The sequence below is a fragment of the Entelurus aequoreus genome, linkage group LG02, assembly GCF_033978785.1.
Source record: "Entelurus aequoreus isolate RoL-2023_Sb linkage group LG02, RoL_Eaeq_v1.1, whole genome shotgun sequence".
NCBI lineage: Eukaryota > Metazoa > Chordata > Actinopteri > Syngnathiformes > Syngnathidae > Entelurus > Entelurus aequoreus.
The window spans coordinates 36,041,852-36,186,030 of record NC_084732.1 but is presented as its reverse complement, the minus strand read 5'-3'; the positions used below and the strand labels follow the sequence as shown (position 1 = coordinate 36,186,030).

Genomic DNA, 144,179 nt, shown 5'->3' with positions numbered 1-144,179 from the left:
GAGCCAAAGGGAACTTCACTATTCCGCCAATAAAATCCAATAAATAACCATTCAAAAAGCGGCAACAATACTAAATTTACATTTTATGATTTGAATATTGAATATAAGTATTAGTGATATTGTTATTATAAGCGCTAAGGCAGACAAACCATTTATAGCGGCGACGTAATTACTTTTGTGTCTCCCTATGTTTACATCATTGAGTGGTCTGCCGTTTCTTCGTTTCCGTGCTCCCTGTAAGTTTATTGTCGATCATAAATCATTCATCTCACCTGGATATGAGACGCCTGAGTAGGTAATCTGACAAGTTGGGACACTTTGACAGCCCGTTTAGGACCTGGAACTGGCGAGGACGAAACGAAAAACGCTTGTTCCTCTCCACCCCCACACCCTGTTTCTTCATGAGGATTATGGTCATTCTTCATTTAAATAGGAATATATGAACAGCCCAGGCTTTCATAAAGTCTGCAGTGAGCAGTAATTATTGATGAAAAAAAAAAAGCAAAAGCTGTGATGCATTTGTGAAATTAATGCACCACGTATGCTTAAAATGATCAAAATACATAAATATTAAATGTTATTATAACTAAGCCTCTAACTACATTACATATATACTTATATCATGTATATAAAACCATAATGGAGGTGTTTAGATGTTTATTTAGGGGCTCTATAGGCTCCATTGTAAGCAGACTTTTGATCAAATGTATTTATATTTAGAATGCATTAAAATAATACATCCATCGTCATATCTCTCATAATGATTTTGAACAATAGGCAAAATAATTCTAAAAAAAGTACAGTTCTCGGTTAAGAACCCCTGATTTTAAGTGTTTTAAATGTCATCATAGGGGCATGGCTCAGGTGCTAAAGTAGTTGAAACCCAACCCAATGATTGCGGGTTCAATCCACATTCCCCTTCTACACCTTGCCCAAGGACTACCATTGAAAATGAGCTCGATAGCAACCACTGACACATTTACAGAAGAATAAACTTGAAAGTGATACAACACAGACTGAAATGCAGCTTGGTCAGGCAAACTAAGTGAAAACTAAGGCTGCAGCTAACGATTATTTTTCTATCGATTAATCTATAGATTATTTTTTCGATTAATCGGTTAATCTATAGATTATTTTTTCGATTAATCTATAGATTATTTTTCCTTTTACCGATTATTTTTTTATTCAAAATGAAGATGAAAAAATAAATGTAGGCCCGTTTTTTCAAAAGGCATGGCTTTTATTTAAAAAAAAAAAGAAGTATGGCCACTCAGTCAACATTGACAACAACATGACTAAATATTCTGTAACAATGTAAACATTTAAAACTTTTAACATTTAACAAAATTAAAAGTAGCTTATTTGCTTTTTAATGTGCAAATATAAAAGTCAACATCCAGTGCAAATCTTAATATTCTGCAATAGTATAAGCATTTCAAAATTAAAAGTATTGCTTATTTTGCTTTAAAATGTGCAAAAATAAAGATAAACATCCAATACAAAAAAGTGCAAAACGAAATATTCTGTAACAACAGTGTAAACATTTCAACAAAAGTGAAAGTATTGCTTATTTGCTAAAATGTGCAAAAATAAAGATAAACATCCAATACAAAAAAGTGCCAATCTAAATATTCTGGAGCACTGTAAACATTAAGTATTGCTTTTAAAATGTGCAAAATAAACATCCAGTCCAACACAGTACACAATAACCAATTCTACTCATTCCAGTGAGTGTCTAACAGTTGTAATGAAGAAAGGTTAGCATGTCTACATGCTTTGGTTCTTTTCTTGTTTACAATATTCCCAGCAGCTGAAAATAGGCGCTCAGAAGGGGTCGATGTGGCTGGAACTGAGAGCTAATTAGCCTTCACCTCAAGCCAGGATTGCGAGTGAGCTGAGCTGCAGTTTAAGTTTCTAGAAGGTCAACGGGCTCATAGTGATGTTACTAGTAGTTGACTGGGTGGTGTTTATTATCATTTGGGGAGAGTCCGCTGCCTGATGCTCACCTGCTAAACACCTATCTGCTCCACGCTGAAGCGCTGACTACATGCGCTCTGAATACGCACTGCTGATTGGCTGATAATGCTTCGTGTGTACCAATCAGATGGTTGTGTGGGTGGGACAATGCTGCGTGCTGAGACAGAGGCAGACGGAGCAAAGCAGCTTGTTAAGACTTTAGCTTTAGCTTAGAAAACTCGTTCGGTACACCCCCGTACCGAAACGGTTCAATACAAAACACGTACCGTTACACCCCTAGCAGATACAAATGACACATTCATGTTTTTGTGTAATGATGACAACGTATGCTCGCACGGACGATTGACTAGTTGATGGTTTTCTTTTCAAATGTTCGTTCATAGCCGTTGTGCTGCTATGATAGGCCATTTACGCTCGACACAGTGTGCATACAACAACATTATTAGGCTGTGTATTGAAATACTCCCACACTTTTGACCACTTTTGGCATGCTTTTCCCCCCTCGCTCGCACCGCTCGCATCGTCTTCTTTGATCGTCTGCTTTGCGCTTCGCCATGACGGTAGTGTGACGTCATTATGCGACGCGTCGACGCACAAAAACGGCGTCGACGTATTTACGTAACCGATGACGTCGACTACGTCGACGCGTCGTTTCAGCCTTAGTGAAAACAGTCAAATGAATTCAAAGCAAAGGTTAAAAGGTAACAGACTGGATTACTTGACTACTAATCCTAAACAAAATCGTTGCCAGTCTCCACTCAACCTGCTTCTGTGCTTCTTACAAGCTTACCTCTCTGAATTGGCAACTTCCTACTATCAACTTGTAAGCTTGTCCCACTTCCTATTTTTACATCACAGAGTTCATTCAACTTTTGACTGAGTGTTCTCAGACATAACGTTGAGAAAGGAAATGTCAGAAATACAAAAGGAGAAATTACATTAAAAAAAACCTTGTTAAGGAAATGAGTGATGTGAAAAATTGCAAATAAATTGCTTAGATGGGAGAAAAGGTGGCTGCTTTGAAAAAGCAAAATGGTTAGAGGGGTCTTATAATACTCCAACTGATGTGCAGAGTGGATGATTCGGAGCAAAGCACAAACATGAACAAAGTCATTGTATCAGCTGACGAAATGGATCATGCCTCAACACACCAACAGGTGGACAATTGTCTGCAATCTAAGGGTGTGGATGGTTTCAATACATTGCAGAAACAACAAAACCACATCTATCACTTTATGGCGATGACAGCCTGTCATACTCATCAAGTAACACAAAATAAAAATAGCATTAGTGAAACAAAGAAGTAACCTGAAAAAAACAAATGTCTACATAAATGAGCAGCTGACAAAACACCACTGACATCGCCAAGAAAGCACGGGATTTAAGGAAGCAGGGGAACATTCAAGGTGCTTTGAGCGCCAACTGCAACAAGAAGAAACCAAAGTATATGCCAAAGGGAAGTCAAGGAATTGAACAAAAGATGACATCGTTTTAAAAGGAAAATTAAAGAAGCTATGACAAAAAATGACTCAGTCTGATTGAATAAGGTTGTCAGCAATGGACTACAATGACACTACAATAAACATACATTTATTTTATAATAATATATGCCAACTTCAACAGTATCAAGCAATATATTTAATTCACTGATCATAATTAATGTATTGCTTAATCTATATACTGCATTCTATTATGAATTATAGGTTTTTGTCAGGTTTTGTACTCCTGTAAATGTAAACATTCATCCTTAATCTCTTTACTTATCAAACTTATTTTATTTCTATTTATTATTTTTATTTATTTCATTATCATATTTAAATAGTTTATTAGCATATTTACACATTTCACATGTTTTATTTATTTGTTTTCTATTTTATTTTTTTACTTCAATTTGCTCATTTTGTACTTTATAAAATGTTTCTTCCCTCTTTCCTTTCTTTCATGACTGCATAAGCTACATATACTGTAGCTCAACATTCCCTAGTCATTTCTCCCCCTAATTTGGTAAAGGTCACACAGAAAGATAAACGTAATGACAAAATGTAAACATAAGCTAGTGTAAGCGTCAACATGATAAACATATGGTGTGAAGGAATTATCAATAATCCACATGCAGAAGTGATAGAATTAAATAAGATCTGCTTCTTTGTACTCCTTTTCAGATGAGCTGAATTGTGTAAATGTAATCATCTGATGATAGTTTTTTATGTAACTTGTTATAAGCATGCTCCTACTAAACACCTTCTACCAAGTCATACATGCTGCAAACTATTCATTTTACAATCTGCAGCTTTAAAATGTTTATGAATGGTTTAAAGAAGTGAGCGCTGAATGCTAAGCTCACCTCCTCTCCCGTACCCTGCATGACTTCAAGAGGAATGGCATAGATCTTGTTGTGCATCTCCACAGTTCTCTTTTTCCCAGAGCGAATCTTCACCATCAGAACTCGAAAGTTGGTTCCTCCTAAATCCAAAGCTAGGAAGTCACCGTTTTCTGCAGTCAGACAGCAACACAAAGACAACTTAAACAATCAATTGGTGATCTGAATAGATTTGCATGCACTTCGTACAGTGAAATTTAGTCCGTACATCGACGCACTTGAATTGACTAACTTTTTGTTCTATTCAACTATAGTAAATATGACACCTTATCCTAAAACAGGGTTTCTGCAGGCATTAGCAAATCTAATGCTTTGTAATGCAACTTAAAAAAAAAAAATACCCGTGTCCTACTTCAGATAGTTATTATATATAGTCAAAAGCTGTCTGTATAGACAAAATTGTAAGCATTTGACAATGATTATCTCAACTATTTTGAAAAGTTTACATTAACTGTTACTCTCTAGTGGACAAGAATTGGCTTACATCCGAAATTTATTTCTATTAAAAAAATTTCTGTAGTTGTTGCAGCAGCTACCAGTTGTGGTGGCGTTGTGATGACAGCAGAATTTGATTTGTTGGTCACGCCAAAGAATTTTGGCACCAGTAACTGCTGCCTGCCTTTAATCGCCAACTTATGATTAGCTAATAGCATGTGTGATTTCACTGCATTACATTTTTTAATATCTTTGGAGTTCAAATTGAATGCTTTTTAATGGCATTTAAGGCCTTATTTTTCGCAAAATCCATTTAATGACTTTTAATGCTTTCCAATGACCTGCGGAAACCTTGTAAAAGTCAGGTCACAAGGTGCGTGTAAGTACACAGTGACATTACCTTATACTAAAATGTTGCGGTCTCCTAGAACTTTGCTCCTTAACTTATTGACCTTGTTTTTTGGATGCTACCATTAGTGTAAAGGAGTGTCGAATGTCAAAATATAACATCATTTCTCCATTTAATATATATAATTAGGTAATAGCTTTTTTTCTTCAGTCATTATAGGCGAGTGTAATGGCAAAGTGTCCTGTGTAGTGCATTTCAGGTAAGAATTTGAAAAGTTATATTTTTATGTGTTCAGAAATTTGAGAATTACACCAGATAGTGTCTATTGAATCTCACTGCAGTTGTGTCTAACCTGAGCCATCAGGAACACTGCATACAAAGGTTGGCAACATTTTGACAGTGGCAGACGCATGCGTTTCCTTGGAAAGGCCATTTTGGATCTCAGTCCTCATTCGCTTCTTTACCTTTGAAAAACATGGCAGACTATGAATTAGTAGCTATACTCTCACACAAGGGCGTAGCACCAAAGTCTGGGACCCAATATACAAAACTTCTAAATGGGCGCCCATCTCACCCTAAACTCAACATCGCCACCTCATACACTCATATGTTTATATGCACCAAAAACTAATTAGCGCATGGATTTGGTCATTTTTCACTTAAACATTATTACAAACCTGTCAAAGTTTCCTTTTCTTAAGAGAGTAAATTAGAGATTATCTGACTGATACACATTGGTTTATTATCAGTGGATGAAACTTATCATAATAATACATCATCAATAGTAAGATTATATTCTCATTAGCACATCTCCTGGGGTTCAAGTACTGCGCTGTTTTCAAAAACTAGTAACGCCTGCCTGTGTGTCTAACTTTAAACAAGGGTCCTTGAACACACCACAGTTGTGGGCAATGAGATGTTGTGCCGCTATCCAAGTGGAAGGAACCATTTTGCATACTGTAGTGAGTCTTAGACATTCTTAATTTGATTCCAGCAACCTTATTATTAAACTTTAATGGCTAAGTTAATTGTATATTAACATTTATGACATATTTTTCATACCATACATATTTAAATGGCAGAAAAAAAATCTTCAAACTTTACAAAAGCCCAGGTGGCCTAGTACAGCATCCCCATTTACCCCCCACTTTGACGGCCCTGCTCTCACATGCATAGTGTAAAACACACTAGCTCTTTCCTCACCTCTAGCAGTTGTTCAGTCGTCAGGCGGAACTCTGACAGAGTTTTTGCAATTTGTCGAGATTGCTCAGCGAGTCTGTAGGCCACAGCAGTCACCATGGCGGCTCCTTTTCCACTGCCGCTCTCTGACAAGAGGAACCGCACATCAGAGTCAGGGACGAGGCGGCGGACCGCCTTATGAAGACGTCGGGCATACCTGAAATAGATTTGAATTGCGTTATTTGCAAGAATATTTGTGAATGCATTGTAAGTACAAATGCATGAATGTTTGAATGCATGACCGTTTCCATTTCTGACTCACTGTGGGTGCATCTTGTAGAGAGATCCGTCAATGCCAACAGTAGTGCGGAGTCGGGCCACACCTTTGTTTTCTTTGAGCTTCTTGAGGATGCCCGCTAGCACCGCCGCTACCAGGTTGGCAGAGCGGAAAGACACAATAGTACAGACCTAATGGAGTCCATCAGAGAGGAGAAGCACATTAAACTTTAAACAACATTCATCATTTTTCTATGCCACTTATCCCATTTAAGGCAATTAGAAATAGATTAGAATAGAATAGAACGTACTTTATTGATCCCTGGGGGAAATTCACTCACAATAGACAATAATAATAAAAAAACAATAATAAATAATATAATATATACAATATATTATATATATAATATATGAATAATATAAATATATTCTACATATATTCTACATTTAAGTGCAGTCAAGGAACATGTGCATTATACAGTCTGATGGCTGTCGGTATGAAGGACCTCCTGTGTCGTTCCGTGTTGCATTTTGGGAGTCTGAGCCTCCCACTGAACGTGCTCATTCTCTCTGCAAGGTCTAAGTGTGGTGGGTGGGAGGTGTTGTCCATAATGGCTAGGAGTTTTGCTAGACTTCTCCTCTCTGACACCACCGCCAGAGAGTCTAGCTCCACTCCCACCACGTTACTGGCCTTCTCTACCAACTTGTCCAGTCTGTTTGCGTCCCTCACTCTCAGCCCGCTGCCCCAGCAGGCCACGGCATACAAGAAGGCGCCCGCCACCACCGACTCGTAGAACATCTTCATCATCTTTGTACAGACATTGAAGGATCCTAGCCTCGAAGGATCCTAGCCTCCTGAGGAAGTAAAGGCGGGTCTGTCCCTTCTTGTAGAGTGCCTCAGCGTGTTTTGACCCATTCAGCTTGTCGATGTGTGCACCGAGGTATTTATAATCCTCAACCATGTCCACATCGACCCCCCTGATGGAAACAGGGGTCGCCGGAGTACTACTCCATCATCACCATCCTCAATACACCCCACTATCGCAGAGTCATCAGAAAACTTCTGAAGGTGGCAGGACTCTGAGTGATAGTGGAAATCGGTGGTGTAGATGGTGAAGAGGAAGGGGGAGAGGACTGTGCCCTGCGGGGCCCCGGTGTTGCTGACCTGCCTGTCAGACACACAGTCCTGCAGTTGCACGTACTGTGGTCTGTCAGTCAGGTAATCAACAACCCAGGACACCAATGGGGCCTCCACCTGGATCGTCTCCAACTTCACACCCAGTAGTCTAGGAGTCTTAATAATTTAGTAGGAGTCTTTAATAACCACAGTAACCAACAAGTTATACCAGAATCAGTGCAGTTTCATTTCCAAGAAGGTGTGTAGTTAGAGTCTATTTTGGTAACAATACCCACATGTTGAACAGCGATGCAGTCCTCAGCTGAGGGCTCCACACCAAGTCTGTTTAAAATCTCTTTGGCCTTGGTTAATCCCTCCTTACTCCTAAAAAAAGAGATAAAGCGAGACAATGTATTGTAATCCTATAAACCAGAATGTCACAAATGTTTTTAGTTCAAGGACTCCACAAACAAGGATTTTTTTGGTATAATGGTGCAACATAAAACATAAGCTAGGAAAACAACCTAAGATAAAACATTTAAATGGAACAAGATAATAAAAAGAGAAACAAATCAGCTAACCACTTTTTGACAAAAAAAAATTTTTTTAAATGTATCATACAGCTGACATATTTTTACTTTCTGTTTGTGTATGAATGCGGTTATCATGTTCCTCCTCATTCCTTAACAATTTGCTCGGAGATGTACCTTGCAAGTTGCACATGTACTTATGTGTAATTATTTCTAAATATAGATTGCTAAATAAAAACTAAAAGTGAGTGTTGACTTAATGTACGTCGGAAAAAAGTGTGAGTTTACCTGAAGTTTTTCTATGTATGCAGTTATGTTCCTCCTCATTCCTTATTAATTTGCTCTGAGATGTACCTTGGACTTGTAACTAAGTGTAATTATTTCAAAATAAAGATGGCTAAATAAAAAACAAAAGTAAGTGTTGATTTTATGACTATAGGTAAAAAGTGAAAATCCCAGGTTGAGAGCAGTTGAGGACCCCTGCCTTAGAATATGCAGGAAGATCCACAAGAAGTCTAAAATGATGCAAATGACCCGCGACCCTGAAAGGGACAAGCGGTAGAAAATGGATGGATGGATGGACTTACTTCTCAATGGCAGAAACATGCTTGGTCTCGATTTTCCCTTTGGTTAGCAGCTCAGCTGTGATTCTTCCCTCAAACAGCAGACCCTCTCGGGCCATCTTGACCAGAATAAGACGAACCAGCTCACCCATGTACAGCCCGCTCACCATCTTCTCAAATCTGTAGCATAAGTGACAAGGCCATTAACATCACCTAATAACACATTGCTTGCTTTTACCTTACTGGTTTGCCTTTTCAAATATGTCTCATCACATTTAACATAAACCACAAAAGTATCGGGATATAGATCTATTAATCAATCAATAAGCTCCTTGGTCCCCTTTGAATTATGCACTTACAACTTTGTGCGGTTGGTTTGGGGCCTTTTTTTACCAGCACACAACACAAAGACCATAACAGCGTGCTTGGATGAGTTTGGTATGGAAGAACCCTGACCATCACCTTAGGGATAAAGTAGACAGAGATTGTGAACTTACCTGTCAGTGAATTTTCTAAAACATTTTATTTTCACCTGTTTTCTGTTAAGTATTTTTTTTATAAATGTCTATTAAGGCAAATAATTACGATGCTTATCGCTTTTTGATGACGTTCTGGAGGGATGAATGCGACTGAAGCACGGGAGCGTTCACATTGAGGCCACATCGCATATATGTCCAATTTATTTCCACATACAAAAAGGCCTGGGTCGAATATGAAAAATTCAGAATTGCACTGTTCACACTGACATGAACTTGCAACAACAACTTGCACTGAGCCTAGTCTATAAAATCCACTACACCTCCCTGATACCGAAGTACATGTCAAACTACTTCCTTAACGTAAATGACCGCCATAACCACAACACCAGGGGGAGCTCCACTAACCACGTTAAACCCAGATTCCGAACTAACAAAGGTCTTAACTCATTCTCTTTCTATGCCACATCAATGTGGAATGAGCTCCCAACAGGTATAAAAGAAAGGGTATCTCTATCCTCCTTCAAAACCGCAGCCTGTGGGAGCCGCTCAATTCTGCCTGAAAAGCCCTTAAAAAAATATTTATCATTTATAATACCATATTTATCATTTATAATACCATTTTAATATTTACATATTTTGATAATTTTAAGCATACGCGGCGCATTAATTTCAAAAACGCATCACAACAATGTTTTTTCTTCATCACTGATTATTACTCACTGCAGGCTTTATGAGAGCCAACAAACATAATAAAACATCACTTCCAGTGCAAAGTCTGCTGTCATTAGAATGCCGACTGCTGGGATGTTCATATATTTCCATTTAGGTGAAGAATGGCTCATAATCCTCACGAAGAAACAGGATGGGGGTTGGGCGGGACCAAGCGTCTTTCCGTGTCCTAAATGACTGTCAAAGTGTCCCAACTTGTTGGAATACCTACTTAGACTTCTTCTGTCCATGTGAAATGCATGATTTATGATCTAGAATAAACTTACAGGGAGCAAGGAAGCGAGGAAGCAGCAGACCACTCGATGAAGTAAACATAGGCACACACGGTAGTGATCACAGCGCCGCTAAAAATAGTTTGTCTGCGCTAACACTTATAATAACAATATCACTAATACTTGGTTAAAATTTAAATAACAAAATGTAAATGGAGTATAGTTGGAAGTTTTTGAATGGTTATTTATTGGATTTTATGGGCAAAATAGAGGAGCTTCCTTTTATTTACGTTTATTTAATACTTTGAATGCATGAAAAAAAATCCATCTGTCGTCATGTCTGTCATAATGGTTGTGAACGATAAGCAAAATTACAAAAAAAGTGCTGTTCCCCTTTAAATAATCAATATATTAACTCAGCTGCATAAATAGGTCAAAGTGACATACAGCTGTTTGCCAGGGTTGAGAGAGCCTCGGTCAATTTCTCGGTCAAACTCTGTCCTGATGTCCTCCAGGCGGCCATCGTCTCCGAAAGCCCCCCACTCAGTGTTCACACACATCCTGCCTTCATCGCCCTCCACCAGGTCGATGTGGCGCAGCTCCTCCATGTAGCAGGCGTTGGTACCGGTTCCTAAAAGCAAACATCACAAACATGGCAAACCCCTTAAGAGATAGAAGTAATGGCATTGCAAAACACACACAATAAATATGATGTTATTGAAACAGAACTTGCCAAAACACGGTTTCACTACTTTAAAGCTTACTGGCAAGTATGGATTGCCATTTCCATTCATTTTGACATGCAAGTTGAATAGAAAAGTACTTAAAACACGATAATATACATACACTACAATATAACAATATAGCCAAATAATAAATTCAACAATATGAAATAAAATCCACAACAAATTGACATCATTGTTGCAGCAAAACAGAACACATAGTATGTGCTAAAAAAACGCCCTGTTCATGTTGTAATGTTGGTGTTCAGAATTACGCTGCTCGTGAATACACTGGTGCATAATGAGGAAGTGTCGCGTTGCTGTTTGTGTCCGTGCGATGTTGGAGCTGCGAACTGCCGTTGGCGCGTTAAGGTCTGCAATAAAGTTTAAAGCAAAAAGAATTGTGTGCCTGTCAGGACACAATTACATTACTTACAGGACTTTACTTCCACAATAAAATTACATTACTTACAGGACGTTACTTCCACAATAACCCCTTCAAACACTTGTTGCAAGTGGCTGAGTCTGCATTTGACATCGGACACCAATAACTCCTTTATTTCCCATTTGGTTACTACTGTTTACGTCCATTACAGAAGAAAGTGTTTCGGTACCCTTCTCTACTGGCAGATTATGTTTTATTGTTCAATTTAAGACACAGCCCTCTGATTTTAGTACATATTGGTACATACAGTAGTACCTTGGCTTGCAAATTTAATTGGTTCTGTGACAGAGACTGTAATCCAAAATACTCTTTTGTCAAATCAATGTTCCCCATTTAAATTAAATTAAATTCTACTTCAGTATGTCGCAGAATAGCAGTGATACGCTCGAATCGCTTCGCCAAGTTGGCGACATACTCGGTCATATTTTTGATGATTTTCTTTCTTTAATTCCTTAAATAGCGTATATGCTTTTTCTCAGCATTGTCCTTCACACACACTTTCTTCACTCCCTTAGTTGAAAAAACAAAGTTATGTCTTCCTAGGTATTAGCTAACGAGCTATCAAGTGAGAGACCAAACATTTTGGTCCGCTTTTACGGGATTTACTGTGACATTCGCAACGCTAACCAGCAGTGAGGATGCTTGTAACCTGAACTTTTGCTTGCAACCTAAAATATAACGATTAGCCGAGAGACAGTTTGCGTCCCAAAAAACTTGTGAGCAGGGGCACTCGAGGTATGACCGTATTGTCTTGAATCTAAGATGAACCCTTTTTCAAGACCCACAGGTCACTGGTATGTATGAGTGAGAGGAAGAAAAACTCTGATTTGCTAGTGTAAAAGCTTTTTGTCCCCAAACAAAATCCCTACACCCAAGACGACTGGTCATTCTCATAGGAAAAACTAAGCTCTTATATTCGGGTCGATACGGTACTTAATACAGGTCCAACATAGAAAGGGAGATTTTAGTTTTTACAGTGTAGGTTAATAATAATCTTAATTGTGAATAGACTACGGTTGTAATACCGATGATAATTCCGACTTCACAGCGTTGATCGTCAAAGCCGCATGTCATCATAGTTCCCACGGTGTCGTTCACCACAGCCATGATGTCAGCTTCGTAGTCCTGACAGAAATACAAGCCAAACTTTAGGTTGCTATTCTCCAAGACATTCTGTACAGTCCTCACAGATGACGACTTACACCTCGTAGCTTGATGGCATTGTTAAGCAGCTTCACGACATCCATGCCCTCCACCCCGCTCGCCTTGAAGCGCTTCGTCCACGTGATCAGAGTACTCTGCAGACAGACAAAGCAAAGCCTCCCTGAAGAAAAACCTCCCAGGTAGGGATGGGCAATATGGCCTAAAATCTATATTGCGCTATATAATACGGTCTCTTGTGCAAATGACATACATAATTCATTATTTGGCATGGACAGTGAATGATAACAGAACCATTTTAAAACGGGTTAAAACGGCTTCTAATTTAAATGCTGACACTGATTCATTTTTTTTAACTTGTTAATTCACTGTTAATAACTGGTTACTTTCTGTTGTTCTCTTTGGATCGCCACTTTCACGTGGTGGAGAGCTTTGTGTGTTCTGATTAATCTGACAACGATGCCCCCTGGCACTTTAGCTCCTGGTAGGTTTAACCATTGGAGGTAAGGTCAAGGGCGAGGTACCAGACAGAGTGATCCAAAAAATAAAGGCTTTCAACATCGGAGTGGACGGATGATGGTGGCAGAGAAGCTCCACAACGGTCACAAAGACGGAAGAGGACAAAGACTGGCCTCCAATTGTCTTGGTCTCTATCCCGTTGGATCCAAGCCTTCTCTTTGTCAAGGACAGTGTGGTGGCTGCCTGTGCCAACTCTCGCCCTGCAAGGGTAACCTCGGACATGATCTTTGCAGCGCGTTAACTGCAAAATAAATATTGAGAACACCACCTACCACCGTACATGGCGTTCATCGACCTCATAAAGGCCTTTGACTGTGAAAAGAACTGCTCTCTTGGGTGCCTTCTCCAAGATCGAGTGCCCGGACAAGTTTCTGAAGACAATATTCTAGTTGCTCATTCAGAAGCCAACCTCCAGAACATCTTGGATGCATTTGCCAGAGCTTACAGATTCCTGGGGCTTGACATTAACAAAACTCAGATCCTATAGCAACCATTCCTGATACACTCTCCCACACTCCAAAATTTAAGTGGGAGACAACATCCTGGAAAATGTTGATCAATTTGATCAACTGAGGCGGTATAGCTCGGTTGGTAGAGTGGCCGTGCCAGCAACTTGAGGGTTCCAGGTTCGATCCTTGCTTTCGCCATCCTAGTCACTGCCGTTGTGTCCCTGGGCAAGACACTTTACCCACCTGCTCCCAGTGCCACCCACACTGGTTTAAATGTAACTTAGATATTGGGTGTCACTATGTAAAAAGCGCTTTGAGTCACTAGAGAACAGCGCTATATAAATATAATTCACTTCACTTCACAATTTGTCTACCTTGGTAGCCTTCTTTCCATGAGAGCGGTCAATGATGCCCAGATTTACCACCGCATTGGGTGTGCCAGCGCAGCTTTTGCTAGGCTGAGGAAAATAGTTTTTGAGAATCGGGACATCCAGGTTAAGACCAAACTCCTTTTGTGCCAAACTGTAGTTTTGCCCACACTGCTCTATGGGACTGATAGCTGGACTATCTACAACAGACATCTGAAGGTCCTGGAGTAGTACCACCAACGCTGTCTCAGCAAAATCAGTTAGGAAGATAGGCAAACCAACGTCAGGACTTTGAAGGAAGCAAACATCCCCAGCATCACCCCAACTATCATCCAGCACCAGCTGCGATGGACAGGTCATGTCAATGCATACTGCCTCCCCAAACAAATGCTGTATGGACAACTGAAGGAGGGACAACGTACCCAAGGAGGGCAGAAGAAGCATTACAAAAACAACATCAAAACTCACCTGAGGAAAGGCCGCTTCAACCCCAACAACTGGGAAGAGGTTGCTCTGTAGATATGTGGAGCAGAATGGCCCATGAAGGCAAAGCACATCTAGAAATGGAAACCCATCGTTCCGCGGAAACCAAGAGGCAACAAAGGAAGGAGAGATATGCCACCAAAACAGCTCTTCACACCACCACCACTATGCAGTCAACCATTCACATATGCTCCCACTGCAATAAAGACGGTGGATCAAGGTTTGGCCTCTACAGCCACCTGAGGACCCACAGATGACCACACACCAACAGGAGGACAATCATACTTGCTTCAAGTGATCACCGATGATGATGATGATGACTTTCTCTTGTAACATGGTTCTATCTACACTTCTTTTAAATTGTACTAAGCTCTTATTGCTACTCACTGCAGACTTTATGAGAGCGAACAAACATTAAAAACATTGCTTACTGTACAATGTTTACTGTCACTAGGATGCCGACTGCTAGGATGTTGTTATATTCCCATTTAGATGAAGAATGACTCCTATTCCTTGCGAAGAAAAAGGGGGTTGAAACAAATTGTCATTCTGTGACTTTCTCGCCATTATATAAATTAAATTGGATGCCTAAATTGACCAATTTGTCGGATTAAAGTATGTCCTCATTGTTCTACTATCAAGGTGAGAAGCCTTATTAATGATCTAGAATAAAATTTCACAAGCACCGGGGCGATAAAGCAGCTCATCAGCCGATGTTAACAAAGCAGCAACAAACTTGATAGCGCTCTGTGAGAATGCAGCTAAAAAGCTAAAACTAGTTTGTTTGCGTTAGCGCTTATAATAACAATATCACTAATACTTTGTTAATATTCAGGTCATGAAATGTAAGTGGAGTATTGTTGGTGGTTTTTGAATGGTAAATTATTGGGTTTATGAGCGGAACATAGTACCTCCCTATAACTCCATTGTAAGCGCACTTTTATTTACGACTAAGAAAAAGCGCAGTTCCCCTTTAAGCCCTCATGTGCCCAGGGACTTCTTTCCAGAGTTTGTAAACAATAACAAAAACGACAAGAGTTTTTGACAATAAAAAATATTGATCAAACCACTGTAGTATCGATCATATTCGTGTACTATATTTAATATAAGGCAGCACGGTGGAAGAGGGGTTAGTGCGTCTGCCTCACAATACGAAGGTCCTGAGTAGTCGTGAGTTCAATCCCGGGCTCGGGATCTTTCTGTGTGGAGTTTGAATGTCCTCCCCGTAACTGCGTGGGTTCCCTCCGGGTACTCCGGCTTCCTCCCACCTCCAAAGACATGCACCTGGGGATAGGTTGATTGGCAACACTAAATTGGCCCTAGTGTGTGAATGTGAGTGTGAATGTTGTCTGTCTATCTGAGTTGGCCCTGCGATGAGGTGGCGACTTGTCCAGGGTGTACCCCGCCTTCCGCCCGATTGTAGCTGAGATAGGCTCCAGCGCCCCCCGCGATCCCGAAGGGAATAAGCGGTAGAAAATGGATGGATGGGATGGATATTTAATATACAGTTGTCCCTTGATTATGGCTGGTAATTGGGTCCAGGCATGGCAGGGATAAATTAATTTCCGCGAAGTAGGAATCATTAATTACAAATAAAAAAATTTCATAGCTCGAGCATAAAAAAACTTTTTCTCAACATTATGAGAGACCTACAGACATTAAATAACAAATTTTAGTCACCTTCACACTCTTTTAATCCAATATAGTGATGCTGCTGAGGCTGAGCAAATCAGTTGCCACAATACTGAACAGCGCGCTGTGTAGTTTGGTCTCTAGTGGCCAATACTACTGAAGTATTGATATTTTTAGTTTAGTAATTTTATCCTTGAAAATGCCAAACATTTTAGAATGTTTTAAAAATCTGCAATGAGGTGAAGCTGCAATATTTTACATTTGTATCTGTTCTACACTTTATTTTTTGAAGTGCATTTGGTGTATGCCTTTATTTTGACATGCACCGTGGCATCAAAGAGCAGGTGTCTACTTACAAATCTGACATCAAAGAGTCTGGTAGCCAAGTTGGAAATCAGTTTTGCAGTAGCATCTCTGCTATAAGATATATTTTTCCACTTCTTGTAAGCTTTGTGTGGTACTCGCCTTCGAAAGCATCGTCTGTAAGTATTTGTTTTAGTAAGTTGATAATACATTTATACTTAATGTTTCTAAACTTTTATTTACATCACAATTGCTTCATGTTTTGTACCTATATGTAGCTTTTGATTAATTTCATGTTGTAATCACTTGTATATAAGGATGTATATTTACTACAATGCAGTCATTTATGTATGTATATTTTCTTTAGTTTTACTCTGGTTCATACTGGATTGATTATTATTATTATTATTAAAGCATTTTCAATGGAGTTTGGCTTGCCGTTGACTTTTGTCCACTTACACACACAAGAACAGTACAGTATCGATCCGCCCACCTGTGTTTACATTTAAGAGCTCTAACTTAGCCGTTAGCGGTTAGCATATCCTCCTAGGGTCTGTAAGGTAGCATGTTTAGCTATCCCTCATCTTGCAGTGATGATAGTTGTAAGAAGCATAGTTTTTTTTGCCACCATAGAGGCAAGGATTAGTGATTTACAAACAGCTTCCCACTGTGGAGGGACATTAGCCGCTAGCTAAATAGCTAGCGAAAATTTTACAATGTGTTGAGAACGCATTTGTTCGCTTGTCGCTGTCAAATTTGTCGAACACAGGTAGAATGTGTCATCAACATGCATTATCACGATATGACGATAGTATTAAAAACTCTACTGTCGGCCAAATTTATATAATTTATATCGTCCAACCTTACACCCAAGATAAGCACCAGGATGGATGACGACATAAGATAGACAGGAAGCAGACGGACAGTGTCCACATAAGTACAGTTTTACCACGTCAAGGTTGGTTTGTTGACAAGGGAAGGAGAAGGTCCAGCCAACTGGCAGTTTCTTGTCTTTAATGTTGTGTTTTTCCATGAAGTCACCCAGACACTCGGCCACATGGTCGAACAGCTGGAATGAGAAAGAGGAGGTGAGAACTATTTCCATTTGTAGCTACAGTATATGTGTGCGCGTGTACATACTCTCGTCCCACTGCCGTGTATGATGTCCTCTGGCGTCTCGTAGATTTGGCTCTCCATCTGAACCGTCTGCTTTTTCTCGTGACTCACTCGGACACGAAGAATCCTGAAGGCACTTCCTCCCAAATCCAATGCGATAAAGTCTCCTTTCTCTGTAGGATTAATAGTTCGCACAGAAGAAGAAAGGATGAGGCAATCTCCTTGAAATAACTGAGTTAGTAATAAGAGATGTGTAATATTTGTATCTATACTTCTTGAGATGGATTGTGAATGACGTTTGGATTTTTGTTTTGTTTTGTTTTTTTAACGACCGGACTGAAAAAGGCTTCAACAGTATCACACCCTGTTTTCAGTTAGCCAAGCATTCATAAAAAGTTATGAATCATCCCAACCTGTCTGCTCTTTCTAGAGTATATACCAGGGGTCGGCAACCTTTACCACTCAAAGAGCCATTTTGACAAGTTTCACAAATTAAAGAAAACATGGGAGCCACAAAACTCTTTTGAAGATTTAAAATGAAATAACATTGCATACAAAGCTTTTTATGCTCTGTGCTATGTTTTAACCAGGGTCTCAGACACACGCCCCGGCCTGCACCTTAAAATGAAAATGTAATGTTAGTGCGGCCCGCGAGTTAAGATGAATGGCGCTTGATAGCGTCATACTTGCAAACCCTTCCAATTTTCCGGGAGACTAGCGTATTGCAGGGCTTGATGACACTACTTTTAGCGCCCTCTACAGCCTGCTCAAACAGCGTACCTACTCGGTCACATGTTGAATTCAGCTTCAGCTTGTATACTTCAGTGACAGCAAGGCATACTTGTTCAACAGTCACACAGCTTACACTGACGGTGTCCGTATAAAACAACTTTAACACTGTTACGTTACAAATATGCGCCACACTGTGAACCCACACCAAAAAAGAATGACAAACACATTTCTGGAGAACATCCGCACTGTAACACAACATAAACACAACACAACAAATACCCAGAATCCCATGCAGCCCTAACTCTTCCGGTCTACATTATACACCCCCGCTACCACCAAACCCCGCCCACCTCAACTGACGCACGGGGGGGCAGGGGGGTTGATGTGTGGGGGGTTTAGTGGTAGCGGGGGTGTATAATGTAGACCGGAAGAGGTAGGGCTGCATAGGATTCTGGGTATTTGTTTTGTTGTGTTTATGTTGTGTGACAGTGCGGATGTTCTCCAGAATTGTGTTTGTCATTATTTTTTGGTGTGGGTTCACAGTGTGGCGCATATTTGTAACGTAACAGTGTTAAAGTTGTTTTATACGGTCACCGTCAGTGTAAGCTGTGTGGTTGTTGACCAAGTATGCCTTGCTGTCCCTTACGTGTGCAAGTACAGGTTACATGCAACATGTGACCCGGCTGGCACACTGGTTGTACAGGCTATAGAGGACAATAAATGCAGTGCCATTAGGGCACGCCCTTAATTCAGTTTTTAGGGTGAAAATCGGAGAATATTTGCCCCGGGAGATTTCAGGGAGGCACTGAGATCCGTAAGTCTCCTGGGAAAATCGGGAGGGTCGGCAAATATGCAGCTGAGCCGCATCAGAATGGTCAAAGAGCCGCATGCGGCTCCGGAGCCGCGGGTTGCCGACCCCTGGTATATACAAATACCTCAAATGGACTGCACCTCTCAAAAAGAGGATACAGGATACAGTTTAGTGTCATGTGACGAGAGACAGCATGAAAAAAAGACATTTATGTGCATAATCAGCTGACTAATGGCAGCAAGCAAAAGAAAGAGTCCCTTTTGTACAAATACTGTACATATAAATACTTCTATTCATTTGAAATGATCAGAAAGAAAGGAGAAAGCCGTAGAGCAGGGGTGTCAAACTCATTTTCTGCATTGCATTTATGGCTGCCCTCAGAGGGCCACTTGTAACAGTGAATAATGAATTAAAAGAAATGTATGAGGATTTGCCTCAATATAATATTATGACGCAACTGACAATGCATTTGATTGTTTGATTTTTATTTTATTTTTTTTACATACAGGGTTAAATAAATCTGTAGGTTTTGCGGTAAAAACTGTCAGCTCAGTCGCCACATTTTTACCGTTAAAACTAAATTAAAAAAGGGAGGAATTTACCGTAAAATGTGTCTTTTTACAGCATATTACTGTAAATAAAAAAATGGTATCACACTAAAATTCTGGCAACTAAGCTGCTAGTGTTTGTGCCGTAAAATATTCTGTTGTTGTGTATTTTCTGTAAATGGAAAAGTGGTAACTGTTTTTTTAACAGTAAAATTATGGCGACTGAGCTGCTTGCTTTTTACCGTAAAATCTATCATGTCATTTTTACAGTCTACTGTACACTTTGGTGGATAATTTACATTGAAATCATAAGTCAAGGAGCTATTTAAGTGTTTTTAATTTAACAAAACAATGTTTGGATCATATGTTTATATAATATTTTGAGATAGGTTCCAGCGCCCCCCGCGACCCCGAAGGGAATAAGCGGTAGGAAATGGATGGATGGATGGATGGATACATTGTTTATTAGATTGTTTCAAAGATATTCAACTACATGCAGTAGATACATTTTTTTCTGTCAAACTGAAAATAACAAATATACAATGCATTTGGAAAGTATTCAGAGTGCTTCACTTTTTCCACATTTTGTTATGTTACTGCCGTATTCCAAAATTGGATAAATTAATTGTCTTCAAAATTCTACAGGCAATACCCCATAAATAAGGCTGTAACATAACAAAATGTGGAAAAAGTAAAGCGCTCTGAATATTTTCCAGATACACTGTGTTTAAAAGTTAAAGTTAAAGTACCACTGATAGTCACACACACTAGGTGTGGTGAAATTACCCTCTGCATTTGACCCATCCCATTGTTCCACCCCCTGGGTGGTGAGGAGAGCAGTGAGCAGCAGCGATGGCCACGCCTGGGAATAATTTTTGGTGATTTAACCCCCAATTCCAACCCTTGATGCTGAGTGCCAGGCAGGGAGGTAATGGATCCCATTTTTATAGTCTTTGGTATGACTCGGCCGGGGTTTGAACTCACGACCTACCAATCTCAGGGCGGACACTCTAACCACAAGGCCACTGAGCAGGCTTTTTAGTTAAAAAAAGACAAAAGTACTTTATGAAGATTATTTCCAGGATTCTATATAAAATTATGTGGCCGCCCGGGTCATGCCCCATGGCCTTAAGTTTGACACCTGTGCCCATAAAGGAACATTTGCTTTTATATATGTGTTGACTAAGCACATACCTGAGCCGTCGGGGATAGAGCGCACAAATGTTGGCAACATCTTTAGAGACGCCGTGGCGTTGGTGTCGCGTCCCAGTCCTTTGACGAGCTCCATGCGGAACCGCTGCATGATGTCCACCAGCGTCTCATCGGAGAAGCGCATGAAGTACAAGTACTTGTCAATCTGACAAAACACACATAAGCAACCATTAAATATAACAACATCCAATTACACTGTAGGCCAACTTTTGTACAAATAAAACCTTTGCTACACTGAAACAGTTTTTGGTAGTCGTAATTTTATTCTTATTTTCAAAAACCTTATCACAGACACACACTATACCAGGGGTCGGCAACCCAAAATGTTGAAAGAGCCATATTGGACCAAAAATACAAAAACAAATCTGTCTGGAGCCGCAAAAAATTAAAAGCTATATTACATACAGACAGTCTGTCATGAGATATACAGTTAATTAAGAGGACTTAAAGTAAACTAAATGACCTCAAATATAGCTACGAATGAGGCATAATGATGCAATATGTACATATAGCTAGCCTAAATAGCATGTTAGCATCGATTAGCTTGCAGTCATGCAGTGACCAAATATGTCTGATTAGCACTCCACACAAGTCAATAACATCAACAAAACTTACCATTGTGCATTCATGCACAACGTTAAAAGTGTGGTGGACAAAATGAGACAGAAAAAGAAGTGGCATAAAACACGTCCTAGAAAGTCGGAGAAAGTAATACATGTAAACAAACTATACGGTGAGTTCAAGGACCGCCAAAATTAGTAGGACAAAACGGCGCTCGCCAAATACTCGAATCGGTGAAGCATGTTTAATATAAACAGTGTGCTTTATAACAATTAGGGAGGTTTGTGTCATGTTTGTCCTCCTACAGAAACCATACTAAAACAAAAAAATAGATTTTTTTTCCCCTCATCTTTTTCCATTCTTCATACATTTTTGAAAAATCTCCAGAGAGCCACTAGGGCGGCGCTAAAGAGCCGCATGCGGCTCTAGAGCCGCGGGTTGCCGACCCCCGCACTATACAATACACACAACATTATTTGAAGGTGAACTGATGTTTTTACATTATTGTGACATTTTTGCTTTCTGGTGTATGAAGTTTAAGAACCATATTTGAAATATAGTGCATCCGCTTTGTATGTCTTATTGAGGTTAACTTATTTCATACTTGCCAACCCTCCCGTTTTTAGCGGGAGAATCCCGGTATTCAGCGCCTCTCCCGACAACCTCCCGGCAGAGATTTTCTCCCGACAAACTCCCGGTATTCAGCCGGAGCTGGAGGCCACGCCCCCTCCAGCTCAATGCGGACCTGAGACTGAGTGGGGACAGCCTGTTCTCACGTCCGCTTTCCCAATACGCTTGCAAGTTCCAAAACGAATGGAAACAAGAATTTCAGTTCGTCCAGGACAGTTCGAAGGGGAAGGTGTATGTTGCCTGTAAATATGTAGAACAGACTTCTCCATTGAACACGGTGGCTGAAATGATATACTCATCATGAACGGAGAAGTTAAACAGGACAATACTGCCATCTAATGGATAGCCAACGGAACACTGAAATTCAAGTATTTATTTTATGTAAATAAAATAAATAAATAAAATAAATAAAATAAATAATATATATATATATATATATATATATATATATATATATATATATATATATATATATATATAGCTAGAATTCACTGAAAGTCAAGTATTTCATACATATATATATATATATATATATATATATATATATATATATATATATATATATATATATATATATATATATGAAATATATATGAAATACTCGAGTTGGTGAATTCTAGCTGTAAATAACCACGCCCCCAACCCCGCCCCCAACCCCCACCCCGACCAAGCCCCCCCCACCCCCTACCCCCCACCTCCCGATATTGGAGGTCTCAAGGTTGGCAAGTATGACTCATTTTTACACTTGTATGTTAAAATGCTACCTAAAAATTGTTCATAAATAAAGGTTTTATGATGTGGGCAGTTTGACTCTGGAACAGATAAATGTAAGCCATGGCCAATGACTTGTTTCCGCTGCAAAGAGTAAATATTAAAATTTGATATTTGACAAAATTGTTTGGAAAATAATATATGAAAACAATTTATGACACAATGAAGTTGGGAAATATAGGGAAAAAAATTGCAACCATCTTCAGAAAATCCAGGAGAACGTTGTAAAAAACTATATCCAGGAAGTGAGTCAAACAAATCGTCAATAAAAATATACACTCCTTAGCAGAGGTGATAAAACCGTTGAGATTGTAAAGTTTTTTTTATATGGTCACATCCTGTATAACTAGATTGCAAGATACTTTATTGCTCCTTAGCAGGAAAATTACTTCGCTACATCAGACATTTCTATAAGAGTACAGAATGGATAACAATAGATTGCGATTTTTCTGTCTCCCTGTAATGTTTTTCTGATCTTGAATGGGATTGTGCTGAAAATATAAATTTCCCCTTGGGGATTAATAAAGTACTTCTGATTCTGATTCTGAAAATAAGAATACAAATTTGGAATAAGAAAAGGAGGAAAATATACACAAAATAAACAGCCTCCTATGTACATATGATCAATACTAGAGCATCGATCAGAGCATAAATGTAAATGTGCAGGACTTGAAATGTGCAATTGTTAAGATGCAGTATACAATTTGTAATCATGTCATTAATTCCAAATAAATGTATTTATTTTTGATGGCCCGCCACTGAAAAATTTGCTGCTACCGGTTAAGAGTTCTCCGCGTTTATGCGGAGACTCTTTTATTTAGAAAGTGTCACCTCTACTTCTACTTATGATAGTGCTGAAAACTCAATTAATCACACTTTTGATTTTTGTTCAATCACAATTAATCGCTGTTTTAGAAGATGTTTTGAACTCATTGTGCTTCGATGGTTACAGAAGTAATCACTGCAATATATGCAAATTACCATAATTTTTTTAAATTGATAGTCCCCTTTTATGTGATGCAAAATTTACCAGCAAATTTGATAACTGACCATAAAAACACCCGCGCCGCCTTTCGGGTAACCCTCCTCGGGTAAGGTAAAGGTCAAAATAAATTTAAGGCTGAAACGACGCGTCGACGTAGTCGACGTCATCGGTTACGTAAACGGTGTCGACGCGTCGCATATTTACGTCACACTACCGTCATGGCGAAGCGCAAAGCAGACGATCAAAGCAGACGATGCGAGCGGTGCGAGCGAGGGGGGAAAAGCATGCCAAAAGTGGTCAAAAGTGTGGGAGTATTTCAATAAACGGCCTAATAATGTTGTTGTATGCACACTGTGTCGAGCGGAAATGGCCTATCATAGCAGCACAACGGCTATGAACGAACATTTGAAAAGAAAACCATCAACTAGTCAATCGTCCGCGTGAGCATACGTTGTCATCATTACGCAAAAACATGAATGTGTCATTTGTATCTGCTAGGGGTGTAACGGTACGTGTTTTGTATTGAACCGTTTCGGTACGGGGCTTTCGGTTCGGTACGGGGGTGTACCGAACGAGTTTCTAAGCTAAAGCTAACTTTAGCTGCTAAAGTCTTAACAAGCTGCTTCGCTCCTCTGCCTCTGTCTCAGCACGCAGCATTGTCCCACCCACACAACCATCTGATTGGTACACACGCAGCATTGTCCCACTCACACAACCATCTGATTGGTACACACGAAGCATTATCAGCCAATCAGCAGTGCGTATTCAGAGCGCATGTAGTCAGCGCTTCAGCGTCGAGCAGATAGGTGTTTAGCAGGTGAGCATCAGGCAGCGGACTCTCCCCAAATGATAATAAACACCTCCCAGTCAACTACTAGTAACATCACTATGAGCCCGTTGACCTTCTAGAAATATAAACTGCAGCTCAGCTCGCTCGCAGTCCTGGCTTGAGGTGAAGGCTAATTAGCTCTCAGTTCCAGCCACATCGACCCCTTCTGAGCGCCTATTTTCAGCTGCTGGGAATATTGTAAACAAGAAAAGAACCAGAGCATGTACACATGCTAACCTTTCTTCATTACAACTGTTAGTCACTCACTGGAATGAGTAGAATTGGTTATTGTGTACTGTGTTGGACTGGATGTTTATTTTGCACATTTTAAAAGCAATACTTAATGTTTACAGTGCTCCAGAATATTTAGATTGGCACTTGTTTGTATTGGATGTTTATCTTTATTTTTGCACATTTTAGCAAATAAGCAATACTTTCACTTTTGTTGAAATGTTTACACTGTTGTTACAGAATATTTCGTTTTGCCCTTTTTTGTATTGGATGTTTATCTTTATTTTTGCACATTTTAAAGCAAAATAAGCAATACCTTTACTTTTGAAATGCTTATACTATTGCAGAATATTAAGATTTGCACTGGATGTTGACTTGTATATTTGCACATTAAAAAGCAAATAAGCTACTTTTAATTTTGTTAAATGTTAAAAGTTTTAAATGTTTACATTGTTACAGAATATTTAGTCATGTTGTTGTCAATGTTGACTGAGTGGCCATACTTCTTTTTTTTTGTAAATAAAAGCCATGCCTTTTGAAAAAACGGGCCTACATTTATTTTTTCCTCTTCATTTTGAATAAAAAAATAATCGGTAAAAGGAAAAATAATCTATAGATTAATCAAAAAAAATAATCTATAGATTAACCGATTAATCGAAAAAAATAATCTATAGATTAATCGATAGAAAAATAATCGTTAGCTGCAGCCTTAAATAAATTGTACGATCAATCTGCATTTACACATTAATATTGCGTATATATATTTTTTTTTTATCAATCGCATAAGGTAACATGGTAACATTGACAGACCTACTTATCGGCATAATTCCCGCTTTAAAATATATATTTGAAGCATTAACACTGTCTGCAACACAACGACACAGTGCTTATTGTGGAACAGGATGTCAAACAATCCAGAGTTGCATCATCATGAAAAGAATGAAGCAATTTGGAGCCCTGCCGCATATTGCTTAATTCAGATTTTCCACTGCACACAAGACATAAAAGCAACAGGTAACATGTTAGGTGTTAGTGCAAATTGCAACTCCCTGCCATGAACCTCACCGTATTTTTTTTAAAAGGTCTTTACAGTGTAAATGTCAGGGCTTGACAGGAAATAACTGGATTATTCAGGCTGGATCCGGTATGTCAGACACACTATTTACTAGTCAGACATTTGTTGAACCAAATCCAAATAACAACAAGAATATGGATAGATGTGCTTTCTGATCAAAGTGTATAAAATATGGCATACATATTTACATTCATAAACATTATAAATATTTCTCTGGTTTTGGCTTTTTTAAAACAACAAAGCCTTAAATTATAGAGATTTTTTTGTATAAAGTCATTAATATGCTGTGCGGCGGTGACTACAGAGTTGAGGCGCAAGATGTTGAGTGTGTCAGAAGGCACACACAAAGGGCATACAAGCAATAACATCTTGGAGAGGAAGAGTGGCAAAACACTTAATTTCTACTGGTTAATAAAGGGGGTGCGTGAAGCGCAATATGGAGGTATTTGGCTTCAAACCTAACGATAAAGGTGACGCTTTAAACAGGGAGGCCCCACGCTGCAAGTGTCGCTTTAAAACACGCCTCGTTAAATGTGGCGATTAGTATTACCACATTTGCTTCAAACGTAGATAAACATTTCAATAATAAGCATTCAGATTTGCACAATGAATTATAAAGAGTGACAGGTAATTAGTAGTTATTACAACTGTCCTGCTGTTTGGCTTCCATGACGTTGAGGAGCACAGAGCAGACGTTCCCTCCAGGGCCGATGTTTTCGTCGGGGGTAACGCCCTTCACTTTACCCGGCAATGGGTCTGCTAAGCTCCGCTTTCCGGTCAGAATGACGAGGCCGCTGAATCGTGACAATCTGGTTGCTTTAGTTTTAGTTTTGCTTGACACAACCGGACCCGTTCATCACTCTACTGCGCAGTGCACTTGATTGAATTTGTCACACATTTTTTAACATAATGTCCTTTTTTGCTGCTTCAACACAGCTCAATCAACACAGAAAAAGGTAAAGTAAAATAACTTAGTTGTTAACTGTAGGTCAATAATGCTTGTCTTTCTCTCAGACAGACAGGGCTTTGCTGTCCGTAACACACACACACGCACACGCACACGCACACACACGCACGCACGCACGCACGCACGCAAACACACCGCACAGTGAGCTAACGTTACGCTAAAAGCTAATTAGTGTTCACCTCAAGGACTGCGAGCGAGCTGAGCTGCCGCTTATGTTTCTAGAACTTCAAAGGGCTCATAGTGATGTTACTAGTAGTTGACTTGGAAGTGTTTATTATAATTTGGGGAGAGTCCGCTGCCTTATGCTTACCTTTCTGCTCACTCCACGGAAGGAGCACTGACTCCATGCGCTCTGAATACGCACTGCTGATTGGCTGTTACATGCGCTCTGAATCCGCACTGCTCATTGGCTGTTACATGCGCTCTGAATACGCACTGCTGATTGGCTGTTACATGCGCTCTGAATACGCACTGCTGATTGGCTGTTACATGCGCTCTGAATACGCACTGCTGATTGGCTGTTACATGCACTCTGAATACGCACTGCTGATTGGCTGTTACATGCGCTCTGAATACGCACTGCTGATTGGCTGTTACCGCTCTGCGTGTAACCAATCAGATGGTTGTGTGGGTGGGACAATGCTGGGTGCTGCAGAGACGTACTGACAGAGGAAGAGGCAGAATTAAGCGGAGCAGCTTGTTAAGACTTTAGTTTAGGCGGTGGCTCTTTGTTGTTAAGGCGGCCGCCTTAACAACAAAATGCTGCGGGAAAATCTGCACATACATATATACACACACACATATTTTGCACGACATGAATTTATTCTGCTCAAGCAATTGTAATAAAATAGACTAATTTGATTATTTAATATTTTCTTATAATGCTATATTTAATATGAATGTATTGTATTGAATTAAAGTGTGTTAATAAAAACATATTTTATTTCGCCCAATATGAGTAAATAATCAACAAGTTAAAGGCAAAAATCACATAATCATTCATTAAGTCCAAGTAAAAAGTATAGGAATCAGCGGTTAATTCTAAAAGTTATCACATGACGTAGTTACTGCACAATTAAATTGTCCAAACAAGCCAGTGTGTACAAGTGTTAATTACACTGTGCAGGTGTTACATTCCCTATGATGTGCCTACATGTGGAGTCTGCATGGAAACAAACACATGCTCTTAATTGTCCCTAAAACAAAAAAACACAATCTCAGCACATCAGATGAGACGGGTCAACTTGCTCCTGTGTTGTATCATTTGTTTACATCACTTGGAGTGGAGTTGCCTGGCGGGGTTTGAAAAAGTTTGCGTTGCACCTCAGTTACGTATTTCATGACACAGAGCAGCACAAGTCCATAACAACAGTGCATTTGAAGAGTATTCAAAGCACTTTTACTCTTTCCACATTTTGTTATGTCACAGCCTTGCTCCAAAATGAAAAAAACACAACAATTTTGTCCTCAAAAGTCTACACACAATACCTCATAATGACAATGTGAACATGTTTTTTAATTTTGCAAATTAGTAAAAAAAAAAAAAAAAAAACTTTTTTGCTCAAAACTTTCTTGATGCACCTTTGGCAGCAATTACAGCCTCAAGTCTTTTTTTAATATGAAGTCACACGCTTGGCACACTTTTTCGCCTATACCTCTTTGCAGCATCTTTCAAGCTCCATCAGGTTGGATGGGTAGCGTTTGTTTTTTATCCAGGATGTCTCTGTACATTGCTGCATTTCTTTTTGCTTTTATCCGGACTAGTCTCTCAGGTCCTGCCGCTGAAAAACATCCCCAGAACATGATGCTGCCACCACCATGCTTCACTGTAGGGATGTTATTGGCCTGGTGATGAGCGGTGCCAGTTTTCCTCCAAACATGATTCCTGGCATTCAGGCGAAAGAGTTCAATGTCTGTCTCATCAGACCAGAGAATATTGTTTCTCATGGTCTGAGAGTCTTTCAGGTGAATTTTGACAAACTTTTTACAAATAAATGGCTTCCGTCTGGCCATTCTACAATACAGGTCTGATTGGTGGATTGCTGCAGAGATGGTTGCCCTTCTGGAAGGTTCTCCTCTCTCCACAAAGGAATGCTGTAGCTCTGACGGAGTGACCATCGGGTTCTTGGTCACCTCTCTGACTAGACTAAGATGAATGCAGCAATGCACAGAGACATCCTGGATGAAAACCAACACTTCCCATCTAATCTGATGGAGCTTGAGAGGTGCTGCAAAGAGGAATCAGCAAAGAGGAATGGGCGAAACTGCCTAACGATACGTATTGAGCAAAGGCTATGAATTCTTAAAGCCTACTGAAATGAGATTTTCTTATTTAAACGGGGATAGCAGGTCCATTCTATGTGTCATACTTGATCATTTCGCGATATTGCCATATTTTTGCTGAAAGGATTTAGTAGAGAACATCGACGATAAAGTTTGCAACTTTTGGTCGCTGATAAAAAAGCCTTGCCTGTACCGGAAGTAGCGTGACGTCACAGGTTGTGGAGCTCCTCACATCTGCACATTGTTTACAATCATGGCCACCAGCAGCGAGAGCGATTCGGACCGAGAAAGCGACGATTACCCCATTAATTTGAGCGAGGGTGAAAGATTCGTGGATGAGGAAAATGAGAGTGAAGGATTAAAGGGCAGTGGAAGCGATTCAGATAGGGAAGATGCTGTGAGAGGCGGGTGGGACCTGATATTCAGCTGGGAATGACTAAAATAGTAAATATCACAAGACATATACATACTCTACTAGCCACAACACAACCAGGCATATATTTAATATGCCACAAATTAATCCCGCATAACAAACACCTCCCCCCTCCCGTCCATATAACCCGCCAATACAAATCAAACACCCGCACAACACACTCAATCCCACAGCCCAAAGTACCGTTCACCTCCGCAAAGTTCATACAGCACATATATTTCCCCAAAGTCCTCAAAGTTACGTACGTGACATGCACATAGCGGAACGCACGTACGGGCAAGCGATCAAATGTTTGGAAGCCGCAGCTGCGTACTCACGGTAGCGCGTATCTAACTCAGAGTCTTCCTGGTAAGAGTCTCTGTTGTCCCAGTTCTCCACAGGCCAATGGTAAAGCTTGACTGTCATATTTTGGGAATGTAAACAATGAAACACCGGCTACGTGTTTGTGTTGCTGCAGCCGGCCGCTAATACACCGCTTCTCACCTACAGCTTTCTTCTTTGCTGTCTTCATTGTTCATTAAACAAAATGCAAAAGATTCACCAACACAGAATACAGTGGAATTTTGCGATGAAAACAGACGACTTTATAGCTGGCCACAATGGTGTCCCAAAATGTCCACTACAATCCGGGACGTCACGCGCAAACGTCATCATACCAAGACGTTTTCAGCAGGGTATTTCGCGGGAAATTTAAAATTGCACTTTACTAATCTAACCCGGCCGTATTTGCATGTGTTGCAATGTTAAGATTTCATCATTGATGTATAAACTATCAGACTGCGTGGTCGGTAGTAGTGGCTTTCAGTAGGCCTTTAAGTACATGTAATTTTTTTTTTTAATTAAATTTGCAAAAAACGTTATGGAAACATTGCCATTATGGGGTATTGTGTGTAGAATTTTGAGGACAAAAATAAATGTTTATTTTATAAATGTTGCTTATTGCAATGTTTGAAATAAGACTGTAAACATAACAAAATGTGGAGAAAGTGAAGCGCCGGATGCACCGTACTGTACCCTTTTGCTTTATTATTGCAGTACATTCCATGAAACCATCACATAAAACAGACTTGTTTTATCTGAGAAGAGACTGAGGGCATCAATAACCTAGACCCCTGCAACAATATGGAGACCATGGAGTATAATAATAATACTGCAGTGCTAAGGGACAGCATGCTATTTTTATTACTAAAAATTATGAAGTATATAAGTTGAGTCTTATTGCAAGATGACTCACTTACCAAGCCGTTCCTTCCGCTAGTCTCTGTACTCTCCTACAAAAGGTATACTCCTTACACTTGCATGACAGTGAACACTTTGAAAATTACTATAAAACAGTTCTTTTATTATTTTTGATGTATTCATTTTTTTTTTTTTTTTCAATGGAACAAATGTTTCCAGACATATTAGAGGTTGGCCAACATTAACTTCCACGGCAATTAATTACACTCACTTAAGATTAATATTGAAATGACCTCATTGATGATGTGCTCCTCCTTCCATTTACCATTATTTTAATTAAGGTGGTATGCTTGATTAAATAATCTGAACAGTTCTTTTTTTAATTATTTTTTTACCATTTTTAAACAACTTCCTTTCCTCTACCGGCCACATCTCATTCAGCTGCTGCAGCAGGAGTGATACAAGTGAAGTGAAGTGTCACATGACTTTGCAGCAGAAAGCTATGACGCAGCAATTTATCAAAGCCATTAAAATGGAACTGCCTCAAATGGAAAATTCCATTTTGATAAAGCCAAATGTCACATGAATAGCGAGTTAATAGTGCAACCATTCTGCAGTATCGCAAAAATCATCAGCATGAAAAAGGGAGTTTAAGCGGAAATGAGTGATGGGAAAATGAGACTTCCTTAAGTTAAGTTGTGCATGTTTTAGCTTGGAACAATATCAAGAAATCGGTTAGAGTTAGTTAGTAGACTTAAAAATAAGTAAATGTTTGCCATATTCATATTTACAGTAAATAGCAATTTTATAGAGGTGTGACTCTCTTTCAGCTTTCTTTTTATGGCTAGCCATTACCATTTACTGGACATTTTAATCAATATTGTCATGAATACAGAATCTCCCAAAGTCTACTTGAGAGTACAATGGTACACCCCCTCACACAACAATTTTAATATACAGTATCTTCTCAAGGGACATTACAGTAATACATCAACTTGGTTCTGCGACAAAGCTCTTAACTCAAAACACTTGTATCTCAAATCAATGCCTTCAATTTAAAAAATTAGACATTCATTTTAAAAATAAAAATTAACTTTTCTATAATAATTATTGTACGAAAACAATACAACAGAATGTAAGAACTACAATAATTTTATGAAGTAACCCATTAAATGAGACATGCCTTGTAAAAAAAAAAAAACTTTTAGATAAGTATTGTAAGAAAATAATACAATAGATTGTAGTACAAACAACTACATTAATTTTATTAAGTAATATAATAATGTATGGCAGGGGTCACCAACCTTTTTGAAACCAAGGGCTACTTCTTGGGTACTGATTAATGCGAAGGGCTACCAGTTAGATACACACTTAAATAAATTGCCAGAAGTAGCCAATTTGCTCAATTTACCTTTAACTCTGTTATTATTAATAATTAATGATATTTATCTTTGTGGAAACACTGATCATCTTAATGATTTCTCACAATAAATATATATAGAAACAGATAAATATCAATATGCAACACTTTATTTTTATATTTTCTCTAAGTGCACATTTTTCAAATTGAACATTTTCAAATGATCACTTCTAAGACAGTCTTGTGAAATCACAATATCCCATTTTAACTAGCTAGCCACTAACATTTTTTAACAAATCATGAATTACTTTGCACCATGTTTGTACAAATAATAACTCATGTAAAATACAAAAGTAAACTCTCAAATTTTTAAATCATGTCACACTTTGAACTGGACACCAAATCTGTTATCTGTTTCTTTGTCAGTTAGTGGCAAGCCTGGCATTGCATGCTGTTAACTAGTGTGTTGTACTCTGGTGTGTAACTTGACACTGCAACTCTGAGTGAGTCTTGCAGATGTGCATCAGTGAGGCGTGTTCTGTGTTTGTTCTTGATGAAGTTCATGTCAGAAAAGGCTGATTCCCAAAGATAAGATTTTTCCTCATTGTTTGCGGAACCTTCTTAATCTTTTGGACATATTTTCACAGCAATCTGGCCTTAAGCTTAATTATGATAAATGTAAAATGTTAAGGATCGGAAATCTAAAAGGAACGTCCTTTCGAATGGAATGCAAAGTGCCTGTTTTGTTGTCCCAGAAAATCTGGAAGATCTAGGCTCAGTAAATTATGATAATCGACTAAGAAAGCTGGACAAAATTATGCAATTATGGAAAGGGAAATCCCTAACCTTGTGTGGTAAAATGTCTATTGCCAACTCGTTAATTATTCCTCAATTTATTTATTTGTTTTTGTCATTACCAGCTCCATCACAAAACTTTTTTAAGATTTATGAGCGGAGGGTCTTCGATTTTGTCTGGAACGGCAAACCAGAAAAGTTTAAAAGAAAGGTTTTGTACAAAGAGTATGAATATAGGGGCCTGAAACTTCTCAACCTTGAAGCTATGTGTCTGTCTTTAAAAGCATCAATTGTTCCAAAGATGTATTTAAACATTGAGTGGTACACAAATGTCCTGTTGGACAAAAAACATGTACTGTATCAAAAGAAATTGTATCCTTTTTTTACAAGTGATCCCCTCCCAGAGAGTCTGCTGGGAAACATGGCGGGGTTCATAAAGGAAACAATCCACTCATAGTGGTGTTTTCAATTTTATGTGCCAGAAAAAAGAGACGATATTTTGCAGCAGTTAATATGGATGAACTCTAATATTGTAATAGATGGAAAGCCTTTCTTTTGGAAAAATATGTTTGAAAGAGTAATCATTTTTGTCAATGATATTATCAATGAGAATGGTAAAATTATGAAGTATGATGAATTTAGAGCTATGTATGGTGATGCTTGCTCAAGCTTTTCATTTTATCAACTAACTGGAGTAATTGGGAAAAGATGGAAACAAATAATTAATTATGGAACTACTAAATTATTAGTTTGTAAACCTCTAATAAGAAATTCTAGTTGGCAAAAAGGAACTAAAATAAATAGAAAAATATATAATTTTTATTTAATAAAGAAATCTTTGAAGGCTGCCTCATACAACACAAATGGAAAATGGGAGGACTTTTTTGACTGCCCGTTGCCATGGGATGCCATATTCAAACTAATCTATAAAACCACTATCGATGTGCAAAATCGTTATTTTCAAATTAAAATTATTTATAACTTCTTACCCACAGGGAAAATGTTAAAATTATGGAATATGACAAAGTCAGATGATTGCCGATTTTGTTGTCAGGAGCCTGAATCCACCCTGCATTTGTTTTGGTATTGTCATATTGTGTCTTTGTTTTGGGTGGAAGTTGAAAAAATGTGTTTAAGGATTGGTTTGTTTATGAAGCTTAATGTGGTTTCTGTTATTTTAGGAGAGTTAATTGACAATCATGATTTAGTCAATTTAATTATAGTACTCGGTAAAATGTTTATTTTTAAGGCCAAAAACAGATATTCACTTAGTATTACTTTCTTTAAAACATTTATTCAGTATTTTCTAACTTTAGAAAGTTACATGGTTGAAAACGATAATGATGCCAAAAAACTTATAAAAAAAAAGATGAGAAGTCCTCAAAGGCTTATTTTGAAAGTATAATTATGTTTATAGATTATATGATATCTGTTGTTGTCTTCCCTAATTTGAGTGACCTGGACATAATCTGGACTGTACATAAATGCTTATTTTGAAAATGTAATTTTGTTTATAAATTATATGCAATCTGTTGTGTTCCCTAATTTTTTTCTGTGTACATGAATGAAGGTGTGTGTTGCTGAGTCCTACTTGGACATTATCTGGACTGGGCCTGGTTTAAAAAACCCTTTAAACAAATCTAATTTCATTGACAACCTGGTCTGTTGAAGATAAGGCCCTTTTTTTAAAAATAAAATAAAAAAAGATAAATAAATAAAAAAAACATTTTGTTGGATAAAAAAGAAAGTAAAACAATATAAAAATAATTACATAAAAAATAGTAATTAATGAAAATGTTAGTGGACCAGCAGCCTATACAATCATGTGTGCTTCAGGGACTGTGTCCCTTGCAGATGTGTTGTCTATGTTGTGGGAACCAGAATATTGGTAGCAGAAAGAAATAACCCCTTTTGTGTGAGTGGGTGTGGATGAGTGTGCATGGGGGAGGTTGTTTGGGTTGATGCACTGATTGAAAGTGTATCTTGTGTTTTTTCTATGTAGATTTAATTTAAAAAATAAAAATAAAAATCTTTTTTTTTTTTTTTTTTTTTTTTTTTTTAGAACAGGCCCGCGGGCGACTCATCTGGTCCTTACGGGCGACCTGGTGCCCGTGGGCACCGCGTTGGTGACCCCTGATGTATGGCATTTGAGAGTGGAATTCTACGGTATCTCCTTCCAGCTGTTTCACCGTCAAACACACCATTAGCAGCTTCTCCATTACTTCATGGATAAAGGTCTGCTGTTTAAATATTATTCTAACATTATTTGCTGGCATCAGACTCATTCTGCTTCAGTATGGTGCAGACTAGCAATCATACACTGCAACTGTTTCAACAAGTCAACGCCACGCGTCATGTTTCTGACTCTCTCTTTCTTTAATTTAATGAATAACATCCGCTTGTTCTTCTCAGAACTGTCCTTCACATTTTCTTCTTTCTCATTGTTGGAAAAACAAATGTATGTACATCTTAGCTATAAGCTAAAGATGTATTTTTGTGAATCTGTTTTTTTTTTTCAGTTAGTTCACATCGTGGTTCAGTGAGAAACATTATTTTTTTTATTAAATCAACATTCTTTCTGTTCTCCTGCATGTCCAGCACATGTTGAAAAGTTGTCAATAGAGATAGATGATTTAGACTAATGCTAGAGAGTAAGGCGTTTACTGTGACATTTGCTCTGCGAAATAATGGTGGGGATGTTTGTAACTCAAACTTTTGCTAGCAACTTAAAGCATAACAATTAGCTGAGAGAGAGCTGTTATCTCAAATAACTGTTAAAGTTGAGGCACCACCATACAGAAATGCAGCATGGGTATACTTTCGTCCAGTGTCAAACTAATTTTAATTGAGCGCCACATTGCAGTTAAGGCTGCCATCAGAGGGCTGCTTGTAACAGTGAATATATACTGTATGAATATAAACGTATAATTGCCCCATTATATTATTGCAAAATTGCCTATGCATTTTTTATTATATTTTTTCCCGTAAAATTTGATGGATAACTTGCTTTGACATCAAAAGTCAAGCAATTATTTATCTTTATTTTAACAAAAAATGTTGAAGTACATTATATTTTCTGCATATTAAAGTTAAAGTACCACTGATAGTCACACACACACACTAAATTATCCTCTGCATTTGACCCATCCCCTTGTTCCACCCCCTGGGAGGTGAAGGGAGCAGTGAGCAGCAGCGGTGGCTGCGTTCGGGAATCATTTTGGTGATTTAACCCCTAATTCTAACCCTTGATGCTGAGTGCCAAGCAGGGAGGTAATGGGTCCCATTTTTATAGCCTTTGGTATGACTCGGCCGGGGTTTGAACTTAGATACTATTAAGTTTAAAATATATGCAATTGCATGCAGTAGATGCATTTTTTCGGTCAAAATTGGAAGAATTAATACATTTAGTAAGATAAATAAAGTACTTCAGTGACACACATTATTTGCAGGCTGGGTCTAGCACCCAGGCCTCCAGTTTGACACTTGCGGTTTATTCAGTGCACAGTTTGTACAGCAGTTTAGATTTACCATCCATTGAAAAGAGTCAACACACAGCCATTATTATGTAAATATTTGGAAAGATAATTGTATATTGCCTACAGTCAAGCATGGTGGCGGTAGCGTTATGGTCTAAGGTTGCATGAGTGCATTGATACTGGGGAGCTAAGGTTTATTGAGGAAAAAATTAATAGCAATTAGCGTTGTTTGGTATACCGGTACTGATGAAGTACTGCAGTGCTAATGAAGTAAAAAAGTAACTATAATGTTTTTGAAAATTACCGGTACTTTTTTTTTTCATGGACATGATGGCGCGCAGTGGTGACACTGCTGGTAATATGAGCCAAGGCGCATGTTACAAGTCAACACACACACACACACACAGAGAGCACTTACAAGTGGAAACGGTGTGGAGATAGAAGAGGGAGAATGGACGTCTTTTGGCTTTAAAACTAAGGATAAAGGTGAAGCTATAAACACTGGAGCACCGCTGTGCACGCGGTGCTTTAAAATATAGCTAGGGAGCAGCTAACTTCTGCCCACAGTGTTTTTTCTACTTCTAAATCACTAATTCTCACCTCCGTAGCGATAAATAAACAAGGTTCCCAATAAGTATTATCCCTGCAGGACGAGGATTTGCCAGACATGCTTCGTGACTGCGTGGGTTCCCTCCGGGTACTCCGGCTTCCTCCCACCTCCAAAGACATGCACCTGGGGATAAGTTGATTGGCAACACTAAATTGGCCCTAGTGTGTGAATGTGAGTGTGAATGTTGTCTGTCTATCTGTGTTGGCCCTGTGATGAGGTGGCGACTTGTCCAGGGTGTACCCCGCCTTCCGCCCGATTGTAGCTGAGATAGGCTCCAGCGCCCCCCGCGACCCCGAAGGGAATAAGCGGTAGAAAATGGATGGATGGGATGGATATTTAATATACAGTTGTCCCTTGATTATGGAAATGACACAAAATATTACTGCGTACATCGGCAACCAAATTTGGAGTCTTTGTTCTCCTACTCAGTACTAGAAGAGTAGTATGTCCACTATGTTATTTAAAGCCACACTTTAAGAAATGTATGTTTAACGTATCAGAAGATTTTTTTGTTTGTTCCTAATAGCAACATGGGCTGTGGTAAAACTGGGCTGTAACGCAGGTTTTCCAACAATATGATAAAAAGCTTAAACACACCCAATTACCTTGTTGAGGAAGTTAAAGGTGACAGAGTGAACACCTGCGGGGATATTGTCAAGCGGAAAGAAAGTGAAACATGTCATCATGGAGGTGTGTCCAAGAGGATTGTGCTCCCACTAAATATTGACATCATCTTACTGTGAGGTGTACTCACTTGTACTGCCAGCTATTTCAACAGTGTCAGTTGTGTTTTGACTCGTTTTCAGAGGACAGTATAGCAATACTGCTATACAAGCTGTACACTGATTACTCTAAAGAACTGGTTCTCAAACGTTTTTCTCCAAGTACTACCATAATGACCAACAAAGTAGCGTAGTAGGCCTAAAAAGTCATTAACAACAGGGCAGAGGTTTTATTTAATATTTAGTATGTTTGGCCACTGTAACATTACACACAGTTTTAACAGTAACAATGTGTTTGAATATTCAATTACGTAATTCTTTGGTGTACTACTCGATTGAGTTCCCGTACCACTAGTGAAACCCGTACCACAGTTTGAGAACTGCTCTAAAGTACATCCAAATTGTATTTTTGTAGTATTGTCCCTTGAAAAGAATACAGATGCCTGCTGAAACATGAGGAGTGTACAGTACTGTCTTTCCGCGACACATCGTGGATTATAAAAAAAAAATTTGGTATTTATTTAAAGCATATTTTGCGATAGTTTTTCCCTGAATCACGCATGTTTACGCATACAAATGCTTAAATATAGTAAATATATTTTAATACCACAGTAGTAATGGCCACTAGACCAGTGTTTTTCAACCTTTTTTGAGGCAAGGCACATTTTTCTTATTTAAAAAATCCGGAGGCGCACCACCAGCAGAAATAGTTAAAAAAATTAAACTCCACCAGGTCGTCGTGCCTTATTTTGAGTTTGTTAGTGTTTTCCTGTGTGTAGTGCTTTAGTTCTTGTCTTGCGCTGTTATTTTGGTGGCCCTTCCTGTTTTGTTGGTGTTTTCCTGTAGCAGTTTCATGTCTTCCTTTGAGCGCTATTCCCCGCACCTGGTTTGTGTTAGCAAACAAGGCTATTTACATTGTTGCTATCCTTATTTGTGTGGACATTGTTGATTGTCATGTCAAGAACGGACGTACTTTGTGGACGCCGTAAGTTTTTTGCTGTCGTCCAGCGTTCTGTTTCTGTTTACTTTGTAGCCAGTTCAGTTTTACTTTCCTTTTTGCATAGCCATTGCCTATCCCTTTCGTTAATTTTTGGTTTAAGCATTACATACCTTTTTACCTGCACACTGCCTCCCGATGTGGTCTGCATATTGGGATCACAACAAACCATCCTCGTCTCACCCGACACTTTACGACTTTTACGAAGCAATTAACTACCCGCTGCCACCTACTGACATGGAGTATTACGTGGTTACCCTGCCGAGTTTTACACAGCACAGACACTAAGCAACGGCACATTATTTGCAGACTATAATTATTGATTTGCAAAAAATATTTTTTGGACCAATTAGGTGAAGTTGCATAATTTCCCACGGCACACCAGACAATATCTCACGGCACACTAGTGTGCCGCGGCACACTACAGTGGTTGAAAAACACTGCACTAGACAAACCAAACCCGTCAGATCGCACAGTTAAGTATTGTGGCCACCAATTGGCTCAGCATCAGACAGCATTCCTATGCTGGATTAAAAGAGTGTAAAAGTGACTGATGGGTGTTATTGTATGTCTAGAGGGCTCTCTCTCACAATGCTGACATTTTATTTTGAAGGTAGTCAACAGTTTTTTATGCTCTAGCTATAAAAATATAAAAAAGGTATACTAATGATTCCTAATTCGTCTGTGGTCACTGGTGAAAGGATTGAAGCGAATCCTGTAAGTGGACTATTTGGTGTAGCACCTCAGTCATCTACCCTCAACATATACAAAAATAACATAGCATTCATGACTTTGTTGGCAAGAAGACACATGTGGGGTACATTTCAGAGATATGTAGGAGAGACTGATCTCTAAAGTAACCCCGATTGAAGCACAATTGAAATGAGGGTGGTTGATGAGCCCTTTATGTGCTTGTTGGTCGTATCTCTCTGGGGCCATTCAGGAATCCAGCAGCCTGTGGCTTCTGTTTTATTTACTTATTAAGATTTTTTATTTTTTTTCTAGTTGGGGTGTAACAGCATTTGATGCACTTTTGGCTATTTTTGTCAATTAATGTGTTTAAAGCTTAATAGACACATGTAATGATTCCTATTTGGCGGAAATTCATTTACTGTATGTCTGGAACCAGTTAACCGGGATAAACGAGGGATGACTGCAGTATTTTGAACTAAAATTAAGGCCGTTTTTTTGCAAAGTCACAATCAATAAACGAAACGTGAGGATGGCGTGCGTGTTTTCTATTCAACACAACACACCTTTGACACACAACTCTGTGTGTGACGTCACCTGGAGTTTTTGCTTTGTGGAGGTTAGCCGAAGCCTTTTTTCTTACTCCCTCCACCCTCCCCACTCTGCCAACAATGCCTTGCTCTCCTTGACACAAGCTTGGGGACGCTCTGAAACCTGACGCTGTTGTCCGTGTTTTGTACACACGCGCACACACACACACACACACACACACACACACACACACACACACACACACACACACACACACAAACACCCCATTTGGAAAAACACTGTCCTCTGCACTGCCCTCACCAACACCAACCATCTTGCATTGATACCAACCACAGTGGCGCACACACACGGCAACAATGCACACTCAGGGACATTTCCACACCTGGCGCCCTGCAGTGATGTGTGTGTGTGTGTGTGTGTGTGTGTGTGTGTGTGTGTGTGTGTGTGTGTGTGTGTGTGTGTGTGTGTGTGTGTGTGTGTGTGTGTGTGTGTGTGTGTGTGTGTGTGTGTGTGTGTGTGTGTGTAAGCCTTCTTCACGTCACACATGGTCACATGACTCAAAGCTGGCCTATTTTAGGGAGGCCGGCAAAAGAGAGGAGAGGGAGGGAGATGGGATGTATTGCATCAGATCCCGAGTGCTCTTCATGTCTTTTATGACACTGCAGGCCGTTGTTTGATGCCAACGCACACACACAGAAACAGGGATGGGTTACAAGCAGGAAGTGTGACAAGCGTAAAGTTTTCCTCCATTTCAAGAGGAAACCAGTTGTGGTTTATTGAGAAGCTGGTGACATCACCTTAAAGGGGCCCCCGCTTAATGTGTGAATTACAAAGCACATGTTAGGGGAAATGTGAAAATATGCGTCATGTGTGTGGTTGCCTGGCAACACTGTCACAGCAGGATGTGACAGGATTGTGCCACTTAAACAGTCCCAATAAATAAAATGTTTAGCTAAATAAGAGGGGGGTTGTGCTGCTGAGAGCTTAGTGAAAGGAACACATTCATCAACGGTTTGTCCACTCAAGTTGACCGATTCAGGCAAAATTTCAAATCTTATTCATGAGCCAGGTCAATGTCATTCATATAGCGCCAATTCATAACAGAGGTTAGTCTCAGTCTAAAGGCAATTCACAGAGTGGTCCAAACCATTCTCCCCATCAAAGAAACCCAACATGAAGCAAGGAAAAAGACCACAAGACTGGAAATATATAAAAATCCTTTCATCTCTGTGGCCTTTTGTCCTTTCATCTTTTTGTATTTCCTCTCTTTTCATCATACCTCTAATTCAAACATACTGGTGACAGGATGACTGGTGACAAATAGGGCCAGTGTGACAACTGGAATTGACTTCCATTGCAGAGAACCAGGTAAACAAATTCCACTCTTGAAGCCTCTTCTTTTTTTTTTTTAATTTACCGTCTCCTCACATCCAGAAGGGTCCATTTTCAACACTTACCTTTTTAACCTGGTCATCCTTGAGTTCAGTGAAGTAGTAGGCTAGTAGTTGAGCTGCAATCATCCTGCTGCTCTTCTCTCACACACACATGCAGGCTGACCCACAAATACAGATGGGGGGGAAATTAAAGACAACAAAAAAAAGAAGATACCCTTCTTAACTTCTATTTCAATTAATAAAACAGGCCAACAACTAACAGATTAAGCAATAAAGATAAATCCGGGTTCCAGTCAAGAGTTGTTTCATAAGTGAGGCAGTCCCCGGTACAGCACGTGAATGAAAGTCAGGAAGCAAAGTGAGCAAGTTTAGCAGCAGGAGGGACCAATGGGAGGGGTTAAAACCACATGCCCCGCCCACTATCTACGAGATGATTGGATAAGGAGGCGTATGTGGTTTGGGGGGGAAATACTCGCTTCTGATTGGTTACTGCGGAACCTTGAAAGAAGCGCCCAAGGGCGGGATGGTGGAGGAAGTCAGAAGAGGAGGAAAGGCGGAGGTCCCTCCTCTTTATGGCCTGCCATTTAAACGAGCAGGGGAACTTTCGGGACAAGTTACCCTACATTGTTGCTGTTTTAGTTCAACTTAGAGCCAGAGAAACGCAGAACTCACCGTTAATTATAGTACAGTAGACTCAACAGGGGTGTCTGAACATCAACTTCTAAGATGGCTGCTCTTCTTAGTAGAACATAGTGGAACATGTCTACAGTATAATGTTTTTCTAACAACTTCTTGATACGATGGTTGCATGGTATGCATGAACTGACAGAGGTGGGACCAAGTCATTGTTTTGCGAGTCACAAGTAAGTCTCAAGTCTTTGCCTTCAAGTCTCGAGTCAAGACAGGCAAGTCCCGAGTCAAGTCCAAAGTCAAGACTGGAAAGTCTCAAGTCAAGTCACAAGTCCTGCATTTTGAGTTTTGAGTCCTTTCAAGTCCTTTTAACCACAGACTAATATATTTACACAGAGTGTTTATGCTTGTAAAACGCTGTATTTATTTATTAAAACAAGTGCATTTGAAATTGCAGGAAAAAAAATAGTGCTGACATTGCACTTCATAATAGCACTATTTTCCAGTCATTTTAAACATTTAACTCATTCCTTTACAGAATAAACACATTTGAAAAAACAAGTGCAACTGTACTTATTTGCACAAAAGTGTTAACATTGTATTTCCATGGCATATTGCATTGTAACTAGTTCCACAGCAGTTTCTATCCTGTTCTTACCTTATCTCATTGATCTCATCTCATACTGTATGTGTGTTAATGTGTGCGTACACATGAAAAACATAACAAATACATGAACATAACAATGAACAGAGTTGTACTTTTTAGATGTCAGGGCCCTATGCAATATGTACACATATTCTTAATATAGTATACATTTTAACTGACCTTTACTTGACTACGTTTGTCTTTTTGTAGGTGGCTAAAATACGCGGTGCTGCTGACCGCCGTCTAACGTTACGTTACTGTGTGTGATACATTGACTAACGTAACGTTAAGTATAGGTACCTCATGCAACCCTGCTTAAAAAAAATCACTTGACAAAAAGTATGAATAAGGTAGCGAACTGCAGTGGACGCAACATATTGCCGTGTTTGCAATGACGTTATAACCATAGACATCTTATAAGTAGACGCAGCATTGGCTGCTGTGACGCGAGCAATTTGGCCGCCATCTTGAAGTGGTGATGAGGAGCCGGCGAGCAGCCTAAACTGACAGTTGACAGGTAGAAAACAAAGATGGTGTTCAGCGTTTTCTTGCTCAAATGAGCGGACTGTTGAATATAGGAATTGGGGGATTACTTTTCACAAGTAAGATTTGACATTAACGTATTATTGGTTTGTTTTGTGAAAAGAATATTAGCACAGAGTTGAGAAGGAGCAAAGATCTTCAATATTTATATGTGAAAATCACAAAGTAATCTTCTGGGGGAGGATGACCCCCCGACAGGGGTTTGATTTACAAACTTTCAGCCCCACCTAAAACAAAATTCACCAGCCGCCACTGATTATGATGCATTCTCATTTTAGGCAAAATATAAGACAATACTTTCTTAACAGTATAATTGTAACCAGGAATAAGTCTTCAAGTAACAATATTCAAATACTAACATTGTTGGGTAAGACAGAATTTGGTTTTATTCTGAATCCAGTGAAACAGATTGGTGGTTTTAGCTGATATAAAGACTTTCAGGTGTTTATATATGTTTAAGTATTTGGCAGACGCTTTTATCCAAAGCGACATACATAAAAAATACATATAAAACAATGACTGTAAACATGATCATTTAAGGGAAGAATGGAATACAAAATATCAATACAAAGTGTCAAAACAGAATAAACTCTCTGCTGCTGCAGCAACAGAGATACAGTCTATAAGATATATAGATATCTAATGTATTCATACATTGTTTATGTAGGATATACGCATGTATATATAAGCTAATCATATTTTTTCTTCAATTTAAAAATAGCTGACCATTTTTTCCCCCCTCTCTCGGATTATATTCCCAGTTTTGATCTCGGACGTCTGGTCACTTATAGCATATAAGATTATTCTATTACTGTTAAGCAAACTATGAATAATAAAACACGCCAAAACATGTGTCCTTTATCATAGCTACACGTATGACAAAAAAACGCGTGAAAATCAGTGGTATTCAGTGAGGTAAAATGAATTAAATTGTGCTGACAGTTCATTGCTCCTGCCAAATGAATTGCACTGAGTGGAGCGGATCACCACTCCAAGATGGCGGCCCCGCGTCTCGTCTGCGCCAGTAGGCAGTAGCGCTCGATGCTGCGTACCCTAATAAGATGTCTATGGTTATAACGTTAGCAGTGAGTTTACAGCCTCACTCATTTAACCACACAGCAAATAAAAGTCACGTACTTAGCCAATAAACGTTAGCTTACATTCAAAACTTACCGTTCTGTGTGCAACTTCAAATGTCGAACGAAGTTAGAAGTTGTTGCGTCTCAGTCTGTAATATTCGAACTGCATGTTTAGCATACTGCAATTCGTTTTTTGTTGACCAAGTCGTAGTTTTTATACCCGAACGAAACCAACTTTGGTATAAGTCTTTCTCACTGGCGCGTTGTTTGACAACTCTTGTTCATTGGTTGTCCTGCAATTTGATTGGCTGAATGCTGTGTGATGAAAACAACGTAGATCTAATTTGATTGGCTGTTGTACTGAGAGCACACACGCTGACAGGCAGCACACACGCTGATAGATAGACAGACACGTACAAAATGAAAGCTACGGAGCGCTGAATAACTTTTTAATCTTTGGGTTTTGGGGAAAGTAGCAAGTCATGTCAAGTCAAAAGGCTCAAGTCCATGTGAAGTCACAAGTCATTGATGTTAAAGTCTAAGTCGAGTTGCAAGTCTCTTTACATTTTGTCAAGTCGAGTCTAAAGTCATCAAATTCATGACTCGAGTCTGACTCGAGTCCAAGTCATGTGACTCGAGTCCACACCTCTGTGAACTGATAAAGCCTACTTGGATGAGAGGTGAAACGTCCTCTAAAGACTAAAGCAAACCAAACAGTCCAGTTGGGATGGATTGAATGCCCTGACATGACAATGACCTGGATGAATGAAATCATCCACATACGTCCAATTTGCCTGTTTCTTCACTTATACTGCTAACAAGTGAAATACAGTATGTAGCCAACTAATGTGTAACCCTACCCAGTGGAACAAGTTGTTTTAAAGTAAGGTTTTTAATGGAAGATAAAACTTGACCAACTTACAAGAACTGTATTAGCTTCAGGTGTATTTGTTGTGTTGAGTCTTTATGTTGAGCTCTTTGATGTCTGTGACTAAAACAACTTTTGTGTCCCGAGGACCCGATCTGGCCCGCCACATCATTTTACGTGGCCCGCGAAAGCCTTGAAACAATATATGTGTCAATAATGAATGAATGAATGATCTTTAGTTGTCATTGTGCATGTACAGGTACAGGTCCAACGAAATTTAGGTTGCTTCCCTGAGGTGCTTTGCATTTAAAAAGAAGAAGAAACCACACAATATACAGAAACAACACAATATACACAATATGCAATATACAATATGGCCTAAGACCACTCTAAGAGGCAATGTAAAAAAAAAAAAAAACGAGACAATAAAAAGTATAAAGTGACTAGTAAACTGACTAGAGAGGAGTAGTGCTGGTTCCCAGTGTGCTGAGGGGGTGGGACTCGGAGTCAGTATTTCCTACCTCCTATGCTGTGCAGGCTTTTTATTGTGGATTAAATATGTAAATAAATATGGTAAATATTGTCCAGTTGGCGTGTAATCGCTGATTGCACAGTCCCGGATCGTGATTGACCGGTGGCTTCCTCATGTTGCACGTGAGGGAGTTTTTATTTTTTATTTATTTATTTATTTATTTATTTTACATTCCAGCTGCGTTTAGTGCAGTTATGGCCTGGGGGTAGAAACTGTTCTTGAGTCTATTTGTGCGGGTTCGCAAAGTTCTGAAACGTCTGCCGGAAGGCAGCCGATCGAAGTGGCTGTTGCCGGGGTGGGATGGGTCCTTGAGTATGTTGGCTGCCTTCTTCAGGCAGCGGGAGTTGTACAGTTCTTCCGGGGAGTGGAGGGGGCACCCGATGATTTTTTGGGCCGAGTTGACGACCCTCTGGAGAGCTTTCCTCTCTGCTGCTGTGCAGCTGCAGAACCATACGCAGATGCAGTATGTGAGGATGCTCTCCACAGAACAGCGGTAGAAGGCAGTGGCGTGCGGTGAGGTTAATGTCTGGTGAGGCACTGCATCATCACAGTCAGATTTACAAACATATGAACCCTAAATAGTATCTTATTCACCATGTGATTGGCAGCAGTTAACGGGTTATGTTTAAAAGCTCATACCAGCATTCTTTACACAACTGTGGCACACAAAAAAGCACATTTAATAATATAAACATTATTATGGTCTTACCTTTCTTGCTGGACATCCACACAGCCAGCATTTGCGTGTGTACCACGCCGTTTGAAAAGAACGGGTCTTCTGTCCCGAAGCTTGTACCCGTGATCTTGTCCTTTCGGTCATAACCCAAAGCTCATGACCATAGGTGAGGATAGGAACGTAGATCGACCGGTAAATTGAGAGCTTTGCCTTCCTTCTCAGCTCATTCTTCACCACAACAAATCGATACAGCGTCCGCATTACTGAAAACGCCGCACCGATCCGCCTGTCGATCTCACGATCCACTCTTCCCTCACTCGTGAACAAGACTCTGAGGTACTTGAACTACTCCGCATGGGGCAAGATCTCCTCCCCAACTCGGAGATGGCACTCCACCCTTTTCCGAACGAGAACCATGGACTCGGACTTGGAGGTGCTGATTCTCATCGTAGTCGCTTCACAGTCTTACTAAATGTATTATTTCTAAATGTATGAATCTGTAATGATAATATTGTTAATAATCTAATGTTAGTAACATTTGTATGAATATAGATTGGAAAGTAGTTATAATCGGTCACTTTTAGTTATGTGTTTCCTAATAATGCAACAAATATTATATTATCATACATTAAAACATTTTTTTTTTGTTGAAATAAAAATGTATATCTCAGCGAGTTATCCATTACAATTACAATAGATTTTACTGTAAAAAAAACAAAAACAACAACTGTCCGATCAGTCGCCAGAATTTCTCCATAAAAAACAGTGGTACTGTTTTTCCATTTACAGTAATACACTGTAAAAACAACAAGAACCACAGATTTTACAGTAACAAACTGGCTGCTCAGTCTCCAGAATTTTACCGTGAAGAACAGTGGAATCGTTTTGTATTTACAGCAATACACGATAAAAACAAAAATCAAAGATTTTAATGTAAAAAAAAATTGCCGCTCAGTCGCCAGAATTATAATGTTGACGCAGTGGTAAATTGTTTCTATTTATTGTAATATGCTTGTAAAAAAACATATTTTACGGTAAAATTCTGGCGACTGAGATGCCTGTCTACAAAGTATGTAAAAATCCATATATAACGTCAAATGCATATGCAATTGTTTGTATAATAATATCATGAGGTGAAGCCTTATACATTTATATTCATTTATTACTCTTACAAGTGGCCCTCGAAGGGAATGTGGCCCTCAGTGAAAATGAGTTTGACACTCCTGCAATAGGTGGTCACATGTTTGTATTTGATCACTTTTCGATATAAAACATTAGTGTCGTAGAAAAGTTAGCTCACTGAGACTTTGTTATTCCGATATGAACGTGGAACAAAAGATTAAATTTAAGAAGCAAACTCACATATTATCTAAGTTATTGTGGCGAAAGGGTCAGTCTGACTGTATACAATGTGAGTAGAAGCACAAACGCGGCAATAAGCTCATCTAATTCAATTTCAGCTCGTCAATTTCATCGGTGAGGTGTCAGTAATAGCATCTGTATTCATGCTTGAACGATACACAAACCTCCACATAGGTGGCAGCAGTGCTTGAAATAATCTACAGGCTGACCAGAAAATATGACAAATTATACATACTTATATTAATGATATACAATATGACAAATTATACATATTTATAATAATGATACGCAATTTCAACAAGTCAAATAAGCTCTTTAGTTGAAGCAAGTGTTAGTCAACAACTATCTCGAAACACACAGGTGAAATTCAAATAATTTGAATATCATGCAAAGATTTGTTTATTTCAGCAATTATATTTAAAAAGTGAAACTAATATATGACATAGTCTTGTAAAATGCAACTCAAAAAATTTCAAGCCTCTTGTTATCATTTTGATGACTATGGGTTTCAGCTTGTTAAAACCTCGAATTGAAAAACTCTAGCCATGATCTTCAAAATGATAACAAATAAAGGTGTGACATACCTGACTTGGCATATAATGAGTTTATATCACATATTAGTTTCACATGAGTGGACTTATACGCGACATTCAAATTATTTGGGTTTCACCTGTACATTGTTAACAAATCAATATTTTTGCAATTTCTAAGGGTGTGACAGAAAATAATTGAGAACCACTATCTAAGGATAACCTAGTATTTTTAAATGATTACTTATACTGTAGATACACAACAGTTTACATATTGCTTGCTGTCTTGTTGGAATTTACACTATATAACAATGAAGTTACCAAAGCACAATAAATAAGGGGTTAAAAAGAAATGAAACAAGGCAGTCAGTTAGATTGAATGATTGATTTTGCATTGTATATTTTCTAATATATTTGCTACTAGGGCATGTCACGATTCGATTATGATTTAGGAACTACGATTCGATTAAAAATGTATTATTGATGCATCTTTAATTTATGTTTATTGATGCAGTTTTACATTTCCTATCGTTTCACTAAATAAACGTTTCTCAAATGTACATTTAAAAAACAATTCATTTGGAATAGGAAACAGTTAAATTAATTCCCACTTTTGTCAAATTAATGAAAATGTGTGCAAAACTGGACCATAATTGCCCGATAATAAAGGAACTGGTTGGATCTCTTGGTGATTCAGCCAAATTTTAGAACTGTCTTTACTACTTACTTTATTAACAACAAATAAGTCTATTATTGACGTTTACATAATCGATTCTATAATCATCCATGTCCGAATTGCGATGCATCTAAAAATCGATTCTTTCCCCCACCTCTGTTGGCCACAGTATTTATTTCTGCATGCCTGCCACTAATATTCATCTATGTGACTGAAGATTGTAATGCATTGGATCAGTAGGCAACAGAATACGTTGGGGCTATTGTTGAGTTATTCAGGAACACAGTCATCAAGCAAGAACATTACACATTTCCATATAGGAAATGTTTTAGGATACATTGAGTCAGAAAGAGGAAGTCAAAATGACAAGACTGACATAAAATACACTCTTAGAAATAAGGGTTCCAAAAGGGTTCTTTTACAAGGGCTGAGGTTCTAACTGGAACCATTTGCTTCTGAAAAACCCTTTCCCGAAGAAAGGGTTTTTCAAGGGTTCTTGGTAATGCTAATGGTTCCAGTAAAAACCATTTTGATCCAGAGAACCCTTTAAAACCCCTTTTCTGAATAATTGGTTTTAAAAGGGTTCTCACTAACACTAAGGGTTCCAGTAAGAACTATTTTGATCTAGAGAACCGCTTTTGGAAGAAAGAGTTCTTCAGGCATTGTTGAAAGCATGGGTAAGATCCTGTGTCACCAGGGACATACTTCCTGATAACATTTGCCAATAATGGTGCAAAATACATTTCCTTGTGACCACTGATACAAATACTTTTCATGTCCAATTTTTTTGTTTATTTTAAAGCAAGCTCTTCTTCCCCAGATCCTGTTGATCAAACTGTAACATAATTGCCCATTTTGGGATTTGAACACCTGCCACCCAATCTAAAGTCAGTGGCAATAGTGACTGAGCTAACCAGCTGGCTGCCTTCAGTCATCAGGTCCACCATACTAGTCTATTACCTTACACCTTCTGATCAGACATACAAATAATGGCAGTCCTATAACTGAAATGTTCTGTTACCAATTTATTTCCACAACCATTAATTATAAGAAAGCAAGATCTTCATCAGCAAATCTTGTTGACCACAGCAAAGATTAGCTGTGAATGGGAGGACCATTTTTGAAATCTGCCTTGACAACTGCTGTCTGGCTGGTGACTCTATTTGAGAAATAGCTCAGTGATTTAGGAGCTGGTTCTTGGTGCCAAAGAACCTGGGTTCAAGCCCTGACAAAGGTGGTGATGACAGCTCATGACAATGCCAGATGGTCTTTGTGAAGCAAACATATACATTTTAGAGTCATGATAGATTAAACATCAGTTATTAACTTATGGAGCAAATCAAATCAATTAAAAAATCAAATTACCAATATCTCCATTCTGTCTAGATGCAATATGTGTATTTTCAGATTTTTGTCTTGATAACTGATATATTTACAGTGGTTTCAAATATGCATGCACAACAGTGAATGGCTTAATCAATTTGTGAAGCCACTGTTACATTGTCACTTGCCAATTAGCTCAGCATGATAGACCACAGTCTTTGGTTCTATTGTTGTGGATTTTAGCCTCAATTGGTGCAAAAGGAACATTATAATGTCAACTGTCTTGCCTCCTGATTGTTGCTCAGAATTGCCTTAATTTGCCAAAAATCGCCCGGACCCGGCCCATCGCTGCGCAGCAGTTATAATTGTGTTTATTTCATACTTGCCAACCTTGAGACCTCCAATATGGGGGGGGCTTGGTCGGGGGTGGGGGTGGGGGCGTGGTTGGGGCGGGGGGCGAGGTTAGGGGCGTGGTTAAGAGGAGAGTATATTTACAGCTAGAATTCACCAACTCAAGTATTTCATATATATATATATATATATATATATATATATATATATATATATATATATATATACTTGACTTTCAGTGAATTCTAGCTATATATATATATATATATATATATATATATATATATATATATATATATATATATATATATATATATATATATATATATATATATATATATATATATATATATATATATATATATATATATATATATATATATATATATATATGTGACGGTCCACAACTGTATGTGGCAAAATGCAGCTCCACACTGCTGTCGCTTCAACATATCACTGGCACCAGGTGGATTATGAATTTCTTTTATTACAGTGTCCTGCAAAACAGTGCAAATTGTGAGACTGTGAGTCCACTTGGGTCACGGGATTATCAATTAGAAGGCGTCACAGTTCTGAGCACTTCCCGCAGGTAAAGTACATACCACTTCTCGCCAGCAACAGGCGCTGTTGCAACACTTCATTCATAATTTAATCAAGCATAATGAACGTCTGTTTCTACATATATATATATATATATATATATATATATATATATATATATATATATATATATATATATATATATATATATATATATATATATATAGATTTTATTATATAAATAAAAGAAATACTTGAATTTTAGTGTTCATTTATTTACACATATACACGCACACACACACACAACACTCATCTACTCATTGTTGTACTTGAAAGTACAATGCTTTGTTAAGGGTTGAATTGTCCATCCTCTTTCTATTCTCTGTCACTATTTTTCTAACCATGCTGAATACCCTCTCTGATGATGCATTGCTGTGTGGCACGCACAAAAGTGCTTTCATCAAATGCACGAGAGTGTGGAATCTTCCATCTCTCCCTAGCATGGCCCAAAACCGGTCAATCCTTGCGTCCTGGGGAAGATCTTCCCTGGCAAGCAATTGGTACTCCAGTACTTGTACCCGGAGGCTGGTCAGGTCCAATCGCAGCTGCGGCAGACTTTTTTTTTTTTGGGCGTGGCCTCCAGCTCCGGCTGAATACCAGGAGTTTGTCGGGAGAAAATCTCTGTCGGGAGGTTGTCGGGAGAGGCGCTGAATATCGGGATTCTCCCGCTAAAAACGGGAGGGTTGGCAAGTATGGTTTATTTAGTTTAGTTACACTACTCCCTTCTTCAGGAGGAAATGACACACAGCAAAGAACTAGCAAGGGGGTCCCTGCAGCAAGGATATAACCCCTCTTCCTGGGGCATCTAAGTGAGCTATACGACTCACTGGACAAAGGCTTTTGAAAGTTTGTTACAAGTCAGGTGATCTAGGGATACAGTTTGAAGTTGTGAGTTCAAGGCCTGGTTGATGCAGAGTGACCATGTTAATGCATACTGAGGTGATGTGTGGATTAGTGACAGACAATTTAAAAAATATTAAACACTTATTTTACAGACAATTTTACTCATGTATCTGTCTCCTCCTCATACTTTTCCATGACCGGCCTCATCCCATGGCTGCTGTACCCTGCTGACTGGCTTAGTCGAGTTGTGAAGCTGCACATAAGTTCATTGATAGACAACGATCTTTGATGTCAGAGGCCAAGCCTTAACTGATGCAAAAATCACACTGTAATTCTGACTTTTAGGCTACTACATCAGGGTTTGTTGATGCTGGGAATTGAACCCTGATCTCCCAGGGGAAAGGGCAAGGTTTGGTGTGTTGGGCCAGTGAGCTGGCATGATGATGGCTGTCATGTGTGAGTTAAGAGCTGGTTGCCCCATGGATTGCACTACATGGTCTGGTCTTCCCTGGCTACAAACCAGGTGTGACATACCAATAGTGATTACTGTGAACAGAACAGAACAAAAAAGAACAGGAGAGAGAACAGAAGAAACTTCCGGGAATCAAGGTGAGCTAAATATAATATCTTATAAATATAATATCTTATATCAGCATGCTTGACCCTAGCTGAGGACTTTCATGGTAAAAGGTGGACTAAGCATTTGTTTCTTGTTATGTTTTGTTCGTTTTCTTATTTGTTTGTTTTCTTGTAGAAATTACTCACACTGCATGGACCAAAGCTGAAGTTTGCCATTCGCTTCAAAAAGAGGGGTTTGCTGATCATTACTGCAAGAAATTTTCTGGTGGGGTATAATGAATTTTCAGTGTCAACGTTGTCCGATTAAATCCAGAACACAAAAGAGATACCTGAAACATCTAGAAATATATCATGAAAGTGAACCTAGCTACGTTGTTGAATGCGGCCAAAATGGATGCCCGGTACTTACACCAAAATATCATACCTTCGAAAACACATAAACCGGAAGCACAGAAGTACAGTTCAAGAGGAAAATGCTGAAGTTCAGAGAAATGGTGAAGATCATTTTGAAGAAGAGCCCCACATGGAGACTTCTCCCTCTCTTTTAGAGAAATTGTCAGCAGTGAAAAGAAACTTAAAAAGAGATCTCACCTTTTTTATGCTCAAGCTTCAAGTTCACACATTACCTCAAGTGATAAAGACAACTATTGCTAAAGATTTTGGGAAACTTTTTCACAAATTCAGTGAGCAATATCAAGAACTACTAAAAACCTCAATATCCTTTTGGAGGATAACATATTTGACTCATGTTTTGAGGACATTAATAGTGAATATAAGTTCTATCAGTGCTGCATCATTGACTTTGGCCTTGTAGAGCCAATTGAGTATCTGCTTGGACACGATTCACGTGGGAAGAAGGAATCCTTCCAATATATTCCAATCGTGAAAGTTCTTCAAACCATTCTTACCAGAAGTGACATTAGGAGTCATGTTTTAGAGCAGGGGTCACCAACGCGGTGCCCGCGGGCACCAGGTAGCCCGTAAGGACCAGATGAGTCGCCCGCTGGCATGTTCTAAAAATAGCTCAAATAGCAGCACTTACCAGTGAGCTGGCATTTACAGAGAAAAAAGTGCTGCACTTTCCCTCTGTGCAGATGGTGTTAAAAGACAATGCTTCTGCATCTGAGGCTTTTGTCAAAGTTGTAGAAAAGTACTCTCAGGTCATAAACAGAGTTGAGAACAGGTTTTGTGACCTGGATCAGCTTGAGCCATGTGTGTCGTTCATTTCTAATCCTTTCATGAACGTGGACATATCATGCATTGCTGAGCAGTTAAGTGCAACATTCAGCCTGGATGTTGAACAGGTGGAGATTGAAATTGTAACACTGCAAAATGACCTCCACCTCAAAGCCCACCAGTGTGCACCAAACTTTTGGTGCCTTGTTGACACAGAAAAGTACAGTGGTGTATGTGCAGCAGCTATGAAGGTTGCAAGCCTGTTTGGTTCAACTTATCTTTGTGAATCAGCCTTTTCTGACATGAACTTTATCAAGAACAAACACAGAACACGCCTCACTGATGCACATCTGCAAGACTCACTCAGAGTTGCAGTGTCAAGTTACACACCAGAGTACAACACACTAGTTAACAGCATGAAATGCCAGGCTTCCCACTAACTGACAAAGAAACAGATAACAGATTTGGTGTCCAGTTCAAAGTGTGACATGATTTATTTAAACATTTGAGAGTTGACTTTTGTATTTTACATGAGTTATTATTTGTACAAACATGGTGCAAAGTAATTCATGATTTGTTAAAAAATGTTAGTGGCTAGCTAGTTAAAATGGGATATTGTGATTTCACAAGACTGTCTTAGAAGTGATCATTTGAAAATGTTCAATTTGAAAAATGTGCACTTAGAGAAAATATAAAAATAAAGTGTTGCATATTGATATTTATCTGTTTCTATATATATTTATTGTGAGAAATCATTAAGATGATCAGTGTTTCCACAAAGATACATATAATTAATTATTAATAATAACATAGCGTTAAAGGTAAATTGAGCAAATTGGCTATTTCTGGCAATTTATTTAAGTGTGTATCAAACCGGTAGCCCTTCGCATTAATCAGTACCCAAGAAGTAGCTCTTGGTTTCAAAAAGGTTGGTGACCCCTGTTTTAGAGGATCTAAGGGTGTCTACAGGAGGCATTCTAGGCAACTTTTGCGATGGATCAATTTTTAGGAATCACCCTTTTTTCAGTGTTGCAGAAAAAAAATTGCAGATACAGTTATACAATGATGAATTTGAGGTTTTGAATTGTTTGGGGTCTAAGAAGTTGAAACACAAAATATTGACTTTTTATTTTGTTATTGTAAATCTACCCCCAAAGTACAGATCACAACTACAGCACATTCATGTTGCTATCATTGTGAGACACAAGTTTGTGCAGAAATATGGATATGAATCAGTTCTGAGACCACTGATAGCTGACTTGTTGAAACTCCAAGTTGACGGGTTGACCATCAATATTAACAGCGAACAACATACAATCAAAGGGGCACTCGTATCTATAGTGTCCGACAATCTTTCTGCTTACTCTTTGGCTGGATTCTTTACTTGTTTCAGCAGTGGAAGAATTTGCTGGCATTGTCTGTGCCGCCATGAGGCGTTAGCAGTCCACACAGCTGAAAATTCCTGTGTACTACGTACACCTGCTGTTCATAAATGTCATGTGGACCATCCTGATAGACAGGCTTATGGTGTGTTAGGACCCTGTCCATTTCATGTCATTCCTCACTGTCAAGTCAAAGTACAGAGCAGCACAAACACCACTGATTTGTAGAGCACACTCCAGGCCTGAAAGGGCAACAGTGAGAGCTGAGGGCTGAACATCTCCACCTGCTTCCAACAAATTGGTGCGATTGGATTCACCTGTTCACCTGCTCAGAGCACATGGTCAAAATGTTTGAGCTTCAGTCAGTCAGCCCTTTGACATGCTGCTAAGAGGAAGGAAGACAGCTCCTATTTGGACTCAGAAGACGCAACTGGTGAGGAAACCAAGGGAAAGAAGTGCTTGTTTGCTTGTTTTGTATTGAGGAGAAAGTTTAAAAAAGATAATTTCACTGATGTTTACAAAATTGTTTAAGTTGACTGAAAGTAAATTTAAAAAAGTATCAGTAATGTTTAGGTTTATTCTTATAATTAGGATGGATTGTTTAAATTTAATTTCATTCATATTGTTGGAAATGTTTAAATTTATTCTTAAACCTAGGCCCTATCAGTGGAAATTAATTTGGTTGGATTGATTTAAAAGAAAAGCAAAGCATGTATTATGTTGTATGTTTATGAAACACTAATGTGTTTTTTTTTCTGTTTGATTAAGGTTATCAACCTATCTACTATTCCCCTATCTACTATTCAACCCCAACTATTCACCTATTCTGCTATTCAGCTATTCAACCATCCCACTATTCAACTATTCATTCTGTTCATCCATTCATTTACATCGATAACCCACTTTATTTTACTGCTTCAAATCAAACCTCAATAAATCACAAGGAAAAAGGATCGAGTTGTCCCTTTGAGACCTTCTTGAGTCCAACTAGCCCTTTCAAGTTTGGGCGTAGCTGTGACAAACCTGAAGAACTTGACACGCACTTTGTGGTTTCTGAGAAGTTTCCCCCAGATATCATGCATGATGTTCTGGAAGGCACCGTTCCACACAATTAAGTTGCTATTGCAAAAGTTTCAAGGGGAGAAAATTGTAACCCTCCACAAGTTCAATACTCAATTGAACAAACTTTGCTTTGGCCAGAATGACAAGAAGCATAAGCCTGTGCCTCTAAAAGAATCAGTTCTCCGTGATGCAGCTCTGCCAGGGAAAGCAATAGAAAAGTGGACTGTCTTTCGCCTCTTTCCTCTAATGATTGGTGGATTTGTTCCCAAAGACAGCCCTCACTGGCATCTGTACCTGCTTCTGCTGAACATTTGTGACATCATCTTAGCCCCACAAATCAAACTCAGTTGGCTTGGGTACCTGTCCTCCCTCATCTCTGAATTTCTGGCAGAGCTCCAGCTCCTTTTTCCTGGCAAATTTACCCCCAAAACCCACTATTTTGTCCACTATCCACGACTCATTCATGAATTTGGGCCTCTCAGAGCACATTGGTGCATTCGGTTTGAAGCCAAACATTTGTATTTCAAGCATCTATCATCTGTTGTATGCAACTTCCAGAACATTTCATTAACACTTGCTAAAAGGTATCAAATGCACCAGTGTTACGATATACAGAAAGGCACGGCCACTGCTGTGGCACCTGATGCATGTAGAGAAGTACCTCTATCCAAACTACAAGCACTGAAAGAAGTGATCACTTCTGGGGACATTCCAAATGAAACAGTCTGGAAGACTGAAAAAATTGTAATAGACAGTACCACATATAAAGTTGGAGATTTATTTGTACTTTATGTGGTTCATGGGGAAGAGGTCCCAATTTTTGTAAAAGTCCTCCATATTGTTAAGTATCGGGGTCAGTGGCTGGCTTGTGGACTTATCTATACATCAACACATTTTGAGGAGCACCTTCATGCGTACTGTGTCCAAAACACAAGGAAGTGGGTTGCCTTCAAACCAGGGGATGAAGCAGATTTCCATCCACTAGATGCATATACAGATGTTAATGACAACCTGTTCATCACTCTGCACCACAAGCCACTAGGCCATGGCGTCCTAGAAGACTGACACAGAGTGAGCAAAACACAACACTACATAAAATAATGACATTTGTTTTCTTTTCTTAGCAAATAATAATTTATATTTCTTTTGCTTCGAAGAGAATGACATTGATGGAGCGACCCTTACATTACTAACAGAGGATGACGGAGAGATTGTTCCCCTCAATAAAAAGACAAGCTCAGTTCCTTAGGTGCCTTCAGGACCTGAAGTCATTTTCATCGTCGTTGTCATCTTTGTCTTCATCTTCAACAACAACAACAGATGAAACCAGGTAAAATGCTGTGAATATACTGCTATTCTAGTCATTTGCTGGAAGAAACTATGTCTCAGTACTAGTTCCAGTAAGTTCAGTGCTACTTCACAAAGCTCAGCCTAACACATGTCTGTATCTTTCCATATTTCAGACCTCATGATGAGCAAACAGCTAGTGCTTCACTGCAGTTTGTTTTCCCCAAAACCCTAAGGGATGCACTTGATGCAAAGGATCAAGAGCTTCTGGCCCCTCAGAGAACCAAGATTAAATCTGTTCTTATACAAGCTCTATATGACACCCTCAGCAACAAAACTATGTAGGTTCCTTTATAATTCTTACGGACAATTACTGCACATTGTAGCTTTTAGTTGAGATTATAAGCCACTTTTTACATTGGGGATGCCTGCAGACATATCAGAATACATACCTATCTTAGGTTTACTGTTGCTACTCTCACTCGGAGCCTCCACTGATGTGTAATCTTGCTATAGTATGTACAAACATACCCCCCCCCCCCCCCAAAAAAAAAAAGTATCCCTCAGCCAAACAATATACGGAGATTTTAAGCCGGTTCACACGCAAGTATCCCTTCATGCGGGAGAAAGTTGGTTCAGGACATGTGAGTAAGCACAAAATTAGAGAGTATATGTTCACATTCAGCTCCATTGTAAGGATATAGCTACTGTAACTCCCCTGTCTTGGTTGCAGGATGCTTTACGTGAGTCTTTAAAAAACAAATTCAAAAAGGAAAGGCGACCCCTTATTGGTGACTCAATGGTGCAACAAATGCGTGCAAAATTTGCTGTGGCAGGATCTGGAAGGAAGCGTAGTTTTCCGGGTCAACCAAGCCAGCTTCTCCACATCAACAGGCCCACTGTATGTATGAGTAATATGGTGCTATGATATTTGAGTCTTTGGAAACATATGGAAGAATCATCCTATCTTTAATCAAGTGTGTGGATTTTCAGTTTGAGAGCATGGTTTCATTCCTCTTCAGTGATACAGCTCCTTTTCATGTTCAGATTTATTCTCCTCGTGCTCACATTTTGTGCTAGCACTGAGATGTCTGCTCTGACCAGTGATGAATTATATTGTAAACTATTTTTGTTATGGCAGCTCTCACAGATACTTCATACTGTCTTGTCCAGCAGGGGAAACTTTGCTTGTCCTCTCAATCCTGACTCCACTGGTGAATGGCCTCTGACCATCGCTCTCTGTCATGCAGTGGCTCCTGGTCAAACAATAAAATACCTGTCAAAGCTCTGCTGAGAGCTGCCATAACAAAATAGGTTACAATATATCTGTACAATTAATCTTAAATCATCCTAAAAAGGTTATCGTAGTTATTTTAATGAAATATTATAGTATATATTGTCAATGTTAGAAGGAGCTTTAACGTTGTCGGTAGCTGCCTTGCGGTCGCCATCCAGCTCGTCTTTGGAGGGATGGGTGGGCTGGTGAGCACCATGGATCTAATACATCCATGTTGAGCACACACTAATGTGCGGGTAGGAGGAGCAGGGAGACCGGGCTTGAGCTTGGTCTCCAACATAGTGGTAGCAGAAAGATAAGACGAAGGTTACAGAGGATGATTCTTCCATATTATATAACTTTTTAAAAAAAAAATGTACACCATCTTAATGGTTACCTCTTACTATATTGCTTGTCATTTTTCTTGAATGCATGTAGGCTCAGGAGAGTGAAGAATGTAGAGAGGATGAAAGGAGAATTGAAGCTCACATCAATGAAATGTCTACAGAGATGCTTAAGGTACACCCAGATCTGAACTCTTTAAAGGAGAGAATGAGATGAACCTATGCATACCGAAAGACCTTCATGGCAACTGCCAAGGCAGAGGAAATCATCGAAAAGTTTCCCGCACTGAAGCTTCCTAAAATAGTTGGTATCTTCAAGCATTGAATTGACCATATTTAATTGTATGTGTATTTCATTTATGATCAAGTATTTTGAGATGACACTTTTTATCCCTCACAGCTTCTGTGGGAGATGAAGGAGCAATTCCTTGTAGAAGCTGATCGCAGAATGGTCACAGAGCTGGATCGAATGGCAACGAAGATGGTTCAAAGAGCATCTGTGTGTGACCTAAAGGACTGCTGCCAGAGGGCAATCAATGCCTGCCTGGATGATTCAGTAAGACGAGGTATCTAGGCCTATATGTGTATCTATAGGAGCCACAATCTGTATTTCTGAAAACAAAAAATATCACAGAATAATTTTATTTCCTCAGGACTCATTAGGGATGCAGCAATTCTACTGCTGCCTTCCATTTTCAGAGAGGACTCATCCTTTCTATACACTCTACTGGAGGTAAATACTGCATTTAAGGTCAAGATTTAGGAATTGGCATTATCCATATTATGGCAACATTGAGTCATTTTGCTGTTTTCACAGCAGGTTTTATTTACTGACATGTATCTGTTTTTATTGCATAGGAGCCAAACGTGCCTACTCCAGCAATCATGCTCCATAACACACACGAGGGGAACCCTTTGCAGGTGCAAAGGATAACCCTATATCTGGATGGTATACAGGTTTTGACTGAGGGCAGCAGCATGGACATATCATATGCTATGAGTGCATTAATGTCACTCTATTTTGTTTTTGCTGTCCAGTACCCAAAGGAACTGAGAAAAACTTATTTTCATTGAAAGATTTGTGTTGGGGATCAAGGACCACAGTGTTGTACCCATTTCAGTGAAGAGACTATACAACTGTGTCGGAAGTGGGGAGTAGTGAGTAGATGTGTTGCAGCATGGGATTTCATGCTTTATGTTCTTGTTAATGGTCAAATTCCTGCTGCTGCCCTTTGTTTGTACATATTGATAAAAAAATATCCCTTATTTAATAAATATTTTGGACCAATACATTTTGTTTGATTTTGGCATAGTGACGTCTCTAGATTTCCATTATTGTTACAATACGTAACATTTTGAGTACTTGTTACACAACACTGAAAAGTATTTCAACATTATTTAAATCAATGTGAAAACTTTGGGATTCCCTCACTTTCTCATGATTCTGTTCCACTGTCACAATTAGTACATACCGTATGTACACTGATTCTTTTCATTGGACCATGCATTATTTTGTTTGTAGATAGCTTACAATAAGGCGCAGTAAATGCAGTAAGTGCACCTTGGATTGATTGAACTAAAACTATTTTGTGTCTCTTTCTGCCATGTCACCATTGCTGGAGATTTATTAACACAAATTCACCTACTGAGGACAGCATGATGTGTCTGGCCTGTCATGTTGCTGATTACACTGGACCTATGCTGACTTTTGACCTGTTCTCCCCTGGGACTTACACAGCCTCTCCTGTTTTGTTGGACTATCTTTAAATGTTTTTCTCATTAAAATGTTTTGAATGTTTGTTCAATGTCAACATGATAAATGACCACACTATAATATGAACTAAACTGATCTGTAGAATACAATATGGTTCTTTATAGAACCCTCAGAAGACAAGACGGTTATCGGTGAAAACCTTTGAAAAGGGATGTTTTTAGAACCCCCTGTGTCAGGTCTAGATGAAACCCTTGAAACATGAAAGAGTTCTTAGTGGAACTCCCTGTGTGGGTTCTAGATGAAACCCTTGACAAACTAAAGGGTTCTTAGTGGAACTCCCTGCATGGGTTCTAGATGAAACCCTTGACAAACGAAAGGGTTCTTAGTGGAACTCCCTGTGTGGGTTCTAGATGAAACCCTTGAAATACGAAAGGGTTCTTAGTGGAACTCTCTGCATGGGTTCTTAGTGGAACTCCCTGCGTGGGTTCTAGATGAAACCCTTGAAATACAAAAGGGTTCTTAGTGGAACTCCCTGTGTGGGTTCTAGATGAAACCCTTGAAATACGAAAGGGTTCTTAGTGGAACTCCCTGTGTGGGTTCTAGATGAAACCCTTGAAATACGAAAGGGTTCCTAGTGGTACTCCCTGTGTGGGTTCTAGATGAAACCCTTGAAATACGAAAGGGTTCCTAGTGGTACTCCCTGTGTGGGTTCTGGATGAAACCCTTAAAACATGAAAGGGTTCTTAGTGGAACTCCCTGCATGGGTTCTAGATTAAACCCTTGAAACATGAAAGGGTTCTTATTGGAACTCCCTGCATGGGTTCTAGATGAAACCCTTGACAAATGAAAGGGTTCTTAGTGGAACTCCCTGCGTGGGTTCTTTGTAGAACCTCTCATGGGGGGTTCTGGGTGGAACCTTACACACACAGTTCTAGGTATAACCCTTCATGTTGGTTTCTAGGTAGAACCCTCCAAAAGGGTTCCAGGTGGAACCTTTATAAAAAGGTTCTACCTGGAGCCAAAAAGGGTTCTCCTATGAGGACTAGCCGAAGAATCTTATATGGTCCTACTTAGCACTTTTATTTCTAAGAGTGTACAGATAGAGCCAGTAATGATGTGATTGTGGAGCTATTGACTAGTACAGGGGTCGGCAACCCAAAATATTGAAAGAGCCATCCATCCATTTGCTTATCGGACCAAAAATACAACAACAAAAAAATCTTGTCCGGAGCCGCAAAAAATGTAAAGCCTTACTGTATATAAGTGTTAAAATGAAGGCAACACATGATGTAAGTGTCTATATTAGCTATATTAGACTACTATAAAAATGAATGTGTGTTGCAGGGTGATACAAATCTTCGTTGACAGAAATGTTGACATGTAATATTTATTCTACACAATTTTGAAACATTGGAAAACATTACTAAAACGGAGGCTTTTCAGAGTGTGATAACTCCTGGAAATGACTGACTTAGAATGTCCAAAGGTAAAGATGTGTGTGTTTAAGTTGCAGGAAACGGAAACTACAAAAAAAAGAGCTCAAATATACCTCAAATACGAGGCTTAATGATGCATTATGTACATACAGCTAGCATAAATAGCACATTAGCATCGACTAGCTTGCAGTCATGCAGTGACCAAATAAGTCTGATTAGCACTCCGCACAAGTCAATAACATCCACAAAGCTCACCTTTGTGGATTCACGCACAGCATAAAACGTTAGATGGACAAATAGAGACAAAGAAGGAGTGGCATAAAACACACCTTTCTGTGGCAGCATCAAGGAAAGTTGTATATGTAAACAAACTACGGTCCGTTCAAAGACTTCCGAAATCAAGACAAAATGGCGCACGCCCAATACTCTCATCCATTTTCGAAAAAGCTCCAGGGAGCCACTAGGGCGCTAAAGAGCCGCTTGCTGCTCAAGAGCCGCACGTTGCCGACCCCTGGACTAGTAGGACAGTCAGGGATTGGTTTACTGTGCTGCATTTGGCACAGGCTGGATCAGATGTTGGCATTGTGATGTGTTAATCCCTGGAAGATTACCTACTGTTTCACAGTTCACACCCGTTAGCACGCAACTTCTCTGTACGTTTCCTTCCTGTAATCCACTTTACTATTCCCAATACAGAGCCAAAATCTTCACATCTGTGGATTTAATGCTTTTTCCATTATTTATTCCAGTGTTTTTCAACTACTGTTCCACGGCACACGTGAGATACAGTCTGGTGTGCCGTGAGAGATGATCTAATTTCACCTATTTGGGTTGTTGTTGAGTGTCGGTGCTGTCTAGAGCTCGGCAGAGTAACCGTGTAATACTCTTCCATATCAGTAAGTGGCAGCCGCTAGCTAATTGCTTTGTAAATGTCGGGAACAGCGGGAGGCCGTGTGCAGGTAAAAAGGTATCTAATGCTTAAACCAAAAAATAACAAAAGGTGAGTGCTCCTAAGAGAAGGCATTAAAGCTTAGGGATGGCCATGCAGAACAAAACTAAAACTGAACTGGCGACAAAGTAAACAAAAACAGAATGCTGGATAACAGCAAATAAGACTTACAGCGTGTGGAGCAGCAGACGGCGTCCACAAAGTACAACCGGACATGACATGACAATCAACAATGTCCCCACAAAGAAGGATAAAAACAACTGAAATATTCTTGATTGCTAAAACAAAGTAGATGCGGGAAATATTGCTCAAAGGAAGACATTAAACTGCTACAGGAAAATACCAAAAAAAGAGAAAAAGTCACCAAAATAGAAGTGCAAGACAAGAACTAAAACACTACACACAGAAAAACAGCAAAACACTCAAAATAAGACATGGCGTGATGTGACAGGTTGTGACAGTACACCTATTTTGAGACAAGCGCTATAGTGATGCATGCTTGATTATGGTTTAAAGTCATATCCAACAATTGCAACGACTTTTTACTGTCAAATGAGTTACGTTTTTTAATGATTTCTGCTGGTGGTGTGCCTTCGGATTTTTTCAACGCAAAAAATGTGCCTCCGCTCAAAAAGGGTTGAAAAACACAAATCTATTCCATAGTAACAATCCAGATATACAGCATGTCTTTTATTAGAAAACAGTAGGTGGTTAGACAGGCTGCTGTGTAAACATCCAGTCAGACAGGTAAAGCAGAAGTATCAAAATATAACAGTTTAACTACAGTAGTAAGAGTATAAATGTGTGCCAGGTGATACCGTTTAGTCTCACGTAAGCCTGAGGCCATTAATTTGCAGTGTTTGTCTGTGACTCCTGTAACCAAACTATTGTGTGTGCGTGCGTTGGGTTGAGGTTTGGAGGAGTGCAATCTAATCACAGCAGGGCAAACACAAGCATGTGGTTGTGAAAACATTCCCACAGCGGATTTGAGAGCAAACCGGTGGACATTGTTTTTTTTAAGTGTCGCTCAGCAGTTGTGTGTGAAGGCCAGATAATGACATTGTCGCAAGAAATGCCTGTTCTGTACTGTAATATCATGCATGCCCTTCATTCGTCCTGCTGAGTGAGCAACCATCTCTGGTCATCCCCGGATGACCAGAGAGGTCAAAATCCTGTTGAAGGAGAGAAATAGTGCTTTCAGAAATGGAGACGAGGCCCTCTACAAGGCGTCAAGAATCTCTTTGGACAAAAGCATTAAGAGGGCTAAAGCGATTAACAAGCATAAGATTGAGGGTCACTTCAGCAGTATTAACACAAGGCAGATGTGGCAAGGGGTCCAACACATCACCAACTACAAAACCAGCAACTGCGCCGCAGCCGGCGGGGACGCTTCATCAGCTGAGGAGTTAAAACCACTTCTTCGCTCGTTTTGAGGTGGAGACACCGGAGGCGTCACCACAGCCACAGCAACATCCTCAGGTGCAGGGGGTCAGGCGCACACTGCGAGCTGTAAACCCAAGGAAAGCGGCGGGACCAGATGGCATGACAGGAAGGGTTTTGAAGGACTGTGCGGACCAACTGGCAAATGTCTTTACTAAGATATTCAATCAGTCCCTATCACAGGGCGTGATTCCACCTTGCCTAAAGTCCCCCACAATAATCCCCCTGCCAAAGAAAGTAAACGCCAGCAGCCCAAATTACTACCGCCAGTAGCTCCTACACCAACCATCATGAAGTGTTTTGAGAAACTGGTCCGAAGCCATATCACCGCTATCATACCACCTACACTCGACCCTCACCAGTTTGCATATAGAGCAAACCGATCTACAGAGAATGCCATAGCAAAAGCAGTCCATTCCACACTTACACATCTGACCTACGGCATCTCCGTGTGGTTTTCTAGCTACACGGTGGCAGAGAGAAAGAGATTACAGGGGGTCATAAACACGGCCCAGAGGATCACTACATGTCCTCTTACATCTCTAGAGGAGCTGTATAAGAGACACTGCAACAGGAGAGCAAACAGCATCCTCAGGGACTTATCCCCCCCAGGTCACCACTGGCTTGAACTCTTGCCCTCAGAGAGGCGCTATAAGACCATCAAAGCAAGGACAATTAGATTGAAAAACAGTTTCTATCATAGAGCTGTTATTGCCTTAAACTCTGCACGTACCTGAACACTCACCACTTTATTAACTTGCTTACCTCTGATAAGAGATCTACTGTGCAATATGTTTTTAACATTTCATTATGTTTTTACATTTTAAGTTGTTTTATTATTGTTTGTTGTCTTAAGACTATTTAATGTAGGTTGTTTTAAAAGCACTGAGCTGGATTGCTGTCCGATTTCATTGTTTCCATACAATGACAATAAAGGTATTCTGATTCTGAACATCATGGCTGGTCAGTGCATGTCCACTGGAAGGCCCTTGAATCTGCAGATTAAATGCAAGTATGTCCCCTAGTGGTTGTAAGCAGTTTAAACCCAACATACAGCTGGGATAGGCTCCAGCACCCCTGCGACCCTGTAAGGGACAAGCGGTAGAAGATGGATGGATGATATTCCTTCTACTGCTTTTATTATTTCAAGAAAGTCAATGATACATTTTTGTGTGGATCATAATTCACCTTTGTTGAGCCACACAGCTAAGTTTCAAAATGTGGCTGTGCTTTGCAAACCTGAACAACCAAAAAAAAAGTGTTATCGTCATTGCAAAAGTTAAACAGTCTGCTGGCCTCGAAGTGTATATTGTTAATCGTATCACACTCCATGCAGCCTAGGAGAACGTCTTGCCAAAGTAAGGTTGCAACCTGTTTGACAGTGTAAACACCGGAAAACACGTAATAGTTGTATTTAGGGATTTTATAACTCCCAACTGCAAAATGGAAATGTTACATTAAAATTTTGTTTGGGAAAATCTACTTTCAAAATTGTTCTCCTACACTGATTAAAACTCAAACATGAATATGGGTATTATGTTAAATGTTTTATTTTCACTCATCTCCACATTATCTTATACTAAACACACATTTTTTTTAAGTCAACTCTTTTGCTTTGTTTAACAAAAAACAATTGTGTAGACAAGACATAATAAAAGTCCGCACTAGAACTGTAAAATTGTCGTAAACGGATGGCCACAGCCACAAATAGTCAAATTATTATCTTTGTAAAGGCAGAATTTTGGATGCCGCTCTTGTATTGGATCACATTAATGTGAATTATTGAAAGTTAATTACACTAATACAACAAGAAAGTAAAATACAGGGAAAATAAGTTTTGAGATTGTTTTAACACTAAAACTGATTGGCATGATGTATATGTCCAGACAATAAGAGTACTTTGATACAATGGGCTGTTGGAAGCACAATCCTCACAGAATGCTCCACATGATTTCTGGGTATGTGTACAAAGATGAATAATAATTATGATGTAGTTCAGTGTCACCTAAAAGTCTCCAATCGTGAATGTTGAGAATATTGAGCAAGATACGTACCGTAAGCCTTACCTGCTCCTAATGTTGCATTATCACTGCTACATTTCCGTTCATTGCAACAGACCTCACTTACATACAGTACTCTACATACGTTTTGTATCAGGTTGGAGCCTGTGTGTATTGAAGAAGTCCAGAACACGTAATAGTTCATTTTGTCTTTTTCCTCCTATTCTCTTTGTTACTATATTTGACATCAACTGCGCTCTCCTCGATAAGCCCCTTGGTCTGTCCTTTAGACCACTCCCTCTGGAGCTGCTGCAACATCTCAGACGTCAGCAGTCCGTCTCGCACCAAACGGTTAGTCAGCGTGCTGTCCATTGTCTGTCCAGAGTCTCTTTGAGAGCTTGAAGTTCTTCTGACTCGTGGTGTATCTTTTGTGGCGCCACCGTGCCCACTGGGGACTGTTCCTGAGAGCGTGCTGGTAATTGTCGGGTCGGTGGCTCTGATGAGACGCGTGATATTCCGTACTCCCTCTTGGATGATGTTGTCGAGTTCCCGCTGAATTTCCCGAATTAATGCGGTGTCGGGAAACATGTCCATGAAACGGTAACTAGAAGAGAAACAATGCTGAGGGTTAGAACAATGAAGGAAACAGCCAATGTAAGACAATATTACCTTAATTGCTGTAATTATAGGCACTGCGTTTATACAACTAAACAAAAAAAAGTTAATTGCAAGTGTCAGCATTTTTAAAACTTATGAATAAATATACCATTATAAATGAAAAAACTTAAAAGGGAACTGAACTTTTTTTGGAATTTTGCCTATCGTTCACAATCATTATGAAAGAGATGAAGACGGATGCATTTTTTTTTTAATGCATTCTAACTTGTAAATAAAAGTCTCCTTACAACGCAGCCAATGGGAGGTCCTCTATTCCACCCATAAAACCCAATAAATAACCACCCAAAAAGCTCCAACAATATTTTATTTAGATTTTGTGACTTCAATATTGACCAAGTATTAGTGATATTGTTATTATAAGCGCTAACGCAGACCAACTATTTATAGCGGCGCCGTGATCACGAACTTGTGTGGCTATGTTGACATGATCAAGTGGTCAGCTGCTTTCTCGCTTCACTGCTTGTGGAAGTTTATTATAGATAATAAATCATGACTCTCACCTGCATAGTAGAAGGATGGGGATGTAATCCGACAAGTTGGTACACTTTGACCAATATAGAACCAGAAATGGCACCCCCCCTCCATTTCTTCGCGAGGATTATGAGTCATTCTTCATCTAAACGGTAATATAACAAGATTCTATCAATTGGCATCCTAATGACAATAGACATTGTACAGTAAGTGTGGTTTTATTATTTTTGTTGGCTCTTATGTAGTCTGCAGTGAGTTTTAATCAGTGATGTAGTTGGAAATAAAAAGCAAAAATCTTGATGTTTTTTTTTTAATTAATGCGCCGGGTATTCCTAAAATGATCAAAATACATAAATACTAAATGTTGTTATGAATGTGCCCGTCACTACATTACATATATACTTACAACATGTATATAAAACCTTAATGGATGTGTTTGGATGTTGGTTAAGCTTTATAGGCAGAATAGAGCAGCTCTCATAGGTTCCATTGTAAGCTGACTTTTGATCATATTTATTTAGTATTTACAATGCATAAAAATGAAAAACATATGTGTTCTTGTCTTACTTAAGGATTGTGAATGATAGTGGAAAATCCCCCAAAAGTACAGTTCCCCTTTCATTTTTACACATTAAAAATGATTTAGAGCAGGGGTGTCAAACGTACGGCCCGAGGGCTGGATCAGGTTTTATCCGGCCCGTGGGATGAGTTTGCTAAGTATAAAAATTAACCTGAAATTTTTGAATGAAAGAAACGGATGTTCTAAATGTGTCCACTGGATGTCGCAATAGCAATTATTTGTGTCTTTGTAGATGATGCAACATATATACAAAATAAACCACATGATGTTAGTACATCAGTCGAGGAAAATTATCAAAATACATGAATTACATCCTGTAATTTGATTTTGATATAATTTTTTCTTCTTGATAAATTAAAAATGAACACCAATGAGTTGAATGATGAACATTATCAAATAATTTATTTAGAAAATATGAATAACGACAAATAAATAATAAACCTCAACAAGTGTAAAAAAAACAAAAAACATGATTTGTACATTTTCAGAATGTGCTTGTTCTATTTTTAAACAAAGAAAACAATCTGAAGTTGTCTATATTTTTTAATTATCGCGCCGTGATTTTACCAGTTCGGCCCCCATGGTAGTAGATTTTTCTCCATGTGGCCCCCAATCTAAAATGAGTTTGACACCCCTGATTTAGAGTCCAGGAAATATCTTTATTTTACCACACGGTAAAATGAGCAAGTATATGGCACAACACAGTGGCAACAGAATCAATGTTTTAATAGAAAACTGCTTATCCAGGATGAATATTACTAATAACTTTATTGTAAACAATAGTACATAAAGTGGAACAACAGCTGAGAGAGGCAACCAACATTATAAAGTGCGTGTAGAGTTAGATAAAGCGGACTATCCGTGATACTCCAAAGCCGCTATTGCCAACTTGTGGAGTTAGTAAAAAAAAAACTGTTTTTGTACAGAACGCCACTACAATAGTTTAAAACAAATAAAGTGCACTTTTGTGCATGATGTCACACAAGATATTTCAATAACTGTCAAATAAAAATGAGCTGCATAATAGGAAATCAAGTAGTGTATGTGCTTCGCTATGAGGTAGGTTCCTGCGGACATTATCTCCTGTTGTTGACTAGTTTTTTCATACGGTGTTGATCTGGAAATGGTGGCTAGGGCATTTTGTTGGTGTGGCACCGAACGGAGATGTTGACATGCAGAGTTTCAAACACTCTTCATTCTCGAGTGGTTGACTTTTCAAATGATGCTACACATTAGCAGTGCTGCTACTTTTTGTAGCAACGCTTTTGCCGCACACTTGACATATTATGGTTGTCTGTTCGACATCTTGCCGCTTGAAGCCAAACCACCGCCAGACGATGGACCCCGTGCTGTTTTTCTTGGGAATTAATTCTTCCTTCATTTGTTACCAGATTCGCATCTTCTCTCTCTCGTATTACCACTCCCACCGCACCGCTAGCATCACAGCTAACGTTACCCATGTCGCTACCTCTCTGCTCCGCGAGGGCGTATGATGTTGCACATGTGACAGTATGTGACGTATGTAAGAAGGTGCGCTTGTTTTATGTCTCTGTGAGAAGGAGAGACAAGAAAGAGTGAGAAAAGCCTGTAGTCTAATGCCCGCAGCTAAAAGCAACTGCGTGAGAACGTATAACTCGAATATCACGATATAGTCATTTTCTATATCGCACAGAGACAAACCCGCGATATATCGAGTATATTCGATATATCGCCCAGCCCTACAAGGATGCATTTGAGTTAGGAGTACCCTAACTTCTGGTTGAAGTAGTGACAGTCCTCAGCTAAAGATCAACATAATGCTGCCTTCCAACCACCGCAACTGAGAAAGTTAGTGCTAAGGAGAGCAGCAAGAAGAAAAAGCGGACACCCACCGAATAAAAAAAACAAAAACCATGCACAACTCTCAAGCAGATTCCAGCCTTCGCACCATGACAACATCCAAACTGCAGACATTCATCCATGAAAATACGGAGATGCTGCCAAAAGGTGTGCCCGACGTGTTTAAGTTTTTTCTATCTCCTGACTTTACAAACTGTAAAATTGACCATTACCCTTACTTACTGAGGCTGAAGCAGACATACAGTACATATCGGTGGCTGTCAACCCTGACCTCTCTGGTCCATCCTTATACATTTTTGTGTGCAACATAAACAACAACGGTTCCAGTCATTACACAACGGAGAAGCAGCCTGAAGAAGACAGTAGTAAGTCTGCTCCCCAAGATAAATGCTGTACAATATTATTAAATTTCAGTAAATTACTGTGGTTGTTCTATTGTAGTGTTTTTCAACAATATTTGTTAGCTAAAAGTTTTTTTCCTTATAAAAAGGCATCTTTGTGATTTAGGGCTATATAAATAAACATTGATTGATTGATTGATTGATCTTAGGTGTTGAATGGTGGTTGTTTTGGGGGGTCGAGCACCAAATAAATCGATTTCAATTAATTTCAATGATGGCTCATTTGAGATAGAAGTGATTTTAAGTTATGAGCTCGGTCATGGAACCAATCGAGCTCATAACTTGAGATACTACTGTATATAACAGTGTCCTGACCATTGGGCCATGAGGACCCCTTTGAGGGCAAAAAATATCTGTTTCTCAGCTGGACTGCCGCGGTATTTAGTTGTAATCGATTTTTCCACCATTTGTAGCAGTAATGACAATCTCAAACAGAAGAAGTCTAGCGCTAAAGTCATAGAAAAGTTTTTGATGTGCAAAAATTATGACTAAAGTGGTGAAACTGTATTTCCATTTGCACTTAAATATTATTGACAATTTAGTTAAGAAACATATTCATTATCAATTTAGTGGATTTATTTTATTATTAACATGTCCAGCGTAGGGCTGCAACAACTAATCGATTAAATCAATAAAAATCAATTATAAAAATAGTTGGCGATTAATTTAGTCATCGATTCGTTGGATCTATGCTATGCGCATGCGCAGAGGCTACTTTGTATTTTTTTTAATTTGTTATAAACCTTTATTTATAAACTGCAACATTTACAAACAGCTGAGAAACAATAATCAAAATAGGTACGGTGCCAGTATGCAGTTTTTTTTTCAATAAAATACTGGAAAGGATAGAAATGTAGTTTGTCTCTTTTATCCGATTATTAATCGAAGTAATAATCGACAGATTAATCGATTATCAAATTAGTTGTTAGTTGCAGCCCTAGTCCAGAGTGTATCCTGCCTTCCGCCAGAGTGAAGTCATCCACCCCCCACCCCAATTAGTATGCAGTATATTTGGTTAGTACTTATTTTTCTAATCAGCCTGACCAAAGTCTAATTTTTATGTGCTAAAAAAATAATAATCTTTGTGATTAACACATGGTTTTAACTCATTTGACAAGGTTGTAAACTGTAAGTAGGTTTTAGATAGAATTGTTGACCCCAAATAAAATCAAGAGTAAGATTACTCATTCAGTGTCCCTCTGTAGTGGAAACTAAGTCAAAAAGGTTAAGAACCCCTGGTTTATATATAATATGTTAAAATAATGACCCATGTTTAAAAAAATCAAACACTAAATGTAATTTTGAGGTTAATTGTCACTTTATATTTAAAAAATATCTAAATAAACACTAATTATGCTATAAATTAACTTCTAGCATGACCAAAGGAAAATGTGTTGTACTGTTTGTACAGGTTTGTGAAAATATTTTTTCAGTTTTTATTTCCATATATGAAGCAAATTATTCAGTCAAATAGTTATTTGTTGCATTGGTTCCATTTCAAACACTGTTCAAGCCGTGCAGCCTCAAATATGTATCAACTTCTCATAATAATTTATTGTAAGTAGTTATAGTCTAAATAACAGCATTACCTTAACCAGAGGTATAGATCCAACACATCATGAACCGCCTCCAGGTGAACCAGATCCTTGATGTTTTTGGGCGGGGCCACAGGCCAGTTGACATGGCGACAGACCCACTCAAACGTTAAAGGCTCATCTCGGCTGAACTGACGTGCAAACTATGGGACAAGCAAGGACAAGAATGAAAGCAGCAATAAAAGAAGACCGATAATAACTTTCAAGTAGTCCCAATGAATATTCTCATTCATGCAGTTCTTATATTTTCAGGGCATTCAATCATTTAAATTGGAAACATCTGTTTAATAAAAGTCTATGAGCATTAAAGGCCTACTGAAATGAATTTTTTGTATTTAAACGGGGATAGCAGATCTATTCTATGTGTCATACTTGATCATTTCGCGATATTGCCATATTTTTGCTGAAAGGATTTAGTATAGAACAACGACGATAAAGATTGCAACTTTTGGTATCTGATAAAAAAAAGGCTTGCCCCTACCGGAAGTAGCGTGACGTAGTCAGTTGAACATATACGCAAAGTTCCCTATTGTTTACAATGATGGCCGCATGAAGTGAGAGAGATTCGGACCGAGAAAGCGACAATTTCCCCATTAATTTGAGCGAGGATGAAAGATTTGTGGATGAGTAAAGTGCAAGTGAAGGACTAGTGGGGAGTTGAAGCTATTCAGATAGGGAAGATGCTGTGAGAGCCGGGGGTGACCTGATATTCAGCTGGGAATGACTACAACAGTAAATAAACACAAGACATATATATACTCTATTAGCCACAACACAACCAGGCTTATATTTAATATGCCACAAATTAATCCTGCATAAAAACACCTGCGTGTTTGTTACGCTAGCTCCTAGCTCCTCTGCTAGCTCCTAGCTCCATAGAACACGCCAATACAATTCAAACACCTGATCAACACACACAATCACTCAGCCCAAAAGACCGTTCACCTAACCCAAGGTTCATAAAGCTTATATATTTTTAAAAAGTTACGTACGTGACGCGCACATACGGTCAAGCTATCAAATGTTTAGCAGCCAAGGCTGCATACTCACGGTACCTGATATTCAGCTGGGAATGACTACAACAGTAAATAAACACAAGACATATATATACTCTATTAGCCACAACACAACCAGGCTTATATTTAATATGCCACAAATTAATCCTGCATAAAAACACCTGCGTGTTTGTTACGCTAGCTCCTAGCTCCTCTGCTAGCTCCTAGCTCCATAGAACACGCCAATACAATTCAAACACCTGATCAACACACACAATCACTCAGCCCAAAAGACCGTTCACCTAACCCAAGGTTCATAAAGCTTATATATTTTTAAAAAGTTACGTACGTGACGCGCACATACGGTCAAGCTATGACATGTTTAGCAGCCAAGGCTGCATACTCACGGTACCTGATATTCAGCTGGGAATGACTACAACAGTAAATAAACACAAGACATATATATACTCTATTAGCCACAACACAACCAGGCTTATATTTAATATGCCACAAATTAATCCTGCATAAAAACACCTGCGTGTTTGTTATGCTAGCTCCTAGCTCCTATGCTAGCTCCTAGCTCCATAGAACACGCCAATACAATTCAAACACCTGATCAACACACACAATCACTCAGCCCAAAAGACCGTTCACCTAACCCAAGGTTCATAAAGCTTATATATTTTAAAAAAGTTACGTACATACGCAAAAAAAAGTTGCGCACATACGGTCAAGCGATCAAATGTTTAGAAGCCAAAGCTGCATACTCACAGTAGCACGTCTGCGTCTTTGTCATCCAAATCAAAGTAATCCTGGTAAGAGTCTGTGTTGTCCCAGTTCTCTACAGGTGTCTGTGTATCGAAGTCAAAAGTCCTCCTGGTTAGAGTCTCTGTTATCCGAGTTCTTCCATCTTGACTGCATCTTTCGGGAATGTAAACAAAGAAGCGCCGGCTGTGTACTGTTGTTGCTGACTACGTTCGAAAAATACGTCCATTTCGCACCGACAGCTTTCTTCTTTGCTTGCTCAGCTTCCTTCTCCATAATGCAATGAACATGATTGCAACAGATTCACGAACACAGATGTCCAGAATACTGTGGAATTATGAAATGAAAACAGAGCTTTTTCGTATTGGCTTCAATGTGGAAGGCATACCCGTGTTCGCCGGGCTACGTCACGCGCATACGTCATCCTCAGAGGCGTTTCGAACCGGAAGTTTAGCGGCAAATTTAAAATGTCACTTTATAAGTTAACCCGGCCGTATTGGCATGTGTTATAATGTTAAGATTTCATCATTGATATATAAACTATCAGTCTGCGTGGTCGGTAGTAGTGGGTTTCAGTAGGCCTTTAACTGATGAAGTCTGCTAAGATGATTGGCGAAACATCTTCTAAGACAAACTGAAAAGTCTAGTTTTGATTGATTAAATGCCCTGGGATTACAAGTAGTGTTACTTACACAACAGTAAAAATGTTTTTGAAAAAGGATTGAAGGGAGACAAGTTTGCTACCTTCAAGAAGGATGTGCACACGAAAGGTTGCTTCTTGTTAATGGGAGCCGTGCAGAAAACGTAGCGAGACCTCAGGTTGAGCGGGATGTGTTGAATCATGTCAGCCAGGAACTTAAAATCGTCGATGTTGCAGACAAAATAGAGACCGTCCACTTGGGAGAGGCTGACAAAAATGTCCTAAGACAAGGAGAGAGAGGCTGCCAGCTTTAATATGTACAGTGATTACATAGTTACTGTGGGATCTCGGTTTTTGTTAAAAATCAAATTTTATAAAAACTGTTTTTGCAATAATGCAAATCCAATTAATCAATTCCATACACCCAAAAATGTTACTACAAAAATAATTATAGTTTTACATGCAGACAATGCATATGAATGACAAAGGAAATGGATACATGAACATTTAACATGACTTTTACCTTTACTGAAGACTCTTGATGGCGAGAGAGGAGGGGATGGGGACTAGAGTTACAGTGCCAGTGTGGTGCTTTCAGTGGCACTCTTGAAACACTAACTAAGGCTTTCATTGACTTTGGCTAGACTATTACCATTATACTATAACTTTCTTTGGCTCTGTGGAGAGTTCATTTGCAGCACAAAGACTGAGTCAACAACCTGTTTAATCGAAATAAAACCGAGACATTGTATGGAAACCGAGACATATTTTTGGGGCGCAAGAGTGTCTTTATTTAGAAAAGTCCCTCTTTTAGGTAATTATTGTCTTTTTGTCCTGTGACACTTGCTCCTGTTGTACTCACAATAAGGTTGGAGAGAGTAGCATCAGGTAGATGATAGGCAAACATCTCAATCTGCTCTGCAGTAGGATGAAGACCTGCAGTCTGAGAAGAAAAGTATTTGTTGTTATTGTAGACAGGGTTCACACAACTTTGTGTGTGTGTGTGTGTGTGTGTGTGTGTGCGCGCGCATGCGTATACGTTTACCTCAATTGGGTCAACTGCGTGACTGAGTATCTCTTTCAGGACTGGAAGATGATCTCTGTGCATGGTGGTCACTTCTCCCTCTTTGAACTTGGAGGAGAATCTGGATGAGAAAATAACTAAATAACCTGACAAAATATCACCAAAAAAAATTACATTAAGAGGGGACGGACCTCCCAGCACGACCACCAATCTGCAGAGCTTGTGACGTGCTGATGGTCTCCAAATGCTTTTCCCCTTTCTCGTTGACGTTTGGCTTCATGAGACTGTTGAAGATGATGCGTTTTATGCTCCTGGAAAACAGATATAAGTCCAATTAGTCACAATTACACTTCCAGATTGGAGTTCCTCTATGTGTGTGTGTGTGTGTTTAGGCTGGCACTTACAAATTAAGACCCATCCCAATAGCATCTGTTGCTACCATGATCTTGCAGGGATCATCAGGGTCATTAAACTTCTTAGCCTGGGACAATTTGGTGCCTGAAAAAACGAGTTTCATTTTAATAAATAAAGCAAGAATACAAATTACAGCTTTCCCTCACCACCTACTTCCTGTTTTTTGTAGACATGTAGTATAAACACCTATTTCATAACAGCAGCTATCTCCCGCATGCAGCAATGAAGCCTTTGTCTATGTGACATCAAACACTATTAGCTGATGGCAAACCAATCACTGAACACTGGATTCTCTGTCCTGGTAGCTGATTGGCTCAACCACATCGAGCCTACACGTTGCTTCACCCCCATGTACTGGAGCGCTACTGTGTGTTTAGTTGAAGTCCTACGGTACAACTTCGTCTAAATCTTCTGCGCCTTCTAAGGCTTCTGGAACAGATTCTGCGCCCCAAAGAAAGCTGCTTACCATCCTCATAGCTATGCTGAAAGAAGATAGCTTAGCTAGAAGTTACTATTTACTTGCTGCCATTACAATATCAATGAATCTTCCAATCGCTACCTAAATGAGGAAAAGATCATAAGGATTTAAAAAAGACAACTTGGTTCCTCACTTGGAAGATATGACTGTCACCATCATCATGGGCCACATGATGGTCCATGTTTAATGTGAAGCGGTGTATGTAAAATGTGCATTTATGAATGACAGGGCGACTTAACGTATCCCTAACCGTTTCCTGCTCCATCATTGATCAGAATTTAGTGACAAACCTTCCCAATGCAGTCATACTGGCCTCCGCAGTGCACACTGTCAGTACTTGTCACATAATGTGATGGAACAACAATCGAATCCAGGTCACATTAGATAGTTGGAAATAATTATACCTGTATGTTTGCATAATCTTGAAATTGGTATTTTACACTAAAAATAATTATTAAACATTTATTTCCCCATAAAATCATTTTAGTACAAAACATGCATCAAATAAAATTAAAGTTTGATTAAAAAAACTTTAAAATTGTTGCACATGAAAAAAAAAGTGTGAAAAACAATCGGAGGGATGGGGCCTACGAATACAATTATTTTTAGGACCCTAATTTAGCAATAGAAGCTTGACATGTTAACACACTGACCTGGAGGTAAACTGCCATAAATGACAGCACATTCCAACCCTCTGGCTTCAATCTGTCTGCTTATGGAGTAGATGTCGTTTTTACTGAAGCACACGATGCAATCTCCTGGTCTCAAGTTGTCTAAAGACTCCACGGCGTGGTCCAGGATGGAGAATGGTGTCAGGCGCTGGTAAGTGTGCACCTGGCAGTGACAATCACAAGTACTTTGCTAAATGCTGAATTTTTGATACAACTTTTGCATTAATGTTGATGGTATGGCCGGTAAACTTAAAGTACTTATCAAATTTTTTTTTAATGCTAAATACTGGTATCATATGTTGAGGTGGGGGAAATAATTGATTTTTAGATGCATCGCAATTCGGACATGGACGATTATAATATCGATTGGTAAACATCAATAACCGATAATCGATTTATTTATTGTGAATAAAGTAATGCAGGCAGTTCTAAAATTTGCCTGACTGCAGCGAGCCCCCTCACCGAGAGATCCGACCAGCTCCTTTATTTTAGGGCACTTATGTTCCAGTTTTGCACACATTACCATTAATTTAATAAATATGAGTACTAACTTGACTGTTTATTACAAATGCTGTGTTTGTTTTTTTAAACTTGCAAGTGATAAACACTTATTTAGTTAAACAAAAATAAATGTAAAACTGCACCAATATACACTACTGTTCAAAGTTTGGGGTCACATTGAAATGTCCTTATTTTTGAAGGAAAAGCACTGTACTTTTCAATGAAGATAACTTTAAACTAGTCTTAACTTTAAAGAAATACACTCTATACATTGCTAGAGTGGTAAATGACTATTCTAGCTGCAAATGTCTGGTTTTTGGTGCAATATCTACATAGGTGTATAGAGGCCCATTTCCAGCAACTATCACTCCAGTGTTCTAATGGTACAATGTGTTTGCTCATTGGCTCAGAAGGCTAATTGATGATTAGAAAACCCTTGTGCAATCATGTTCACACATCTGAAAACAGTTTAGCTCGTTACAGAAGCTACAAAACTGACCTTCCTTTGAGCAGATTGAGTTTCTGGAGCATCACATTTCTGGGGTCAATTAAACGCTCAAAATGGCCAGAAAAAGATAACTTTCATCTGAAACTCGACAGTCTATTCTTGTTCTTAGAAATGAAGGCTATTCCACAAAATTGTTTGGTTGACCCCCAACTTTTGAACGGTAGTGTATATAAATTATAGATGCATCAATAAACGATTTAGAATCATACTGGAATTGTGAGGTGCCCAAAGATTCCCACCTCTAATCATATGTGTATATATTGTATCTAATGATGTATTTATGTAATAGTTAGAGTTAGAGTTTATTTCGAACATGCAAGCATTCAACATGATACATCACAATTTCCAGTTTCTCTTTTCAACATGTTCGAAAAGGAGTAGGAAGAAGCAGAGCTTATTTAATCCTACCCCTTTTCTTTACATAACAGTTGCTGAAACTTTTTTATTCACTTCCTGTTCTCAATTTATTCACAATAAACTCCATAGGTAATCACAATAAAAATAAATAAATAAATAATAGTAAGAATTTAATAATAATAATTGGTGAAGAAAGTCATATTTCATATGATGAGATAAGTAAGATTACTTTAAGAATGAATGAATGAATGGATGAAATAAATTGAAAATGTTTGTCATGGTTCTTCTTCTTTGTACTTTGTAAACACTTTAAGTTTGAAGAGTTTCTTGAAGTGGATCATATTAGTACATTGTTTGATTGCTTTGCTTAATCCATTCCATAATTTAATTCCACATACTGATATACTGAAGGTCTTAAGTGTTGTACGTGCGTACAAATGTTTTAAATTACATTTTTCTCTAAGATTATATTTCTCCTCTTTTTTTGAGAAGAATTGTTGTATATTCTTGGGTAGCAGGTTATAGTTTGCTTTGTGCATAATTTTAGCTGTTTGCAAATTCACTATGTCGTGGAATTTCAGTATCTTTGATTCAATAAATAAAGGATTTGTATGTTCTCTATATCCAACATTATGTATTATTCTAACTGATCTTTTTTGTAACACCGTTAATGAAGTGTACTTTTGTAATTATTTCCCCATATTTCTACACAGTAGCTCAGATATGGTAACACTAGTGAGCAGTATAGACTATGAAGTGATTTTTTGTCTAGAACATGTTTTGCTTTATTCATTATTGACGTGTTTCTTGCTACTTTATGTTGTATATTTTTTACGTGAGATTTCCAGTTCAATTTATCATCAATCATTATACCTAGAAATTTGGTTTCATTTACTCTTTCAATTTCTATTCCGTCTATTTGTATTTGTGTTTGACTTTCTCTTCTACTATTACCAAATAGCATTATTTTAGTTTTACTAAGATTCAACGATAGTCTGTTTTTGTCAAACCATCTTTTTAATTTGTTAATTTCTTCTGTTATTATTTGTATTATCTCCTGTGTGTTCTCTCCTGAACAAAACGCTGTTGTATCATCCGCAAATAATACTAACTTTAAATCTTTTGTAACTTTACAAATGTCATTTATATAGAGATTGAATAATTTAGGTCCTAATATTGATCCCTGAGGTACACCACAGGATATATTTAGCGTTGTAGACATGTGTTCGCCTAGCTTCACGTATTGTTTCCTGTTCGTTAGATAACTTCTTATCCAGTTTAAGACTAACCCTCTGATGCCATATCGTTCTAGTTTTTTGATTAAAATATTGTGATTAATTGTGTCAAATGCTTTAGTTAGATCCATAAAAACTGCTGCTGCACATTTTTTACTGTCTATTGCATTGGTAATTTCTTCTGTAATTTCAATTAAAGCCATTGAAGTTGAGACATTAGCTTTGTATCCATATTGGTTCTCTTCGAGTATTCTATTTTTATTTATGAAACTCTCTAATCTGTTATTAAACAGTTTTTCAATGATTTTAGAAAATTGTGGAAGTAGAGAAACAGGTCTATAATTTGTAAATTGATGTTTATCTCCAGTCTTATAAATTGGTGCAACTTTAGCTATTTTCATTTTGTTTGGGAATGTACCTGTTTGAAATGATAGGTTACTAATATACATTAATGGTCCTGAGATCTCTTCTATAACCTTTTTTATCGTTTCCATATCAATTCCATTACAATCAGTTGAAGTCTTAGATTTACATTTTTTCACGATTGTAACTATTTCCTCCTGTGTCACATTACTGAGGAACATGGAGTTGGGATTTCGCTCTATGGTATCATTATAGTCCTCAATTGGAACTGGGTCTGGAATCCTTTCTTCCAATTTTGGTCCAATATTTACAAAATAATTATTGAAGCTTTCAACTACTTCCTTTATGTTGTCATTGTTTTTATTTCCGTCTAAAAAGTATTGAGGGTAGTCCCTCTTTGTGCCATTTTTAATAATGCTATTGAGGATGCCCCATGTTGCTCTCATATTATTTTTGTTCCTGTCCAATAATTCACTGTAATATTCTTTTCTACATGATCGTAGTATTTCTGCTAACTTGTTTTTATACTTTTTGTACTTAATTTCTGCCTCTATAGTTCTTTGTGCTATAAATTCTCTATATAGTGTATTCTTCTTCTTACAAGCATTTTTTAATCCTTTTGTCATCCATGGTTGATTATTCTTTCTGTTTATTACTAAGTTGTATCCATGGACAATGTTTGTCATAAAGTATTATGAACTTGTTTAAGAAATGTTCATATGCTTCATCAACCTCTTTTTCATTGTACACATTGTCCCAATCTTGCTTTTGTAGCTCAATTTTGAAAGCAGTCATCCTCTTCTCTGTGCACAGTCTTCGAAATGTCCTTTTGTCTTCCATTTTCTTCTTGTAGTGTCCATCATATATTATAAAAACTGGCAGATGATCACTAACGTCTGTTATAAGTAGACCACTTGTAGTGTTATTGTCAAACTCATTGGTAAAAATATTATCAATAAGCGTGGCACAGTGTGCTGTGATTCTACTTGGCTTTGTGATTTTTGGATATAAACTGATGCTGTACATTGTATCAATGAAGTCAACAATAGACTTTTGCTTGTTAGGGTTCAATAAGTCAATATTAAAGTCACCACATAAGAACATTATTCTTTGACCATTATCCATGTAAGTAGCCTTGATCCATTCTTCAAATGTTTCTATACTTGACTTAGGTGATCTATATATACAACTGATGAAAATGTTTTTGCTTTTTTTCCTGACATATTTCAATGGTTATACATTCTAAGATATTATCTATAGCAAATGACATGTTTTTTTTTACCACTTTGTAGTTCAGGTTCTTCATCACGTACACAGCTACTCCTCCTCCATTTTTGTTGGTTCTGTTGATGTAGTTTAGTTCATATCCCTCCAGATCAAAATCTATTCCTTTTTTATCATCAATCCATGTTTCTGTAACAGCAATCACTTTGAATGGTTCGTTGATGTGTTCCAAAAAGTTTTTTATGTTGTTGTAGTTTGCATACAAGCTTCTGCTATTAAAATGAATAATTGACAATTTGTTATCGCATGTAATGTTGCTATTATATTGATCATCTGTATAATAAAAACAATTATTACTGATGTGGGAGAAAAAATTTGTATCTGGATCTATATCATTTTCCAAATCCTGGTTTTTGTAATCTTTGTTGCAGAAATTTTTTAGTTCCATATTTTCTTGTTCAACAATCTTTGATGTTCTTTCAATAATCTCAATAAGTGTAGGTGGATGCAATCCTGAATGTAGGTCCTCTTGTTTAGTCGTCCCTTGGAACATAGTAGTGTCGATGTTGAATTTGGGTGTTTGTTTTCTGTCAGAGTCCATTATCATCGTTGTTTTGGTAGCTGTGTAAACTTTAAAAATTGTCCAGGTCCTTGATGTCATGGACAACAATTACTCTTGCTTCTGGACCTCCATTCATCTTGATGTAGATTTTACAGTTGGTGCTCCAAGTTCCCTGGATTTTTCCCTGCCTTCTCAAGTCGCGTGCTTTCTTGGCGATTCCAGCATTGCGTTTTGTGAGATGCTCATTCATGTACACATTTGTTCCCTTCAGCTTCTTTCCCTGTCTCAGCAATGCCATTTTAGATTTTCTGTTTACGAGTTTCACGAGCACGACTGGAGTGGCGTTGTTGTTTCTTCCGTTCAGTGGGATGCATGTTTCGATGGTATTAATGTCAATTTCAATTTCCTTTGATTGCAGAAAGTTGACCACTTGCTGTTCTGCTGAGATCATATCCATTTCATCTGGTTCACCTTCATTATTCACAGCTTTCGCATAGGATCTTGGTTTAATTCGGTGCCCAGTCACGATGATATCATTCATTCGTTTGTCCTGATCCATTTCATCTATGATATTCCTCAACATGTTGTTGTCTTCTTGAAGGGTCTTCATTCGTTTGCCCATTTCAGTGGCTTCATTATTTCTTCTGTTGTTCTGAGATTGCAGATTTTCTATATTTTCCTGCAGACTTTTCACATCTTGTTGGTGTTCTGTTGTTACTTTTCTCAGATATTCTTTCAATTCTTTCATTTCTTCTTTCATTTCTTTCATTTCTTTTTTCATTTCTTTCATTTCTTCAAGTATTTGTAGTATCACTTCTTGATTCCCATCATGTCCTGTGTCCAACCTCAAATCTTGTTCCCAGTTGTGTTCTGTAACAGCTGACCCCGAAGGTTTCGGGATTTCAATCTTTCCTTTACCTTTTCGCATCGCGGCAGTCACTGACGTCACTGCCTCTTGCTTGTGTCTTAACGGCAGTTGCTTCTTTAGCGACTTGCGGCACTTTAACTTGTTTTTTCCAACAATTTCGTATCTTGCGCCATTCAGAGATCAATTTGAGGTGTCAGCCTGTCAACTTATATCACTCTGCGACGTCGGGATCACTTTAAAACAGCTGTAAACTCGCCATAGCTTTTGGTTGCTAGGCAACCGCTTTGAACTGCGGCAAGGCGCCTTTGGCTTGAGTCTAACGGCTCTCTCAACTCGCCTTCTTTCAGCGTACCAGTGCCTCTCGACTGACCAAAATCAGATTGAAGATGCCAGGGTACTCTCCTGTGGCTGTGATCGCAAATCAGTGGTCAAAATCTTCAGATTTAACAAAAAACTCCGGTAGCAAGAGCGGAGCCTTTCTCTTTTGCGTCCTTTCTCATTGACAGGAAGCGTCCTTTAATCAATACAATAACAAAAACATTATATACATACACATACTGTATATACTATGTACAGACCCCGTTTCCATGAGTTGCGAAATTGTGTTAGATGTAAATATAAACGGAATACAATGATTTGCAAATCATTTTCAACCCATATTCAGTTGAATATGCTACAAAGACAACATATTTGATGTTCAAACTGATAAACTTTTTTTTTTTGCAAATAATCATTAACTTTAGAATTTGATGACAGCAACACGTGACAAAGAAGTTGGGAAATGTGGCAATAAATACTGATAAAGTTGAGGAATGCTCATCAAACACTTATTTGGAACATCCCACAGGTGGGAGGCAAGATGGCGGCGCATGGCTATGCTGCGGCTTGATAACGCTCTTGGGAGTGTAGAGCGATTTGGCAAAAAACACCCGTCATTTCTGTCAATTTCATGGCTGGCTCAAAGCGTGAACACTCTGTGATCACATACGACCGACAGACAATTCTGGATGTGGATGGATCGGGTCGTTATAGACTGAAAGATGCATGTACGGTGGACCTCCTCGCTAGCATGGGAATACTTCGCGGGCTACATCGAGCGGCCTTTGTAGCAGCGGAGTCAAGTGCTAGCGGTGACCGCCAATGGAGACGACGTAAGCGGTGCGAGCGGAAGCAGAAGCGGAGATGCCGAGCGGGGCTAACAACAAAGAGAAAAGCTAACCAAAGAAGCGTGGAGTCTCTTAAACTAGTACTAGCCGGCGTCAGGCTGGATAATCCCTGCACACATAGCAATTCTCTTAGAACAAAACACAACTCACATAATGTTTTTTCTTTTATGACCGTGTCAGAGGCAGACATACATTGTACTGAGGTAGCTAACTATGATGCGTTCAGTTTATCGCAACATCAAGCAAACAATCTGAATATCCCCGTCGTATCAATTCCTAGATATGGTCGAAACTATTTAAAGTGCACTACGCATAATAAACGCAACATTATTAATATTGGTACTTCGGATAATTTCGACAAACAATCCTCAAAACAGCCCACTACCTATAATATGGGCTTTTTAAACATAAGATCATTATCTTCCAAAACGTTATTAGTTAATGAAGTCATTAGAGACAACAAACTTGACGTCGTTGGTCTCGCCGAGACCTGGCTCAAACCAGACGATTTTTTTGCGCTAAATGAGGCATCTCCTCCTAACTATACCAATACACATGTTGCCCGACCTCTTAAAAGGGGAGGGGGTGTCGCACTAATATACAATGAAAACTATAATCTTACACCTAACCTAAATAATAAATATAACTCGTTTGAGGTGCTCACTCTGAGGTTTGTCACACCGCTGCCTCTCCACCTGGCTGTTATCTACCGCCCCCCTGGGCCCTATTCGGACTTCATCAGTGAATTCTCAGAGTTTGTTGCTGATCTAGTGACGCACGCCGACAATATAATCATAATGGGGGACTTTAATATCCATATGAATACCCCATCGGACCCTCCATGCGTGGCGCTCCAGACTATAATTGATAGCTGTGGTCTTACACAAATAATAAATGAACCCACGCATCGCAACGGTAATACGATAGATCTAGTGCTTGTCAGGGGTGTCACCACCTCTAAAGTTACGATACTCCCGTACACTAAAGTAATGTCCGATCATTACCTTATAAAATTCGAAGTTCTGACTCATTGTCAACAAACTAATAATAATAATAATAACTACTATAGCAGCCGCAACATTAATGCTGCCACAACGACGACTCTTACTGACCTACTGCCTTCGGTAATGGCACCATTCCCAAATTATGTGGGCTCTATTGATAACCTCACTAACAACTTTAATGACGCCCTGCGCGACACCATTGATAGTGTAGCACAGCTAAAGCAAAAAAGGGCCCCTAAAAGGCGTACCCCATGGTTTACAGAAGAAACTAAAGCCCAGAAATTATCATGTAGAAAGCTGGAACGCAAATGGCCTGCGACTAAACTTGAGGTTTTCCATCAAGCATGGTGTGATAGTTTAATAACTTATAAACGCATGCTTACCTCAGCTAAAGCTAAATATTACTCAAATCTCATCCACCTCAACAAAAATGATCCTAAATTTCTGTTTAGTACAGTAGCATCGCTAACCCAACAAGGGACTCCTCCCAGTAGCTCCACCCACTCAGCAGATGACTTTATGAATTTCTTTAATAAGAAAATTGAAGTCATTAGAAAAGAGATTAAAGACAATGCATCTCAGCTACAACTGGGTTCTATTGACACAAATACGACTGTATATACGACGGATACCGCCCTCCAAAATAGTTTCTCTCTCTTTGATGAAATAACATTGGAGGAATTGTCAAAATGTGTAAATGGGACAAAACAAACAACATGTTTACTTGACCCAATTCCAACTTATCACTTTCCTCTGGCACTGTTCCCCTAGCATTCAAAAAAGCGGTTATTCATCCTCTACTCAAAAGACCTAACCTCGATCCTGATCTCCTGGTAAACTACCGGCCGGTGTCCCACCTTCCGTTTATCTAGAAAATCCTCGAAAAAATTGTAGCACAGCAGCTAAATGAACACTTAGCGTCTAACAATCTCTGTGAACCTTTTCAGTCCGGTTTCAGGGCAAATCACTCTACGGAGACAGCCCTCGCAAAAATGACTAACGATCTATTGCTAACAACGGATTCTGATGCTTCATCTATGTTGCTGCTTCTTGATCTTAGCGCCGCTTTCGATACTGTTGATCATAATATTTTATTAGAGCGTATCAAAACGCGTATTGGGATGACAGACTTAGCCTTGTCTTGGTTTAACTCTTATCTTACTGACAGGATGCAGTGTGTCTCCCATAACAATGTGACCTCGGACTATGTTAAGGTAACGTGCGGAGTTCTCCAGGGTTCGGTTCTTGGCCCTGCACTTGTAGTAGAATTTCTGACCTTTGACCTATATTGCATGTCTAATAAGAATGTACGCTCATTTAATTTATCTTCTATTCTGTGCCAGTGGGACAAAGGTGAATATGGAGTTGTGCCAACCTGTCTACAGAATGTTTAGAATTTCCAAATATGACTAAGAGATACAAGGTTGTTTTGGAACAGACAAAACCAAAACAAAACAATCGTGACGCATTAGATAACAAACAATGACGCACAAGAGACATAAAAAATGGCAGAAGACCGGAACTCGACAGTGATTTTGGCTTGTGTGTGTCTTGTTTACTCCGGAGTAACATGTGGTCTGTCTGCACGGCCAACTTAATTCAACCTGTACTTCTGACAATGGGTACATAAATTTGTTGTACTAAACTACTTTTGTTGCCTGTTTAAGCTTCGGACAATCCACTACACAAATTGGTGTCACGAACAGGATGGTTTAGAAGCTACAGGTCGACAGCCGCTCCCGCTCTCTCTGTCAGGCAGACAGTGTGCTGCACGCGCGTATAACAAGGTAAGCGTTTTGCTTAAAGTGTAAACATTTTCTGCCTGGAGAGAGCCGGATCGATAAGACTAATTGCTGAATCTATTTTTGATAAAAGATAGGTTTAGTCAGGTTCTCCAAAAACAACCTGGAATGGGGTACATTTTGGTTGGATTGAGTTGTTTTATATGAGATCATTTGTCTGTGTGTTTGTTGAAAACTTGTGATTTCTTGTTTTTAACATAAGGGAATTGTTGATAGAATTTTGGTGGTTTGGAGTGTTTTTGAAGCGTAGACTATGTGAGACGAAAAATTTCTTTTAACCTCTTCATCCTCTGTCGTTGCTGGCAGAGGATGCTTCTTGCTGCAAGTGCATCAGATTAGTCAGAGTTGGATACAGCTAAATTATAGGCAAGATTTGCTAACTGGTGTGACATTTGGCCCATATAAATTGATGACGTCTATGAAGGTGCGACATATCTGTTTATGTGGAAACTGCAGCGGTGGGAAAAGCCTCTTATAGGTGACCGCTCATTGACTCCGGTAAGGGAGATCAACTGAGCGTATAGCTGTCACGACGAATTTGGAAATGTGCTGCAAATAGACAGGTATTGATCGGGCTGCATATGGTAGAGCTTTGGTGAAACTTGGTGAAACTGTATGGACTGACCAGACACGAGTCTGTAGGATTGCTGGGTGATTTCCAGTGGTCCTACTCGGCGTTAGGCCAGGTTTTTCCGTGTTGGTCAGGGATAACGCAGGTGTTGCTCCAATGAAACGGGTTAATCGCCGTTTTATGAGCAATGATGGAACCTGGTTTTTGTGATATGAGACGGCCGATTCCACAAAAGCACGCGTGCATTAGTTGTTTATATTTGTCCGGACAATGGGGTGGTATGGTATATTAACAATGTGTGTGTATAATGATGAATGCTGAAATGTGTGTGTATTGAGTGAGTCAGTTTATGTTGGTACATTTAGATATATGCATGATTTAATAACTTTTGTGTAGCACCTGGTTTCTTATCTGGTTTAATTCCCCCCTTCCTTTCCCCCCCCTCTCGCAACCTCCCTTCACGCTTTTTCTCACAGCCCCGCTATCTGTAAAAGTTGGGAAATTGTCTAAAATGTGTGTGCGTGTGAGAAAGTAGACAAAGTTATGTACAGAAAACACATGAGTGAATGATCCATATAATTATTTTCTTCCGCTTATCAAGAGGTTGGATCGCGGAGGCAGCAGCCTAAGCAGGGAAGCTCCCCCTCTTTGGCACTGCGAGCGAATTCCAGTCATTTGAATTTGTTTTAAACCATACTGGTGATTGTGACTGTGCGATATTACAGTTGTTTTACACACTGAGATTTTGAGTACGGGAGAAAAGGCTCTTGCTCCCTGGTAAATTCTCTGTGTGAGTGACTGTGTGACGCATATAAAGAAAAAAAAAAAAAAAGGAGTCTCAGCTGGGAGACATTTTGAGATAAGAGTGTGTCAGAAGTGGCGAGGCTGTGTGAGTGTCAGCTGTACAAGGCATTGGGCCGAAGAGGTGTGACACTGTTAGCATAGTATTGGATTAGTTTAGCATTGAGCTAGGTTTAAAGAATAAATAAATAAATAAATAAAAAAAACTATATATAAATATATATAGTAGACAGCTGTACTCAATCTGAAGAGAAGGCTGACAGGTTGGTTTTGATAATAGGACAAATAAAATATACTGTATATGAATAAATAAACATTTAAATATCAATACATACATTTGGACTGGGACATTGAAGCATTGTTAAATTCATTAGTCATTAATTATGTGTGTAATATACTGTATTGAACAGCCTTGCTGCTTATCTGATCCATCCAGTTCCTGTGTGGAAGTTGAGACAAACACACGCACATCATAGAGTAGGACACATTGTAACTTTGAATTAATAGTTATACAACAAATAAATTAATAATATTGAATTTAAATTTGATAAAGATAAATTGATCATACATTGACATTGTAATTTTTTTAGGAATAAACACACAATAAAATAAAAGTTAAATTTATATTCTAAAAACATCTAAGGGCATCTGTGCAAACTCTGAAACATAGAGTCTGAAGAAGTACAGATAAGACTCACCAACACTCAGCGCCATAGTCAAAACAAAACGTAGAGAAGCGTTAAACAAATTCTAATCAGAAGGAAGACAGACCAAAAAATGAGAACTTAAGTAAACGGACAGCAAGTAAACCAGAAATAATAATGTAAATAAATAACAAAGAAAGCAAATTTCTATGTGACATTGGTGCATGTAGAATTACAAGTAGAGAATAAAACAAAATGGAAACAACTGTCTGCAAGATGAGCATGACGTCATGAATTGTGCTCGGGTTAGTAATAGATAGATAGATAGACAGATAAAATGTTATTGATTCCTTCAGGAGAGTTCCCTCAGGAAGAAGAAGTAAAAAGTAAACAGTAACTAATAAGGGTATAAATGGAAACAAAATAGAGAAATATTACAAGGAGAATAAAAATAGAACAGTAAAATAAGAGAAACTAGGCATTAACGACCATGATATAAAAAAGTATTGCACTGTTATTGTTTTGCATTCCCTGTCATCCTAGCCCCCCCAAAGAGGAGTTGTACAGTCTAATGATGTATGAGACAAAGGATTTTTTATAGGCTAAACCAGTAGTTCTCAAAGGAGGGTATGGTGTTTCCGCCCGGACAAAAAAGGGGGGTACTTGAAGGTATGCCAAGGGGTACCTGAGATTTTAAATATTTTAAAATAGCGACAATTCAATTATAGAACAATAATTCTTCAACAAAATAAATATTTAGAATTAAGTTCACAAGCCCAGATGGATCTCTATTGCAATATCCAAAGAAGGTTGATGATTGATTATATGTATAGAAATCTTTATTATAATTTAATCATTTGTTTAATTTTTAAAACGTTTTAGTTATTCTTATATTTTTTTGTCCAAATAAGTCAAGTAAGACCACAACAAATGAGCAATATGGTGCACTGTTATACAATTTAATAAATCAGAAAATGATGACATTATGCTGTATTTTTATTTTTTATTTTACTGGGAAAAAAGGTTGAAAACCACTGCCCTAAATCATATCTAAAGCTAAAATTATTTTATAAGACTGATTATTTTGGATAATTGTGGTTGTATTGTGAGAGAAGGACAGAAAGTGAGAGAGAGAGGAAGAGAGAGCAGGTGAAAAAACAGATTGAGGGTGAAGAGGATGGTTTGAGAAAATATGGGAAAAGGATGTTTATAACCTTACGTTATGTGAATGGTTTCTAGGAGAACAGAAAATAGAAACATTGTGTGAAGTGTAAGGAAGAGATGGATACAGGATGTTGTTTGTAAAGGAAAACGAAAGTGAAGAAAAGATGAGAAAGTGACAAATGAAGGTTTTCGTAAATGGTATGCTGTTGATTGTGGTTAGCTGCAAGTTTGTTTAATTGTTTGTTTGTTTAGTTGTTTGAGTGAAAGGGGAAGAAATCAATAGGAATAATTAAATGCAAAATGGAATAAAACTATGAGTGCGATAGATAATGAATGAATAGATGAAATAAGTTTATTTTGGTCATATAATCAACCATCAACCAATTTGTGTGAGCAGTTTAACAGTAAATTAGACATATTAACAATCATACACATTTACACACAGAACAAAAAAGAAAAAGAATGACCGAAAAAAAGAATAGGCGGAAGCCAAAGCTTATATTGGCCTATGATATACATTTACTGAACATTAAATTACCTGGAACATCAACGTTGAAAGATGAAAGTAATTGTTACTATATTTTATAATGTTCAAAAAACTTTACCTTTCAAGGGTCTCCAAAACCATAACAAAAAACTACATGTGTTCAGCTCATCACTGAGTATGGTACATCATTTAACTCCTAAAACTGAAATACATTTGTGTTTTTATTTTATTTTACTTGACCTATTTCAAAAATCAATATCCCCCGTAAATGATAGTTTTCTCCTCATAATGTAAACAAGCTAAGAATACAAACTGGAAGGCTGTTGTTCTTTACTCGGAAACATAATTGCCATTGTTTTAAAATTAAATTATCTGAACATTTAACACATTATGACTTATAAAAAAAAAGATTGGTATGATCATAACAATAATGCTTTGTGTAATATTGAAATGAGCCTTTTAAGTTTAAGTATTGGGTCTATATTTCTTCTATAAACATTTCCCCAAACTTCAAAACAATATTACATATGGAAAAATAAATGAATGACCTAACATATGCAGACATTTCTTATTCAGCATGTCTTAACTTTATACCGAATAGCAATGGATTTGGATATTTTTCTTTAATATATTCAATATGTGGCTTCCAACATATTTATGATCAATTATTATTCTCAAGAAGTTAGTTCATATACTCTGTCAAGTTACTCTTTCTGGTAAAGATTTAGTCTTATTAATTTCTACATATTGAGATCTATTACTTAAAATAACTACTTAACCACTGTTGTGAAACACTTTTAATTTATGGGAGTATTGGGATAGGATTGAGGAAGATGTCTGCTGTGGTGGTGGTTAGTTTGGAAATTAATTTAATAAAAGTAACTTTAAAGTGCAGTCTGACATTTTAGTTTGGAGTAATTTATATTTTTATTTAGACATTGCAGTACACCATACTTCTGGATGTTGAGCTAGAAGAGGATAATGGCATGACAGAATAAAGTTAGAGTTAAAGTTGGGGTGCCAGTGATTGTCACACACACACTGGGTGTGGTGGAATTTGTCCTCTGCATTTGGCCCATCCCCGTGATCGCCCCTCGGAGGTGGGGGGAGCAGTGGGCAGCAGCGGTGCCGCGCCCGGAAATCAATTTTGGTGATTTGGCTCCCAAATTTTTTATAGTCTTTGGTATGACTCGACCGGGGTTTTGAACTTGCGACCTGCCGATCTCAGGGCGGACACTCTAACCACTAGGCCACTGAGATGAAGGAGGCAAACCAAATCTCAACAGCTGTCAAGTTAGCTATAGATTTTGAGAGTATAATGCGAATAACTATAACTTTACAACTGTTTGGTGTGAATAGTGTTGAATAATAATTACAAATAACAGCCTACATTAATAATTAGAATAAGAGCCGATATGTAAAGTGTTAAAAAGAGGAGAAGTGTGATTAAGCCTGGCGCTTAGAGCATGGCCTTGTGTGTTTGTTGTGACTAGGTTGGATAACCAGTCGGAGACAGGCAAGGCAAGGCGGGGCAGCTTTGTTTGTGTGGCGTTTTTCCAGGAAAGGGCAGACTCAAAGTGCTTCACAGACAACAAAGTGAAATGAAAGAAAATAAAAGCAAAATTAAAATGCAGACAAAAATAAAAACAGTGCGGACGTTAAAAGTTAAAAGATTAAAAGATTTAGCTGAAAGATAAGGAGAAACGTGAATAAATACATTCTTTTGTTTTGGAGAATATCACGTACAGCGGGAGGTCAGAGTGCAAGCATGACAGCTTGCTCGCGCCTACTGATAGACAAATGATAGTTTAAATTAACTTATAGATAATTTTTAAGTGAATTAAAAGGGTACTTAAATACACATGAAGTAGTACGTATAATCTTTGAATTAAGGTTATTGATTAGCAATTAATGGGATAGTTAAGACTGTAATTTTAAAACGTGATATGCAAAATTGAACTAACCGAGAGGATATGAAAACGATGGGTGTACATGTTTTGAGTTCCAAATTCTGGAGGAAAAAACCTCAACAAAACGTAAAACCATACAGACGGACTTGGGTGGTAGCCACGGTTGTGCTAGGTCAAGCGAGGGTGGAAAGGATATGCAGCAGGGGGACTGCCAACTTCTCTGAACAAGACAAGCTCCAAAGTTGTAGCCAGAACATGCTCACAAAAAATACAGGTGTGACAGCAGGACGAACAGCAGGATACAAACAGACCCCTGCTGGACATAAGTGTCAACGGACAATGTTCAACACAATCTTTGAAGCATTCCTTTGTGGTCAACCTGCACACACCTTGTAATGACCTGCTTACGAACTGTGCCCTGACAATTCAATACCGCACAGAAGGAACTTCCTGATGTTGCCTGACAGCACGACATCAGCTGACAACTACTGGGGACGCCTCCCAGGAACGAGTGGAAGACGGGGACTGCTCCAACTGTCCTGGCACTGGCTGACTGAGGTGCGTCCGTGTGCCCTGCCACCCAAACCGCCAAAGTGTATGATCACCAATTAGACGACTCATAATAGGAGCCTTTTGACTCTTATATATGGTGGGACTCAAGGTATGGCCGCTCATGTGAACTATCCTTACAACAATTAGAATGGTATAAGATGGACAACTAATGACCCACATTGTTCCTTTGCTCTCGGTCCTGCCTACGAAACCAAAAATGTAGGTCAAATGATAAAACAGGGCGTAGCTGCCGCTGATTGAACCGATACGCTAATACCACATTTTCAATTATTTCGGTTGTCTGTTAAAAACAAAGCTATTGGTTGCAATTTGGACATTCCTGCTGTAGGCTACAAGGAGCTAGCAGCTACACAACAGCTGAGCTAAAATAACAAATTTAAGCATATCAAAAAATTGTAGTTGCTTATTACATACACAAAGTCGCAGAGAGACAGAAGTCTGTAGAAAGTATTCAGTAACAAACGTGTCCGCATTATTAAACTTTCTACCACAGGAAACATACTGAACAAATACAGCAGTTACTGTCAGACTCTAATCCGGATTACCTTGTCTATCAGAGACATGGTTAAAACCCACAACAACTTTCGTTCTAATTAATGTCCCGGGGGACAAGATTACAGAAAAGACAGATCGAGTGACAAAGGGGGGAGGAATTATGATTTATGAAAGGGAAAACATTAAAAGTAGATCAATTTGAGTATGTTGAAATTAAAATCACATTTTCCTCAGAAATGTATTTCAAGGTAATTGTAGTATACCGACCGACCACAGCTAAAGACATTTTTCTTGATTCATTTTCAGACATCCTCAAACAGCATAGTATGAAAGAAGTAACGTCATGGGGGACGTTAATCTGGACTGGTTAAATAAAACACGTAGAAAGAAACTTAAGGATATTATAAACAGCTTCTACATGATACAAATGATAAGCAGCCCTACTAGAATTACAATTGGATGACAAAAATCAAAGAGAACATCTGTAAATACACGAATACAAAACCAGAAAGAAGAGTGTAAAATAAAAATACCATTGGATTAATAAAACAATTTGGATTCTAATAAAGACATCGGGACTCAGCTCTCAAAAGAGCAATTAAAACAGGTCTAAATACAGATCGTATGATTTTAAAAGTTTGGAGGAACAAAGTTACAATGTTTATGCGGAAGTCTAAGGCTGACTTTCACTTAGAATTAATTAGAGCTGCAAAAGGGAACATTAGAAAGTTATGGAAAACCAGATACAAACTTACGGAAAAAGAGCAAACAAGAAACAACACTATAACATTAAATATCAATGGCGCTACTATCGCAGACAGTCTGGACATAAGTAATAATTTTAATGAACATTTCATCCAGGCTGTACAAACCCTGAATAAAAAATCCCTCAAAATCAGTGCAAATAATTGTCATTTATTCAGGATGGACTAATTTTAGAATTAACAAATGAAACAAAGTTAAACAAAATCTTCACTGCATTATCAGACTCACGATCTAGATATATATATATGGGTTGGACACTATCTTCCTAAAAACATATAAGGATTGTATTATTGCTCGTATAACAACAATTGATAAATAAATCAATAACGGAAAAGACTTTCCCTACCACGTTGAGAAACTGCTACTATGATTAAATCCATAAAGCAGGAAATAAAGAAGACCAGAACATGTACAGACCAATTAGCTTTCTCCACGTTATAACAAAAGGAATAGAAAATTGAAATTAAAAAGTGGCTTTGGAGCAATCAAGGCTGCTCACACGGTCACTAAGAGGGGCATTATGTTGACACATCAATTTAATGAGTATTATATTTATCTATGAGAGCATTTTTGTTGTAAATTGTGAGGTATGGCTGTTAAAAGCTTGATTGTTGTTATGAATGATGACAGATGTGAACAAAAGCAGGTATTGTCTTTGTGTGATGATGTAAATAAGGTGTGGTTGTATTGTATATTAAGTATGTGTCCATGAAGGGGCATTTGGTGACTTTTCTTATCATTGATTACATGCTACAGTATGATTATTTTTTGATTAATTATTTATTATTATGAATGTATATATTTATTATGATTAATTAGTGTCATAATTTTATTGCTTGATTTTTGGATCCCTTTAATTTAGGTAGCCAGGGACTACAGATGGAAAGTAGCTATTTAGATATAATCTGGTACAGAACATATCTGTTTCTGAACCCAATGTTTCTGTGCATTGTCCCATCATAGATAGACTAAATGAAATACAACTATTTAGTGAATTATTGAGGCCACAATAATTCACTAGGTGTTGTAAAATATCAAAGTACTATTGCAAAAGCGAACAGTGACCTCAAACATGACCTGTCCTCCGCCTCTGTTCTTGCTGCGCTTGACTATCAGCTGTCTTTTCTTTTTCTTGGATGTTTCTGAAACTACTAATACTACTACTACTATTACTATTACTATTACTACGACTAACACTGTCCCTGTGAGAGGGACAGAGGGGGGAGGTGAGTTTGGATTGGGTCAAGTTTGAGCGTGTTGAGGTTTTATTTAATCAATATAATCAATCCGGTACAAGGATAAAGGAACGTAATGATTTAGATTGACAATTGCAGTGGTTGGCGGAAGCAACCCCAACCTCAAAGGAGGGTGCCAATTCAGTAATTAAATGTTTTGTGAATTATCTAATAATCCGACATGGTTTCCCCAAAAAGATTAGGTCAAACAACGGCACTTAATTTAAGAAAACAGGTTGATCTTCTTCAGTCACAAGATCAGCACTTCTCAGGACCAGCAGCTTCCTAGGAAGGTGGAAAGACCATGAGACCAAAATGGTAAGTTTGCAAAATGTAGAATTTGTGTGCCAGTTCCTCTGTGCAGATTTGAGGATGAAAGCAGCCACTCCAGATTTCCTTGCACTCGCTAAGAGGGGCACGGTCAAAGCCAATCCCGGACCAACACCCGATACCTGACTGGAAGGAACCGAGAGGAGAGACAACACCTTGCCAGCGATGACGAGAACAACTAAGGTTGCCAGCCAATATGTCCACCGGGACTCCAGCAGCTGTGGAAAGAAGTGTCGGGAGTGCCGAAGCAGCGAGGAGGCCTGAAGCAAGCCGAGGGCCTGGACCAAAGCCCCACGCCCCATACTCTGCCCCCGCCTTCCCCAAAGCCCCCACAGCTCCAACTTTTTCTCAGCTTTTCCCCAAAGCGGCCAGCGCGCACATGCCATTGCACAGTCTGCCCAATGGACTGAACCACACCCCAAGAAGAGACAGAGACAGACTGAGTGGATCTCTTTCTTCACCAAGGCAGCCAAAAGCCCAACGAGGTGTCGGCAGGCCACCAGCCTGAGGCACCACCGAGCCATCTATACGAGCACTAATCGAACATGGACTCATACGAAATTCAGTTGTGTGTTCAAAATTAATTGGTAATTAACAATATTGGTAACTACATCCATTGCAAATGCCGGGAAAAATATTTTTGCAAATGTCTTACAGTCATAAGTCTATATACATTCATCTATTTATGTTCAATGATGTTCATGATCAAAGTATTTGTTATTCCTTTACTAAATCAAAGGGTAGGCCACTAATTGTGTTCTGTGAGATGGTTTTACTGCAGGCTGGTAACAGCGATCGCTCTGTAGGAGGGTCATAGACGGAATTTTTGCCTCGTATAAAAACATTGAGGTTTTTGCCTCTATCTGTGGTAGAGCTTTAACATGTGGTCTACATCAGAAATTGTTTTGGTCCAGGGTCTTAAGACCCTGGAAGGCGGGTATGTAGTAGAATTTCTGACCTTTGACCTATATTGCATGTCTAATAAGAATGTACGCTCATTTAATTTCTCTTCTATTCTGTGCCAGTGGGACAAAGGTGAATATGGAGTTATGCCAACCTGTCTACAGAATGTTTAGAATTTCCAAATATGACTAAGAGATACAAGGTTGTTTTGGAACAGACAAAACCAAAACAAAACAATCGTGACGCATTAGATAACAAACAATGACGCACAAGAGACATATAAAAAATGGCAGAAGACCGGAACTCGACAGTGATTTTGGCTTGTGCGTGTCTTGTTTACTCCGGAGTAACATGTGGTCTCTCTGCACGGCCAACTTAATTCAACCTGCACTTCTGACAATGGGTAAATAAATTTGTTGTACTAAACTACTTTTGTTGCCTGTTTAAGCTTCGGACAATCCACTACACACTCTTTAGTGTGCCGCTAGGTGACATCATACGCAAATACGGTGTTAGCTTTCACTGTTATGCTGATGACACCCAACTCTACATGCCCCTAAAGCTGACCAACACGCCGGATTGTAGTCAGCTGGAGGCGTGTCTTAATGAAATAAAAAAATGGATGTCCGCTAACTTTTTGCAACTCAACGCTAAGAAAACGGAAATGCTGATTATCGGTCCTGCTCAACACCGACATCTATTTAATAATACCACCTTAACATTTGACAACCAAACAATTAAACAAGGCGACTCTGTAAAGAATCTGGGTATTATCTTCGACCCAACTCTCTCGTTTGAGTCACACATTAAGAGTGTTACTAAAACGGCCTTCTTTCATCTCCGTAATATCGCTAAAATTCGTTCCATTTTGTCCACAAGCGATGCTGAGATCATTATCCATGCGTTCGTTACATCTCGTCTCGATTACTGTAACGTTTTATTTTCGGGCCTCCCTATGTCTAGCATTAAAAGATTACGGCTGCTAGACTTTTGACAAAAACAAGAAAGTTTGATCATATTACGCCTATACTGGCTCACTTGCACTGGCTTCCTGTGCACCTAAGATGCGACTTTAAGGTTTTACTACTTAAGTATAAAATACTACACGGTCAAGCTCCTGCCTATCTTGACGATTGTATTGTACCATATGTCCCGGCAAGAAATCTGCGTTCAAAGAACTCCGGCTTATTAGTGATTCCCAGAGCCCAAAAAAAGTCTGCAGGCTATAGAGCGTTTTCTATTCGGGCTCCAATACTATGGAATGCCCTCCCGGTAAAAGTTAGAGATGCTACCTCAGTAGAAGCATTTAAGTCTCATCTTAAAACTCATTTGTATACTCTAGCCTTTAAATAGACTCCCTTTTTAGACCAGTTGATCTGCCGTTTGTTTTCTTTTCTTTTCTACTCTGCTCCCAACCCGGGGTGGACCGCTAGCCTGTCCATCAGATGGGGACATCTCTACGCTGCTGACCCGTCTCCACTCTGGATGGTTCCTGATGGCCCCACTATGGACTGGACTTTCGCTGATGTGTTGGACTTTCACAATATTATGTCAGACCCACTCGACATCCATTGCTTTCGGTCTCCCCTACAGGGGGGGGGTTACCCACATATGCGGTCCTCTCCAAAGTTTCTCAGTCATTCACATTGACGTCCCACTGGGGTGAGTTTTCCTTGCCCGTATGTGGGCTCTGTACCGAGGATGTCGTTGTGGCTTGTACAGCCCTTTGAGACACTTGTGATTTAGGGCTATATAAATAAACATTGATTGATTGATTGATTGATTGACAGGTGAACAGGCAAATTGGGAACAGGTGGGTGCCACGATTGGGTATAAAAGTAGATTCCATGAAATGCTCAGTCATTCACAAACAAGGATGGGGCGAGGGTTACCACTTTGTCAACAAATGCGTGAGCAAATTGTTGAACAGTTTAAGAAAAACCTTTCTCAACCAGCTATTGCAAGGAATTTAGGGATTTCACCATCTACGGTCCGTAATATCATCAAAGGGTTCAAAGAATCTGGAGAAATCACTGCACGTAAGCAGCTAAGCCCGTGACCTTCGATCCCTCAGGCTGTACTGCATCAACAAGCGACATCAGTGTGTAAAGGATATCACCACATGGGCTCAGGAACACTTCAGAAACCCACTGTCAGTAACTACAGTTGGTTGCTACATCTGTAAGTGCAAGTTAAAACTCTCCTATGCAAGGCGAAAACCGTTTATCAACAACACCCAGAAACGCCGTCGGCTTTGCTGGGCCTGAGCTCATCTAAGATGGACTGATACAAAGTGGAAAAGTGTTCTGTGGTCTGACGAGTCCACATTTCAAATTGTTTTTGGAAACTGTGGACGTTGTGTCCTCCGGACCAAAAAGGAAAAGAACCATCCGGAATGAAGTGCTTCGAGAGGCTGGTAAAGGAATATATTGTCTCCAGACTCCCCCCCACATTCGACCCATACCAGTCTGCTTATCGCCCTAACCGCTCCACAGAGGACGCCATCTCCTCTGCACTCCACCTGAGCTTAGAACATCTGGAAGGAAAGGACATACACGTGCGGATGTTGTTCCTGGACTTCAACTCAGCATTCAACACCATCATCCCGCAGCACTTGGTGAGCAAACTGGCCCCCCTTGGATTCAGTACCCCCCTTTGCAACTGGCTGCTTGACTTCCTCACAGACAGACCCCAATCTGTGAGAGTGGGCAACAACACCTCCAGTGCCATCTCCCTGAGCACCGGCTCCCCCCAGGGCTGCGTCCTGAGTCCGCTGCTGTTCACGTTGATGACTCATGACTGCTGCGCCAGGTCCACTACTAACCACATTGTGAAGTATGCGGACGACACGACAGTAGTGGGCCTAATCCGTGACAACAACGACATGGACTACAGGGAGGAGGTGAAACATCTGGTTGACTGGTGCAGAACCAACAACCTGGTCCTGAATGTCAACAAGACCAAGGAGATCATCGTTGACTTCAGGAAGCACCAGTCCAGCCACGCTCCACTCTCCATCAACGGCACAGCGGTGGAGATAGTAAGCAGCACCAAGTTCCTGGGGGTGCAGATAACTGACAATATAACCTGGTACCTACACACCGGAGCTCTTGTAAAAAGAGCTCAGCAGCGCATGCACTTTTTGCGTCGGATGAAAAGAGCACAGCTCCCTCCCCCCATTCTCACCACATTCTACAGAGGCACTACAGAGAGCCTGCTGACCAACAGCATCTCTGTCTGGACTGGAGCATGCAATGCCTCAGACTGGAAGTCTCTCCAGAGAGTGGTGAGGACGGCGGAAAAGATCATCAGGACTCCTCTTCCTCCTATCCAGGAGATCGCAAAAAGCCGCTGCCTGACCAGGGCTCAGAAAACCTGCAAAGACTCCTCCCACCCCCACCAAGGACTGTTTTCACTGCTGGAATCTAGAAAGAGGTTCTGCAGCCTCCGAAGCAGAACCTCCAGGTTCTGTAACAGCTTCTTCCCTCAGGCCGTAAGACTCTTAAACGCATCATAATTAAATTATCCCGTCAACTCCCCCCAAAATGGATTAACTCGCTGGAATAAAAAAAAAAGACAATATAACATACTGTACATCCATAAACGTGGACGCATGTGAAAAATTGCAATATATTTATCTGAACAGTAATCTATTTATTTATATATTTATTTATTTATTTTATATATATATATATATATATATATATATATATATATATATATATATATATATATATTTATTTATATATATATTTATTTATTTATTTATTTATTTATGCACCTTATTGCTTTTTTTATCCTGCACTACCATGAGCTTATGTAACGAAATTTCGTTCTTATCTGTGCTGTAAAGTTCAAATTTGAATGACAATAAAAAGGAAGTCTAAGTGTAAGTTATAGGCGCAAAGCTGAAAAGCCAGCATCTGTGATGGTATGGGGGTGTATTAGTGCCCAAGACATGGGTAACTTACACATCTGTGAAGGCGCCATTAATACTGAAAGGTACATACAGGTTTTGGAGCAACATATGTTGCCATCCAAGCAACGTTACCATGGACGCCCCTGCTTATTTCAGCAAGACAATGCCAAGCCACGTGTTACATCAACGTGGCTTCATAGTAAAAGAGTGCGGGTACTAGACTGGCCTGCCTGTAGTCCAGACCTGTCTCCCATTGAAAATATGTGGCACATTATTAAGCCCAAAATACCACAACGGAGACCCCCGGACTGTTGAACAACTTAAGCTGTACATTAAGCAAGAATGGGAAATAATTCCACCTGAGAAGCTTAAAAAATGTGTCTCCTCAGTTCCCAAATGCTTACTGAGTGTTGTTAAAAGGAAAGGCCATGTAACACAGTGGTGAACATGCCCTTTCCCAACTACTTTGGCACATGTTGCAGCCATGAAATTCTAAGTTAATTATTATTTTATTATTAGTTTATGAGTTTGAACATCAAATATCTTGTCTTTGTAGTGCATTTAATTGAATATGGGTTGAAAAGGATTTGCAAAATCATTGGATTCCATTTATATTTACATCTAACACAAATTCCCAACTCATATGGAAACGGGGTTTGTATATATACTATATATTAGGGCTGCGAATCTTTGGGCGTCCCACGATTCGATTCAATATCGATTCTTGTGGTCCCGTTTCGATTCAACACGATTCTCGATTCAAAAACGATATTTTCCCGATTCAAAACGATTCTCTATTCATTCATTCAATACATAGGATTTCAGCAGGATCTACCCCAGTCTGCTGACATGCAAGCAGAGTAGTAGATTTTTGTAAAAAGCTTTTATAATTGTAAAGGACAATGTTTTATCAACTGATTGCAATAATGTAAATTTGTTTTAACTATTAAATGAACCAAAAATATGACTTACCGTAATTTCCGGACTATAAGCCGCTACTTTTTCCCCTCGTTCTGGTCCCTGCGGCTTATACAAGGGTGCGGCTTATTTACGGCCTGTTCTTCTCCGACACCGACGAAGAGGATTTCGGTGGTTTTAGTACGCAGGAGGAAGACGATGACACAATGATTAAAGACTGACTTTTCATATACCGGTAGGCTGGTTATTTTGATAACGTACAGGTGAGCACTTTGTATTACTTTGCACCGTTGTATTATTTGTACTCTGCACGAATGCTGTTCGCCATGTCAAAGATGTGAAAGTTTGATTGAATGATTGAAAGATTTATTGTTAATAAATGGGACGCTTTGCGTTCCCAAACAGTCATCTCTGTCCCGACAATCCCCTCCGTGGTAGCAGGAACCCCTATATACTACGGTAATTACACATCAAAACCCTGCGGCTTATAGTCGGGTGCGGCTTATATATGGAGCAATCTGTATGTTCCCCTAAATTTAGCTGGTGCGGCTTATAGTCAGGTGCGGCTTATAGTCCGGAAATTACGGTATTTTATCTTTGTGAAAATATTGGACACAGTGTGTTGTCAATCTTATGAGATGCGACGCAAGTGTAAGCCACTGTAACACTATTGTTCATTTATTTTTATTTTTATAAATGTCTAATGATAATGTCAATGAGGGATTTTTAATAACTGATATGTTGAAATTGTAACTAATATTGATACTGTTGATAATAATAATTTTTGTTTCACTACTTTTGGTTTGTTCTGTGTCGTGTTTGTGTCTCCTCTCAATTGCTCTGTTTATTGCAGTTCTGAGTGTTGCTGGGTCGGGTTTGGTTTTGGAATTGGATTGCATTGTAATGGTATTGCTGTGTATTGTTTTGTTGGATCGATTAATTAAATTTTTTTTTTTTTTTTTTTTTTTTAAATTGAAAAAAAAATTTAAAAAATCGATTTTTTAAAAATGAGAATCGATTCTGAATCACACAACGTGAGAATCGTGATTCGAATTCGAATCGATTTTTTCCCACACCCCTACTAATTTCCTACGTGAAAGGTAAGTAAGGCATTTACAGTAAGTTTTCTTATTATTTGTAATACATGGAAATGGACATTTAATATGTAAACTATATTGCTAATTAAAAAAAAATAAAAAAAATAAAAAAAGTTTTTTGTTTTTTTTTAAATAAAAAAAATAAATCTAATTTTTAAAAATGAGAATCGATTCTGAACCGCACAACGTGAGAATCGCAATTCGAATTATATGTATTGTGGAGTGTCTCTATGGGGCCGGGCTCACGGGCGTTCTATCGGAGGTAAGAGGTGAGCGCAGGTTCAGCCCAGCAGACATGTGGCCCTAGGCAGAGTGGTTGAGGGGCCGTACCTACCTACATTCCTCCTCAATCAGCTCGAGATGACAGCTATGTCTAATCACCAAAGGAGGACACCTGGGGTCTGATCAGTCTGGGCTATAAATGCAGCAGCTTAAATCCTGAGCTGCATGGGACGCTGTCGGGCGGTAAGACACACTCCACTTTCTTTCAAGCAGAATGCTTGATGTGTATATTGCATAGAGTAATTGATGCTTTGTCTGTTGACAGGCAACCAGTGTTGGACAAAACTATTGCGATGAAAGACATGATGAAAAGAACCCCGACCGGGAGGAGGATTTAAGTTGACTACGTTTATTCCCTCTCCCCCGCCTTTGTTAAATAAACCCATTTTCTTGAGAACAGAAGCCTTCTCAGCGTCTTGGTGTTGGGCAGCGTACACAAGTGGTGGAGAATGCGGGTACGCTGATCAACATGGAGCAAGCCCTGACGGCTCTACTGTGAACACAGGCCGACCTACAAGCGGCTGTGAAAGAACTTTGCAAGAAAGTGGAAAAAGACGCTACGCCAACACGCACACCAAGCGAAGTGCTAACAAAGCTGACCCAAGATGATGATGTGGAAGCCTATATTGAGGTGTTTGAGCGCACTGCAGCCAGAGAGGGCTGGCCGGCGTAAGAGTGGGCCTGTATACTGACACCATTTTTAACTGGAGAGGCTCACAGGGCCTGCAGAGACTTAAGTGTTGCAGATGCCCGGGACTTTGCCAAATTGAAAGCAGCCATTCTGGCCCGACACGGCTACAGCATGCCTGCCCCTGCCCAACATTACCATACCTGGCAGTACGACCCATTCCAGCCACCTCGACCACAGGTAGCTACAGTTGTGCGTTTCAAACAAATTTGGTTGACAACCGGCGCGGGTCCACCATGCATAGACAGGCTCGTGCTGGACAGATGCATACGTGCGTTGCCGCCCGACTCTAAAAAGTATCCGCCCCAGGTGAGCCCTAACACATTAGATAAGCTAGTAGCCCTGCTTGAAAATTACCAAGTGAGTGTAGAGATGTTGAAGACATCCGAGTTTGAACCAGCCTGCCACCCGGTGGGGGAAGAGCGTAATGGCAAAGAGAGGAGAAGAGTAGCTGAAACAGTAGCCCAGAGAGTGCCTCCATATGTAAAAGTATAGGTGCCACAGACCAGAAACCCACCCCGCCGCAGGTGTTGTGTGTGGCCAAGAGAACCACCTGTCTTGGGCCTGTCCAGACAGGTAGCGAGGTCGGGACGTCAGTATGGAGACTGTGTCAGGAACCCCTCGCCAGAGCCTGTACATCACCTCCTGCTGGGCCCACAAACAAACAAGATGAGCCACCCTGCCGGTGAGAGTGGGAGGGGTGGACACAAATGTGGGTAACCTGACTTGGCCTCACTTCACTGTAAAAAAGGGGTTATTGTATCGAGTGGTCATAGCTAAGGGGGAGATGAAATTGAATAATTGTTGGTGCCTAAAGACTTTGTGTCCCGAGTTCTCTTTTTAGCTCATACTCACCAGATGGGGGCACATCTGGCGGTCCAAAAAACATATGACAGAGTGCTGGGGAGATTTTATTGGCCAGGGGTGAAGAGGGCTGTGGTGGAATTCTGTCGAACCTGTCCAGAGTGTCAGAAGGTTGCGCCCCGCCCCACTGTCCGTAACCCTCTCATTCCCCTGCCTATCTTTGAGGTCCCATTCTCCCGGGTGGCACTGGATGTGGTGGGTCCTCTTCCCAAGTCAGCCCAAGGCCATAGGTACATACTGGTGGTTATGGACTACACCACTCGCTTCCCCGAAGCCATTCCCCTTTGCTCCGCCACAGCTCGAGCGGTGGCGCAAAAACTGTTCCTGCTCTTTAGCTGGGTGGGCATCGCCAAAATAATATTGACAGACCAGGGCACATGCTTCATGTCTAAAGTCATCAAAGCCTTGTGTACATGGCTGAAAGTGAAGCAGCTATGGACCTCAGTGTACCATCCCCAGACGGAGAGTCTGGTGGAACGGTTCATCGCGACATTGAAAAAAAATGCTGAGAAAGGTGATTGATGTAGATGGAAAGAATTGGGACCAGCTCATCCCCAACGTGCGCTTTGCTATGAGAGAAGTTCCCCAGGCATCCACCGGCTTCTCCCCATTTCAGCTCCTCTATGGGCAGAGCCACCGAGGACTTCTCGACCTGGCAAAAGAAGCCTGGGAGAGCCAGCCGTCACCCCACCACTCAGTCAGGCTCGCTCGCACCTATAATCGAGGAACACAGATTCGGGAGCTCCAACCAGGTGAGAAGGTCCTGGTGTTGATTCCTACACATGATTGTAAGTTCCTGGCCAAGTGGCAGGGGCCGTGTAAGGTTGTGGAGAAGATGGGTCTTGTCAATAACAAGGTGAGACGGCCAGGCCGACGAAAGGCGATCAGATATATAGCATATAAATCTGCTGAAGAAATGGCATGTTTTGGAAACAACCCCTGTTCCTGCCCTGTAAACAACCCTCTCTCCACAGACAGAACCACCAGTAAGCGTAAAGACTGAACTGTCTCCCACACAGGCACAGGACTTAAAAGGAGCTTATAGGTCGAAGCAGAGACATTTTTTCAGAGCTGCCTAGCCGCACCCATGTGATCTGCACAGAGACCTGCAGACACACACACACACAACAAAAATGTAGCTGTTTGGCCACAATACTCAGCAATATGTTTGGAGGAGAAAAGGTGATGCCTTTAATCCCAGGAACACCCTACCTACCGTCAAGCATGGTGGTGCTAGTATTATGCTCTGGGCCTGTTTTGCTGTCAATGGAACTGGTGCTTTACAGAGAGTAAATGGGACATTGAAAAAGGAGGATTACCTCTAAATTCTTCAGGACAACCTAAAACATCAGCCCGGAGGTTGGGTCTTGGGCGCAGTTGGGTATTCTAACAGGACAATGATCCCAAACCCACGTCAAAAGTGGTAAAGGAATGGCTAAATCAGGCTAGAATTAAGGTTTTAGAATGGCCTTCCCAAAGTCCTGACTTAAACGTGTGGACAATGCTGAAGAAACAATTCCATGTCAGAAAATCTACAAATTTAGCTAAACTGCACCAATTTTGTCAAGAGGAGTGGTCAAAAATTCAACCAGAAGCTTGCCAGAAGCTTGTGTATGGCTACCAAAAGCGCCTTATTGCAGTGAAACTTGCCAAGGGACACGTAACCAAATAATAACATTGCTGTATGCAGTGTTTCCCACACATTCATTTATTTGTGGCGGCCCGCCACGAAAGAATTACGTTCGCCACAAATAAAAAAAAAAAAAAAATATATATATATATATATATATATATATATATATATATATATATATATATATATATATATATATATATATATTTATTTTTGTCCTTTCCAGCTTCTCAGACAAATCATATAGTTGATGTAGATGCCCATATAGGCTGTTCAGATTTACTTTACAAAAGAGAAGTGTAGGATACTGTGTATTTGACCACTACTGTTTTCTCTTTATTTGTTACTGACTGTGGCAGGACACCTCTGCCTCTGTTTCACTTTATGTTGCTGGTAAATAATATGGTTGTAGTAGTAGGCTAAAGTTAAATTATTTAGTATGCACTAATTAAAGGGGCAGAGCTTTAAGAGACATTTTAGCTTTTATATTTTATAAGATATATATTTTGTAAGAACCACAATTAATAAATATATTTCAGTGAATAACTTATTGTTCAAATCTGTATATAAATATGTACATAAAGTGTTGTAATTATATTGTAAAATGGATGGACGTTTAAAACAAAACTGTTATTATTAATTAGAAAGTATACATTTTTTTAGCCTTTTTAGAGAAAATCATATCATTGTAGTAAATTATGCAGATTACTCGATGATGTCATGGTGACCACGCCCATAGCCACGCCCCCACCGCCACAGGTATCTTGCCAGTTTATGGGAAACACTGGTATGTATACTTTTGACCCAGCAGATTTGGTCACATTTTCAGTAGACCCATCATAAATTCATAAAAGAACCAAACTTCATGAATGTTTTTTGTGACCAACAAGTATGTGATCCAATCACTCTATCACAAAAAAATAAGAGTTGTAGAAATTATTGGAAACTCAAGACAGCCATGACATTAAGTTCTTTGCCAGTGTATGTAAACTTTTGACCACGACTGTATATATACATATACTTCCATCCATTTTCTACCGCTTGTCCCTTTCGGGATCGCGGGGGGTGCTGGAGCCTATCTCAGCTGCATTCGGTCGGAAGGCGGTGTACACCCTGGACAAGTCGCCACCTCATCGCAGGGCCAACACAGATAGACAGACAACAGTCACACTCACATTCACACACCAGGGCCAATTTAGTGTTGCCAATCAACCTATCTATGTATGTGGGCTTGTATTAAGCCTCAGGGAGTTGAACGCCCCTGCCTTACATAGTTCCGGGTCACCCTTGGGCAAGGTGTAGTACCCGAATGCCCCCCCCATCAGGGTTACGATACCCCCCATGAACTACACTATAAGAGGATGCGTTACCCGGCCCGGAGGAAGCCCGGGGCCCTCCTCCGGAGCTAGGCCCGGAGGTAGGGCTCGTCAGCGAGCGCCTGGTGGCCGGGCTTGCCACGGAGCCCGGCCGGGCACAGCCCGAAGAAGCTACGTGGACACACCATCTTCTCTGCCACGTGGGCCCACCACCCGCGGTCGGAACCAGTGGGGTCGGGTGCGCTGCCAAGTGGATGGCAGTGAAAGTGGAGGCTCCGGACGGACCAATTCGGGGCGGCAGAGGCTGACTTTCGGGACGTGGAACGTCTCTACGCTGGTGGGGAAAGAGCCTGAGCTGGTGCGAGAGGTGGAGCGCTACCGGTTGGATCTGGTGGGGCTTACCTCTACGCATAGCAAGGGCTCTGAAACCACACTCCTGGACAAGGGATGGACCTTGTTCACTTCTGGAGTTGCTCAGGGCGTGAGGGCACAGGCGAGAGTGGGGATACTCACGAGTCCCCGGCTGAGTGCCTGTACGTTGGAGTTCACCCCAGTGGACAAGAGGGTTGCCTCCCTTCGCCTTAGGGTTGGAGGGGGGAAAACTCTGACTGTTGTTTGTGCATACGCACCAAACAGGAGTTCAGAGTATTCAGCCTTCTTGGATACCTTGCATGGGGTCCTGTATGGGGCACCGGCAGGGGATTCCATAGTCTTGCTGGGGGACTTCAACGCGCACGTGGGCAATGACAGTGATACTTGGACTGGCGTGATTGGGAGGAACGGTCTCCCTGATCTGAACCTGAGTGGTGGATTGTTATTGGACTTCTGTGCTAGTCACGGACTTGCGATAACAAACACCATGTTCAAGCATAAGGATGCTCATAGGTGTACCTGGTACCAGAGCACCCTAGGCCAAAGATCAATGATCGATTTTGTAATCGTATCAGCTGATCTGAGGCCGTATGTTTTGGACACTCGGGTGAAGAGAGGGGCTGAACTGTCAACTGATCACCATCTGGTGGTGAGTTGGGTTAGATGGCGGGGGAAACCTCTGGACAGACCTGGCAAACCCAAGCGTGTAGTGCGGGTGAACTGGGAACGTTTGGAGGAGTCCTCTGTCCGGAAGGACTTCAACTCCCACCTCCGGCGGGACTTCTCTGCCATCCCTGTGGAGGTTGGGGACATTGAACAGGAATGGGCAGTGTTCAAAGCCTCTATTGCTAAAGCTGCAGCTGCGAGCTGTGGCCAGAAGGTCTTAGGTGCCTCAAGGGGCGGTAACCCTCGAACACCCTGGTGGACAGTGGTGGTCAGGGAAGCCGTCCGACTGAAGAAGGAGTCCTACCGGGGTATGTTATCCCAGGGGACTCCGGAGGCAGTTGCAAGGTACCGACGGGCCCGAAGGGCAGCGGCCGTGGCTGTGGACGAGGCTAAGCAGAGGGTGTGGGAGCAGTTCGGGGAATCCATGGAGAAGGACTATCGGGCGGCACCAAAGCTGTTCTGGAAGACCATACGGCACCTCAGGAGGGGGAAGCAGGGAACCATCCAAGCTGTGTACGGCAAGGATGGGACTTTGCTGACTTCAAGTGAGGAAGTCGTAGGGCGTTGGAAAGAGCACTTTGAGGAACTCCTGAACCCAAATACATCAGACACACCCTCCCTGATAGGAGCAGGGCCTGAGGATGATGGGGGATCGACGTCGATCTCTCGGGGTGAAGTCACTGAGGTAGTTAGACAACTCCACAGTGGCAAAGCTCCGGGGGTTGACGAGATCCGTCCAGAAATGCTGAAGGCTCTGGGTGTTGATGGGCTGTCTTGGTTGATACGCCTTTTCAACATTGCGTGGAAGTCTGGGACAGTGCCGAGGGAGTGGCAGACTGGGGTGGTGGTTCCCCTTTTCAAAAAGGGGGACCAGAGGGTGTGTGCTAATTACAGGGGTATCACACTACTCAGCCTCCCTGGGAAAGTTTACGCCAAGGTACTGGAAAGGAGGGTCCGGCCGATAGTCGAACCTCAGATTCAAGAGGAGCAATGTGGATTCCGTCCTGGTCGTGGAACAACTGACCAACTCTTTACGCTTGCGGGAATCCTGGAGAGGGCCTGGGAGTATGCCTATCCAGTCTACATGTGTTTTGTGGATTTGGAGAAGGCGTATGACCGCGTCCCTCGGGAGATCTTGTGGGAGGTGCTGAGGGAGTACGGAGTGAGGGGAACCCTGCTGAGGGCCATCCAATCTCTGTACAACCAAAGCGAGAGTTGTGTCCGGGTGCTTGGATGTAAGTCGGATCCGTTTCCAGTGGGGGTTGGTCTCCGCCAGGGCTGCGCTCTGTCACCTATCCTGTTTGTGATTTTCATGGACAGGATTTCTAGGCGGAGTCGTGGCCATGGCGGAGAGGGTATACGTCTCGGGGGGCTAAAGGTTGCGTCACTGCTGTTTGCAGATGATGTGGTCCTGATGGCACCTTCGGTTCGTGACCTTCAGCTCTCACTGGATCGGTTCGCAGCCGAGTGTTCAGCGGCTGGAATGAGGATCAGCATCTCCAAATCTGAGGCCATGGTTCTCAGCAGGAAACCGATGGTTTGTACAGTCCGGGTAGGGGACAGGACTCTGTCCCAGGTGGAGGAGTTTAAGTATCTCGGGGTCTTGTTCACGAGTGAGGGAAAGATGGAGAAGGAAATCAGCCGGAGAATCGGAGCAGCTGGGGCAGTATTGCAGTCTCTCTGCCGCACTGTTGTGACGAAACGGGAGCTGAGTCAGAAGGCAAAGCTCTCGGTCTACCGAGCTATCTACATTCCTACTCTCACCTATGGTCATGAAGTGTGGGTAATGACCGAAAGAATAAGATCGCGGATACAAGCGGCCGAAATGAGTTTCCTCAGAAGGGTGGCTGGCATCTCCCTTAGAGATAGGGTGAGAAGTGCAGTCACCCGAGAGAGACTCGGAGTAGAGCCGCTGCTCCTTCGCTTGGAAAGGAGCCAGCTTAGGTGGTTCGGGCATCTCGTGCGGATGCCTCACGAGCGTCTCCCTAGGGAGGTCCTCGTTGCACGTCCCACTGGGAGGAGGCCCCGCGGCAGGCCAAGGACCAGATGGGGGGATTACATCTCCTCTCTGGCCTGGGAACGCTTCGGGATTCCCCAGGAGGAAGTCGCAAATGTTGCTCTGGAGAGGGAAGTCTGGGGGTCTTTGCTGGAGCTGCTGTCCCCGCGACCCGATTCCGGATAAGCGGTTGAAGATGGATGGATGGATGGAATCAACCTATCCCAAGGTGCATATACACACATACATATACACACGCACACGCACACACACATGCAAAACCCAAAACTAGTGAAGTTGGCACGTTGTGTAAATCGTAAATATAAACAGAATACAATTATTTGCAAATCCTTTTCAACCTATAATCAATAGAATAGACTGCAAAGACAAGATACTTAACGTCCGAACTGGAAAACCTTGTTATTTTTTGCAAATATTAGCTCATTTGGAATTTGATGCCTGAAACATGTTTCAAAAAAGCTGGCATAAGTGGCTAAAAAGACTGAGAAAGTTGAGGAATGCTCACCAAACACTTATTTGGAACATCCCATAATTGAGAACAGATGGGTGCCAAGATTGGGTATAAAAGCAGCTTCTGTGAAATGCTCAGTCATTTATAAACAAGGATGGGGTGAGGGTCACCACTTTGTGAACAAATGCGTGAGCAATTTGTCCAACAGTTTAAGAACAACATTTTTCAACGAGCTATTGTAAGGAATTTAGGGATTTCACCATCTACGGTTCGTAATATCATCAATAGGTTCAGAGAATCTGGAGAAATCACTGCACGTAAGCGATTATATTACGGACCTTCGATCCCTCAGGCAGTACTGCATCAAAAAGCGACATCAGTGTGTAAAGGATATAAACACATGGGCTCAGGAACACTTCAGAAACCCACTGTCAATAACTACAATTGGTCGCTACATCTGTAAGTGCAAGTTAAAACTACTATGCAAAGCGAAAGCCATTTATCAACAACACCCAAAAACGCCGCCGGCTTCGCTGGCCCCGAGCTCATCTAAGATGGACTGATGCAAAGTGGAAAAGTGTTCTGACGAGTCCACATTTCAAATTGTTTTTGGAAACTGTGGACCTCGTGTCCTCCGGACCAAAGAGGAAAAGAACCATTCGGATTGTTATACGCGCAAAGTTCAAAAGCCAGCATCTGTGATGTTATGGAGGCGTATTAGTGCCCAAGGCATGGGTAACTTACACATCTGTGAAGGCACTATTAATGCTGAAAGGTACATACAGGTTCTGGAGCAACTTATTTTGTTGCCATCCAAGCAACGTTATGTTATTTCAGGAAGACAATGTCAAGCTGCGTGTTACAACAGCGTGGCTTCGTAGTAAAAGAGTGCGGGTACTAGACTGGTCTGCCTGTAGTCCAGACCTGTCTCCCATTGAAAATGTGTGGTGCAATATGAAGCCTAAAATACCACAACAGTGAAAAACTTAAGCTGTACATCAAGCAATAATGGGAAATAATTCCACCTGAAAAGCTTCAAAAATTGGCCTCCTCAGTTCCCAAACGTTTACTGAGTGAGTGTTGTTGAAAGGAAAGGTAACAGTGGAAAAAAATGCCCCTGCGCCAACTTTTTTGCAATGTGTTGCTGCCATTAAATTTTAAGTTAACGATTATTTGCAAAAAAAAAGTATGTTTCTCAGTTCCAACATTAAATCTCTTGTCTTTGCAGTCCATTCAATTGAATATAAGTTGAAAAGGTTTTACAAATCATTGTATTCCGTTTTTATTGAAGAATTACACAATGTGCCAACTTCACTGGTTTTGTGTAGACCCTGGACAAGTAGTCACCTCATCGCAGGGCTAACACAGCATTCACACTCACGTTCACACAGTAGGGCCAATTTAGTGTTGCTCATCAGCCTATCCCCAGGTGCATGTCTTTGGACAATATTTCATTATTTGCGGTGTTTTTTTGCTGATGGGCACCTCTCAATCAGCACAGAAAAAGGTCAAGTTAAATAACTGTAGTTTAACAGCCATTTTTGTCCAATAGTTTTCTTTTAGACTGACGGGTATGCAAGATTTTGTATCTCTGAAATAATTTGTATCCCTTCCACCCAGACAGGCTGAAGTAATACTGTATATAGGGCTGCACGATTATGGACAAAATAATAAAAACACAATTCTTTTCATCATCATTGAAATCACGATTATTAACTATATTTTACAGTTACGTAAAACATGTTTTTTTGCCCTTTCTATTTTAATCAAACAATATATATACTTGGCTTTCATTTCAAAATAAAAATCATTAATCAACAACAAAATAAAATGTACAAAAGACCAAGGGCTAACTAAAAATAAATACACCATTGCAAATTGCAATCATATAGTGCAAACAAATGAAAAAAATAGTATTTTGCGCAAAATGCACATACTACAAGGAACACATGTACTGCTCAAGGTATAAATAGGACACATCTTTGGCGTGTCTTTGAGATGTGGATGGATAGGTGTCTCTCGGTGTACAGTGTGTATTTTGGGCACTCCCGCTTTTGTAGCTGTTTGTCAGGGCTTTGTGCCAGTGGTGGGCTCTGTGAGCAACCAAAAGCTTTACGTTGCGGGCAAACGATGGCGGTTGAGGAAAGAGAAGTGTTGTTAATGCTTAACCTGTTGCCGCAACTTGCTGATTTGTTTAGATGTGCACACCAACGCAGCTTTGCAATGCAACTTGTTCGGTGTAAGCGTTAGTCCATCTGCTGGAGAACGGCGAGACTTGCTGGCATGTTCCGGGGTTAAAATCCGTGCCTGTTGGGATCCTGTGGGTGACTTTGCGGGAGTGGAGGGCACCGATTTAATAATACATTTATTTTTTCAAAACATTTTTGGGAGCTACAGGCGACCAGCTGATCTACTCACCCACTGTTGTCACTCACTCTTATTCACTCTCAGATGAGACCTCTCTTTCGGTCGCCCCCCTTGTGGTTGGCTGACTGTTAGTTGTTAAACTGTTTGCTCTGATATGCAGCGGAGACAGATTTTTAAATGTTAATATCGCTGACGATCATGCTCGTTTAACCGTTGGTGCCAAAATCGTGATTAAAATTGTATTATCTCTGCACCCCTAACTGTATACCTTATTAATGTCAACCCTATAATGTACATTTTTTATAAACTGAAAAAAGGTTATTAAGCCATGCTGCAATACAAATTAATGTACAGCTCACCGAAAGCATCGTTTAGGTGGAAATAGGTCCAACAATACACATTTTGTATTATTATATTTAGGGGCGGCATGGCGTAGTGGGTTGAGCGGCCTTGCCAGAAACCTGAGGGTTGCAGGTTCGCTCCCCGCCTCTTACCATCCAAAAATCGCTGCCGTTGTGTCCTTGGGCAGGACACTTCACCCTTGCCCCCGGTGCCGCTCACACCGGAGAATGAATGATGAATGAATGAGTTGTAAAAATGAATGATGGGTTCTCACTTCTCTGTGAAGCGCTTTGAGTGTCTAGAAAAGCGCTATATAAATCTAATCCATTATTATTATTATTATTATTATAATAATATTTCTAATATTACGCATCGTTAGGCAGCCTACACAAGCACGCACACGTATACTGTAGCAGAAACTACAAAATATTTCAGCAATGCATATCTCGCAGAACTGTGCTTTCCTGTTCTGCGGCTTCTCGTGTTGCACAAACTATTTTCTGCCCCTTTCGTGTGTCCCTGCAATAAAACTGGACTGAGTTTAGTTTGACTTTTTTAATTACTCTAACTTTAATTCCATATCGCTATTTTGATTCACAAACACGTCGACAGACTCGAGCAAGTAGAACAGCCGCTTATGATAATGATGTTTTTACGGTATTCTGCTCCTAAGTAGTTGTGATATGTAGAGGACTGGGATGTATATCACAATTTTTATATGTCTACCTACTTTCGACAGATCCGTACAACTACCGGAGTTTCTCAACGCTTTTCTCTTTGCCGTATGTTTGAGAACCCTGCAAAAGACCTCGGCTTCTGAATGGCCCTACCGCTTTCCTGTGCCTTGTTTGCGTAACCAATCACATGGCGCCGTGGGCGGGACAATGCTTAAGTCGGAGAGAGTCAAAATTATAGAAATTGTGAAAATATCTGAGGATTACTATTTATTGTCATTACTAATTTTTTAAAACTAGAGATGTCCGATAACATCGGGCTGCCGATATTATCGGCCGATAAATGCTTTAAAATGTAATATCGGGAATTATCGGTATCGGTTCGGAAATTATCGGTATCGGTTTCAAAAAGTTAAATGTATGACTTTTTAAAACGCCGCTGTACGTAGTTGTACACGGACGTAGGGTGAAGTACACAGCAGCAGTAAACCTTAAAGGCACTGCCTTTGCGTGCCGGTCCAATCACCTAATACTTACGGCTTTTCACACACACACACAAGTGAATGGACTTGGTCAACAGCCATACAGGTCACAGTGAGGGTGACGTATAAACAACTTTAACACTGTTACAAATATGCGCCACACTGTGAACCCACACCAAACAAGAATGACAAACACATTTCGGGAGAACATCCGCACCGTAACACAACATAAACACAACATAAACACAACAGAACAAATACCCAGAACCCCTTGCAGCACTAACTCTTCCGGGACGCTACAATATACACCCCCCGCTGGCCCCCTAACCCCCCCGTCCCCTCTCCCCTCAACCGTCTCATGCTCTCTCAGGGAAAGCATGTCCCAAATTCCAAGCTGCTGTTTTGAGGCATGTTAAAAAAAATAATGCACTTTGTGACTTCAATAATAAATATGGCAGTGCCATGTTGGCATTTTTTTCTATAACTTGAGTTGATTTATTTTGGAAAACCTTGTTACATTGTTTAATGCATCCAGCGGGGCATCACAACAAAATTACGCATAATAATGTGTTAATTCCACGACTGTATATATCGGTATCGGTTGATATCGGAATCGGTAATTAAGAGTTGGACAATATCGGAATATCGGCAAAAAAGCCATTATCGGACATCTCTATTAAAAACGGCTGATACCGATTAAGAGGCCAATATCGATATACCGGTATGTCAAAACGACAAATATCAGCACAGATCAACAGCCGATCCCTGATGTATGCTGTATATTATCATAGATATAATGTAACGTACCTCTACTTCCTCTCCTGTGGTGCACATAAGCTCTTTGATGAAGTCAATGGCTGCAGGTTCGCCACATACATGAATCTCCTCTGCACAGAGACCTGCAGACACACACAAACACACACACACCACCTGTTTTAATGAGGTTGACTAGGTATTACTAGCTTATGCTACCAATAGTTGTTAGAACAGATTTAATAGATAATTGTCTGTATTTGTCCCAATTGTAAGTTCAACTTTGTAAAACACTTCTGCACAAAACAAATTAAATGTTGGCTTTAATTGGGTTTGATTTTTGGCTGCCATACAGTTTAAACAGATGAACGAGAACATAAACCACTCCAAACACTGCCCGTGCCTTGTATATTGTTCTCCAAGGTTTAAACTAGGAAGAGGGCGGATCACAATAATCGAACGCAAGCCCCCTTTAAGCTTCTACTTAACTGTGACATATATCAGTTTTAATCAACATTTATCTGTGAAGTATGGAGGGTGTAGTTAACATAAACGTAACGCTTTTGAGCATAACTCAAATTATTTCTATAGTGCAGTGGTGCCAACCACCGGTCCGTGACGCATTTGGTACAAGGCCGCACAGAAACTATAATTAATTTATAAACTACCGCATTTTCTCCAAGTTAACTTTCTTACACAAATAATAAATTAACCCGCGCATCGCAACGGTAATACGATAGACCTAGTCCGTGTCACCACCTCTAAAGTTATGGTGACACTCTGGACACCATAATTATGCATTTTAATTATGCATAATTAAAATGCATTTTAATTATGCATTAAAATGCATTTTAATGCATTTTAATGCACTAAATGTCAGATCATTTAGTGTAATGATCGGACATTACACTAAAGTAATGTCCGATCATTACCTTTTAAAATTAGAAGTTCTGACTCAGTCAAAAAGCTAGTAATAACCAATGCTTTAACAGCCGCAACATTAATGCTGTCACAACTACGACTCTTGCTGGCCTACTGCCCTCGGTAATGGCACCATTCCCAAATAATGTGGGATCTATCAATAACCTCATTAACAACTTTAATGATGCCCTGCGCAAGGCCATTGACAGTATGGCACCGCTAAAGCTAAAAAAGGCCCCTGAAAGGCATACCCCCTGGTTTACAGAAGAAACCAGAGCTCTAAAACTATCATGTAGAAAGCTGGAACGCAAATGGTGTGCGACTAAACTTGAGGTTTTCCATCAAGTATGTAGTGATAGTTTAATAACTTATAAACACGTGCTTACCTTAGCTAAAACTAATTATTGCTCCAATCTCATCCGCCTCAATAAAAATTATCCTAAATATTTGTTTAGTACAGTAGCATCTCTAACCCAACAAGGGACTCCCCCCAGTAGCTCCACTCACTCGGCTGATGACTGTGTTCTATAAACGCAGATACGAATGTATGTACGAAGGATAATGCTAAGGCTGCAGCTAACGATTATTTTTCTATCGATTAATCTATAGATTATTTTTTCGATTAATCGGTTAATCTATAGATTATTTTTTCGATTAATCTATAGATTATTTTTCCTTTTACCGATTATTTTTTTATTCAAAATGAAGATAAAAAAATAAATGTAGGCCCGTTTTTTCAAAAGGCATGGCTTTTATTTACAAAAAAAAAGAAGTATGGCCACTCAGTCAACATTGACAACAACATGACTAAATATTCTGTAACAATGTAAACATTTAAAACTTTTAACATTTAACAAAATTAAAAGTAGCTTATTTGCTTTTTAATGTGCAAATATAAAAGTCAACATCCAGTGCAAATCTTAATATTCTGCAATAGTATAAGCATTTCAAAAGTAAGTTGCTTATTTTGCTTTAAAATGTGCAAAACTAAAGATAAACATCCAATACAAAAAAGTGTAAAACGAAATATTCTGTAACAACAGTGTAAACATTTCAACAAAAGTGAAAGTATTGCTTATTTGCTAAAATGTGCAAAAATAAAGATAAACATCCAATACAAAAAAGTGCCAATCTAAATATTCTGGAGCACTGTAAACATTAAGTATTGCTTTTAAAATGTGCAAAAAAAACATCCAGTCCAACACAGTACACAATAACCAATTCTACTCATTCCAGTGAGTGTCTAACAGTTGTAATGAAGAAAGGTTAGCATGTCTACATGCTTTGGTTCTTTTCTTGTTTACAATATTCCCAGCAGCTGAAAATAGGCGCTCAGAAGGGGTCGATGTGGCTGGAACTGAGAGCTAATTAGCCTTCACCTCAAGCCAGGATTGCGAGTGAGCTGAGCTACAGTTTAAGTTTCTAGAAGGTCAACGGGCTCATAGTGATGTTACTAGTAGTTGACTGGGAGGTGTTTATTATCATTCAGTCCGCTGCCTGATGCTCACCTGCTAAACACCTATCTGCTCCACGCTGAAGCGCTGACTACATGCGCTCTGAATACGCACTGCTGATTGGCTGATAATGCTTAGTGTGTACCAATCAGATGGTTGTGTGGGTGGGACAATGCTGCGTGTGTACCAATCAGATGGTTGTGTGGGTGGGACAATGCTGCGTGCTGAGACAGAGGCAGACGGAGCAAAGCAGCTTGTTAAGACTTTAGCTTTAGCTTAGAACTCGTTCGGTACACCCCCGTACCGAACCGAAAGCCCCGTACCGAAACGGTTCAATACAAAACACGTACCGTTACACCCCTAGCAGATACAAATGACACATTCATGTTTTTGTGTAATGATGACAACGTATGCTCGCGCGGACGATTCTTTTCAAATGTTCGTTCATAGCCGTTGTGCTGCTATGATAGGCCATTTCCGCTCGACACAGTGTGCATACAACAACATTATTAGGCCGTTTATTGAAATACTCCCACACTTTTGACCACTTTTGGCATACTTTTCCCCCCTCGCTCGCACCGCTCGCATCGTCTTCTTTGATCGTCTGCTTTGCGCTTCGCCATGACGGTAGTGTGACGTCATTATGCGACGCGTCGACGCACAAAAACGGCGTCGACGTATTTACGTAACCGATGACGTCGACTACGTCGACGCGTCGTTTCAGCCTTAGATAATGCCCTCCAAAATAATCTCTCTCTGTTTGAAGAAGTAACATTAGAGGAACTCCTGCAACTTGTAAATGGGACAAAACAAACAACATGTTTACTTGACTTCCTGGGAAACTTATCAAGGAGCGGTTTGTAATATTAGGACCATCAGTGCTAAATATTATTAACTTATCGCTTTCCTTTGGTACTGTTCCCCTAGCAATTAAAAAAAGTGGTTGTTCATCCTCCGCTCAAAAGACTTAATGTGGATCCTGACCTCACGGTAAACTACCATCTTCCCTTTATCTTGAAAATCCTCCCAAAAATTGTTGCACAACAGCTAAATGAACACTTAGCGTCTAACAATCTCTGTGAAGTGTGAACCTTTTCAGTCCAGTTTCAAGGAAAATCACTATACGGAGACAGTTCGCGCAAAAATTACTAATGAACTTTTGCTAACTATGGATGCTGATGCGTCATCCATGTTGCTGCTTCTTGATTTTAGCGCTGCTTTCGATACCGTCGATCATAACATTCTATTAGAACGTATCAAAACGCATATTGGTATGTCAGACTTAGCCTTTTCTTGGTTTAAAGGCCTACTGAAATGAATTTTTTTTATTTAAACGGGGATAGCAGATCTATTCTATGTGTCATACTTGATCATTTCGCGATATTGCCATATTTTTGCTGAAAGGATTTAGTATAGAACAACGACGATAAAGATTGCAACTTTTGGTATCTGATAAAAAAAAAGGCTTGCACCTACCGGAAGTAGCGTGACGTAGTCAGTTGAACATATACGCAAAGTTCCCTATTGTTTACAATGATGGCCGCATGAAGTGAGAGAGATTCGGACCGAGAAAGCGACAATTTCCCCATTAATTTGAGCGAGGATGAAAGATTTGTGGATGAGTAAAGTGCAAGTGAAGGACTAGTGGGGAGTTGAAGCTATTCAGATAGGGAAGATGCTGTGAGAGCCGGGGGTGACCTGATATTCAGCTGGGAATGACTACAACAGTAAATAAACACAAGACATATATATACTCTATTAGCCACAACACAACCAGGCTTATATTTAATATGCCACAAATTAATCCTGCATAAAAACACCTGCGTGTTTGTTATGCTAGCTCCTAGCTCCTCTGCTAGCTCCTAGCTCCATAGAACACGCCAATACAATTCAAACACCTGATCAACACACACAATCACTCAGCCCAAAAGACCGTTTACCTAACCCAAGGTTCATAAAGCTTATATATTTTTAAAAAGTTACGTACGTGACGCGCACATACGGTCAAGTTATCGAATGTTTAGCAGCCAAGGCTGCATACTCACGGTACCTGATATTCAGCTGGGAATGACTACAACAGTAAATAAACACAAGACATATATATACTCTATTAGCCACAACACAACCAGGCTTATATTTAATATGCCACAAATTAATCCTGCATAATAACACCTGCGTGTTTGTTATGCTAGCTCCTAGCTCCTCTGCTAGCTCCTAGCTCCATAGAACACGCCAATACAATTCAAACACATGATCAACACACACAATCACTCAGCCCAAAAGACCGTTCACCTAACCCAAGGTTCATAAAGCTTATATATTTTTAAAAAGTTGCGTACGTGACGCGCACGTACGGTACGGTACGTGTTATGCTAGCTCCTAGCTCCTCTGCTAGCTCCTAGCTCCATAGAACACGCCAATACAATTCAAACACATGATCAACACACACAATCACTCAGCCCAAAAGACCGTTCACCTAACCCAAGGTTCATAAAGCTTATATATTTTAAAAAAGTTACGTACATACGCAAAAAAAAGCCAAAGCTGCATACTCACAGTAGCACGTCTGCGTCTTTGTCATCCAAATCAAAGTAATCCTGGTAAGAGTCTGTGTTGTCCCAGTTCTCTACAGGCGTCTGTGTATCCAAATCAAAAGTCCTCCTGGTTAGAGTCTCTGTTATCCGAGTTCTTCCATCTTGACTGCATCTTTCGGGAATGTAAACAAAGAAGCGCCGGCTGTGTACTGTTGTGGCTGACTACGTTCGAAAAATACGTCCATTTTGCACCGACAACTTTCTTCTTTGCTTGCTCGGCTTCGTTCTCCATAATGCAATGAACATGATTGAAACAGATTCACGAACACAGATGTCCAGAATACTGTGGAATTATGAAATGAAAACAGAGCTTTTTCGTATCGGCTTCAATGTGGAAGGCATATCCGTGTTCGCCGGGCTACGTCACGCGCATACGTCATCCTCAGAGGCGTTTCGAACCGGAAGTTTAGCGGCAAATTTAAAATGTCACTTTATAAGTTAACCCGGCCGTATTGGCATGTGTTATAATGTTAAGATTTCATCATTGATATATAAACTATCAGACTGCGTGGTCGGTAGTAGTGGGTTTCAGTAGGCCTTTAACTCCTATCTTACTGACAGGATACAGCGAGTCTCCCATAACAATGTGACCTCGGAGTACGCTAAGGTAACGTGCAGAGTTCTACAGGTTTGGTTCTTGGCCCTGCACTCTTCAGCTTCTACATACTGCCGCTAGGTGACATCATACGCAAATACGGTGTTAGCTTTCACTGTTATGCTGATGACACCCAACTTTACATGCCACTAAAGCTGACCAACATGCCAGATTGTAGTCACCTGGAGGCGTGTCTAAATGAAATTAAACAATGGATGTTCAGGAACTTTATGCATCTCAACTCTTAACAAATTGGAAATGCTGATTTTCGGTCCTGCTAGACATCGGCACTTATTTATTAATACCACCTTAACATTTGACAACAGAACAAATACACAATGCGACTCGGTAAACCCAACTCTCTCATTTAAGTCTCACATTAGGAGTGTTACTAAAACAGCCTTTTGTCATCTCCATAATATCCCTAAATTTCGTCCACCACCGACGCTGAGATCATTATTCCTGCATTACTTACGTCTCGTCTTGATTAATGTAACGTATTATTTTCGGGTCTCACTATGTCTAGCATTTAAAGATTACAGTTGGTACAAAATGCGGCTGCTAGACTTTTGACAAGAACAAGAAAGTTTGATCATATTACGCCTATACTGGCTCACCTGCACTGGCTTCCTGTGCACTTAAGGCAAGGCAAGGCAACTTTATTTGTATAGCGCTTTTCATACACAAGGCAGACTCAAAGTGCTTCACAGACAACAAAGTGAAATGAAAGAAAATAAAAGCAAAATTAAAATGCAGACAATAAAAATAAAAACAGTGCAGACGTTAAAAGTTAAAAGATTAAAAGATTTAGCTGAAAGCTAAGGTGAACATAAAAGTCTTCAGTCTAGTTTTAAAAGTAGTGAGAGTTGGGGAGAGTCTGACATCTTCAGGAAGTTTATTCCAGCTATGTGTTGCATAGTGACTGAATGATGATCTCCCTTGATTTGAGTTTACTCTTGGAACCGCTAACAGATTGGTCTCAGAAGATCTTAGTGATCTAGAGGGCGTATATAGTGGGAGCATATCAGTGATATACTTGGGCCCTAGACCATGTAGTGATTTATATGTGAGCAGGAGGATTTTGAAATCTATTCTCTGATGTACAGGGAGCCAATGTAAGGATTTAAGAATTGGTGTAATGTGCTCACATTTTTTGGTCTTTGTTAGAACTCTAGCAGCAGCGTTCTGAACAAGCTGTAGCTGCCTGACACTTTTTTTGGGAAGACCTGCAAGGAGACCATTACAATAGTCTAGCCTACTGGTAATAAAGGCATGTACAAGTTTTTCTAAGTCTTGAGCTGACATGAGCCCTCTAAGTCTTTTTACATTTTTGAGGTGATAGTAGGCCGATTTTGTTACTGATTTGATGTGACTGTCGAAATGTAAATCAGAATCTAAAATAACCCCAAGATTTCTGGCTTTATTTGAGGTTTTCAGGGACAGTGAATGCAACTTTAAGGTTTTACTACTTACATATAAAATACTAAACGGTATAGCTCCATCCTATCTTGTTGATTGTATTGTACCATATGTCCCGCCCATAAATCTGCGTTCAAAGAACTCCTGCTTATTAGTGATTCCCAGAGCCCAAAAAAAACTTGGCAGGCTTTAGAGCGTTTTCTATTTGGGCTCCAGTACTCTGGAATGCAGAGATGGTACTTTACTAGAAGCATTTTTTAAATCCCATCTTAAAACTCATTTGTATACTCTAGCCTTTAAATAGACCCCTTTTTAAACCAGTTGATCTGCTGTCTCTCTTTTCTGCTCTGCCCCCGTCTCCTCCGTGGACAGGTTATCAGGTGACCACGGATCAGCCTCCACAGAGGAGGCGCGAGCGGTTCCAAGTTGGGACCCGAAGTGGAACACTCCTCTTTGCATCAGTTGGTGACGTCACTGCGCTGCTGACTTGTCTACATGCAAGAGAATCCCCTACTGGCCCCACTATGGACTGGACTCTCACATTATTAACCGTATCCACCCGGAATCTATTGGTTTCTTCTTGTTCCCATTCGGTTGAGTTTTTTTCTAGCCCTAATGTGGGATCTGAGTCAAAGATGTCGTTTTGGCTTGTGCATTCCTTTGAGACATTTGTGATTAAGGGCTATATGAGTAAACTTTGATTGATTGTGTTTTGTTAGCATTAGAGCTAGGCTGATAAAACATCAATATATATCGCGATAGACACATGATCGATATAAATCTAAAATGTTTTCGATAAACCATTCTAAATATATTTATATTTATTGGTCGGAAGAAACAAGAAATTATGGCAAGATTAATTGCATGAAGTCTGTGTAGTGCCCAATAGCTTATACACTACTGCCATCTAGTTTCTCGAAACTGCAACTACCTTCAAATTTACTGCAATTATCTTACCACCTGGTTACCAGACACCTTCTCCAGTAATAAAATAGCACCCTTGGAACATTGTGTTATTGTATTTACTGGCAGGCTTAAATAAGTCAAAAAAAACATCATAATAATTTAATTATCCCTATTGATCAATATAAAAAACGTATATCGTGATACAGTTTTCAGCCATATCACCCAGCCCCAGTTGGCATCCTCATTCCAAAATATTATATTTTTGGGCAGAATTTGAAAGAATTATCAAATATGTCTGCTAGATGCATAGTTGCAGTTTGCGGCAATACAATTAAAGTAGTCAGTCTGCATACATTTCCAAAATGACGGCAGTATGAGGAAAGTATGAAAATCTCCTGTTAATTTGACTAACACGAAATAGGACGGACCAAGTGAGAAGAGTGTAATTTGAGAAGGAGCGATCATTTTTATGATTCTGACTTCAAAGAAGAAGAGGTTCGGACGGAGTTTAAAAATAAAAAATTTAAAATACTCAAGTCAAATGAGATCTCCCAAACCAAGGGCACCCACGATGAGAAAAGAGACAAAACCCGCAGAAAGACAGATAAAAAAAAAGAGCAGAACCGGTGCTCAAAATTGAGAGAAAAATAAGGTAATCTGCTCGTATTCTATTTGCGACCTCTTGCGTCCTTTTCTGATATTTTACTCAAGATACTTGAGGAAATGCTGAAAGAGCTTGAAGAAAGAGGCTTTTGTGTCTACAGAAGAGCAGTAAAGTCCAGATATGGTGATTCTTTTAGATGTATTTATTACTCATAAATATAACCATATCAGTGTTGAAGTAATCATTGACCAGGGCGACAATGCGTGAAATCAAGTGATCAAACTAAGTTTTACATGTCTTTATCCACACTCTCTATGTGGGGAAATGGCCTCCAGTTCTGTAGATGACATCACACCAAGAGGGGGCAACATACAGTTGTGCTCATAAGTTTACATACACTCGGAGAATTTATGATTTCTTGGCCATTCTTCAAAGAATATGAATGATAACACAAAAACCTTTCTTCCACTCATGCTTAATGGTTGTGTGAAGCTATTTATTGGCAAACAACTGTGTTTACTCTTTTTAAATCAAAATGACAAAAGAAAGTACCCAAATGACCCTGATCAAAAGTTTACATACCCCAGTGACTTTGATCTGACAACATGCACAAAAGTTGACACTTAGCAGATTTTGAATGGCTAATCAAGGTTCCAATCCTCACCTGTGACCTGTTTGTTTGTAATTAATGTGTGTGTATAAAAGGTCAGTGAGTTTCTGGGCTTCTGACAGACAATTGCATCTTTTATCCAGTGCTGCACAGATGTTTCTGGATTCTGAGTCATGGGGAAGGCAAAATAATTGTCAAAGGATCTGCGAGAAAAGGTAATTGAACTGCATAAAACAGGAAACGGGTATAAAAAGATATCCAAGGAATTGAGAATGCCAATCAGCAGTGTTCAAACGCTGATTAAGAAGTGGAAAATGAGGGATTCAGGTAGACCAGCGATGATTTCAGCCACAACTGCCAGGAAAATTGTTCGAGATGCAAAGACAAATCCACAAATAACTTTAGCTGAAATACAGGACTCTCTGAAAAATTGTGGTGTGGCTGTTTCAAGATGAACAATAAGGAGGCACTTGAAGAAAAATGGGCTGCATGGTCGAGTGGCCAAAAAGGTTCAATTTTGGTCTCATCACTCCACATTACTTTGTTCCAGAAGTTTTGAGGCTTGCCTCTGTGCTGTTTGGCGTAATGTAAGCGGGATACTTTGTGAAATTTGCGCAAAAATGGCTTTCTTCTGGCGACTCAACCATGCAGCCCATTTTTCTTCAAGTGCCTCCTTATTGTGCATCTTGAATCAGCCACACCACAATTTTTCAGACTCCTGTATTTCAGCTGAAGGTATTTGTGGATTTTTCTTTGCATCTCGAACAATTTTCCTGGCAGTTGTGGCTGAAATCTTTGCTGGTCTACCTGAATCCCTCATTTTCCACTTCTTAATCAGCGTTTGAACACTACTGATTGGCATTTTCAATTCCTTGGATTTCTTTTTATACCCCTTTTCCTGTTTTATGCAGTTCAATTACCTTTTCTCGCAGATCCTTTGACAATTATTTTGCCTTCCCCATGACTCAGAATCCAGAAACATCTGTGCAGCACTGGATGAAAGATGCAATGGTTTGTCAGAAGCCCAGAAACTCACTGACCTTTTATACACACACATTAATTACAAACAAACAGGTCACAGGTGAGGATTAGAACCATGATTAGCCATTCAAATCTGTTTGTGTCAACTTTTGTGCATGTTATCAGATCAAAGTCACTGGGGTATGTAAACTTTTGATCAGGGTCATTTGGGTACTTTCTTTTGTCATTTTGATTTAAAAAGAGTAAACACAGTTGTTTGCCAATAAATAGCTTCACACAACCATTAAACATGAGTGGAAGAAAGGTTTTTGTGTTATCATTCATATTCTCTGAAGAATGGCCAAGAAATCATAAATTCTCCCAGGGTATGTAAACCTTTGAGCACGACTGTATTAAGTCTGACAATGGAAATAAAGTTAGTTATCTACAGATTACTAAAAAACAAATGGATATTATGGGGAATGACTGCCAGATTAATTTTCAGGAGCAAAACAATTCATAAAGAGAACTTTTTAGTGAAATTTTGGTCATCTGGGTCCTTCAACAAAAAATTTTGACATTTTGTAGAGTGAATGAATGCGAAGGCAGTGTTTGTGTGTGCGTGTGTGTCAAACCTAGCAGTGCTCTGGTCCAGGCCCATCCTCGTGACCGATCTCTAATCATTTGAATTTCATCGATCACAGCCACTTCATCTACATAAACACAAACAAAAATGAGTCATTGAAATGTAAACCTTTCCACCGTGGTGTGGATAACCATACATCATGTGCTTTATTCGCTCACATGGTGTGGTGACGCTGCACATTTCAATGGTGCAGGCCACATGAGCAGATGCTCGACCGTCTTCGTTCACGAACGTTCTCTCCTCGCCAGTCACTAGGTCACAATGCACACCCTGAGAACAAGAACAACATGTAGAGAGAGCACGCTCCGATAAAATAGGTGAAGGTACAGTAATGATCCATACGGCGTCATTGCTCTTCGCAAAGATTTCATGGGCGAGCAGTTTTAGCGGACCGCAGTAGACCCCTGACTTAGCAGTCAGGTAGCGTTGGATGGCGTGGTAGGTTTTGCCGCTATTAGTGGGACCGGCGTGGAAGATCACTTTTCTCTGGATGGCACGAGCCTCTGGGTACCTGAAGAATACATGCATGCATATATAATGTACATACAGCATGGAAGCACAAAGAAAGTAGCAATATCTATTTAATTTATTTAGATGTGTCTGCACTAACATGGCTCTTCTGTGTATTCACTTAATTCCAACCCACATTTACATTTTACGTTTCACTGACTATTCGGCGTCAGATTCCAGTGGGTCAACTTACTATGGTAAGTTTATTTTAATAAAACATTTCATAAATCTTAAATCTGTGTAAATCTACATTCTTCTGTTGGTCGATATCTCAGCTTGAGCTTCTTATTCCCTGCAGACCACGCCAAAAGTTGTAAATGTCGAAGGGAGCGATTTTTATGCTTGAAAATGCATGATTTTGGGCAAAAATGTTGTCAAATATGCTTTAAAAAAAAAAAACTCCAATATGGCATTGGATGACTGTAATAATATAGTGTTATATATTTGCAAAATCACCGTTGTGTGTAAAGAAAACCTTTTTTTTTGGCACTCACAAGCCTAAATTTCCCTCAGCCCTTAAACATTCACACCTTAGCCAAATTGTAAGCAAATATGTTTTCTATCAATAGCTATGTGCACATGAACACATTTAATCGGATTAAAAGCCTAACCGTAATAAAAATCCTTCATGTAAACATGCCATTCGGAATAGTCTGACCCAAACATACACGTTCTGATCAAAATTTAATTCCGATCAAGACGGGTGGTTTATGCCAATAGTCATTCGGATTGTAGAGCATGAAAACATCTTCTGAAATTCGGGTTGGAATTATCCTTACTGCGCATGTCTTTGATGTCAGCTATGCTTTGTGGTGGATGGGGACTAAATTGAACGGTCTCCTGAATGAAGCAATTGTCTTTCTGCTGTCTCCTCCTATTCAACATGTACAGACATAGCGTTATATACTTTTGAATTTGTTGTTTTAAAACGAGACAAGCAAAAACAAAAGTATGGTCTGGAGTGTCATGCGTCGATGTAACAATAAAAGAAGGGATCCAGTTGTCGTCTTAACGAGCGGTTTTATTCACAACATTACAGCTACTCCACGTGCGCTTAATGAGCTATTTTATTCACAACATTACAGCTACTCCACGTGCTAACTGCTGGTCTCAAACACATACACAACGGCATGCGCCACAACCCGTACAGAATCACAACATAAAAGCACAGAACATCTCCATTTCTAAAAGAGAGGTAAAACAGAAGTAGTGAACAGAAAGAAAAAATTATAAGTAAATACCATAACGTCGGACCATCAGAAATGCACAAAGCCATGTTTGTTTACAGTGGAAGTCTACTGCTATCTGAATTCAGCACTTGCAGTAAGAAAACTCGAAAAAGAGGGCACCATAGCACAAATAATAACACTATTTTCCGTTTATGTTGGGTTCTGCGCATGTCAAAGTAAAGTATTCTAATTTAAGGTGTGATGCATGAAAATGCACGTCCCAATCAGATCCTTTTTTCAGGGTCAATGTACACAGTAACATTCTAATCCGAATGATGATCAAATTCAATAAATGTCGTCCATGTACACGTGGCTACTGCCTTGAACATTACATCTTTTGACACTTTCTGGTTTCCATTTTCTGCAATTCAACAAATTAAAAAAACAACATTGGTCCAGGGTATGAAGAACAATGGATTTAACAATCTATATATTTTTTATTTACCAGTTAGCAGGGACTCTTAAGTCAGAAATCTTCTTCAGGTCATCCATACAGTCCAGCATGGGAAAAATGGTCTTGGCATGACGCATAAAATATGGGTAGATGTCATCTATGTGACCTACAGATAAAAAACACAAAAAAGGTTGCAGTATACATTTACAATTACTGCTTTGCATTTGTATATCTGTACACACCTGCTCCACAGAGGATGTCACTAAGGATGATGTGCAGATCAGCAGGGAGTGTCGTCAACTCCAGGATGTATTTTCTAAAGTTGACAAAGGCCTGGTGGAAGAGTCGTGCTGCATAAAAGAAAATAATACTGAGAAACTGTTACTACTTCATTATGTTTTTTCTTTTAATTCATTATCTTTTTTCTTTTAATTTCTACAGGTTGTCATAATAAGTGCTTATACCTCAACAACAAAAACAATAAGAAGAAATATGTTGGTTAATAGCAATTAAAATGTATAATAAATAAAATAGTGTTGCAATGTGTTCTTGTTTTGTTTAGTTGTTTGGCTATGCATGGTACAATTAAATGTGCGCTATATGTATTATATATTGACCATTTTTTGGTTTTTCGTTGTGTTTTACTTTGTAGCTGTATGTAGAAATGGAGCCGCTGGTTCCATGATAACTGTCCGCTTTTAATGCCTTTTATGTTTCCCCTTGTGTTTTTACTAGGGCTGTCAACGTTTACGTATTAACATGTGATTAATTAAAAATAAGATTGCAATTATTCTTCATTCATTTATCATCAAAGCTATTTGTTTTGACCGCACCTTTACTCAACTGGTGGCGCAGTGTTACACGGTTCAGGATCAGGTCACATGCCAGTGTGGTGATAGTCAGCGCGATGTGCCCAGCGTGCAATTTGTCCTTTTAACACACTCCGACGGAACTTTAGATACAACTTAAGTAATTTGTTGGTAATGCAACGACACACTTTATCAGTGCACATCAAGTTTAAAATACCATGTTAAAGCAAAAATACGCAATCAAGGATGTCGCTATCCTCTAGCAAGAATGCTACATCAAAAACAGGCAGAGTTTATCCGCTTCGATGTTGTCAACTAAAGTAAAAAAGATAAATTAAACCAGTGTTGAACCATAGGGCCAGTGTCAATTTGTGGGCTGCCAAAAGATATCGGTTTCCCAGCAGTTGCCGTATGCGTCACTTTACCACCACTTCTGGCAGTAATGACAATCTCAAACAAACAAAGGAAGTCTGAAGCTAAAGTCAGAGATTTTCTTTAGCACAAAAAATATGACTAAAAGTAGGTAAACTGTACTTTTATTTGCACTTCAATGTCTTCTGCAATTTCCGTAGGTTCTATATCACTGGAGTAACGCTTCTGCACTCTCTGCCTCTCACTTTGACAGTAGATAGATGTGGACATATTCAGACAAGTTGGTACACTTTGACGGCCAATTTAGACCAGAGAATTGTGAGAAAGACCCGAAAAGACGCTTGGTTTCGCCCCCCCTCCCCTTTTCCTCGCGAGGATTATTCTTCATCTAAATGGGAATATAACAAGATTCTATAAATCGCCATCCTAGTGACAGCAGCCATTGTACAAAAAGTGATGTTTTATTGTTTTTGCTGGCTGTCATGAAGTCTGCAGTGAGCAGTAATCAGTGATGTTGTCAAAGAAAAAAACCAAAAGTTGTGATTGTTTTGAAATTAATGCGCCGCTCATGCTTAAATTTACTGTTTAGAATGCATAAAAATAGAAAAACATGGTATCTTGTCATGCAAACGGATTGTCAATTGTAGGCAAAATTCCAAAAAAGTGCAGTTCCCCTTTAACCAAATTTTAATTATGCAAGAAAGTAATAATTTGTGATAAATCATGATTAGGCAGCACGGTGCCTCACAATACGAAGGTCCTGAATAGTCCTGAGTTCAATCCCGGGCTCGGGATCTTTCTGTGTGGAGTTTGCATGTTCTCCCCGTGACTGCGTGGGCTTCCTCCCACCTCCAAAGACATGCACCTGGGGATAGGTTGATTGGCAACACTAAATTGGCCCTAGAGTGTGAATGTGAGTGTGAATGTTGTCTGCATATCTGTGTTGGCCCTGCGATGAGGTGGCAACTTGTCCAGGGTTTACCCCGCCTTCCGCCCGAATGCAGCTGAGATAGGCTCCAGCACCCCCCGTGACCCCAAAAGGGACAAGCGGTAGAAAATGGATGGATGGATAATCATGATTAATCCAATCTGATTTGTTTTTAATTATCATTTGTCAGCCCTGTTTTTAACTTTACTTTTTGTATCTGCACTGCAATCACGTACATTCCCTATTGTGGGATGAATAATGTATATCCTAGTCTAGTGAGTTTAGGTCTAGGTTTGGCTTTAACTGCCCACATGTACGAACGTAATATTTTGACGAAAAAGTCTTCTCATTCTTACCGTCCAGGCCGTTTTCTGCAGCCAGCTTCTGCATCTCTTTCCTCTTGTAAAAGCGGTTTAGAATTTTCAAAAGCTCACCTAAACACAGCACAGCATTCTGTTAAACGTCACATTTCAAACTCGTTTAAACGCAGCATGCAGCACCAGTAACTTGACTGACTTTTGTCCAAAGGTTGCGTTAACTCGGCCCCAACACTCCCATCTGCAGACACATCAGTCTTCAGAGAGATGGGAACAAAAAGAGACGTGTCCGGAGCTTTTGAAGACGAGGAAGTAGAACTTCTGCTGCTAACAACAGAACTACTCGGATGTTGTTTAGTCAACAAACCATATCCAGAAGACACATGACAGCTACTACCGGTGAGGCGAACAGCCCGAGTGCTAACATGGCGCCGAAGCCGAGAAAACAAATACAAACACCGGTTTACTGACATGTTTTTTTCTTTACAGTTAATTTTACCCGACTGGGACTGTGTGTAAACACGGGGTTAATGAGTCGTCATAGGTTTTAAAAGTATGATACAAACATCGCTAACTTCGAAGGACGGTCAACACGCTTGTCTTCCTGCTAGGATCCCACGTTGGAGAGGACCCGCCTGCGCTTAGCTTGCCACAATGATGCCTGTGTTCAAATAAATACGCAGTTCACATGTTTTTACATATTAGGAGAGAAAAGTATTTAAATTGCAACTTGTATTTGTTTTCAGAATGTAAATGTACTACCAGGAAGGCTGTGTCTGGTGTCGATTACGCAGAATCAAAATGAATTAAAAACTGGCATATCCGGAAACACCCCGACGAGTATATTTTAAATATTGAATGCGCTATGCCCACTGCACAGCCAATCATGTTTGTCCTTACTGAAAAAAACTAAAAGGTCCAGCCTTCTTTTGAGAGCGTCCCACACAAATGAGCGATTATTTTATTAAAGTATTTATTTTGGCCACCTTTTAAACACATGACCCCCCACAACCCCGAATGTGACAAGCGGTAGAAAATGGATGGATATATATACAAGTGTTTCTCATATAAATACAATTATTTAACTACAGAGCATCATACTCAAAGGCTGGGGGGCAGATCTGGCCCGCAAAAACCTAGAAATAATGTGCATCAATAAAGCACTTCATATTTTTTAATCAATGTATTAGTTTTTTTAATTCACCAAAAAAATTGCATGCAATTGCATGTATTTTAACTTTAATATGATAATGCAACAAACATTATATTAATATATATTCAAACATTTTGTTTAAATAAATACTTAAATATTTGTCACACTGTCTTGTGATTTTAAAGAAAGTTATCCATCAATTTCGAAATTGATGGATAACTTTCTTTAAAATCACAATTTTTTATGTAGATCTACATAAAAAAATATATATGATCAAATGCATTGGTAATTGTGTAATATCATGAGGCGATTATACATTAATATTGTTGTTTATATACTGTTATTTTGACTGCCTGTAAAAACAAGCCGATTTAAGAAGAAAAGAAAGGGCATCTCTATCCTACTTCAAAACCGCACTAAAAGAACACCTCCAGGCAACTTCAACCCTAAACTAACACCTTCCCTACCCTTCTCCTTCATACCTCTTCGGATTGTAAATAATCAAATGTAAATAATCAAATGTAGATACTTTTTCTTATAATTTCTGATCTCTCTCTCTGTGTCCACTACTTGCTGTACATACATTTCTCCGATGATGCAATTGTTGATGACTGAAGTGTTGATACCAACCAAACCTAACCTCCCCCCCCCCCCCTCCATATCCCACACCCCGGATTGTAAATAATGTAAATAATGCAATGTATATACTCTGATGATTATCTTGTGTGATGACTGTATTATGAAAATAGTATATATCTGTATCATGAATCAATTTAACTTAAACAAGTTGAAAAACTTATTCGCGTGTTACCATTTAGTGGTCAATTGTACGGAATATGTACTTCACTGTGCAATCTACTAATAAAAGTTTGAATCAATCAATCAAACAAGCAGTTGTTAGATCCAAATGACCTCCTCCAGGCCCCACCCTCTCACACTGAAAAAACTTTGGTCCCGCCCCTGGCAGCCATTTATGTAGTTTTACAACAAATTACAACACAGCATTATGTAGCCTGTTTATCTCTGGTAATAATCATGCATTTTGGTGCCTATTAATATTATTAATCTTAGTCATTGTTGGGTGAAAGTGTTTGCTTAAAGATTCCCTAAAATCCTCACGTGGGTTATCATCTGCTTTACACAGACGTCGGTGACATGACATTTATTGTTATTTGTTGGTTACACCATGTAACACATATTTTGTAGGGAAGTTATTCAGGTTAATCTGCTTTCAAAAACAATATGACGTATGTTTAATATTAAATTCTATACTTTTGCTAGGTCACTGCCAGAAAGAAGGAAATTCCTGACCAAGCAAGATGATGGTGGGTCACCCCGGATTAGAGCCAGTGTGTCAAATGTGTATTTACTGCAAAATGCAATAAATGTTAACAAAGCACAATATGGTGCATTACGTCTGAAAGGAATTGTACAGCAAGTCATTTAGAAATGGAAATATGTCGGGCATTTATTATGTAAAAATAAAAGCTAAAGATTAATACTGCAAAAATGTACAATATCAATAACACGTCATAATCAGAAAACTGGCAAAATGTTACTTTCTCGTTAGAGGTACAGGATTTGGCAAGGAGGTGTTTTGTGTCATGGTGCTATGGATTCCTGAGTAGGAGAGTCTGTGTTGTGTTTGTGGTCCTGACAATTTGGCAAAGGTTACCAGATGTTGAGAGGCAGCACATTGGCTTCAGACCTGTCCTGGGTTACAGCGGGAGATAAGGCCAGACAACACAGTTTCCTGGTCTGCTCGTGGTTACTGAGCAGACACGTGTTCAACAATGGGGATGAGATATGGTACTGAGTCAGGGCCTCCTCAAAAACCAACTCCAAAAATGTTATCCACATAATCTACAATGACAGACAATAATATTTTATTTTCTTCATAAAAACATGCATCAATTATTGCTAGGTTGTTTCTGTTTTCACTGGCTTTGCTGTGCACTCACCCTTCTTTTATTAGCCGTTATTTTATCTTCACTCCCCGATGTTTCTTTGATGGTATGGGTGTTATGTCCTCCGGAATTTCTTCTCGCTTTATCCGTGTTGATGACACCAATGTGCGTGTGTACACAAAAGCTGTATTTGTTGCAACCACACTAATAATTTCTGTGGAATGTGGGGTTGTCTGTGTGCCTTTATGGGGAAAAAATAAATCGTACACTTAGGAAACTGTTTTACCTACTACTACTTGTAGATACAGTACTTTACAAACCTGTACTTCTGAAATGCGGTCAAAGGGTTTTTATGCAGAGCTGTGTCCCAACTGAGCATGTCTTTGGTAGTTCTGACTGGCAGCCTGTATGAGTAGATGTCTGCTGGCTTGTTGTGCATTACTTGTCTTAACATGCATATAATCAATTGTAAAATATACTGTCTAGCATATAACCCTATAGTGTATTAACTTACAAAGATTATATAGAAGAACATTAACCACTGCAACCGCAGGCCGACAGAGATAGTAAAACACTTTTGTGGAACACCAAAATGTATAAGTCAGATATCGTGGCAATAATTGTCATACACAATTGAACCACAAAATGGCACTCACGGATCAGGTGTGTCAGAGTTGTGTAGAAAGAGAGATATGGCCAACTCGGTTTCAGACCATCTCCTAAATCAGTGGTTCTCAACCTTTTTTCAGTGATGTACCCCTGTGAATTTTTTCTAAATTAAAGTACCCCCTAATCAGAGCAAAGCATTTTTGGTTGTAAAAAAGAGATAAAGAAGTAACATACAGCACTATGTCATCAGTTTCTGATTTATTAAATTGTATAACAGTGCAAAATATTGCTCATTTGTAGTGGTCTTTCTTGAACTATTTGGAAAGAAAGATAGGTTTTTATTTATATTTATAAAGGATTTTTGAATTGTTGCTATTTTTAGAATATTTAAAAAAAAATCTCACGTACCCCTTGGCATACCTTCAAGTACCCCCAGGGGTACGCGTACCCCCATTTGAGAACCACTGTCCTAAATGACTGCTCAAAAAGGCAGTCACGTGACTACATGGCGCCATGTTTGCTTCCAACTTTGAGCTGGTCACAGCTGGAGCTATGCGTACTAGGGCTGTGAATCTTTGGGTGTCCCACGGTTCGATTCAATATCGGTTCTTGGGGTCACGATTCGATTCAAAATTGATTTTTTTTTTTTTTCAATTCAACACGATTCTCGATTCAAAAACGATATTTTCCCGATTCAAAACGATTCTCTATTCATTCAATACATAGGATTTCAGCAGGATCTACCCCAGTCTGCTGACACGCAAGCAGAGTAGTAGATTTTTGTAAAAAGCTTTGCTGGTAGCGCCTTGCATGGCAGGTCCCTCCATCAGTGTGTGAATGTGTGTGTGAATGGGTGAATGTGGAAATACTGTCAAAGCGCTTTGAGTACCTTGAAGGTAGAAAAGCGCTATACAAGTATAACCCATTTACCATTTATAATTGTAAAGGACAATGTTTTATCAACTGATTGCAATAATGTAAATTTGTTTTAACTTAAATGAACCAAAAATATGACTTATTTTATCTTTGTGAAAATATTGGACACAGTGTGTTGTCAAGCTTATGAGATGCGATGCAAGTGTAAGCCACTGTGACACTATTGTTCATTTTTTGTATAAATGTGTAATGATAATGCCAATGAGGGATTTTTAATCACTGCTATGTTGAAATTGTAACTAATATTGATACTGTTGTTGATAATATTCATTTTTGTTTCACTACTTTTGGTTTGTTCTGTGTTGTGTTTGTGTCTCCTCTTAATTGCTCTGTTTATTGCAGTTCTGAGTGTTGTTGGGTCGGGTTTGGTTTTGGAATTGGATTGCATTGTTATGGTATTGCTGTGTATTGTTTTGTTGGATTGATTATTAAAAAAAAATTTAATTAAAAAAAAAAAAATACAAAAATTAAATACAAAAAATCGATTTTAAAAAAATGAGAATCGATTCTGAATCGCACAACGTGAGAATCGCGATTCGAATTCGAATCGATTTTTTCCCACACCCCTAATGCGTACACTTCACTTCCTCATTGAACACCTCTTTAATTGAAGGTTTTTTTTGCCGTGTAAACTTGCATATCCATTCAGTTAACAAAACATCCATGGCTCAGATCCCACATCAGCACAAGAAAAAACGAGAAGCCTTGGAAGGGACCGCATATATATATATGTGTGTGTGTGTATGTATGTATACATATATTTACGGTACAATATTATCATTGTATAAGGCCACAGTACAATATCATTGTGGTATATGTCCCCCCCAATTTCCAAACCTCCCCAAAAAAATGCTCAAAAATGCCAATGTGTGTAAAATGAAGTGCTAGGATTGTTTAGTATAAACACACTTAATGTAATTGAACACAATATAAAATGTTCTAATCATACTATACAAACGCATTTTTAAGTGCAAAGACTTGTGCGGGACACCCACTGTTTCAAGCAAAAAAAAAATTTTAAACTTTCAGTAGAGTGTCTTTAAAGTGACAATGCAAAGTGTCTTTCAACTTTTACTTTCTGAGAAGCAGTGTCCTCCACAGTGGACATTGATATATATTGTTGGTCCAAAGCTAATGATGGTTTTGGCAAAATGAGGGTAATATGTGTTTTGAGTCGTTCTGTGCATTTTTGTTTACGTTTATTGCGCTGTCAGAAGCGTGTTAGACATCCTGCTGGTGACTAAACACTGATTGTCAACAGCGGAGTGAATGAAATACGGCCGCAAAATTATTTTTCAACGAAATAAAAGCAAGTTTTCTTTTAAGTTTATGAGCTGGAATATGCTTAAAACTATATTTAGACATTTTTTTTGGTTCATTTTGTCAGGAAAACTAACGGCAAAACGACTGCAATGCATGCTTCCGGGCACAGCCGCACACATCCTTGATAGGAATCATGGCAATAACACAGGGGTAGGGAACCTATGGCTCTGGAGCCAGTTGTGGCTCTTTTGATGACTGCATCTGGCTCTCAGATAAATCTTAGCTGACATTGCTTAACACGATAAGTAATTAATAATTCCGCTGGTAATCACAATGTTAAAAATAACGTTGAAAATATAAAATATTCTCATGCATTTTAATCCATCCGTCCGTTTTCTACCCCACCTCTTCAAGAAGTCGCATTAATGGTAAGAAGTATTTTATTTATTATTGGTTAGCTTCAGAATAACAATGTTATTAAAAAGAATAAGATACTTATTATACTCTGGGGGTTGGTGTAATGTCCTGTGCTGGTTAACACAACCAATAACAGAGCATTTCTGATTCTTCGACATCTTTCTGTTTGGACTACAAACGCCGCTAAGTAAAGTAAAAATGGCGGAATTTTCCGGTAAACTTCGGACATTGTCGGAGATGACGTAAGAACGCGCAAATACGTCACAATATTCTCAAATTGGAACGAGGCAAAACTATTTAAAATATATTCAACGGCAGCTGAGATAGGCTCCAGTACCCGCGCAACCCCGAACAGGTTAAGCGGTAGAAAATGGATGGATGGATGGTTCCATACCCTCCATGGTTTAAATTCATTTTCGGGACTTATGTGAATCCCAAATACACAAAGTGTCAACAGGTAAGAAAAGTTGGTTTTGCATATGGCTCATGCAAGGCAAGCGGTATCTGACCATCTCCCGGTGAACAATTATTTACATTTAATATATTTTTACATTTATAATTATTTAAGGCGTATCATACCCTTGGGTCACTATAGCTGCAGATAGAAATACCGGGAGTTAAATTTAATCACATGATTCTGAACTCTCTCCAGGACCAGGTAAGAGGTCAAATTTGAGACCATTTCAAAACTTGACATGTCAATATAAATTTCCTTTAATCATGATTATTTTATGCTCTATTTAGAGGTTCAAAATATATACAGTACATACACAGATGCTCTTGATATGGTGTATCATTGCAAAAAGATAAACATGCAAAACATCGGTTTCTTCATCACCTTAATAGTTTTCTAAAAGAAAAGATCCAACATGACTAGAAAGACATTGTGTCTTGACAGGGGGGAATAAATTAAATGTTCCTTGCACATAAACCGTTCCCAAATTAGGATACAATAAAAGTTACATTCAACTGTTGAGCTGAAATTACAAACTCAATGGTTGAGTGCTTTTATGAAATCAATATCATGGAGTCACGATTTGCCACATGAGATGACAAATAACTGTTTGAAATGAAAACATTTTTCAATTATGTTTCCAACTGCAGATGAGGTAGACCTCTTATGCTTTCATTTCCTTTTAGTGTATGTTAATCTTTTAAGGCATAAACATGCAACACAGGCTGCATGTCAAAGTCTATGATGCAAGATTTAACGTAACCGTTCAATTGTCCGAAAGCCATTCCAAAAAATTCCTGTTAATACGCAAGTTTTTCAATTTTGACAGGTGTTCTTTAAATAATTGATGATAATCAATAGACTTCCATGACTCGTGGATATTGATGTAAGAGAATAAGACACACACACTTCAGACAATGAACCTAACAGAAAACTAAACTGTGGAAACTGCATCACAAACCTATGAAAACCTGAAATGTATTCATCTGTAAATAAACTGTATTATACACAACATTCATTTAAAAGATGGTTGACATTTTTCTTGCCCAAAAACAGGAAACAAAATACCATGTTAAAAACAAATGATCAGATTATTTGTTTTTTAAGTCCAATTTCTGACATCCCTGGGGAAAGAACGGCGTGTGTGTGTCCATCCAAATGGCAAAAAACATGACTGTAAGAGCATGTGCAACAACAAAAAAACCTCTACCAAAGAAGGTGTAAGAAGTTGCTAGTAACTCGGTCTTGTTTTTTTTGCTCTTGCAAAAAGAGTTCAGCTTTCTATTGTGCGTGTAGTCTTGTGCCTTCAAGATCAAATGTCTCACCGCTTGACATCAGGCACTCAACATATTACGTGTGCTCATGCGTCCAAAAATGAGTGCGGTGCTGTGACACGGAAAGCACAGCTCACATTTGAAGCTGAAGGGATGGGCGGAGGAACATGTCACAATGTGTGTGTGGGTGTGTATACAGTCCAATACGAGAGTGGGGTAGCCTCACACCTCTGGCTGCTCAGCAGTGAAGAGTTGGCATGTGTGTTTGTGTTTCAGTTCATGGCCTCGCTCGCCTTTACATCTCTGGCTCCTCTGCACTAGGCTGAGGTCGGGGATCTGGAGACTCGTAACGCTGGTGGAAGTTTCGTTTCCTCACCTTCTCTGGTGCTTTCCTCCACAACACAATCTCCTGAGGACAGAACAAACAAAACATGAGCAGGGAAGTATGCAGTACAAATTACAGTGCTAACTTATGGTGAGTGAAATGTACTTCACATACTTTTGCTTCCAGGAGTACAACTTGTATACAGACTAGAGATGCGCGACACAACCGCGGAGTCCGCGGATAATCCGCGGGTTGGGCGGATGCATGACGAAAAAAATAGATTTTAAATAGATTCGGGCGGGTGGCGGTTGAACCAATTCGGAAATATATATACATAGTAAAATGTTGTTACCCACATACGAAAAACGAGCAGCACTCTTTGAAACAGGCAATTATTCATCGGGCACTGCTGCAGCTGTCACGCCAAATTTCTTTCCCCCTACAAAAACCTTCCCCCCCATTTACTTCCGGGGCTGCGTCCAATAAAGTCACAAAGTTGCCGGGGGTCCTTAACCGGCACGCGACTGTCCTGTTTCACACCTGTACAAAAAAAAACAATAATCAATTTCTTCAGATTCCAGCAGCTGTCAAAGACGAAGTATCCTTCCAGCGACGGGCAGTCAAAGCCGAAGTGCTATCGATCGCTGTCAATGACGTAAGAGGAAACATGACCACGGAAGTAAATGGGGGGGGGGGGGGGGGGGGGGGGGGGGGGTTGTAGGGGGGAAGAAATTTGGCGTGACACAGCACACCACAACACAACAGAAGAAGAAAAAAATAAAAAGATAGCAACGCCGGCAGCAAACGTGGTACGCGACAAACTAAAAAAGGGAATACTAAAGACCAGGGGGAAAAAAATAACAATAATAGTCAACACTTTCTTAATGGAAATGACAATAATATTATAATAATGATGAATAATATTATCACGCATTAATATCTCTTAGCCTCTAATGCGTGGCCAAGAGATATTAATGCGTGGCACGCATTGAATGTCTCTGCTGCATTGGGTCAGTCTCCTTTCTCCTCTCTAACCTCACTAATGCCTTGCATCGTCTATATTAGATATATAACAACGGGTGGGTGGCGGGCGGCGGGCGGTTGTGGTTTTAAATAAAATGTTAGTTCAGGTGGATGGCGGGTGGATGACGACTTTTGTGATGCGGTTGCGGATGAAATAATTGCCTATCCGCGCATCTCTAATACAGATGGTAATACCTGCTGTTTAAAGTATCTCCTGTCTTCTTCATCCACCAGCACCAGATTCAGGAAGTAGCGTACAGAGAACTTTTTGTTGACGTCTCTCATGGTGGGTGTCATGTCGTACCCTGTTCAAAAACATAACATATGAAATGCCAATACACACAATTTGTTAGATTCATAGTTTAAGCATTTTGAGGTTGTGTAGTCAGAGCCTTCAGATCTTGAAGAGAAGCAAAATGGTGTGACCTATTTGACAGCAAGCAACAGAGGGCGCTGTTGAATCAGGCTGAACTAGATTGCAACAAAGCCATTTGCAACCAGCTGATCTGCCAATGAAGAGGTTTGCTAAATTGTTGCACAAATCCGTACAGCTAGATTTGGTTTACTAATATATCTCAACAAGTACCATTGCACATTTTCTATTGCAAGTGTTTTGTTATTCTTGTATATTTAATGCCAAGGTTGACTTTAAGGTTTTACTACTTACGTATAAAATACTACACGGTCAAGCTCCTGCCTATCTTGCCGATTGTATTGTACCATATGTCCCGGCAAGAAATCTGCGTTCAAAGAACTCCGGCTTATTAGTGATTCCCAGAGCCCAAAAAAAGTCTGCGGGCTATAGAGCGTTTTCTATTCGGGCTCCAATACTATGGAATGCCCTCCCGGTAAAAGTTAGAGATGCTACCTCAGTAGAAGCATTTAAGCCTCATCTTAAAACTCATTTGTATACTCTAGCCTTTAAATAGACTCCCTTTTTAGACCAGTTGATCTGCCGTTTCTTTTCTTTTCTTTTCTACTCTGCTCCCAACCCGGGGTGGACCGCTAGCCTGTCCATCAGATGGGGACATCTCTACGCTGCTGACCCGTCTCCACTCGGGATGGTTTCTGCTGGCCCCACTATGGACTGGACTTTCGCTGATGTGTTGGACTTTCACAATATTATGTCAGACCCACTCGACATCCATTGCTTTCGGTCTCCCCTAGAGGGGGGGGTTACCCACATATGCGGTCCTCTCCAAGGTTTCTCATAGTCATCCACATTGACGTCCCACTGGGGTGAGTTTTCCTTGCCCGTATGTGGGCTCTGTACCGAGGATGTCATTGTGGCTTGTACAGCCCTTTGAGACACTTGTGATTTAGGGCTATATAAATAAACATTGATTGATTGATTTACCTGCCAGAAACAGTCTAATGGGAATTGATTCTCCTTTAACCGGGGCTCCATCCATGATCTCATACTTAGCAACCGTCTCCGTCTCAGTGGTCGTACTGGGACCTGAAAACAATGGACAATTTAAGTATGTTAATCTGTGTTTTTTCAGTCAAGCTTATTTTAAATGAAGCACTTGTAGACAGTAGATTACTGTCTATTCGTGGTTTGACATATTTGCTTCCCACTTTAGTAGTTTTCTCTGTTTTAGATTGCAAATAATTATTTTTTTAATGATAACTTGAATAGAAAATGGTTTGATGACACTATGTACAGGGGAAACAAGGGCTGCAGCTATGAATCTAGCAGGAAAAGGCTTTGGACAAGACATGTGTATTCACACGTTTTGTAAATACAATACTGTAGACTGTGATTGTTTCTTCATGTGTAAAACTGCATTTGAAATACTTTTAACAATTCAGTGGCATATTATCGAGTTTAGAGTAGAGGTAGTTTATGGGTGCATCCATTTTTGGCTGTTTTTCCCAATTTACGGTGGGTATTGGAACAAAACCCCTACAAATAGAGATTTACTATAGAATGCTTTTACATGCTTCTATATTTACTCATTTGGATTATTTGTACTTTGCTTTCCGATGCTCACCTATGCCTGTTATCTCCTTCTTGATTAGCTGCAGCTCCATGTGTTGGATTTTGATCCTGACCAGCAGGAAGTAAATTTTTCCAACAATGACATCTTTTAGGTGGTACCTAGCATAAAGACACAGACAGAAGACGGTAAAATGAATAATTGTTTAGATTTGACAACAGGAAGGAGTGTCACTCTTACTTGGATTTATTGTATTCAAACTCGATGTGAAGACAGTCTTCTATGCCGACTTCCATCTTGATAGAGTTGTTGATATCTGGGTAGGTTGCCAGTTGGTGGACAATCAGCTCGTACTCCTTCACAAGGTCTGACAGTCGACGCACTATTGTCACCCTCAGAAAATACCTGCACAAAGACACATCATTGTTCTTATGGCTTAAAATGTTTTACAAATGCAACAAAAGCTAATATTTACCCAGATAAATGGTGTTATAATGACACTACCTTAGCCTGACGTTAGCTCCAGTGTAGGACTCGTAGGGCTTCTCTACCTGCATGAACTCAAAGTCATAGCTCTTGTTCTGGGTGAGCTCTCCGGGCAGTGCCAACTCTTTCAACAGATCCACAAACTCATGGGTGTTGCTTTTGTCGGAGAAAAGCTCTACGATAAGGAGGAAAAGAAGTTTACCAAGTTTAGAGCAAATAAATGTCATGCATTACATTCACGTAAAACATTTTTTAAAATTCCTGGATGATATTCTGACAATAAAATTGCATTTGGGTCCAAATATTGAAGTCTTTTTTAAATTGATTAAAATTATGCAAGCGAGCAATAACCTGTAAATAATCAGTAACTCCAAATTCTAAAATGTGATAATCGTAATCTGATTTATAAAAATAATAATAATTTGAACTCCGGCTTCCTCCCACCTCTAAAGACATGCACCTGGCGATAGGTTGATTGGCAACACAAAATTGCCCCTAGTGTGTGAATGTTGTCTGTCCATATGTGTGGGCCCTGCGATGAGCTGGCGACTTGTCCAGGGATCTGAGCAGAGGATGTCGTTGTGGCTTCTGCAGCCCTTTGAGACACTTGTGACCCCGAAAGGGAGAAGCGGTAGAAATGGATTGATGGATTGACAGAAGTAACAATACTGCAAGTATTCTTTTCAAACATAATACAGTGTGATTTCGCATGATTATTTTTTTACCAACGTAAAAAAGTTAAGGACTTTTAATTATCCTAAATCAGTGAACAAACAGTTTAAATTGACTCAATCTCTGTAAACAGAAATTGCATTTCAATAAATACTGAACATCTTGAAGTGCTTTTTTCCACAGTTGAAAAAACTGGGTCAGTTGGTTTGTTTGGTTGTTATTGTTGGTTGCCATCACTTTTCAAGCAAATTGGGCATACTTGTTCATTCGTCCGTGTTGTTAGGCTCATCTTGCTCACTTGTTTGAAGCCAAAATTGTCCCACACAAGGAAATTTGGTTTTGCAATCATCTTTTTTCCTCCGAATTTGTGTTACCTTGTGGTGCTTCTCACCAGAAAGTTGTGACTAGCGAGGGTCTGTCCGTGCATCAAGTGCGTATCAAGTGCCAGCAGTCCCGTTTGCGCCCACAGAGACAAAGATTGTGGATGACCAACAAGATTCACTCCATTCATTCAATTCTGCTATTGAATAAACACGTTCAGGTGCTGAGAGCGATGCACAGAGTGAACCCTCTTGTACCCAGTCTTAAAACAAGAGACAAAGAAAAACACACATGGAGGTGGCAATTATCGATGACAGCGAAGTTATAAAGTTCATTTTATCGTTTGATTAATTGATATATTGACTATTGGCCTACGCATAGCAAAAACAGCAAAATATTATTATTAATATTGTACTACTGAGAGCTACGATGGTAAACAGGTTGAACGTAAACAAAAGCAATTTGTGTTAATACATGCATGTTGGCAGTCCCATTTCCGTGTCAAAAATGTTTCCACAAGATGACACGACTGTTTGATACAGGCGGCATAAGGGGAATAGTGATGTTCAAAATTAAAACAATATAGCAGTAACATGCTCACCAATCTGTCCAACAAACTCAATGCGGATGCCCTGGTGTTCAAGTCGCTTTCCTCCCTGCTTCACATTTAGAGTCACCTGCAGTGAAAACGGTCATC

General features: G+C 39.6%; 5 protein-coding genes across 7 annotated transcripts in view; 2 read left to right on the top strand and 3 right to left on the bottom strand.

The window, feature by feature from the left end:
• Positions 1–41,617, bottom strand: part of hk1 (hexokinase 1) — a 62,179-nt gene extending 20,562 nt beyond the window's left edge. Inside the window, exons 1-13 of the mRNA XM_062026003.1 lie at positions 41,331–41,617; positions 20,710–20,872; positions 17,449–17,597; positions 17,258–17,377; positions 12,596–12,691; positions 12,419–12,518; positions 10,674–10,857; positions 8,831–8,986; positions 8,010–8,097; positions 6,643–6,788; positions 6,345–6,537; positions 5,494–5,605; positions 4,322–4,470 (exon numbers count right to left, since the gene is read on the bottom strand). Of these exons, the coding sequence (XP_061881987.1) occupies positions 4,322–4,470; positions 5,494–5,605; positions 6,345–6,537; positions 6,643–6,788; positions 8,010–8,097; positions 8,831–8,986; positions 10,674–10,857; positions 12,419–12,518; positions 12,596–12,691; positions 17,258–17,377; positions 17,449–17,597; positions 20,710–20,872; positions 41,331–41,393 (1,719 nt within the window). The 5' untranslated portion in view covers positions 41,394–41,617. The remainder of the gene's footprint in view (positions 1–4,321; positions 4,471–5,493; positions 5,606–6,344; positions 6,538–6,642; positions 6,789–8,009; positions 8,098–8,830; positions 8,987–10,673; positions 10,858–12,418; positions 12,519–12,595; positions 12,692–17,257; positions 17,378–17,448; positions 17,598–20,709; positions 20,873–41,330) is intronic.
• Positions 41,618–55,262: 13,645 nt separating this feature from the next.
• Positions 55,263–57,923, top strand: LOC133663165 (uncharacterized). Of its 2 annotated transcripts, XM_062067446.1 has the most exons (4): positions 55,449–55,496; positions 55,832–57,196; positions 57,283–57,455; positions 57,589–57,923. In XM_062067446.1, the coding sequence occupies exon 2, from the start codon at positions 56,144–56,146 to the stop codon at positions 57,188–57,190; it is 1,047 nt and encodes a 348-aa protein (XP_061923430.1). In that variant the 5' UTR covers positions 55,449–55,496; positions 55,832–56,143; the 3' UTR covers positions 57,191–57,196; positions 57,283–57,455; positions 57,589–57,923. The 2 variants fall into 2 exon arrangements, with proteins under 2 accessions (XP_061923420.1, XP_061923430.1); XM_062067436.1 differs by having other exon boundaries at positions 55,263–57,196.
• Positions 57,924–57,988: 65 nt separating this feature from the next.
• LOC133663158 (uncharacterized) lies at positions 57,989–60,672 on the top strand. Its single transcript, XM_062067423.1, has 6 exons — positions 57,989–58,056; positions 58,146–58,313; positions 59,127–59,207; positions 59,433–59,598; positions 59,686–59,765; positions 59,891–60,672. The coding sequence occupies exons 1-6, from the start codon at positions 58,030–58,032 to the stop codon at positions 60,104–60,106; spliced, it is 738 nt and encodes a 245-aa protein (XP_061923407.1). The 5' UTR covers positions 57,989–58,029; the 3' UTR covers positions 60,107–60,672.
• A 5,433-nt stretch (positions 60,673–66,105) lies between these two features.
• supv3l1 (SUV3-like helicase) lies at positions 66,106–131,518 on the bottom strand. 2 transcript variants are annotated; one of them, XM_062025992.1, is made up of 17 exons: positions 131,462–131,517; positions 130,899–131,360; positions 130,739–130,816; positions 128,516–128,623; positions 128,325–128,439; positions 126,483–126,651; positions 126,299–126,410; positions 126,130–126,207; positions 115,486–115,577; positions 77,105–77,285; positions 75,964–76,057; positions 75,751–75,870; positions 75,581–75,680; positions 75,398–75,478; positions 74,640–74,816; positions 72,130–72,278; positions 66,106–67,175 (listed from the first exon to the last, which is right to left on the bottom strand). In XM_062025992.1, exons 2-17 carry the CDS (start codon positions 131,170–131,172, stop codon positions 66,773–66,775), a joined length of 2,331 nt encoding a protein of 776 aa, XP_061881976.1. In that variant the 5' UTR covers positions 131,173–131,360; positions 131,462–131,517; the 3' UTR covers positions 66,106–66,772. The 2 variants fall into 2 exon arrangements, with proteins under 2 accessions (XP_061881976.1, XP_061881969.1); XM_062025985.1 differs by having other exon boundaries at positions 130,899–131,518.
• Positions 131,519–137,682: 6,164 nt separating this feature from the next.
• The window catches only part of vps26a (VPS26, retromer complex component A), a 21,168-nt gene continuing 14,671 nt past the window's right edge, over positions 137,683–144,179 (bottom strand). Inside the window, exons 3-9 of the mRNA XM_062025973.1 lie at positions 144,084–144,159; positions 142,508–142,664; positions 142,244–142,408; positions 142,058–142,164; positions 141,418–141,519; positions 140,256–140,365; positions 137,683–139,121 (exon numbers count right to left, since the gene is read on the bottom strand). Of these exons, the coding sequence (XP_061881957.1) occupies positions 139,008–139,121; positions 140,256–140,365; positions 141,418–141,519; positions 142,058–142,164; positions 142,244–142,408; positions 142,508–142,664; positions 144,084–144,159 (831 nt within the window). The 3' untranslated portion in view covers positions 137,683–139,007. The remainder of the gene's footprint in view (positions 139,122–140,255; positions 140,366–141,417; positions 141,520–142,057; positions 142,165–142,243; positions 142,409–142,507; positions 142,665–144,083; positions 144,160–144,179) is intronic.

What these genes read in the sequence shown, in the direction of transcription:
- LOC133663158 (XM_062067423.1), top strand. Translation starts at nt 58,030, where the DNA reads ATGCGGGAGAAAGTTGGTTCAGGACAT. An exon ending in AGAAAGTTGGTTCAGGACAT is followed by an intron (nt 58,057 to 58,145) that starts GTGAGTAAGCAC and finishes TCTTGGTTGCAG; the next exon opens with GATGCTTTACGTGAGTCTTT. An exon ending in TCCACATCAACAGGCCCACT is followed by an intron (nt 58,314 to 59,126) that starts GTATGTATGAGT and finishes GAATGCATGTAG; the next exon opens with GCTCAGGAGAGTGAAGAATG.
- supv3l1 (XM_062025985.1), bottom strand. Translation starts at nt 131,172, where the DNA reads ATGTCAGTAAACCGGTGTTTGTATTTGTTTTCTCGGCTTCGGCGCCAT. An exon ending in AACGCAACCTTTGGACAAAA is followed by an intron (nt 130,817 to 130,898) that starts GTCAGTCAAGTT and finishes TGCTGTGTTTAG; the next exon opens with GTGAGCTTTTGAAAATTCTA. An exon ending in CCACAGGAGAGGAAGTAGAG is followed by an intron (nt 77,286 to 115,485) that starts GTACGTTACATT and finishes TGTCACTGCCAG; the next exon opens with GTGCACACTTACCAGCGCCT.
- LOC133663165 (XM_062067436.1), top strand. Translation starts at nt 56,144, where the DNA reads ATGATGTTCTGGAAGGCACCGTTCCACACAATTAAGTTGCTATTGCAA.